A 144,179-nucleotide genomic window follows, 5' to 3' on the forward strand; every position below is an offset into this window, starting at 1 on the left:
TACATCAGTAACATTAAATACAATATTACAATTTTAATCCCCAAACTCTCAGACTTCTATTTCTCACTCTTATCATAGAATAATAAATGCACTGCATTGTTTTACATGTAATAATGCAATAATAATCCTTACAGTATGGACATGAAGCTTATGAGGCAGAAGGAATGACAAATCCATCATTTTTCCACCTAATCTCTGCTGCATTTGTAGTGTAAGGGTGATTAGCACTGACAGTCATTTTGAAAATTTTCTTTAAAAAAAACTCAAAATCTCAGCCTATAAGGATGAACCGTGACTATAAGCACTAGGCCATCAGTTTGGGCATGAAATGTCAAAAACAGGGAATATGAAATCCACTTCTATGATATTTTAGTATTATGTTAATGTTAAGGTAATAGTGGTCCAGATTAACCTTTTTTGGCCATTGTAGATCAAAGATGTGAAGCTTGCAAAAGGCATTTCACGTTTTATTTGAAGCTTGTGTATTGTATGTTAATATATGTAACATTCATACATGTTTTATCTTGTAAATGTTTCACAGTGATTCCTTCAGTAAAGAGCCCTGGCATGAAACTACTGCTATTTTCCATTTCTAACATCTGACTGACAAGCATTGGTCAGGCTACCACTTGTACTCGGTTGTGGCATAACAAAAACTTACACAAGCCTTCTTCTCACAAAATTGGTCCTACCCACCATTGTAAATCAAAATGTGATTGGTTGATTTTACTGTCAGTTCATAGTCATGTTAGTGATTAGTGATATGACATGTTAGGCCTGCAGGTCAGTCCTACCACATAGAAGAGCTTGCCTGGCTGCATCATTTTTTGTGGGTTAAGCCTAAAACTTAGTTACTTTGCAAGTATTACTCACTGTAATACTTGGAAAGCGTAAATACAACAATTATGATCATATTTAATACAAATTAACTAAAAATTACAGATGTGTATTTTTTTTTTGAGAAATCATTAAGCCTTGAAGGCCTTGAGGTTTCCCAAGTCAATGGGCAGTTGCTTTGCAGGAATCATATGCATGTGCATTTAATAAGCATAACATATTTATTTATTTTACCTGAATAGAACTCAGAAGGTGGCTGGACAAATTGCACGATAGGAAAATAATAATAATAACCACATAACAAAATGCATGTGAATAATGCAAATACATTAAGTCATCACATCTTTTGATTTCACTCCAGAGCTTGCTGAATTTGTGCCTGATCCATATATAGAGAGCCTGTGTGAAGACAAAAGGGCTGAGACGTTTGCCTACAGTCATCCACCTGGAGAGAACATAATCAGTAGCCGTCATCACTTTTATGACAAATAGGTGGCACAATTACGGCAAGACAACAAAAGGCTGGTAAACAATAGGCGGCAGGCTGAGGAAAGGTATGGAGGCCAAGTCTCCCACCCAAACCCTTCTAAGAGCCCCCCTCTTTTCCCCTTACTACAACACCCACCCTCACTCAAAGTACCCAGACTGTATTGACACAGCATGGCTTCCTCTTCCAAACAGTCTGTACACTTCATCAGCAAAACTTCATATTTAAATGTTCACACACCCACACACACAAATAAACAGCAGTGCAGCTACAGCTGCAGTTCATCCACATTTTTATTCTTACAAAAGTGAAGTCAAGGTTAGTTGACTCAAAGTGTGGTGTTTCTGAATGGTGTATTCTGTTGCTCAGTTTCGCAACAGATAGAAAAAAATAAAGCAAAAAAAGCCCCCAACATCATATCAAATGTGCTTTAACCCCTTAAAATCCCAACGTTGATACGTACACAGGCTTATTATTCAGTAACTTCAGGAACTTCAATGCAAACTGGTTGAGCTATTCTTAGGTAATAGAAGTGAGTAATAAAACTAGTAAAACTAGTAACCTTTTGATTTATGATTAGAGGCATAAAACATTTGAAGTGTCAGGTTCAGCTCAGCTTTTCCAGTATTTGCCAGGTTAATCTGAATATTGTTTTTTTCCTGCCAGCTTATAAAACACTTCACTGCTTATCTTGTTTGCTGAATTGTGTTCTCTTCTAGTGGTGTTTCAGCTTTTTGAGCTTTTTTAGATAAATGTTTAGATAAATAGAGCTGTTTTCTTGTTTTTTTTTCTATTGTTAATTTACCATCTCTCGTTAACCCCAAATTGTTGCAGTTAGTTTGTCTCTGGTTTTGTTTGTTTGGTTGGTTGCTGGATTGATTGATTCCTAATTGACAAAAATTAGCTTGGAACAGGAATATATTGCTTTAGTAATCTGTTTGCTCTTTCCTAAACATGTTCAGTCTTCTTAATGCTGACATGGCATAGTGCACATGTGTCGATTAACAAAAAATGCAATTTTTCTTAAGTATTTAGAAGATAGACTAAAGTTTTGTGGAAAAGTAAATGAGATATTCCCCGTGACCGTGAGGGAGAAGCAGCTTAGAGTGTGTGTGTGTGTGTGTGTGTGTGTATGTGTGTGTGTGTGTGTGTGTGTGTGTGTGTGTATTATGGCACTAACTTTGCTAATTTTGAGAACAAAAAACATACAGTGGTCCTGAATGAGCTGACTCTTACTGTTGAGCTAAACCAATTGATCTGACTCTCAGAACAGGGCTGGAATGCACTCTTCTATTTGTTTCTGGCTAATTCTAGTTTGTTTAGTTGTTCTGCCATCAGAGCAGCTGAACAAAATGCATGCTTAGGGGCGACAACAGGTTCAGAACTTGATGCATGCCTGCTGTTACTCTCTTCTGCATAATCTGACTAAATGTGCTGCTGGTCAAATATTATCTTGTAGATGGTATCCAATGTGTGTGTTTGTGTTTTTGAATGAGGTGGAAGTAGGATAGATTAAGTAGTAGCAAAGATAGCCTGAAGCAACCTAGCAAGTTGTGCTCATGCTCAGTAGAATGATATAGTTACTGTGAAAAAACACAGCATGGGTACAACGCTCCTCAACTAGAATGTGCTGCCGGAATTGTTGCATAAAATGTTTTCTGAATAAATTTCTCTATATAAATATAAAATCTTGGCAATATAAAGAATGCAATTTTTGCCATAAAATGTTAACAGACCTTCAGTACTCAGTGACACAATTTTAATTTAATTGACACAATTGACAAGTCTCTTAATAAGAAATACAGTAATGTGTTTTTTTGGTGACCTGGCTGAAAATTTTCCTTACAGTTTTGTGTGATAGCTTTAAATGTTTATATTTCTCTGACCATACACACAGGAAATGACCCCAGGTTGCTATTTGAAGCTGTGTCAAGTTCACTGCTCTGAAGGCAACCGTGAAAACAAAAGATTGAGTGAATCCCCTTCCACTCTTCAAACGTCTCCAGCGCCTGAGCTGTAGCTTCACTGATAAGAAGTTGCAATATATTTCCTTTCTTTATTATTCTGCTGATTCATGTGCATCTGAGTAAGCATTCCTAAAAATAGAATTAAATATTAGGACTCAAAATCAAAATTCAAACACCTCATACAAGTTCTGTTTTGTAAAAGCCTCTGCTCCTTGGCCTTGTAACTCCTAGGCCAGCACAAAACAGGAAAACCCAAACAATGTCATTCTGAGTCGACTTTTGATTGGGAGAGGTTATCAGGAAATGGAGAGAAAACAGCAAGTCGCTTATTTCAAAGCCTGCTCATGCACAAATTGGCAAAGTGTGCACTGAAGTGGGACAAATGAGCGCGCAAATGTGCATCTCGGGTGTTTTCCCTCACAATTACAGTAGAGGTGGCTGACCATTCAGACACAACAGAACAGGCTGAGATTGTTCCTCATTTCCTGACTTCGCCTACCACACTGACAGAAGAACCAGAGACGTGCAACACCAATGCTGCTCATTTCTGTTGTTATTCCACTGTGGACAAGAAAAATTATGGAAAAGCAAAAGTCCATCTGGTGTTATTGTAAGATTATCAGAGTGTCTGCCCTATTGGGGTATGCAAAACCCAAAATCCTGCAAACCGGAAGAAACCAAAAGCTCTGCACATGTGTACTATGCTGTGTCAGCATTAAGAATACTGAATATGGTCAGGCAAGAACACATAGATTACTAAAGCAATATGCTCCGGTTCCAAGCAAATTACAGTTCAACTGTAATAACAGAAATGGCACTGAAGGGATTTGGCAAAACAAGTTCAACTATACAATTTCTCCTGTCATATGAAATGTAAGAAAAGAGAATCCATAATTGACTTTATTACTTATTCATGTATCCAAAGGCACATTCAGAATATTACTATCCATTTCAATGGAAAGCTCTGCCACATCCATGTAGTGCACGATGGGTTACATTGCGGTGAAGGCAGCCACAATGCACTGCAGCAGATTCAGTGTTATGCAGACGAGTGTGACTGCTGTATTGCGCCTAGCCAGTCATATAAGAGTAGATTAGTATGTCAAACACGTGTTACACATAAAAAATCCCTTTCAGATATAAAGAGAAGCTAATGCTAAACTTAGAATTGTCCATATCTAACCAGGAAAATAAAGGAAATTCCCCCTTAACTGGACATTTATACTCAAAAACTCAGGATTGTGTTTTCAGCTGCATGCTCAATGCAGGATGTCAACTCACTAGCTGCTCACGCCATCAATAGTAATAAAGAACCACTTATTAATGAGATTTGTGTTAGATGTGTCAACATACAGACACCAGTTGATACACTGGCCATAAATACCACTGTTTTGAGAAGGTAAAACCATCATGATGGTTTAAGTAATTACTCATTTAACTAATGTTAGCTGACTAGCTGATTGCTAGCAATACTTTTCTTCAAGGTATCCATGTTTTCCCCTTTCTGAGTCAGGTCGAACGTGGCGTTATAAGTGCAGCGTCTGGATTTCCAGTATTACTTGATGCACTTTGGCACTTTTGTTTTATAAAGACACCAACAGATGGAATGCTGCATAGCGGAAAGATGCAGAGTGTGCCGGTGGTGGAGTTTAAATGAGTACTTCATTGTTCTTTTCCTTTTATTTTCAGAAATGTCACAGAAACGCCCACATGTGGCAAGCAGAGATGTCCAGCGCAGAGGAATGTGGCAAAAAAGTGCCATCATGCAGAGAGATTACATGTAGGTTTGACACAGTTCTATGAATTTTTTCATAGACTAATTCAATTTGAAATATTATGCATTCACTTCTAACATTTGGAGCATGACTAGTAATTCTGGGCATGTAGCAGGATCTTAACAATCTGTACAAGGTACTGGGACTCTGCACATGGAATTTCTTGCACCAGATCTCTCTGCTTGTTGCATGTGGGCATTTGGAAACGGAGGAAAAGAACAATAAAAGTTCTCATTTAAACTAACTTTCCACCACACAGCATTCTGACTGTTGATGTCTTTCTAAAATGAAAGTGATGTATCATATAATTCAGACACTGCTATTATCAGCTTCTCCTTCATGTTTGAAAGGGATTTTTTATGTGTGACACTCATCTGATGCACCAATCTACTTTTGCCAGATTGGCTAGATGCAATGCAGCAGCTGCATGCTTTTACCTAAAATTGGAATATGCTGAACTTGGCGAGGCTGCATTCCCCACAGTGCACAATGAGGCAGAGCTCTCCACTGTAATGAAGTGGATGGTGCAAAGTTGCAAATGGACATGCACTGTGACTAAAATTGTTCAAAATAACATTATGCAATAGGATGCTTTCTCAGAGAGACTATCAGTGCTTTGTTGATGGGATTTCCATTTCTGTGGAGATGCATGTAGATCAGAGTTACTTCTGCGGTGGCAGTACTGCACAAGTGGGAGCACCCAAGAGCGATAAAGCTTGTGAAACTAGCAACTAGCACTGTTCCCAGGGTGAGGTCGGGCTTAGCCTTGCTGAAACAGACCTTGAAGAATGGCAATATAAAACACAATTACTATACAATGAGGGTGCATGCACAGCTCCCTTTTGAAGGCACATATTCTGAAGTGAAGATTAATTTTTTCCTTCACCATTCAGTTTATCCCAGTGTCAAAATCTCTATTCAGTTTAGCACATAATACAAATAGTGAACAACCTTTGAATTTTTTTACATGTGTACATTTGTAACCTTTACTTTCATAAATCAGACATAATGAACATTATAGTCCCTTAATTGTAAAACATGATTAATAGTTGCACCTCTCCTTGGATCACCACCTTATCGTGGTGGAGGGGTTTGCGTGCTTGAATGATCTTAGGAGCTATGTTGTCTGGAGCAAAAGCTCCTGGTAGGGTCTCCCATGGCAAACTGGTCCTAGGTGACAGGTCAGACAAAGTGTGATCCATAATAACCCCTATGAAGACAGAAAAGCAGGACTTGTGTACCCTGCCCGGAACAGGGTTACCGGGGCCCCACCCTGGAGCCAGGCCTGGGGGAGGGGCTCGCCAGCCCGAAGGAGTTACATGAGTCCCCCCTCCCATCGACCCACCACCAATGGGAGGGGCAGTAGTAGGGGTTCGGTGCGTTGTGGATCGGGCAGTGTCCGAAGGCGTGGGCCTTGGCGTTCTGATCCTCGGTTGCTGAAACTGGCTTTTGGAACTTGGAACGTTACCTCACTGGCGGGGAAGGAGCCTGAGTTGGTGCGCGAGGTTGAGAGATACCGGCTAGATATAGTCGGGCTCACCTCAACACACAGCTTGGGCTCTGGGTCCAATCTCCTTGAGAGGGGCTGGACTTTATTCTTTTCTGGAGTTGCCCATGGTGAGAGGCGGCGGGCAGGTGTGGGCTTTCTCATAGCCCCTCGACTCGGTGCCTGTATGTTGGGGTTTTCTCCGGTGGACGAGAGGGTAGCTTCCCTACGCCTTCGGGTTGGGGAACGGGTCCTGACTGTTGTCTGTGCTAATGCACCGAACAGCAGTTCAGAGTACCCAGCCTTCTTAGAGTCCTTGGGAAGGGTGCTTGAAAGTGCTCCTCCTGGAGACTCTATTGTCCTACTGGGGGACTTCAACGCTCACGTGGGCAATGACAGTGAGACCTGGAGGGGTGTGATTGGGAGGAATGGCCTCTCTGATCTGAACCCGAGTGGTGTTCAGTTTTTGGACTTCTGTGCAAACCACAGTTTGTCCATCACGAACACCATGTTTGAACACAAGGATGTCCATAAGTGCACATGGCACCAGGACACCCTAGGCCGCAGTTCAATGATTGACTTTGTAGTCGTGTCATCGGACTTGCGGCCATGTGTTTTGGACACTCGGGTAAAGAGAGGAGCTGAGCTGTCAACTGATCACCACCTGGTGGTGAGTTGGATCAGGTGGTGGGGGAAGATGCCGGTCAGACCAGGCAAGCCCAAACGTATAGTGAGGGTTTGCTGGGAACGTCTAGCAGAAGAACCTGTCAGATTGATCTTCAACTCACACCTCCGTCAGAACTTTGACCAGATATCGGGGGAGGTGGGGGACATTGACTCAGAATGGGCCATGTTCCATTCCTCCATTGCTGAAGCGGCTGACTGTAGCTGTGGCCGTAAGGTAGTTGGTGCCTGTAGGGGCGGTAATCCTCGAACCCGGTGGTGGACACCCCAGGTGAGAGATGCCGTCAAGCTGAAGAAGGAGTCCTACCGGGCATGGTTGGCCTGTGGGACACCAGAGGCAGCTGGCAGGTATCGAAAGGCCAAGCGATCTGCGGCTTCAGTTGTCGCCAAGGCAAAAACCCGTGTATGGGAGGAGTTTGGTGAGGCCTTGGAAAGTGATTTTAAGTCGGCTCCGAAAAGATTCTGGCAAACCGTCAGGCGACTCAGAAGGGGAAAGCAGTGTGCCACTAGCACTATATATAGTGGAGATGGTGTGCTGCTGACTTCGACTGAAGACGTCATTGGGCGGTGGAAGGAATACTTTGAGGACCTTCTCAATCCCACCGACACGTTCTCCAGTGAGGAGGCTGAGTCTGGGGACATGGGAATAGGCTTGTCCATTACTGAGGCCGAAGTCGCTAAGGTAGTTAAGAAGCTCCTTGGTGGCAAGGCTCCAGGGGTGGATGAGATCCGCCCTGAGTTCCTCAAGGCTCTGGATGTTGTGGGGCTGTCTTGGCTGACACGCCTTTTCAACATTGCGTGGACATCGGGGGCGGTGCCACTGGATTGGCAGACTGGGGTGGTGGTGCCTCTTTTTAAAAAAGGGGACCGGAGGGTGTGTTCCAACTACAGGGGAATCACACTCCTCAGCCTCCCTGGCAAGGTCTATGCAGGGGTACTGGAGAAGAGAGTCCGGCTTATAGTCGAACCTCGGATCCAGGAGGAACAGTGCGGGTTCCGCCCTGGTCGTGGAACACTGGACCAACTCTTCACCCTCTCCAGGATTCTGGAGGGTTCATGGGAGTTTGCCCAACCAGTCCATATGTGCTTTGTGGATCTGGAGAAGGCATTCGACTGTGTTCCCCGGGGTATTCTGTGGGAGATGCTTCGGGAGTACGGGGTACATGGCTCTTTGCTACGAGCCATTCAGGCCCTGTACAAACAAAGCTGGAGTTTGGTTCACATAGCCGGCAGTAAGTCAGACTCGGTCCCAGTGAGAGTTGGACTCCGTCAGGGCTGCCCTTTGTCACCGATTCTATTCATAATTTTTATGGATAGAATTTCTAGGCGCAGTCAAGGGATGGAGGGTGTCCGGTTTGGTGACCTCAGGGTCACATCGCTGCTGTTTGCAGATGATGTGGTCCTATTGGGGACATCAGGCCGCGAACTTCAGCTTTCGCTGGATCGGTTTGCAGCCGAGTGTGAAGCGGCTGGGATGAGAATCAGTACCTCTAAATCTGAGACCATGGTTCTCAGGCGGAAAAGGGTGGAGAGCCCTCTCTGGGTCGGGGATAGGCTCTTGCCTCAAGTGGAGGAGTTCAAGTATCTCGGGGTCTTGTTCACGAGTGATGGTACAAGGGAGTGGGAGATTGACAGGCGGATTGGTGCTGGGTCAGCAGTGATGCGGGCTCTTTACCGGTCTGTTGTGGTAAAGAAAGAGCTGAGCCATAAGGCAAGGCTCTCGATTTACCGGTCGATCTACGTTCCCACCCTCACCTATGGTCATGAGCTTTGGGTAATGACCGAAAGAATAAGATCGCAAATACAAGCGGCCGAAATGAGTTTCCTCCGCAGGGTGTCTGGACTCTCCCTTAGAGATAGGGTGAGAAGTTCAGTCATCCGGGAGGGACTCGGAGTAGAGCCGCTGCTTCTTCACGTCGAGAGGAGCCAGCTGAGGTGGTTCGGGCATCTGGTTAGGATGCCTCCTGGACGCCTCCCTTGGGAGGTGTCACAGGCGAGTCCACCTGGGAGGAGACCCCGGGGAAGACCCAGGACACGCTGGCGCGACTATATCGCCCAGCTGGCCTGGGAGCGCCTTGGAATCCCCCTTGGAGAGCTGGTGGAAGTGGCTGGGGAAAGGGAGGTCTGGGCTTCATTGCTTAGGATGCTGCCCCCGCGACCCGAACCCCGGAGAAGCGGAAGATAATGGATGGATGGATGGATGGATGGATGGATTAATAGTTGCAGATGCTCATAGAAATGAAATCATCACAATGATTTAAATGTAAAATGCCAATAATCAAAATGATTTTGATTAAATAGCCATTTGTGAGTTCAGATCATGCCTTCAGCATTTGGTGGTAGTATGAGGGAGAATTGATTGAGGGAGGGGGGAGAACTCTGAAAACTTGGGCTGGAGTCCTGGGCACCTTCTGCTTGTAGCTAGAAGGCCAGGTCCCCCTCATAGCTGCAGTAGGACTGATGCAGTACTGAGGAACGGGGAGGAGATGGGATGGCAGTGGGGATTGCGAACATTTTGTCACGGGAACGGAAGGTGAGGATGTGAATTTATAGGGTGTTGGATTGAAAGAAGGAGGGGTTTCAGCCATGCTCCTCCTGGTGTACCATAACAAGCCCGGAGGACACAGTGTCCATTTCCCAAAAAAATTTTCAAATGTTGATTCGTCGGACCACAGGACTTTTTTCAACTTCCCCTCGGTCCATTTTAAATGAGTTCAGGCCCAGAGAAGGTGGCGGCATCTCAGGATCCTGTTTAGGATGCCGACAGTCCATGACTGAGGTGTCCTTGAGCAAGACACCTAACCCCCAACTGCTCCCCGGGTGCCGTGGATAGGGCTGCCCACCGCTCCGGGCAAGTGTGCTCACTGCCCCTAGTGTGTGTATGTGGTGTTTCACTTCACGGATGGGTTAAATGCGGAGGTGGAATTTCCCCGGTTGTGGGATCAAAAAAGTATCACTTAATATATGGTTTCTTCTTTGAGTTTTAACTTGCATTTGTGGATGCAGCGACAAACTGTTTTCACAGACAGTGGTTTTCTGAAGTGCCCCAAGCCCATGCAGTGATTTCCACTGCAGAATCATGTCTGTTTTTATTGCAGTTCCACCTGAGGGCACAAAGATCACAGCCAGCAAATACTGGTTTTTGGCCTTGTCCCTTACATACAGAGACTTCTCTGAATCTTCTAATGTTATTTTGTACCATAGATGATGAAAAGCAAAATACCTTTGCTATTTTAGGTTGAGAAATGTTGTTCTTGAATTGTTGCACTATTTGTTGTTGGAGTCTTTCACAGAGAGGTGAATCCCTCCTCATCTTTCCTTCTGAAAGACTCAGCCTTACTGGGATGTTTTTTTATACCCAGTTATGTTACTGACATGTTGGCAATCAATCCCCAGGTGTTTTAACATTACAAAACTTACCAGCCTGTTGCTCCTCCCATCCCGGCTTTTTTGGAAAATGTTGTTGGCATCAAATTTTAAATGGGCAAATATTTTTCAAAAAACAATAACATTTCTCAGTTTCAACATTGCATATGTTGTCTCTGTACTTAATACTTCAATTTTCAATTAAATACAGGGTTTAAATAATTTGCACATCATTGCATTCTGTTTTTATTTCGATTTTGCACAGCGTCCTAACTTTTTTGGAAACAGGGTTGTTAATACAGGTTCAATCAAGAATTATAAAAAGGTATGGGACCGTTTTACGGAACACCCTCAATGCAGATGAATAAGATGACATCCCTTTTGGCAATTAACTTCAATTATTTCTTCTTCAAACTGTCCAGAAAGTAATACTTGTTACTGTGTTTTATATTTTTATATTCTATTTTTGTCTGTTTTGTTTTTTGGCATGGGTTGTTGTGCATGTACAGTTTCTGAACTTTGGCTTAGTCATTATTATGGGTTGTATTTTGGGGGGTGTTTATTTTTGGGCTTATTCTGTCTTTTTTTTTCATTCTACAAAGAATTTAAATAAAATCTTTTAAAGGTGTCATAATTACTGACATCCTTGAGATTCACCAAGATAACAACTCTTGCTTTTGTCAAATTTTTGAGAAGGTAGGAGAAAACGTAGAGCAAGGAATCAGAGATTATTCATCCATGCGGAATATCTCCAGACCTTGGTGTTCACTTCTTGTTTTGAGCCCATCCCAGGTTTTAATGACCATTTCACATACTTGATTTGTGGTCTGCGAGCTGTTTTATGTGGATCTGGGGGGATGCTTTGGAACACTTTCCTGATGACAGATCCAGTGATGACCCAGTTTTAGCCTCTTGTCAGAGGCAGTCAGGATTTTCTCTAAAACATTCCATGATGCCCTGTATGCTGGTAGAGTTTCCAGGTCTTGTGAAAGTGAAATGTCTTCACAATATTAATGATTCTCTTTCTATTTTACAGCATTGAAGTTTCACTGCTGGGCCTCTGCTGGTCATTTATCATATCAGTGACTCCATGGGCCACAATCATTTTCATCTAACCAGATTCCACTCACAGTTCTAATGATGTGTAGGAAACTTTAGGGGCTTATATTTGTAATGACTCTTAGGGCATTCTTTAGGCAAACCTAGCTTGTCAACCTGGATGGGCTGTCTTATCATTTTGATGGATTCTTTGTGTCCCTAAGAGGTCATAAACATCTACAACGGTCTTCTCAAACTGTTTGTCTTTTTTTCCCTCCGTAAAATTATTTATTTATTTATATCATCTACTGCCCTGGAAAGTGTAATACCAGCACACCTGGCTCTAATATTCAGATGCCCCTGAAGACCTACGTTATCAGGTGTGTTAGATTGCAGCTAACTCTGCAGGGTGGAAGATATCCAGGACTAGGATTAGGAATACAGACAAAAAATGTAAATTTGAAAAGTAATATAAAATATGTACACATAAATGGAATAGACACATTCTGAACACATTTCTGAAAAGAAACTACCCAGTTTTAATTCTGCTTCTTTCACTTAGGAATTGAAAAAGTTTAAACATCACTCCCAAATAGCCAAAGTAAAATCCCTACAGTGTTAAATTAACACATGCAGTGCCGACTTAAGCTGATCTGAACACAAACACTGTAATCGTTGCTTAAATTCTGAATATTAATCTGTATGTACTGCTATTTCAGTTGCATAGTTTATTATTGCTCACTGTTGTTTGTTATTATGGAAATGCTGTTATGACTGTCTTGGACAAATGATGTTAATGCTGGTTATTTGTGATAAAATCATTGTAGCCCATTTGAGCTTCTGCAAATCTACATATGCTCTCTCTAATCTCTCTCTCTCTCTCTCTCTCTCTCTCTCTCTCTCTCTCTCTCTCTCTCTCTCTCTCTCTCTCACTCACTCTCTGTCTCACACACACTCTCTCTCTCTCTACGCCTTTTCCTTCCTTTCCCACCCTGAGTAAGTACAGAGTGGAGTGGACAGTGAGCCAAGAGCACAGATTGCATGTGTAATGTCAATAGTCAGTGAGAAAGGCCAGTTTATGTGACAGAGAATTTTATCTAAACATCAAATTTAAAATTGGAAATGCGTAGTAACGCGCGTGGTCACCTAGCAAACTGGAAAACTCCACTGGAATGTGGTAATTTTTGATGCCTGTTTTACTTGGATAATTCCCTTGGATTTTCAAATCGGAACTCAAATTGGAATTAAGCAATGATATACCTCACTGGCCTGTTGTGTCTCATCAGTACATTAGGTAAGTTAAATTATCTACAGTCCTGTGGAGACATTTGAGATCATAGATCTGATCACAAACCAAGTTCTTTACTCAGAGGCTCCATTAAACTGCTGGACACTAATTACTATTACAAGACACTGGATTTCTACAGGCTTTTGAAAAGGGGTTCTTAAAGCTTTCTCACTGCATCTGTTAACTGTTTAAACATCAATCTTGGGACATAGTTATTGTTAATGATTTGCTTATCTACATGGCATGCACATTCTTTCATTGAGGCCGTGCCAGATGTACATTGGCAATATCGGTAAAATTTTGTTTAACAGTTAAACTGGAAATCTGATAAGGCCCTAACAGCTCGCCCATTGGGAAAGAATTCCAGCTGTGGCATAAATAAAAATCACAGTGAGAAGCCCCAGAGATGTCCTTTTGGAGAGTTTTTTACATAAACTTAACGTAAACATAATGGAGTGTAATAAAATCAGCAGAAGCAGAATTAAATTAGTGTACCATATATCTTTATCAATACAACACGAAAGTACTAAAATATAACCTCTATAACATAGGTTTGAGCGTCAGTCTTACACTAGTGTTTGCTGTAGATGCCTGTGGCTCATCCTTATTTCCTGGCATTGTTCTTACCACGAGGAGAGGGAGAGTAGTGGAGCAGGGAATGTTAGCAGGATTTGGTTCAGTAAAATTAGGCTACACTCTTAAAAAGACAAGTTCCCTAAAGGTTTATGGCTTGGCTGTACAGGTCTAGGAAAAATGTTCAGTTGTTATAGAACAGTTACATCATATGGAGGTTTGTTACGCTTTGAAAAGGTTCTCCACATCTCATTCCCAAAAAATGGCTCTTTAAAGAACCATCCATTGAAAGTTTCTTAGTAGAAACTAAAGGGACGCTTTTAGGCATCATTGTTTTTAGAGCGGTGTTGATGCCTGTGTGTAAACTGCGTTAAAAATAAATACTGTCTAGTCTTGTAATTGTAAGGTAATCATTTATCATGTACATGCTGGTTGGTAAGCAGTAGTGTGCACTGATAGGCTCAAATTCATGGAAAATGACTAAGCATAAGTCCCATTGGCCATGTAATATTGTAAAAGGTGTAACTATGCACTATGTGCATTTTTTACACTATCAGCAAGTTGTATTTGAAGAAAGTGAATAGTGTATATCATTGTTAGAGCAAAACTTTGTATCTCCATTTTTTTTTCATTTTTACATGATAAAAAAACACCTGTTGGCCTTTACATTATGTCACAGTTTCATGACGAATGGACTGAAAGAAATTGTCCAAAACGACTTAAAATAAGAGATTGCTCATTAACTTTCATTTAAAGTTAATGAGTTCAGAGATATGAGGTTTTGTTCTGACAACAATTATATATAAATACACACAAATATAGACTCCAAAAAAGTAAAGCATGTATCTCCAGAATGGTAACTTTACAAGGTAAGGCAAAAACGTTTTTAACGTTTCATGGAAGTTTATGTTAAAAGAAAGTTTGGAGCCTTTCTTTTGGTCAGTTCACCATGAAACAGTGTAAAAAGCAGCTGCTGTATTCAAGTGATAATTGGAGTTTATTGTGGTTTTTTTTCTGTTTGTTTTTTGGGGGGGTTTGACTATTTACTTACATATCTCCCAGATGCGGTCATGGATCTTACCATGACATCAAATGGCGCCAGTTCTCACCAGCAATTTCTCCTTTCCTGCATCTCTGGGGAGCGCAACACGGATGGACTGGAACTTAGCATCACAAAGGACAACAGCATAATCCGTGTCCCCAGCAAGCCCCATTTCACTGTGAAGAAGCTTCAACCTAAGGAAGTGGAGGCTTCTGGCTTCACAAACTTAGAGCACAAAGGCATCTTCTACTGCCACTCCAACCAGGGGTCCAACCACCGTGCAACTGTCACATCCATCAGCAACTATGACACAAGTAAATGACTACACGTTACATATATAGTTTTGTCACTGGACATGTGCAGTAGAGTTTAATGTTGGAGTTCTAGATTGTGCCTCTGATGTAAGCAAGGAGTTGGAATTTTTAAAGCTATTTTACACCGTTTTCTCAAAGTGTAGGGAGCAGGTTGTAGGTACAATACTTATTTTCAAAACTATCAAAGTGAAAAGACAAAAGCCTTTATATCAGGCCACATTTGTATTTGCTTTAGGTCAATTTAAACCACAGAGGATCTCTCTGATGGCTAATAAAGGAGACACGGTGCATGTGCAAATGGAAGTCCTGGGCACTGAGAAAAGAGATGTCACATGGAAATTCAATGGTAAGAAGTCTGCAGATGCAGAATGTGTTGTTGAATGCATTGGTGAGAAGTATTTTCAAGTCCAAATATTTGACTTCCATCTCATCGTACAATATTTAGCACAGTTAACATTGTTTGAAAGCAGTGATGCAAATATAGTGTAGTATATGTTACCAAAAACAAACTTAGTAGGTGAGCATAAGCAAATGTGATAAATAAAACTGTATTTATTTTTAATATTATTGAATGTTCCAGGTAACTACTACTATATGACACACTGGGGAGATGTCCACAATCACACAGCCATTCTCACCCTGAATAATGTTGAACAGACCAATGCAGGGATCTATAGTGCCAGTTATGTAGGGCACAGCCCAGTGTTTGCAGGCTTGATGCGGTTAATCGTTCGAGGTATGGCAACCCCACCCCACCGTTTAATACTAATTCCAAAGTCAGTACATGTGTTTTTTTTTGTTGCTTACACTTTGTCTGTGTATGTTTTCCAGCTTGTCCAAAGAACAAATGGGGCACAGACTGTGACAAGGAATGCCCTCAGTGTCTTAATGGAGGTGTCTGTCATGACAGAGACGGCGACTGTGTCTGTCCTCCAGGCTTCATGGGAACACGCTGTGAGACAGGTAAATGGCAGGAGAGCCACATAAAAGGCTAAATAAACAGTAAAATATAATAAAATTAAGCATTCAAGGCAAAGAAAAAAAAATTAAGCACTGAAAGAAACAAATGAGACCCTTCATGAATGTCCAGAATGTTCAGTTGAAGAATCCTTTTGGACACTGTGTGTTCAAATCCTTCCATGAAAATGTCTTAACTTTGCCCTTTGGTGTGTCTTGCAGCCTGTCGGGAAGGAATGTTTGGTCGGAACTGCCAGGAGTCCTGTAAGGCAGAGAGTGGCTGCCAGCGTTTGAATTTCTGCCTTGTTGACCCCTATGGCTGCTCCTGTGCAAGTGGCTGGCATGGAGATCGGTGTGACAAACGTGAGTTTAATGGTTCAAAAATGTTAAAAGACTTATAGTATATAGTGGTTGTTATTATTAGGAGCATACAGTACTATAAAAATTATAAATGCCATGGTCAGGCCCATACTGAAATCTCTATCTCTAGCTGATGTTTTCGCAGGTGTAGCTAGAATCTGCCAGAAACAACTCTACTGCTGTTAACTGGCCAAACTTAAGCCCACTAACAATTATTCCTCTGTTAGCTGAATTCTTCTCCTGGGCAATATAACTAGAGGGACCCATCCAGAGCCTGCAAGTACATTCAAAATATACTATATTAAATATTTCATTTGTTAAATGTCTGTTAGACTTAGCAAGTTTAAGGTTTGAAGAGAACTTAAATGAAGTAAAACTAGAGCCAATTACAAGTTCAGACAGTGTAATCATATAGAAAAGCTCTTTACTTTTTCCTGATGGATGTTAATTAGCCCTAAAAATAGTGGTTTTATAAGAAGAGAAGCCTCAGGCTCTTAAAAATTGTGTCACTGGCAGGGCACTTTACCACTACTACTGAATACTAACATTAAAGTGAACATCAAATGTAAAATTAAAAGTAAAATTGTTTTTTCAAAAAAAACAAAAAAAACAAAACAATTTTCCCCCAGAAATGCTGAAAATAACGACTTACTCTTTCTACCTTGACTCTTGGTCTTGTTCATGCTAGCCTGTCCTGAAGGAAGGTATGGAGCTGACTGCCGGTTGAGCTGCAATTGTGAAAACAAGGGGAAATGTAATCGCTTCAGTGGCTGCCATTGTCCCACTGGCTGGAGAGGACAGCACTGTGAAAAATTAGGTTAGTATTTGGTGTTATCTTGAATCTTTTGGTGTGCACCATCAGCAGTATCTTTTTCTGTATGTCGTTTTTCATCTGTTTTTTTTTCTCTCCTAGATCGTGCTCCACAGATCCTAGACATGGATAGCAATCTGGAGTGGAACTTGTACTCCAGCCCAAAGATTTTGTGTTCTGCAACTGGTCATCCTCTTCCCAGCCACACCAGCATCGAGCTGCGCAAGCTGGACAGCACAGTGCTCAAGGTGAACAGAGAGCTACTCTTCAAGCCATTTTGGGCTTATTTACAAATACTCACACACAATTGCCAACAAACTGGTCAGGTGTTGGTTGAGGGTAAGGTTAGTGTGAGTGTGAATTAGAGTTAGCAAAAGTTAAAAAAGAATTTACTATATATGAATTGTTATGATAAGGATGAATAATAATGACTCATGATGAGCTCCTACAAAGCATCTATAATGGACAATCACATTTGTGTTATCATGAGCTTTCCATGTGAGATATAGGAGGAAAATTAGGTAGCTTGAGTTGGTCAAGGCAAGCTGTTATACAGCTTGTTTACAATATACCATCCTAAATTACCAGTAATTTGTTGGTCTGATAGGCCTCTCGCACCACAATGGATTCAAACAAGAGCACTGCCCAGTTTGAAATCGAGCGACTGACACACAAGCATGGTGGCATCTGGGAATGTCGAGTTTCAACCAATGGTGGGCAGGACTCCCGCAAGTTCAATCTAACTGTTAAAGGTGAGGAATTTTTTCAGCTCTGGTTGCCTACAAATGGGCTTCCCTGACTGAATACATTGTAATTTTGCTTATCTTCAATTAGAGCCCCCCTGTCCCACAACTTCTCCAAAACTAATAGAGAAGAAAAGCAAACAGCTTGTTGTGAAGCCAATGGAAAGCTACAGAGGTGATGGCCCTATTGTTTCAACCAAGCTGCTCTACAAGCCCATGGATACAGGAGACTCCTGGTCTTCCATCAGAGGTGGGAAAAGAACATTTTGTCAAACCGTTTTCTAGAAATCAGTGCATTTGTATATTTGTATAAGATCATAAAACTAATTAACAATATAATCAGTACCTGAAAATAGAAGGTTGCTTAGTATTTTCCCTGTTCTTCTTTTTCAGTGTACAGCAGTGATCCTATTACACTAATGAACTTGAAGCCAACAACCAGGTATCTAGTTCGAGTGCAGCTCAGTAGGCCAGGAGACAAAGGGGAGGGGCCTGAGGGTCCAGAAGCCATAATGGAAACTGACTGTCCAGGTGAGTTACTGTATGACAATAAGAAAGAAATGTATGAGCACTGACCTATAAAATGACGAGATCACGAAATAAGGAATGTAAGAAAAACTGGGGCTAATACATTACAATCATAAATAGACAGTGCCACAGTCCCCATTGGTGCCTGGATAGGCTCAGATATAAGTTTCTATGGTGGTTGTAACTACTAGGAGGAATTTTACAAGTCCGAAGTCCAGGTGACTTTTTTGTGAGTGACTAGGCTGTGATTTTGGCAGAGGTGGGAACAAGTCACTAAATTAAAAGTAACAGGAAGTCTCAAGTCTAGACATTCAAGTCCCAAGTCAAGGCAGTCGAGTCTCGATTCAGGTCCCAAGTCAATGCAGGCAAGTCTCATGTTGACTCCCATGTCCTAAACATGTCAAAATGTACTCTTCAGCTATTTTAACGTGTTAGTAGTGTGTGGCCATGTAATGGTGTACACAAATTCAAAGTACTGTTAATCTCAGTTATACTACTTCAAAATTGTGTTTGAAGATAATTTTTTTATTATTTTGGGGAACATTAGGTACCTAGGATTAAAATGGGTCATAGCTAAAACTAGCTTAGAAAGCTTAAAACAGCTGCTAGTATGAATTGAATTTAGATGACAACAGAAAGCAAAATGACCAAGCTGAAAAAAGTTTACAGAAAGACAGCACAGTCATAGTGAATGCACAAAACTGAAGTTGACTTTTTATTCAGCTTCTTATTTCAATTTTCTGTTCCACTTTACGTTCAGGTACCTAACTTAAGGTGGAACAGCAAATTTGAATATGAAGATGGCGAACAACAAGTCAAATTCGACCTCATGATGAACTGCAGAAGCTGTTAAAATTCATCAAATAGAAGGAGCTATGTTTCTTTTTTCTTGCTGCTATTAGAGAAATGGTCAGTTTGCCTGGTAGGTTTCTCCCGTTAGAATTGAGTTTAAGCACTGAGCAAGGGCTTATTGATGCTTTGCGTGTTTCTCAAGTCAAGCATAAGCACAGGAACAGACATGTGATGATGTTGCAGTTTATCACATTCATGGCAGGAAATGAATTCATTCACATAAAAGCTGTGTGGAGTCCTGTCTGCAGTCAGACGCCTCTTCAAGTTTCTTCCACTTTGGGTCTTGTGTCTTTCCAAGCCATGAGGCTTGAACCTGCATCAAAGTCCGAGTTAATGGTGTTCAAGTCAAAGTCGAGTCACAAGTCTTTCTCGATTTTGTCAAGCTGAGTCTCAAGTAATCAGGTTTGTGACTCGAGTCAAACTCAAATCCCAGCTATTTGACTCGAGTCCACACCTCTGATTTTGGGTCCGCTTTTTTGCTTTGTCACTTGACTGGGTGCTGAGGCTTCGGTAGTGAAATGAGGAGAGTTATTTGAGCTGCCAGTTGCAGTAGACAGGCCCTGACTGCATATTCTGTTGTCGTTAGAGCCCACAGTCAGGCCGGAGGTTGATTTCAGCTATCAAGAAGGGAGAAACGTCACTGTGAAGTGGCTCCTGCCCAGCAGCCTGAAACAGGCCAGTGGCTTTTTAGTGCAGCTCTACGGACCACACGAAGAGAAGCTGTGGGAAGAGACCACCTTGCTCACTGTACTCTCCACAAAGTTCTACAACCTGGAATACCACCGCGACTACCGAGTGGTCGTCCGGCTGGTCAACTGTGGCAGCCTTGGGCCTGCTTCAAAGCCCTTTCACATCCGCCTCAACAGCCAGGGTAAAGCAACTCTTTCTGACCACTAGGTTGCACCCATAACTAGCAGAGAGTGGTAGATGTTCTCTTATGCTGTCCTATACCTGCTTTAGCAGGGTAGATGACTCAGAATTGTAGAACAACTGTTTTTGGCCACTAGGTGGCACTCTTAACTAGTGCAGAGCAGTAGACGCTCTCAAATGCTGTCTGCTGCCTACTGAAGCAGAATGGTGAGCTCAGAGGGATTCAGGCTGACTGTCCTGGCTAGTAAATGGATTATTTCAGGGAGTATTGTAGAGGAATTGCTAGGGAGAAATGCAAGCTTTGCTTATGGAATCAGCATGAAATTTTAACTGATTCTGATTTGGAAAGTTGTGCATCCAAGTTTGCTTTTTTGTTAAAAAGACTGACCCATATTTTGAACTTGCATAGGGGAACTTTTTCTCTTTTTCTCTGATCCAATGCAGGACCCTCTTCCCCAAGAAATGTCCAGGCTAACCCCTTGTCCGTCAGTGCAGTGAGAGTTCGTTGGCAGCCTCCTGATGATCCCAACGGAGGTGTTATCAAATACATCATCGAATACAAGCCAGTGGGCCAGGACAGCCTGCTTCCCTGGGTGGACACTGATGATGGGAACAAGACTACCAAGGATGTGACCGCCCTAAATGGAAGCACTTTGTACCAGTTCAGGGTGCGAGCTTTCTCCAGCGTGCCTGGAGAGTGGAGCAGATTTGTGCAAGCCAGGACCCCAGGAGATGGTATGAAACCAAAGGAAATGAATAGCAGACAGAGCTATAGACGTGTCTATAAATGACCTTCATAGAGAAGCTTACAAACTTGCCCTGGGAAGCTGCCTTATATTCATCATATATTGTAGTATAAGTAATTAACTTATACACTGTAGGTTTAAATAATTTAGAATGGACACCAAATGCTATTTGTAGATATTGTATTCATTATTTTTTTTGGAAGTAATACAAAATTATTAAATAAATAATATGGTGCTATTTTCTACTTATAATAATTTAAGATTACTTTACATGTAAATGCTAGAGGTTTATTGCTTTCTTAGTCATTTTAGAGCCATCTACAGCTCTGTTAATTATTTTAGTCGTTTAAGCTTCCTAGCCTTATTATATTTTTTGAAACATGAAGACAGACAGTTTCACATAAATATAGAAAAACAGGTACACACTGATCTTAAGTATTTATGACCTATTCTGATTTTTTACAGCCGTATTGGCTGATTTTTTTTGCTGAATGTTATTAGATGAATAGTACACTTCCAATACTTTTTATTAGTCAAATATTATATAATATAAAAATTACAATATAACCTATATTTTTTGCTCGTTAATGGACCAAACTGTCGCTTTAAAGTTTTCAGTTTTAAATTATTTGCCTATTAGAATGACATGAATCAAATGTGAAATAAAAATAATAAATTAGCTGATCTTGTTTTAAACAAAAAGTTGCTGAATGCTTTTTAGTCCTTTTATGCTAAGTCTGTTTATGCTTTCCTAACATATTTGGAAAAACAACCCTGTTTCCTAAAATGTTAGGACCATGTGCAAAATGTGAAAGACAGCATGAGTACATAAAACATAAAACGGCAAAGAATTTGAAGATTTAATCATTTATGGTACATCATTATTAAAACGATTATCATCATTAAAAGATTTATAGAATGCAAAGAAATCTTTATATGCAACAGATAAGGCCAAAAACTCATATTGGATGGTTGGGATCTTTGGGCCGTCAGATGGTACTGCACCAAAAACAAGCATGATTCTGCAATAGAAATTACTGCATGGGCTCAAAAACACTTCTGAAAACCTTTGTCTGTCAACACAGTTCGTTGCCACATCCATAGAAGTAAGGTAACACTCCACCATGCCAGAAGAAAACAGTGGAAAAGTGTCCTGTGGTCTTACCAATCAAAATTTGAAATTCTTTTTGGAAATCATGGACACTGCACCTTCTGGGTTGAAGACCATCTTGCTTGTTATCAGCACACAATTGAATTAGCATCCATGCTGATAGAGGTGTGCTCTAGTGCGCATGACATAGGAGTCTCACACATCTGTAAGGGCATCATTTATGCTGAACCACAGGTTTTGACAACATATACTGCCATCCAGGTGACATCCTTTTTAGGGAAGGCCTTGCTTTCCTCAGCAAGCAAGAACAGGAAAACATTTCTCTTTCAAAAGTGCAGCAGCTGGCATCAAATTCAAAATAGGCATATATTTTTCAAAAAACATTAAAATTTCTCAATTTCAACATTTGATTTGTTGTTTTTTAGCTATTTTCAATGAAATATAGGATTTAAATGATTTGCATAGCATTGCATTATTGTTTTATTTACATTTTGCACAGCGTCACAACTTTTTAGAAAACAGGGTTATATTTCTGTCACTACATTTATTCAGCATGGAGTGATTTTATTGTTTTTTTTGTTGTTTGTAATATATTCATGTAGGGAATCTAGGAAAAATACATGTAACTGATATGTGTTGATATGTCTGGCAGGCTCTGTTGTCTTTAGTCCCACCACTCAGGGGGTTGGCAGGCCCATGGCAGAAGATCATCAGCTGTTGTGGGCTGTGGTTGGTTCAGTGGGTGTCACCTGTGTCACGATCCTGCTAGCCTTATTGGTCCTCTTCTACATCCGCAAATCCATCGTCAAACGCAGACGCACGTTCACTTACCAGTCCGGATCGGTGAGTGTACATATTTGGCTGAGGCTGTTTCAGCTGCTGGTCTGAGAATAGCTCTTTTTCAAGAGAAAAGTCTAAGATTACCACGTTTTTTCTTACAGCTTTAATACAGACAACGTTTATACTATTTGGAAATGCCAGGCGCCCTTTAATGCTTAATGCCAAATGGATCGACTGAAAATTCAAGTTATATTATTAGACACTAACTTATGAGCATTGTTCTGTCTCTTATAAAGCAACTGTTTTAGAGATCCAAAGTTTTGTTTTGACAACCACTAATTGAAAGTTGACTGAAGAGAGAATCCTCACACTTCTTAATCCAACCCCATCCCTCCAATCCCACCTCCACCCCCAAACCCAAAAATATACACACATCCATACAAAGGGAGAAGAGACCATCCTTCAGTTCAACTCAGGAACCCTCACACTGACCCGACGACCAAAGCCCACCCCGGAACCCCTCACTTACCCCATTCTGGACTGGGAGGACATTAAGTTTGAGGATGTCATTGGTGAGGGGAATTTTGGCCAGGTCATCAAAGCTATGATCAAGAAGGATGGCACCAAAATAAGCGCTGCCATCAAAATGCTCAAGGGTGAGGCTCCAGCGCTCTAAACTAATGAGCACCACAACACACTTACAGATTTAATAAACCTACAAAAACACCATTGTTCTTATCTACCTGTTTTATAACCGTGTGTTCTGTGTATCTCTCATACAGAGTTTGCCTCAGAGAACGACCACCGGGACTTTGCTGGGGAATTGGAAGTATTATGCAAGCTGGGCCAACATCCCAATATTATCAACCTCTTAGGAGCCTGCGAAAACAGAGGTGAGGGCGCCATCTGCTGGCAATCTAGGCTACTTATACATGCTCTGCACGTAGATCCAGTCAAGCTGCGCACCTGGTGAGCTTGGAAAGAACACAGCAGTAACACAGTATACTATAACGCCTCAAGGGATATATCCACTCTGTGCAAAGGCACAGCAGCAGTAGCTGCTTGAGAATGTGTCCTCTGAGTTTATCCAGCTTCAGTTCCACAAATCAAAGGGTGTAATCCCATGGGATCCATGGGAGATGATAATCAACTCCTGTGAACAACTGATTATTAACATTTAAATTTTTGTATCATATATGCATTATAAGTCAGAACATCACCTGAGAAAATACCTAGCATCTAGTGATGTAGCCTGCAAGCAGTGATCATGCTAGTTATTAAACATGAAAGTTTTAATTAAGATTGTTAACCCCTTAAAATGCCAGGCTTATTACATACCAAGGCTTATTGTTCAGTAACACATACAGAAGTGTGTAATAAAACTTGGGGCCTGCCGACAGGCCCTGGCCGTTTAAGGGGTTAATTTGTCCAGTTACGTATGGTCCCCTTTAACAGCAGGTATTACAGTCAAAAAGGGCTGACTCTAACATTGTTGTCCTAGTAGATATCATAAAATTCAACCTGATACTCTGTAAATGGTCATTTTTCAGAAAAATGTAAAGCCATATTCATTATTTCATTAAAGATCCAATGTTCTGCAGTATATGAGGTTCTAACAGTTTTTGCCATTACAGGATAAGAGTACAGTCATATGCAAAAGTTAGGTGTACTTATTCCACTTAGAAAATCACTAAAGATGCACTTTTAGAAATAAGGGTACCGTGCAGGTACCGCTTTTGATTCATCAAGCTACAAACAATGTAATTGTAAAACTCAAAGGTACAACAGAGGTTTTAAGGTCCAATTGTGAACCTTAAATAAGTTTTTCCCAGTGGAAAATTTCATATTTGTACCTTTTCATAATCTAATGTTTTAAAACAGAATAAAATAAGAAGCCTTGAGACGAGACGGGGTGTGGAAATATAATTTCACTAGATTATGGTACGTTTATGTTCCATGACTAAAGGAACTGAGATGTACCCTTGACACCCAGTGACAAGAGGAATACTGCCCCAGCGACAGTTTTGTATCTTTATTTCTGAGAATGTGTAATTTGACCCAGGATGTTTTGCATATGACTGTAAAGTACAGAGCCATATTGGATGGCTTTAATGAAAGCTCTGTCATATGAATTCTTGTAATATTTTTTCATTTTTTCATGCTTTTTGATTTTCTTTTGGTCTGCAGGTTACCTCTACATTGCTATTGAATATGCTCCGTATGGAAACCTTCTGGACTTTCTGAGGAAAAGCCGTGTTCTGGAGACAGACCCAGCCTTCGCTAAAGAACATGGCACTGCCTCCACACTCACATCCCAGCAGCTCCTGCAATTCGCTGTTGATGTGGCAACCGGCATGCATTACCTTAGTGACAAACAGGTACAAACACACTGGCTATAGCACCAAACTGTGGCCATGAATGAGGACTTCTCATTTCCATTTGAAGATTAGCAATTATTATCAGTATTGTTATCAGATTAGCATTTATCAGTATCAGTAGTATCTGGATGTTAGTTCAAATGGTGTGGCCAGTAAACATGTCTCATATGGAACTGCTGTAAAACCATTTTTTAGTCTTTTTATGTGCTGCTAGTTTATTCACAGAGATTTGGCAGCCAGGAATGTACTGGTTGGAGAAAACCTGGTGGCAAAAATTGCTGATTTTGGATTGTCACGAGGGGAGGAGGTGTATGTCAAAAAGACCATGGTGGGTAAAGTGATTTTGCTTTAGCATATATGAGAGCCTTAAGTGTTTGTTTCATTTGATGGATTTCTCTTGTTAGCAGTGCACCACCTGGCAATACAATGATTCATTAACTTAGCTAATAAATTAGAGTTTATAAGAGTCCTCTCACATCACCGAATCGATCTGAAATTATATGAATCAAATGAAAAGTATTTCAAACTAACTCAAACTATTTTTCTGTATTAGACATAATCTAGCCAAGCAATATTTAATCTTAAGATTTTATCAACCACATTCATGTGTTATACACAGTGTGTATTACCAGTCTGCCACCTCACACTATCTTTTTGCACTTCAGTTGTGGTTTTGCTTGCAATGCACAAATGGAAGTTTAGTGGAATGTAAGTGCTAGAACAGATACAGGCAAAGTAATGACTTAAGTAGAGATGAGTGATAGACTGTCACGATTGGCCCCTCCCAGACATCCATGTGCTTGTGTTTACTTCCCAGTCGTCCACGTGCTTCCTTATTTTGAGTTCTTTGTCATGCCCTCTTGTTTTCTTGACTCCGCCCCTGATTGGTTACACCTGTTTTCTACCTGTGTCATGTTTTCTGTCATTACCCCTGTTTGTACTTAAGCCCTGTGTTTGCCATCTGTGTTGGCTGGTCTTTGTTTCTATGATGTGTTGATGGGATGTTTCATTTAGGTTGTATGTTTGATGTGTGAGATTCTCATGTAGTGTTTGCGTGTTTCCGTTTACCATGTCTAATTCCCATTCGATCCGTCTTGGCTATACGACCCTGGACTGTTCTGACCATGACCCTGGATTTGCCCCTAATAGATCTCACGTATCTCGGTGTATGCATCTGCCTCCTCTGCAACGCTCCACAACGTTATACAGACTCTATATTCAAGCCTGTACAAAAGTCAGAGACCAAGTTAAAACAGCGATTAAGTACAAGTTATTCATTTTTCAGCATCAGGAAAAAAACATGAAACATTTAACAGAAGATTATTCACAAGCCTAAACACCTAAATATAATATAATTTTTTGCTCCTCATGATTCAGGTACTCCCAAACACATTCAGTGATACTTTGGTTACCCAGACTGTTGTTCAGAGAACAACGGCAGATTCTTTGCTTTATGAACATTCCTCTTTTTATTTCCTTTTCTCAATAATGGCTTCTTCACAGCTACACATCCTTGCAGAGCCATAGCGGTGAGTTGTTTTCTCACAGTGGAAGGATAGAAAGAAATACTAGTGGATGTTTTCTGATCTGATGCAAGAGAGGAGCTTGATTTTCTCCTCTCTCTCAAGGATGAAAGCATTAAGTATTGTTTTCCTGACAGTTTTGATGACCTACCACCAAAAGACCCATTTTCTTTACATCTTCTAATTATTTTGTAACCTCTAGTTTTGGAAAAATGTGTTTGTAACGTGGAGCGAGGAGGCGGACACATACGCTGAGATAAGTGACTTTTATTATGGGCAAATCCAGGGTCATAGTCACAACGGTAAAGGGTCACACAGCCAACGCGGAGAGGAGGAGGGACAGACATGACAAAATGACAACAGGATCAACAAACAACGGAGGCCAGAAGAAACAAACACCAAACAATATCAAACACTTCAAACAAAGACCAGCAACCAGACAGGGGAAAACACAGGGCTTGAATACATAAGGGTAAATGAAGGACAGGTGGAAACATAGGTGGGAACAATCAGGGGCAGAGTAACCAAGCAAGGGGCCGGACTGGGATCAAAACAAAAAGTACGTGGACTAAACCAAAACACAACACGAACACATGGACAGGACTAGGAGGGGCCAATCTTGACAGTGTTTTTGCACTTAATTTCTTCTGACTTTTCTCTCCCTTATCACACAGATATCTTACATCTAATCTCTTCAGATATGTCACCTGAAAAACGAACTTGTGCTTAATGAATATGTTGGCCACAATAAATGAAGAGTGGTCTCTGCTTTTGCACAGTACTCTGTGCCGCTGTATGTTTTGAAACTGAATGTGCTGAAATAGAATTTACTTCTGTTAATACACTTTAATTGAACATTACTATAATTCACACTGTAATTCAACACTATTAAATAAAGGACAGTACTAATCAGTTTGATTCCTTTTGTCTTAGGGGAGATTGCCTGTGCGATGGATGGCTATTGAGTCGCTGAACTACAGTGTGTACACCACAAAGAGTGATGTGTAAGTCTCACTTAGTTGATTTGTATTGTAAAAATGACAACAAGAAAAAGAAAATCTGAAGTTTTATCAGGAAAACCTTTAACTCTATAGGAACACCCATTGTCAGCAGTCCTGTGTCAGTTAACATGCAATACAGTGTGGAATGTCAGCCTGTAATGAGTACTGAAGTTTGAAAACAAAGAAAAATGGTGTTTTCTCCAGGGCTTAGTGTACACTACCTTTCAAAGCATGGATCTTTCAGGCCACATGCAAGACTCTGCAGCTGTATTAGATAATACTAATGTTTTCTCACAAATTCCTGTCATTATTCAGTTTAGTAGAAATTCACTTGAGAAGGCTAATACTGAACATGTAAAACAAATCATCAGCTCTAAATTTGAAAGACTCAGGGTTCTGGACACAGCTATGACCAGAAATGTCTTCTTCCCTTTTTCTGCCTCTCTTAGCTGGTCTTTCGGGGTCCTTCTTTGGGAGATTGTAAGTTTAGGTAAGTTTGCATTATATTATTATATCAATATATTATTATATCAGTTAACAACATTTTCTCTTCTTTTCTACATAGTAAAAGCTCAACCCCTACTAAAACTCTAACAGTGATAAACACATTAGCGATTGATGTGTATCTCGTATTAGAGAGAATTCCACTATTTTTTTTAATGTATCCATTATTTGACCGTTTAGATGTAAGTCATTGAGAGTGATTTGAGGTAAAATGGTATACTCTGATCTTTTACAGTGGAGGTGATAGGAACCAGGGGTCACAGTGACTGCATACCAAATATAGCCATTTATTTACTATTCAAAACAACCAGTGAACCTACACATGCCTACACACATGAGTTATTATATGTAATGTTGATAGTGGTAAATCAAGAAAAATAACTCTTTAGAGCCTCTTTTGACTTACAACACATTGCATGTACCGGTTTGCCATAAATGGATTTTAAACAATCCATTTTAAGCCAAAACCTTATAGCTTTCAGTCATTAAATGCTTTGGACATCTGGTTCCTATCACCAGCACTGTGAACAATTCTGACTCTGTAAATTTGTCTAGAATGACGCATTTCAAGTCAAACCATTTTGAATGACCTTTTTGTAATTTTGTTACATGTAAACAGTGTAGTCATACAGAAACTTTGAAAATTCAGTGGTATTCATCTTTAATTGAGATGTATCTTAGGAAAACCACTGTCTTTGTACAGTGTTTTAGGTAGCTGTCGATATCTTCACTACAGCCTTTACTCCTAGTGTCAGGCTAAAAGATGTGATAAAGGCAAACTGGCCATTCTGTGAACATGTGAACAGCTGGACAGGTGGATGGTAAAAGTGTTCAAGCTTTAGGAAATTAATTAGCATGAGATTTTAACAAAGTTGATGTTGACTGTGTTAACACTCTTTAAGCACTAACCTCTTAAATTGCAGGTTATTATCTAGCTATTAATTTTTAGACTTTAGTATGAATTATTCTTTAATTACTATGTATGAAATGCATGTAAGAAAGATAAGTTATTATGAAAGTGAGAATTTGATTTGTGGGTCCACACACTTGTATTTTATGGAGTTAAAATACTGAAGCAGTCTGAAGCAGGATTTCATGACATTCACCAAGCAATGTGTAGGTGATGGAGAAACAGGTGGTCATGTAACATTATCCATAACATCATGCATTATGCAACATCATTTATCGTTTTCCATAACACCAAGCCAAAGTTTCAGAAGTATTGTTAATAGTAATTAATAATTAGGCTTTGTATATAAGCTGCACTGGCTGCAGTACGTGAATAAGTGATTTATTGATCTGTTTTATGCCAGGTGGAACTCCATACTGTGGGATGACTTGTGCTGAGCTGTACGAGAAGCTTCCTCAAGGTTATAGGATGGAGAAGCCAAGGAACTGTGATGATGAAGTGTAAGCGCAGGCTTTTCAAGTGCATTTGTATTCGTGTTTGTTTTTTGCTTAAAGTCTTTCTTTCTGACCTATTATCACTACTAATTCTGTAAAAGACATGTCTTAAGTTGTCTTAATATGAATATAGCTGTATAATAACACCTTTTGCATTTCCAGTCAATTTAAAAATTTGAAGCAGTATGTGCTGGACAAGATTTTCAGCAATTTGATTGGCTTAAAAGTTGACAAAATTCTTAAAAACATCTACACTTAATCAGGGCGCAAAGAGGCATGCTGTGTAATAGGGTTGCATATATTTTTACGCATAATTTTATCATTGCAATATGAGTCTCTACAATGGTCATGACAGGTGTGACGACAGAACAGATCAAAGTATCACATACAGTGCCAAAGGGACATAGCTTGGTTGGCAGGAGTGTAGTATGAAGAGCGCAACACAAGTTTCTCTACACTGGACTTGTACCAAGACAAGCTCTACAATATACTATATATATATATATATATATATATATATATATATATATATATATATATATATATATATGTGTGTGTGTGTGTGTGTGTGTGTGTGTGTGTGTATACACATATTTCGTGGGCTACAAATTTTGTCATTCCTCATTGTGATATCGAACAGCTTTATTACTTATTACATATCGCATTTTCAATGTTTTTGCCATCCATTACAAGTGAAAGCTGTTTAGACACCGCTGGCTGCAGTTAGGAGCTACATTTCAAGTAACATTTTCTTTGTTTAGGTATGAGCTGATGAGACAGTGCTGGCGAGACAGGCCTTATGAGCGACCACCATTTTCTCAAATATCAGTCCAGCTCAACAGAATGCAGGAGGCCAGGAAGGTAAGAAGCAGGAATCTAGACCCTTGGTCAATTAATCTTTCAGTCCCTTCAATCAGATTAATCACATACTTCATAGTTTACTGCCATTCATCTATCAATTCATCTGTTAATTCATCACACACTTGCCTCAAACTGTGTTGACGTATTAATTAATCTCATATAGACTAGTTTGTGTTTCTGACATTGTATGGCTATAAAACTGGAGAAAATTATGGCCAAAATTCTGGTTCAGAAGTGACTGCTGCTGCTATAGAATGTCATTCTGTGCATTTCTATAGATAACTGTATGTCAAACAGTGTGATACCTAATATGTCTTGGCTGACTACGTGAAGTAATGGGAACAATTTTTTTTGCTGTGCGTTCCCCTACAGGCCTACGTCAACATGGCTCTCTTTGAAAACTTCACCTATGCTGGAATAGATGCAACTGCAGAGGAAGCCTGACTACCCGCCCCCCCAGACTCCAGCAGGTTCCACAGTCCGAGGGAGGCTCACCACACCAGGGCGCTTCGCTACTGCCAACCGCCTCCTGCCCGATTTCATCGCTCAAAGCCACTCTCGACCAGAACCACATGGTTATAAAGGAAAGACTGTGAAAGGACACTTGTAGGGCCTCTGATTCCGTTGGTTAGAGGTGGATGGTCTCATTACGTGGTGATATAGGATGGTCGTCGGCCTTTGAATGCTAAAAAAGCTGTGGAGCCTAAAACATTGTCCTTATGCGCTTGTTCCTGCTGGGGTCTGTGGGGATTTGAACTACTCAGTGAACTCATTGTTCTCTCGGAAGAGTTGCCTTATGAAGTGGTGAAATGGACACACATTTTAATACAGTTCCTTCCAATGGACAAAGATGCCATACCAGATGTTATATGTAGCACTTGAGATAATGAAAGAGAAACTCACTAAGTGTACCACAGTCCTTTCACTGCCACATGTATATATTTGACTTTGGATATCTTTCCTCGTGTGTACATATAGAGTACCTTATATCTAGGTGCTTCCTTTGGAAAACACCTTGTTTTCTAAACATTATCTAGCAGTAGAGCCTGTTTGAGTTTTTTGCATGTCATCATATGTTACATGTACAGTTAAAGGACATTATAGAACTGGAAATGTTTTCATTTTATAAATAAAGCATTTATACAATGTTGATTCCCAGATATATGATGTCAGATGGAGAGGGTTTCCTCCTTCAGTGAGCCACATGCACTGGACCTGTCATGCAGTGGATGCTCAGTTTCCTACCCTCACTCACAGTCTCTTGCATACACATTTAAACACACTCCTATATTGCACATAAACAGTCAATTTTCTTTGTTTTGTCTCGTACTGGTTCAGAGGTTAGGACAGATTGTCTGTGTGTTGAAATGGTTTGTCAGTAACACTTTACAATATGGTTCCTTAATACTTTAGTAATCATCTTCACAATAAGTAATCAAGTATTAAAATAGAAGTTTTCATTAATTAGATTTATTAACTAATGATTCCTTGGCTAATGCTTAAGTAAAAAGTAATCAAGTGTTAATATATCAGGTCTCTACCAATTACTTCTCAGCATAATGAACTGCAATAAAAGTGATAATTTAGCAATCAATCTTGAACAACTGTAACTATATGTTTACATTTTCTTAATTAAGACTTAACTAATCAGTAACTAATCAAGTTAATCTCTCCAGATCATCCAGGGTCCTAGGAAACATACAGGTACCTGATATGTGCTGATGTGTCTGACAGCCTCTGTCATCTTTAGTCCCACCACTCAGGGGGTTGGCAGGGCGATGGCAGAAGATCATCTGCTGTTGTGGTCTGTGGTTGGTTCAGTGGACATCTCGTGTCACCATCTTGCTAGCTTTACTGGCCCTCTTCTAAGGCCTCTTCTGGATTGGTGAGTGTATATAAAATACTGAGGTTTCAGCTGCTGGTCTGAGAACATCTTTTTTTGAAAAGTAAAGTCCCAGATCAGAACTTTCCGCAGTTTAACTTGCTATCTTCTCTGTATTATATGTGCTTTGTTGTTTTTTTACACTACATGGAAATGTCAGGTGCCGTTCTGTCAATATGTCATGACAAATGGATCAACTGAAAATGACATTTTTCAAGTTATATTATTAGATGTTAACATGAAAATTTTTCTTTCTCTTATAATGCAACTGTTTTAGAGATGCAAAGTTTTGATTTGACAACTATTAATTGAAAATTGACTGAAGAGAGAATCTCTGAAGGTGTCTCTTACTCATGCTGAAAGAACACAATAGTAACACAGTGAATTCTAACGCCTCAAGGGATATATCCACTCTGTGCAAAGGCACAGCAGCAGTAGTTGCTTGAAAATGTGTCCATTGAGTTTATCAAGCTTCAGTTCCACAAATCAGAAGTTTAAATCCAATTTGATCCATGGGAGACAATCATCAACTGCTGTGGAGAATTGATTATTAATGTTTGAATTTTTATATTCTGTTTTTGTTCTTAATCATTTATGGAAATACAGAATGTTTTATTCAAATCATAGAAATTCTGAGTTCAGTACTTTTCCTTTAAATTGAGTATATTGTCACTGTCATAACAACAGCCACAGATATTCAGAGCAGTTACTTTACAAGAGGTTCTTAACATGTGAGAAGTTAATGTAATAAAATTGACTTCCAAGTAATTTGGGATCAATTCTACTGGTCCATTCATCATGAAATTTTAACAAAATATTGTCACTGTCATACAAAAATCCTGTCTTTCAATTTTTGTCGTGAAAAGGTTTTTGGGGTTAAGTTGTAAGTTAAGTTCAAACTGCCATGAAATTTTGAGTAATTTGAACTTCACTTGATCTTAACCTCCACATGTTAAATTCAGCAAATAAATAGAAATTGTGCAATAAAATTTGCAGATGAATCGCATTTAAATTGATATTTCTTACCTGTAGAGGAGATGTACTTATTTTCAGTTAAACTTTTTAAAAAATGATGTAATTTGACCAAAGACCTGGTGGCAAAAATGGCTGATTTTGGAATTTCACAAGGGGAGGAGGTGTATGTCAAAAAGACCATGGTGGGTAATTTTATTTTAGCATATACGAGGTGCTTGTTTCATGACTCTTGTTAGCAATGCATCACCTGGCAATACAGTGATTCATTAACTTAGCTAATAAATTTGAGTTCAAAGAGTCCTCTCACATCACCGAATCGATCTGAAATTATATGAATCGAATGAATAGTATTTCAAACTAACTCAAACTATTTTTCAGTATTAGACATAATCTAGCCAAGCAATATTTAATCTTCATTTTTCATCAACCACATTCATGTGTTATACACAGTGTATATCACCAGTCTGCCACCTCACACCATCTTTTCACACTTCAGCTGTGGTGTTACTCGCAATGCACTCTGCAACGCATGCATATACGTTCACACTCACAACTACAGTGTTACTTTTTTTAAAAAGTGATACTTTTTTTTTTTACTTTAATTATTCACATACACAAAAATGCACACTGTTAGTTAAAAAGTAAAAAATGTTGGCAATTCTAGTTATTAAATAGTTCAAGGTTTGGGGGCAGTTGTGGGCTAGAGGTTAGGGAACTGGCCCTGTGACCGGAAGGTTGCTGGTTCGAACCCCAGTGGCATCAGTCCATGACTGAGGTGTCCTTGAGCGAGACACCTAACCCCCAATTGCTCCCCAGGTGCCATGGATAGGGCTGCCCACCACTCTGGGCAAGTGTGCTCACTGCCCCTTAGTGTGTGTTTCACTTCATGGATGGGTTAAATGCAGAGGTGGAATTTCCCTGTTTGAGGGATTAAAAAGTATCACTTAAGTTAATGTCACACACTACACTAAGTGTTTGATTAAAGAAAGAACTGATCATCAGGGTTTTTTAAAATCAAATCATATTGAATCGTTCCACAGTTTCTTGATTTTTTTTTCTTTGATAATGAAAAGTGTACACATCTACAGAGAACACACTTCTGCACAATCATATTTTTGATTATTATGTGTTCTCCAAGATCTGAAATGTTCATATGTAAGTTTAGTGGAATATAAGAGCTAGACCAGTAATACAAGAAATTATAAGTATTAATTCAGAATCATATAAGAAAATGAGGACAGATCAAATTAAAAGATAAATACCATGAGACATAGAATTTGAATTAAATGCTTAGTAAGAGATACGTTTTTAGATGCTTCTTAAAAAGAGCACCAAGCTTGAATATCTAATAAAATGTGGAATTGAGTTTCACAGTTGAGAAACATAACAACTGGAGGCAGCCTCTCCATGTTTTCTGTATTTTACAGAATGTATTTGCAGAAGGCCAGTATCGGCAGATGTATGATCACGTGCTGCAACATAAACAGACAGACACTCTGTGATGTAAGTGGTGCTATAAGGTCATTTAGAGGAGCTTTAAAAACCTGTACCAGAACTTTAAAATCTATCCTGAATGTTACAGGTAGCCAGTGCAGTTCTTTGAAAACGGGAGTGATGTGATCTCTCTTTTTATTCTTTTTTCTGACGTGCGCTGCTGCATTTAGTCAACTCTGCTTGTAACAAATCCATGAACAAGTTTCTCTGCATCTCTCAGATAGAAAAGGCCAAACTTTAGCCAAAACTGAGCTCGGAGTCTAAGATCACACCCAGGTTTTGTACTTGGTACATGGCTTTGGTACATGAAGATGAAAAATCATGTTTCTCATAAAGCAGCTTTCTCTGAGTTTTTGTACCAGCGATCTGTTTTTGACTTTTGAAAATTTTGCGACATCCACTGAGAAATATCCGACACACAGGTGGTCAGTCTGTCTACAGAGTCTTGATCATCAGAAGGAATGGAAATGTATATTGTAGGTGTCATTAGCATAACTATGAAATTTCATGCTGTGACACTATAAACAGGCCTATGCAAAAGTCAGAGACCACCCTTCATTTATTGAATTTCAAGTCAAAAAAGCCATTAAGTACAAGTTCTTCATTTTTCAGCATCAGGTAAAAAGCAGAAAACATATTTAACAAAAGAATACTTAGAAGTCTTGAGGTCTAAAGTCTAAATATAATATCATTTTTTCAGTATTTAGTATGTCTTTCAGCTTTCACTCCTTTTGGGAGAAATCTGCAGGGATATTGTTTCATGCCTGCAAAGTGATGTGTGGCTATTAAGACACTCAGCTACACTGTCTACACCACAAAGAGTGTTGAGTAAGTATCACACACTCCACTCTCTAAAAACATGGTGCGTTAAGGGTTCTTTAGTAAACAAAATGGTTCTATATAGAACAATGAACACTCAAAAAACCCTTTGCATGATTTGCTTCATGAAAGGGTTCTTTAGACTGGTACAAAGTAGCAAGCTTGTAACAAAAGAAGAGCCATTTGGCTGCCATATAGAACCCTTTTCAAAAAGATTCTACATAGAACCGTCTGGCACATTGACGCACATTTTCCATCAGACTGAAGAACTATAATGCAAGGAATGCTTTCATCATGCTCTTTGAGAGTTCATGGCTCTATATAGAACCATTTTCTTTACTAAAGAACTCTTGATGTACCATTTTGTAAAGTATGATAGTGTGGGTCTAATTATTCAGAGACTGTTCGCTCCTACAGTTGATTTGCACTGTAAAATGAAAACAAAAAAGCAAATGTTTTGTTTTATTAGGGAAACCACTGATTCTATAGGAATGCCCATAGAAACTTTTCATATTAGATACTGATAGATACTTGTTTAATTAGGCTGAAATACTAGAGAGTGAAAGTGTGAAGTTCAGCATTACGATTCTCCTGCTGTAGTTATTTTCTCAGTTTCTAAGCATATTGTCAACAGTGCTGTATCAGTTAACACGCACTACAGTGTGGCACGTCAGCCTGTAATTTCAGTCCAAAACAACAAATCATTCTGCAATCGCCTTGCGTGTGTCCTTCTCACAGTGGCCAATGGGCAACTGATAAATAAGAAGGGAGGAACTGATAACAAGGCAGGAAACTCCAAAGCAGCCGCTGCCACTACACCACAACGACCATGTCAAAAAAATCCTATTTTTACCCACTGAGGAACTTGATGTACTGTAAGGTTTTAAAGACAAAGCAAAATGCAGTTTTCTCCCAGGCGTATTGTATAATGCCTTCGAAAACATGAAGCTTGCAGGCCACATGCACGACTGTGCAGCTGTATTAGATGATGTTAACTGTTTTCTCACAAATGCCTGTCATTATTCAGTTCACCTCAGAAAACTGATACTGAACACGTAAAACAAATCCTCAGCTCTAAACTTAAACAAGATCTCTTAAAAATCAACACACTGCTGATTGATATGTGTCTCATATTAGAGAAAATTCCAACAGTTTTTTTTAAATGTCGCCATAATCTGACCTTTGAGATGTAAACAAAGTGATTTGAGTGAAATGGTTTACTCAGATTTCTTTACAGTGGTGGTGATAGGAACCAAAGGTCACCATGTCCACACACCAAAGACAGTGGATTTATTTGCTCTCCAAAACAACCAGTGAAGCTACTTGTGTGTACACACAAGTTATTATGTGCAATGTTTAATGATTGTGGTAAGTTTTCTTTAGAGACTCTTTTGCCTTGTAATGCCTTGCATGTACCTCTGCTCCATAAATGGATTTTAAAAATATACTTTAGACCAAATCCTTATTGCAAAACCATTTCATGTGTTAAGTATCTGATGTAGCTTTTAGAGGCACTAACCCCTTAAAATCCCAGGGTTATTACATGCTAAGTCTTATTATTCAGTAACTACAGGGACTTTGATGCAAACTAGTTGAGTTAGTTGCATGAGCTGTTCTTAGGTTATCAAAGTGTGTAATGAACTTTGGGCTTGCTGGCAGGCCCTGACCATTTCATGGGTTAAACATTTTGGATGTCTGGTTCCTATGACCAGTGATTAATTGTATAATAATTCTGTGAGTTTATGTAGAATGATGCATTTCAAATCAAACCACACTGAATGACTTTTTTAACCACTTTTTTTTGACTCACATTTCACAGGGTGGTACGAATTCTCCAGAAAGAGGCACCTTTAACAGTCATATAACTTTTGATGCTTCATAAGAGCAGTGCTTCAAATCAGTGACACTATATGGCCTTCATCTTTACAGTGTATGTCATTATTTTTTATTTAAATTACTGTCACACATTTGATACTACGTATCAAATGTATGACTGGGTGGGTTATTTCAAGTTCAGAGAGTACTTCTCTCTCTCTCTCTCTCTCTCTCTCTCTCTCTCTCTCTCTCTCTCTCACACACACACACACACACACACACATGCTCTTTCTTGCTTGCTCTTTTTCTTCTTGTACTTCTCTCACAGTAAAGGGCTTGAGGTTGGGCCTCTTGCCTGCTGCAACTCAGCGATCTGTCAGAGAATTTCCTCCTTCAGTGAGCCATAGGCACTGGGCCTGTCATGCAGAGGATGCTCAGTTTCCTTCTCACGACCACAATCTCTTGTATACACATGTAAACACACTCCTATACTGCACATATACAGTCAATTTTCTTTATTTTTTATTGTACTGGTTCAGATGCTGGGATAGATGTAGTTTAACTGTAGTTTGGCTGTGTGTTGAAAAGGTTTGTCAGTAACATTTTAAAATATGTTTTTTTATTAATGCTAATTAATGCTTCAGTAATTGATTACTAGAATTACCATAGTAGTTTTTCATTTATTAAATTTATTAATTCACTATGCTAAAATACAACATTTTTCTAACGTGCTTAATGATTCCTTATGTAAAGCTTAAATAAAAAGTAATCAAGTGTTAACAAATTAGTTCTCCTCCAACTACTTCCTTAGTAAATATTTATGTATTCATTAACTTTGCAGCACATAATGAATTATTAACTATTAATAATGAATTATTATCCTTCTGTAAACTACTATTTGACTAAAGCGTAATAATTTGGTGAACCATGGGTAACTACACAGTTAATGGCTCCTTATCTAAAGCTTAAATACTTATTAATTCACTAAAAAGTAATCAAGTAATACTATATTAGCTCTCTATAAATTACTTCTCTGCACAATGAGCTGCAACGCTACAGAATGTGTAATATCTTAGACTTGGTACCTGTTACTATTGGTGTTATCTAAATGTTTATTGATTTAAACTGTTCTTATTTTGGCATTAAGGACAGTTAAATTTCATTTTACTACACCAATATTATGATTTGTGACCCCACTAGTAAAGTAGAAAATGAATGTCCTTATTCATACTGTACAACTATCCAATTTGCTTTTTGCAGTTCATTCATATTTCCACTGAAATAAACTCTGTATTTCAGAAGAAAAAGGTGCATAGTCCAATTGAGGGGCCTCCTCCTATCCAGGTAGAATCAGCTTTTTATGGCTGCTGTGAAAAGGACTAAATTAAATATAATGATCACACTTTTACAGTACACATTGTTAGACATGCTGTATAAATGGGGGCTAACTTGCTCCACATGAAGTCTTATCAGTGCCTGTATACACTCTGCATACCCAAACATCTTCACAACACCTAACCATACTTTCACTATCAGGAATGTGAAGATGTGCTGAAACTGTGTGCACATGTGTGTTTGTGTGTGTGGTAACAAGAAGTCAGAGGCCCAGTATGGGTGCGAGAGTAAATCCACTGAACACACACTTCCTACTGTGCTGAAACCCTATCAGACAGAGCCACCCACTTCACATCCCCCTTCACCACCCAAAGTGAAATCACTCATTAGTTTGTGTGACACATACAAAGCCATATGGGCAGTTCTGAAGAGTCATGGGTTAAAGCGATGCCTGTTCACATGATGGATCTAAAGCTCACCTGGTCAATACTGCTCTTCTGTCTGATTGTGCAGGTCAATTGTGACCCTCACCTGTCAAAACAAGGTAGGGTGGAAAAAACAGAGGTGTTTGATTTTTCAGTTTGAGGAGCCATTTGAAGATTTATTAGGGTCTTCACAGCAATGTCGTTATGAACAGTTGTACCAAAAAGATTTTTATGTAAAAACGGGGACCGTACAGCCAAGGTCAGAAAAAACTGGCCATTAATGCTGGTTGTGTGAAGTACATTGATGTGTTGTTTGGTTTTTTTTTTTAAGATGAATGTTACCTGCATAATAACTAGGTGGCCATACCTGTAATAGACCAGTTCCAATCATCAAATCCATACGTTTTTGGTTGGTTGAAAAAAGTCAGTTGGCTGACTGTGCACAAATCCTGCACTGATGTGCATTGGCCTCCTTCATAACGGACTAAAGAGCAACTCAATGTGTTTAATACAAATGTATTAATTTATTTTAAATGCTGTTTATGCAAACATTTGCAAACAGTTGCTGTTATTAAAGAAATAAAACATGGTTAACTTTGTTGTATGTCAATGAGATTTTTTTCCAAATCATTTTTAACAAATTCTATTGCTTCATCTTGTAATGTTTATGCAATGCAAAGGGACACCACAACGAATGTATTACCATCAGTCAGGTCATTTTTATAACAGTAATACCAAACATGGCATCACACAGTAATGCTGGATTGATATGTTTTGCTTTCCATGGTGTTCTACTTCATTTTCTCTTTTGTGCTGGAAATAGTTAGTTCTAGAAACCTTTTATAGGTTCTTTAGGGAACCAAAAGTGGTCCTCCTACTAACTAACACCAACTTTTAGCATTTCAGTGAATTAATAGTTGATAGTTTTGCCGAAATGATAGTTTTGCTGGAATAAAACTGAACATTGAAAACTGAATAAAAACTTAAAGATTCTTAAATGTAACATTTATCGTAATGAATGTTGTTTCTTTTTATGTGAAAACCTCTTAAATGTTTTATTGTGTGTTGCACGGACACTTGCATTTTATTTTTTTACAATTTGAGTCTTTATTTTTTTAGATGTGGCCCTGCTGGCTAAAGAGGAGAGCCCAAAGTGTTTCACTAGAAATCTAGAGGACTTCACCTGCTTCTGGGAGGCACTTGAGGGAAAGACATATGAATTCTTCTACAGAACAGATGAGTGAGTATCATATGCAGCAAGACCCCTATTCTGGAAACCTTTAATAAAACTGAATAATGAATCATTTATGACAAGAGCAGCTAATGCATTGAAAGCTACTGTCAGCAAAGGCACATAAAAAACGTATGTAATTTATCATTATAATTATAAGTGAAAGTGATGATGCAGCTGTGCTATATTTTAGTCCTTTAGATATAAATGGCATTTTATTTTCAGATATAAAAATTGCATCATTTAATGTGTAGTGATATATTACTGCATTCAAACTTTGCAGTTTTTTTCCTTTTTCTCCCCATTTTGGTCATGTCCAATTCTACCCACTATTTAAGACTCCCCAATGACACAATACCACCAGTACTAGGATTATGAAGGCTAACACAGGCATAGAAGTCATGAGAACATGTGCGTTCAGCATCATTGAACAGTTGAACATGCTTGGAGGAGAACGTTACCTGCCATCTCTGCTACGTTGCTGGCTAGCTTCGTGCTCAGTGCTGGGATAGAGGGATGGTCATCCTGCCCACTAAAAGACAGCAAGGCCAGCTGTGCTCTCTTGGACTCCTGGCTGAACACGTTTTTCTTTCTATTTTATACTTGTTTTTATGTGTAGCAAACTCAATGTTGCTCTGACGGCTGGTGTTGTCCTCTGCTATGCCACATTTTAGAACTGGTTGTGTGTATTCAATTTTTTTAAAACACAAGCATGCAGGGGCTGACTAGGTGACCTATAAGAAAAATCCGATTCATGGTGACTCATGTTTACCTTTAGAATGAAGTACAGAGCCATTTATTGTTTCCTAGGATCATAACTTGGGCCTGAAAGGGTTAAATCCTTGGGTGATATATGGCTAAACACTGAGCACAGCTTGTCTACTGAAGTCTGAAAATAGTAACTTCTGTGGACTGTAAGTTTAAGTGTTTACTGAATATGAAACTAAAATTACAACATAAAAAGTAAAAATATATTATCTGAATGACTGTTAAAGCATCACATGTACACAATTAAGGCTGAGCATGGTCAAAATGTTAATAGACACTCATGCTTGCTTGATGTTAGTATAAGGCTTTTGACAGTTGCAGAAATATTAGCATATTGTATTTTATACATTTGTATACATTTTGTATTTGCATATTAGCAAAAGTCACTACTTAGAAAGCAAATTCCTGCTTTAAACACTGATATTTTAATGACTAGCTCTTTCCTGATATCAACATATGCAACATAATTATTCTGAAAGTCAATTTTACTATTGGTCTGATAACTAAAATTTTCTAGCTAGCTAGTGCTAGCATGTTAGAGTTCAACACCTCTTCTATGGCTGATCAGCACTTAGAGCAAATGCTGAAATAGCTTTTCAAAGAATCAATGTTTAACCTAAATAAAAAGAGAAATTTACTGTTGGTAGTGGGCAGCACTGTCACCTCAAAGCAAGAAGGCTTTGATTCCCTGGCTGGGCAGCCAGGCTCCTTTCTGCATGTTCTCCCTGTGTCAGCATGGGTTTCCTCCCACAATCCAAAGACATGCCGTAAGGCCAGCTGGAAACACTAAATTGCCCATAGGTGTATGTGTGTGATTGTGTATGTCTTTGTATCCAGCCTGTGATGGACTGGGTGGGACCTGGGAATGATTATTTTGGGATTTCAAACTTCAGTGTGCTGAACCTGCTTTTTCTATTAACTTGAGAGTGACCTCTCCTGACTACTAAGCTATCAAATCATAGCCTTTTAATCAACATTATCATGTTAGTAGTTCCCTCTATGTTCTACTTCAGAGGTGTTTGTGAAGTAAATATTTTAAAGGTTTATAGTTCCCTGTGTAATCTAAACATATGATACTATAATAATGCAAATCTTAATCAAGGATGAAGATTAATGTTTTATCATGCATGACCAGTGGTGGACAGTAACTAAGTAAATGTAATTCGTTACTGTACTTAAGTAGTTTTTTCATGTACTGTCATCTGTACTTTACTTAAGTTTTTCCATTTTGGGCGACTTTTCATTTCATTTCAAAGTCAAATATCTGACTTTTTACTCCACTGCACTTTGAGAAATCTGTCGTTCCTTTTGGTTTCTGTGTGTATAAAAACATGTCAAAACAAAAGAAGTGCAAAGCAAGAGCACCAATCAGGGCACAGCGGTCAAAGTAGTCTTAAACTGAAACTTTGCTTGTGTGTAAAAGTGAAGAGCCACTCAGTTCTACCTGATGGAAACTGCTTACCTTCAGTGTTTTGTGCTTATGATCATTTTAATAGACGTCAGCGTCACTAATTAATGACGTTCCATTAAAAGACTGGTTTACCAAGAGAGACGCCGGAGGATTTTCACCTAGAATGAGTTCATGAAGCGAGTCTTGTTATAAAAATGATAACAGGACATCAGAGCCGTAATTACTCTTTTAGTACTTTTACTTTCAATACTTAAGTATATTTGAAGGCAAATACTTTTGGACTTTTACTCAAGTGGAGGTCTAGAGTAAGGACTTCTACTTTTACTGGAGTAATACTTTACCTTGGGTATCTCTACTTTAACTCAAGTACATGATTTGTGTACTTTGTCCATCACTGTGCATGACGCATCACAGTATCTTGCGCACTGGTGTGATTACAGTAATTAGTAATTACAAGTGTACCTATACAGGAGGTGTTTCTGATAAAATGGCTGGTGTGTCCAAGTACGAGGTATAGAAAGTCTGAGAGATTTGGTATTTGGTTGCCTTATCTAAAAAGTGTATCTCAGAATGTGAATTAATCAAAATAAAACTATACGCATTTTAGAAATTGAATTTCAAAAATGTTATTTATTTGAAATTTAATGCATATTCCATGCTGGATGTGTAATCCAAGCTAGTCGATCTTTTAACTTTATTACAGAATACTCTGCAATGAGACTACTTACTGGAAACTGCATTGCAAGTGTTGATCTCCTCCAATATATTGTGCTTTAATCAAACACATTAGGTGAGGAAATGTGTTGCTTTGTTGCAGTGAAGAGAGCAGATGCAATGTGAGTGAGCAGGAGAGTAAAGATGGGAGAATCCTCCTTGTTTGCTTCTTCCCTGCCAGCGATGTTTTCTTGTTCACATCAACACAGCTCAGAGTGGTGGACACACACACCAACACAACTGTCTACAGCCGCACTGTTGATGTGGAGAAAAAGCGTAAGTGCAATTAAGTCTTTAAACCAGACTGAACAAAGAGTCAGAGATCATCCTTTATGGAATACATTCCTAGTTAAAATAACCATTAACTACAAGTTATCCTGAGAAGATTAGATGTGTGACAAAACACTTGCATTCAAAAACATGCACACACACACACACACACACACACACACATACACAAACAAACACTTATCCTGGATTTGTGGAGCCTATCCCAACAGTCATCAGGCAGAAAGCTGGATACACCCTGGACAGGTCACCAGTCCATCTCAGGGTATTCAAAAACATATTAAAAGATAAAAACAGTCCAGCTGAAAACTGTGATTTGGTAGACCACTCACCCTGTCACCATCAGATAAACAGTACCTAAAGCTTCCGTCGTTGAGAGAGAGAAGAAAAACTCCACTCTTGCTTCAGATCTGAAAAAAAATCACTGGTGCTTTCTGTCCATCCTTCCACTGTGAGAAGACAACTCAGCACAATGGGTGTGAAAGAATGTGTAGCTGTCACAATTTTTTTGCTGGGAAACAGAAACAGGTAAAAGAGAAAAAACATACTTAACATAATTAAACAACGAAATCAAACGAAGCTGCTGGTTCTCAGAACAACTGACCACATAGTCCAGATATCAACATCACTGAATGTGTTTGAGTTTACTCGGATTGTGAGAAGCAGATAATACAACCAACAAGCAAGTCTACTGAAAAGAAAGAAAGCTGGAATAAAGGCAAATACTGAAAAAATAATATTATATTTTGTTGCTGAGGCGTCTGTGTGATAATCTGTTATATACTTCTGTTATATACTACTGAATATACTTCTGCTGGGAAAAATAATTTAATATCCATTTTTGATTAATTAGGAAATTAAAGAAATGAAGGATGGTCTCTGACCTTAGAATAGTGCTGGTACTGCACACAACTTTGTTTATTAACTTAATAGAAGTTACTGAATACTTTATAGTAGTCTAATGAAAGAGAGAATGATGAGCGTCTGCTCAAAACTTCAAAAATAAGGTCAATAACCCATGTGACCCAAGAACAAGTAATCATTCATTGGGGTGTCAAATCATGTTAGTTACTGGAAAATAAACCTTAAGATTAATAGCTGAATAATAAGCCCAGTGTTTAAGAGATTCATCCAAAGTGGTACCTGAGACTGAATTCACATTTATCTCTACTTTTAAGTGCAAATCAAATGTGAAACTTTTGTCCATTTTCACGTCTCTCCTCTCCAGTTTTACTGGATCCTCCACTAAATGTATCTCTTGACCTTACTGGAGAGGCTAGACAACTGCTGGTTAAGTGGAAGGCGACAAAAGAATTTGAGAAACATCTGCAGTATGAGATACAATACCGCTCTGCCTCACAGGACACAGCTATACTGGTGAGTTACAAAGAAATTCTTATTCAAAATAGCAAAATTTCCCAGGAAACATTGCATGTATTAAGTGTGCTGACAGTGTTACCTCTCTGTAGGTCAAGACCTCCAGATGTGAACACAAGCTGCTCTCCTTAGTCCCAGGAGACACATACACAGTGCGAATGAGGCTCAAGCCCAACAGCTCCAGTATAAAAGGTCACTGGAGTGACTGGTCATCCTCAGTTACAGCCATGGTTCCTCAGCCAGCAGGTGAGAGAGCAAAGTGTGACTCTATGAAGACCCAGGAGCTTTTTTTAGCAAGTGTAAGAGATGTTTGTATGTCACCAAAAGATTATATGAATACTACACAATATTAATCTACAAAAAGTGCAGTGTCAACAATTAACAACTACTGTGATTTCTAATTTCAAATTTTCCTTTTTTAAGAAGTCATAATCAGAATCATGACCAAATTTATGTTTTGTATAATGAATTAACCTTTCCATTACCTGTAGTCTGGGAATTAACCCCTTATATTTCCAGACACATTACATTATTAGGCATATTATTTGGTAATTACCTGGAATACATGCGTACATAACTGCCTTCTCCTCCTATGTGGCACTGCAGTAGCCACTAGAGTGAGATTTTCCAGTTGAAAGCCTAGTTGAAATTTCTGATGATGTCATTTGAAGGTTCGAGGAACTTTTGAAAACGGCTTTTTTGTGGACTTTTATGGACAGCCTGTTTTGAAGGAAGGCAGATAGCTAGTGTTATTGCTTTGAAGTGGAATAGCTTATTGCATCCAACTAACTGTAGTAAGTGTGTTCAAATCATAACAAGAATGAAGGAATTACTCAAAAACACAAATAACTTGTCAGTTGAAGAGGACAAGTTCGACTTTCCTCAGTTTGGCTTCTTTTCTTTCGCTGAAATGTTCTCTGGCATTCATTTTGCATGGAATAAGACAGAATCACCATTTTCTTTACACTGTTGCATGATAAGGTAAGACTTAGACAAATGTTGGCTTGCTTATGTTTATTGGCCTACAGACTAAAATGACACAGGGTAAACAAAGATGGCGCAGGCCTGTTTAAGTCAGTGGCAATGGCAACAGATTCTACAGAAAGACAGGGCAGCTGACTGAACAAACTTGAAACAAAACTATTTTTTATAAAAAATAAGCTTATGAGAAAATGCATGGTTGGGCTCCCTAATAATCTCGAAAATGACCACAAGTGTGTTGCAGTCATCAAGGTGGACAAAATCTTTAAAGTTTAGTCAATTGGGCAGAATTTCCTGCTGGTGTGAAAGAGGCTCGAGTCTCTTTTGTCTACATAACTTGGGGAGTGAGTGCATCCTTCCCCTGCCCTGCAAGCACTGTGCTATCATGGTCCTGGATATATGGTCATGGTCAGGATATAAAGGAACTCAGAATTGGCTGACACCACAGCGACCTAATGGTTGGATGATGTAAATGTGTGATCCATGCCAAACATTGTAGTAAGAAAATACTGAGGAACAAAAATGTGAAAACGGTATAAAAATGTGAATTCTGCGAAATATATGAAGCTATGAGAGGCAATGCTGTACTAAAGTATACTGCATAACATGACAGATCGAATATTAAACTCTTTTTAGTTTGCTCTCATTTTAGGCCGGAAGACCCCACTGGCCTGCTGGCTGCTTCTGGTCATTTAAGGGATTAGATGTGATATGAAATGAAATGTTGCTAGGTGTGTTTTACTCTTTTTGGGGGAGCTCATGTTGCAGTCAATGACATTAGCTGGATGATCTCTCTTCAAATAAATGCTTTTTGCTATTAGAGTGTATATAAGGCAACATTGGTAACGTTTTGTGTAATTAGTAATATCAAAACACTGCACTTATATTGAACATTAAACATTATTTTAAACATCAAAAATAAGAAATTCAGGTTTCCTGTTTTTCTTGGTTTTTTTTTTTTGTAGATCACATTGAATTAAAGTGCCACACTCCTGACCTTCATCAAGTCCAGTGTAGATGGAACGAAGAACTATATGGTCATGGCAATTACAGTCTGCATTACAGACAAACAAACAGGTAGCACTGGATCTTTTCCTCCTCCGCAATATGTATTTTCTCTTTGTTATTCATAGAGAATGAATGTATTGAGTATTTTGCCTCTTCAGAAGTACTTGGGGAAGCTGGATGATCTGCGACAGGTGTAATGCTTCTGACATGCAATGTGTTCTCTATGGAGATGAATCCACCGTGTTTGAGGTTTACCTCAGAGTTGGGTTGAAGCCTTTTAGCCGAACCTTTTACATGGCCATGTTCATAATGAACAACAGCAGTAAGTGGAATAGCATAACCTTATGTAAAAGAAGTAATGCATGTCTCATGCAGCTTTGTAATCTGCATCTTTCTATCTTCTATCTAATCTTTCTATCTGCCTTTAGTTAAGACAGAAGCTCCAGAGGGACTGGAGGAGGAGAGTGATGGAGAAAGGCATTGCTTGAGATGGAATTCCCCTCTTCCGCTCATTTCCCAGCACCTGATCTATCAGATCCGCTACCAGCTCCGAGGAGAGAGTGAGTGGAAGGTGAGGAATAAGCACAATGATTCTGTAAAAAAAACATTTTTTAAAGTTTTTCTCTCTTTTTTACATCGTCAGCTGGCCCATACAGTTTTGTAAACAGTTCATGAAGAATAGACCAATAGAAAGGTCAAGAATTATTTATAATGAAATAGTTACATTTAAGAGAAAGTCCAACACTTTTTTAAGATTTCTGTGCTCTGACCTAGAAATAAGACAGCCATTTAGAGATTTGATGCTTTTTTTTTTAAAGAAACTATATCATTGGAAAACCAGCTTTTCCTTGCTTGTTTGAAATAAAGGATGATGTAATATCTAAACATTAAAAGTTTCAAAACGTACAATTCACTAACCTGTCCATACAGTCCATACAAGGAAACTATGCTGCAAAAACAGCCTTTTTTGAATGAATTGTTTCTGTGATGTCCTGAAACACAACTCATTTACATATATCCACCTATACAGCTTACAGCAGGTTGGTTCTGCCCACTCATATGGTCACCAATCTTTTCCACAACAGGCTCATGTGGCTACAGGTTTTCATTCCAGTCAAGCAGGAGCTCACTTCATTCCACTCGTTTAATCAGTTGGTCTCAGTCTTCAAGCTGTTGATTGGTTATGTTAGGTGTGCTCATGCATGGCTGGAGTGAAAACCTGCAGTCACACTGGCCCTTGGCAAATAAGATCGGTGACCCCTGTTCTAATGGGTGCTTCAGCATAGTAACAAAAATAGCCTGTTTATTTTTATATGGGAAAAAGAGAGGTTGGAAAATGTTCATGTAAAAATGAATTAAGACAATTTAGCCACAGAAACATTATAAGTGGGCCTCAAGGGAAACACACAGAAAAACAGCACTTCATTCCATTCCCATATCTATGTCTATGACAAAGAAAATCCCTCATTTATGCATGATGCCTTATTATTACAGCTCTTCACAGTCCCAAGTCCAAAGACCAGGGTTTGTCTGGATGCGCAAGTAGGGAGTGAATATTCTATCCAAGTCAAAGCCATGCCTAATGGATCACTGTACAGTGGGCACTGGAGTGCTTGGTCCAGATGTCTAATAGTACAATTGCCTTCAAACACAGGTACTCAAGCTTTCTCATGCACAACCCAGAAAAACATACAAAAATACCAACAAGCAGTAGAGCATAATGTTTACCAGCATTTCTACATCCACACAGGATGGCTGTTTATTACATGTGTCCCATTCAGCTTGCTCATCATTTCCATCGTGATGTTCTCTTTATTCTCCAGACATGTCAGGTTAGCTTGATGAACATATAAACTATATGATATTCCAGTGTTACACAAAGGCTAACAACAATTTACTGTGTAATTAATGTCACTTTTTTCCAGCAGTAAGCTGAAGCAGTTTCTATGGCCACCAGTCCCAAACCTTAATGAGGTGCTGGAGAACTTCCTGAAAGATATCAACGGACAACACTGGGTAAATCACATCTTGGAATACTAGCAGTAAACTATATTTGTGGCTTATTTAAGTGGAAATAAACTAGATATTCATGTTGACTCTCATATTAAAGCTATGAACCTTATAATCAATTTTTCCCATTTTTGCACCATGTAAAAATGCAAGCTGTCTCGTACATGTTAATTACTAGGAGCAAAATGTTAACATACATTAAAATTAAGAATCTTTTTTTTCCATCTACTATAAAATTACTCTTTCGGAAAAACAAGGTTTAAATAAGCTCTTAAAAATGGTTCTTTAAAGGTTTTTTACTAAAGACAGTGGTTCCATGTAGAACCATAAATACTCAAAGTATCATTTGATGATTATATTTTTTGCTTGGAAAAATGGTTCTTCTGTTTGATGGTGACTGTGTTGTATATGGCTTTATATACAACCCCATTTCCAAAAAAGTTGGGACGCTGTGCAAAATGTAAGGAAAAACAGAATGCAATGATGTGCATTTCAAAATAATACCATTACATGTATTACAATAGCATAGCTCCATAAAAAAAAGAGTCAAGGTGCTAAGACTTGTCAGCCACTGCAAACATTTGGTGCATTATGAAGTAAAAAAACTTGACAAAGGAGACCCCGAAATTCTGCGCAGTTCAAATTCTATATCAAGCAAGAATGAGAAAACATTTCACTTTCAAAACTACAGCAGCTGGTCTCTTCAGTTCCATTATGTTTGAAGAGGTGATGAAACACAGTGGTAAACCTTGTCCAAACTTTTTAAAAACGTGTTGCTCGCATCAACTTCAAAATGGGAATATATTTTTCAAACAACAGTAACATTTCTCAGTTTCAACATTTGATGTGTTGGTGTTTTATTACCATTTTTAATTAAATATAGGGTTTAAATGTTTTGCACGTCATTACAATGTTTTTATATACATTTTGTACAGCTACAAGCCTAAAAGCTTGATTTTATTTATATATATATATATATATATATATATATATATATATATATATATATATACACACACACGTACATACACACACACACACAATATAATGTCTCTATAATATAATATATTATAATATAATAACTCTGTCACTAATCTAGGAGCCCAACTTCAGCACCAAGCTGTGTGATGATGACATCGCTGCCTCAGTGGTGGAGATTATGTCTGAAGGAGATGCTCATGTCATGAAGAAACCAACTAACTGCCCTCATTTTCCACAACATGGCTCCTTGGCTTGGGACAGTAATGGAGAGTGTGCTCTGGATGGCCTGGAGGTGAACCGGGAGTATGTGACCTTAAACACCGTTCTCCCGTGCCTGACTGGTAATGACTATGTATACAAGGTGAACTCTTCATCAGGCCAGGGTGGGGAAAAACTCTCCTCAGCCTATTATACCACCTTCTCAATATCCACCACCAATATCTTCAACCACTCCTATGTGCAGGCTGGAGAAGGTGAAGCTCAAATTCCAGTGCATCACTATACCAACCTAGAACAAACAGATATAACAGCTAAGATAGAATGAAGAGTGAAGACCATGCTAGATTAATATTGCAGCAGATGCAGTTCAAGTAAGGGCACAACCTTTTCAGGTTTAGTATACAAAGGTAAAGCCCACCAGTTTCAGAAACTTGAAACTAGAGTGGAAAACAGTCAAAAACAGGTCAAAGTTAACCGTCATAGTTCCTGTGCATCTCTGGGCAGCGTGTAAATACGCACTTCTGTGTTCTTGATCTTGCTGGTTAACTGTTACCAAACCTGAGTTCAAGAAGAACTGTACATTGCGAATAATTTTTGGGAATTCATTGCCATTGAATTTTATGTCATAGCGCTTGCAGAAGCTTGCCAAAAACTCTGCCACAATATGCAGTTTCAACAAAACCAAATGAGTATGCAACCACAAAACTGAAGTGAAAAATATATTTCACAACAGATAAGAGCTACAATACTTCCTGAGAAATAGACTCAATAACCACTCATCTTTCAAACATATCCCTATTATATTTGTCTTATGTACTGATGCACTGAAAAAAGGAATGCAAGTAATAAAGTAAGTAGCCTGGCTGCCATAAATTTTGAGTTGGACTTAATACCAATAATAATAAACAGTGTTATATCCTGTCAACTTGCCTTATTTGAAATGCATTAAAAATCAACATTTAAGGAAGCCAAATAAAAGTTGAAAAAAATTAAGATTGACATTTTTAGTGTTTTGAGGAAATATGTTTGCTGCATATGCAAAGCATTTTATTTATCCTGAGTGCAATCAGTAAAAGGAGTTTGTAAATATATGGTTGATAAACACATTGCTATAGACACAAAAAAACCTTCTGTAGTTAAGAAAATAAATGTATTTAGCAATATTTTGTAAGCAGCCTGTCTGTATACATGCATTGTATTATTTTCAGAATCTGTTTTTCTGTGTATAAACTGAACTTCACATTTTGATTACATTTTTATTTTTGTGTAACCATAATTGCTCGCATCCTTATTAATTTATTACACAACAGACAAGTTTGTTCGATTTTCCTCAGCTACAGGTGTATATGTATCTACACACATGTGAATGAAAGAAGGGTCATACAGTGGAAGTGGTTCTATTTTGGAGACCAGTTGGCTGCACAAATCTGAAAGGACAAAGACTAATAGCTGCAATAACAGACTAACTCAAAAATGAAAAATATATATATAAAAAATACTCTGAAAGTGACTTTCAATATCTTTATTCAAGAGTTTCTATAATGAACAAAGCCCATAAAATATTTGGACATTTGATCCTAAGGAATATAACCAAATTCACACATATATTCAGATCTTAAAAAGACAGACGTTATGTGGTGAACACAATAGGGGGAGGCTCGCTCTCCAGTAAGTAAAATGCTCACTGATCTGTGCATTTTGTGCCCAGAATTTGAGAATTAACAAATCAGAAACTTCATTCAAGTATAGGGTTAGGGTTAGGTATAAATACTGCCATTCAGAATATTCCAGATGTACCCATAAGTGCTCATCAAAGCCTCCAGGACAAAGAATCATAATTCTTTGTGTTGATTTCTTGTAATTGTTCATGGTTCATTTGCTTTAAAAGAACATCTATCTACCCCTCGTCACTTCATGTTGAAAGAGATTAGCAGGGCCGACAACTCAAAGTTTAGAAAAAACAGAAACGGGAACCGAATTCCAGCCAAGGCAGCTTTTAAAAACTTATCTGGGGAAAACCAAATAAGTAGATGCTCTAGTGAAGGCACCACTGAGGTTCTCTTGTAATGCAACCTTCAGTCTTTTGAGCAGGGACTCCTAGGCAGTTCTTCATCTGGGTCTCAGTCAGCCTTCAGTGCATAGAGCACATCATCCTGGCTGACATTTAGGCGGACGCGAAGCAGCAAGTCCAGGCGGCTAGGTTCCAGAAGAAGTAGACGGCAGGCTCCTAGTCTCTGACACACAGCCAGACCCTCAGACACGCTTATTGGCTGCAGTCCCTCCATACGACACAGACCCTGATGCTGTACAAACACCTAACAGAAAAAAAAAAATGGGAGAGGAAGAGATTGGATAACTGGTCACTCTATAGGAGCAGAGAGAGAAAAATGGTCTCTTTAGCATTACTTTAGATAAACTAGTTCATGAGGATACATTGTGCAACGTAATCCACAAGATATGTGATTGAAATTCATAGTGGATTAAAATCACAGATCTTGACTCAAGGTCAGCTCAAACAGGGCGCAAGTGAGTGACTAAATTAAACAATAAGTATCATTCATCTATGCTCACTTGCTGGAACGTGGCTTCTTCTAGACCCAATCTGCGAAACTCTGCAATCACTGCCCTTAAGAAGAGCTGCTCCTGTAGGGAGGCACACCTATAATAAAAAGACTTAGCATCAGGGCAAAGAACAGCAAAAGCTAGAAAACAAGAAAGAAAGGTAAAAGACCGTATGAACCTGCAGCCAAAAGGATGCAGACATGCTCACACCTGATAGCTGTGATATAGGACGAAGAGAACATCTCATCCAAAGCTTCCATCACATGACTCATCCCAACCAATTTGGTGCCACCCTGTTGACCGGAGTGCTCACAGATCTCTGTGGCCCGCCTGCAAATATCTAAACAGCGCCGGGCATCACCTGACAGGGCTGCCACCTGGGGTTGAAAGGTAACAAGCAGAGACATCCTGTTTCTGCAGCGGATCCATAACACACTTATCCATCTTTCCTATTAAAAATGTAAATCACTGTTGTGCAATGCTCTGTGGCTGACTGCCCGTACCTTTCTTGAGATTAGTTGAAGAGCGTCTTCTTCAAATGCCTTTACTCTATTGAGCCGAGATGTGATAATCTGCTGCAACTGCTTAAAATTGTATGGCTGGAAGGACATACGTGTCAGCCCCTGGAAATACACATACTCATTAACAACATAGCTCCGTGGATAACTTAATAATTAGTAATTAATTCAGTTCACTCTGGTTAAAACTCAGATGCTGAGAGACGTACCAGGCGACTTGCCACACGGTTCATCATGATCCTCTCAGGCAAGTCCATCGTGTTAGCAATGGTCAACACCACCAGCCGAGCATGACGTCTTGTTGGCCAGTCAAACAAGTTATACATGACGTTCTGTTTCCTGGTCCATAAAAGGTCCAGCTGGGAAAGGTAGATACAGACAATAAATATGGTTAGTGTGTATCTTCAGCTACATGCAGACACCTGAAGTGACAAATCAGATTTTATTCAGAGCAAAACCACAGCGCTTGACACAAGATTTGACACACACACCCACACACACACCTAACTGACAAACATAAATGTGAAACACCAAGCAGGGGTAGGTTTCTCTTGTCACACAGGCCACCACTCAATGAATTATGTGGTCAAAATTAAGAATTTGTGGCCACGATAATAGGAATGTTTATCCTACGCATGTTTTACCCACTATTTTGTGACTAATTGGTCACAATTGCACCAAATAATTTTATTTTTTTATTATATATATATATATATATATATATATATATAAAAGCATACATAAAATATTGGGTGCTAGTGTGTGACCAATTACTATATTAGTGACTAAAACATGTGTAGGATAAACATTCCTATTATCGTGGCCACAAATTCTTAATTTTGTCCCCAATTCACATATATACACAGTGCGTGTGTGTATTTTATTATATTTTATATATGGCCAAAAGTATTGTCAGCCATCCAAAACATTGAATTCAAGTGTTCCAATCACTTCCATGACCACAGGTGTATAAAACCAAGCACCTCGGCATGCAGACTGCTTCTACAAACATTTGTGAAAGAATGAGTCGCTCTTTAAAGAGTCCAGTCATGAAATTTCCTCACTACTAAATATTCCACAGTCAACTGTCACTCTTATAATGCGGAAGCGATTGGGAACGAGGTTGCCAACTTCCTGCAGAGTCAATCGCTACAGACACAATTTGGACATGTTCACTGTGAGGTGTACTCACGTGTTGCCAACTATTTAGACAGTAATGGCTGTGTGTTGAGTTATTTTCAGAGTACAATAAATCTACACTGCTATACAAACTAAACTGACTAAGTTAGATCCAAGTTTCATTTCTATAGTGTTGTCCCAGGAAAAGACAATTAGATATTTGCAAAAATGTGAGGGGTCTCTCTTTTTGTGAGATACTGTTATGCACGCATAGTACAGCTGTTATTGGAAAAAACTTCAGGGTTTTTTGGCATGGTCTTTATTCACTCCCAAGGTTGGAGATGCAGCAACTTCATAATAATAAGTACATTCTGAGCCCACTGTGTCAATGATAATAACAAGCCTTAATATTGACAGCAACTATTACAGGAACCTACCTCATCCACCAACAGCACTGTGGTTTCTTTCTTTGGTGCGGGCATACTGAATCGTTTCTCCAGCAGGGCTGCAGCGTGGTCTGCTGTCGCTTTCTGATCAGTAAGTTTCTACAAAATAGCGTCAATGACAAGTTTACCCAGAGCAGGAACATGACAAGACTACAAAGACACAAGTGGCATGATGGGCAAAAAATAAAGGACATGCCCATGGCTGCACACCTGCAGTATCTGGACATAAGCCTGGTGTGGGTCGGTCATCCGCATGCCATTAATCTCTATGAACCGAAAGTGAGGGATCTCATCCTGCTCCGCCGCCTGCAGGAGAGACCTGATCACCTCGTGCACTGTGGCAGTCTTCCCTGTGCCAGGAACACCTGAGATATACATACATCTGCCGGAAAAAAAATCCAACATGGAACATCAGTGAAACATGTGCTACTCAAACGAGCAGACATTAGTTAGGTTGGAGGTGGGGGTGGGGAACTGCACTCACCCTCCAGTGCCATCCATGATCTTGCTCTCCACAAAACTGTAGATGTCTTGGAACTCCTGTTCTCGACATGGTAACGACTCAGGAACTGACGACACATGCAACCTATCAGTTAAAAGCAAAAAAATGCACTGCTCATTGTTCGCGTCTGCTAAAAGTATTATAGAACTGACTGGGGTGGGATTTGGCTAGATTTTCTCTTTTAGCACCACCTTGAGGATAATCTCTTAAAAGGGTAGTGATTCAGTGTGAGGTGTACCACCTTTATATCAATGGTCTTGCTACATTTCTCAGATAGCTAGATAACATAAGTCAAGAATGTCTAACAGACGAGGCAAGGAACATGTTGAACTTTCAACTTACAATTTTATGATATAACCACTGGACGTCAGGTGACCAATAACACAAAGGAAAAACGTCTGAATGAGTTCTTACACCTGGGTGTTTGGTTTCAATCCCTCACCTTGCCCTTGCCTCCTCTAGCACATTCTCAGGCTTCCTAGCTGGCAAACTTCTGGTAGGAATGCTAGGAGTTGCATGACGAGGTGTCCGAGGAGTAGTAGGAGCAGCCTGTGACAATTAAAAAAATAAAAAAAATTTTTTTTTATATTTATTGAACTCACACCGTGAATACAAATATGCCATTTTTGTTAATGTGTGTGACTGGAATAATTGAACGCTACCATTTTGACAGGGTATGATAAAATTTTGCAGGTCACAAGAAGCAAAACTAACCCGCTAAACAGCAAATACCTGTCAAGTTCATAAGAACTGCTGGATTACTATAAGACTCCTACTCTCCCAAATGGAGCATTTTAATTTGAATGCAATGAGAAGATAAAACCATGGAAAAATACATTTTCTAGAGCTCTACATTACAAGTATGTTGCAGTGTGAAGGCTGTTAAATATTAGAATACAACAGAGCAGCCTGCACACTCACACAACCAGTAATAGGCATTCTGACTCAGTGAGCCCCCCTTCAATGAAAAAACATTGACCATTCCACCCTTTTATCTTATACCACATTTTATGTTAAAAGCCAAATTATGCTTAATTTACCTTTTAGTGACAATTTATTTCAAATACAGGGCATCAAACAATGCCACACCATGCTTATATGATTTTCGTGGAAAAGTCATATATTGTTTTTTGTTGCAAGGGCTAATTTGGCTCAGCTCACCATTATGAACCAAAACAGCTCATTATTCAGTAGCATGAACATTTTTGTTATCAATTCTATTTTTTATTTTACTCTTAATTTTTATTAATCTTGGTCTACCTTCTAATTAAGAACACAATTAAATAACTAATAAACTAAAGTTAAAAAAATACTCCAATACATTAATACAATAAGAACTGCTGTGACACAAACATACTTTGTGTTGATAAGACACAAGACAAGAACACAGATGAAATCAAAGAAACTGCTAGAAAGAACATCAATTCTGAATGACTGAAATGTTTGTTACTAAAGTTGTTCTCCTAATCACTACAGAACTGTTTTCTAAATACAGAACTGAACACTCCTACTACGTGATAGGAGGAACAAAGGAAATAGAGGCAGTAAAAAAAAGTCATATTTAGTTTATATCTGATTAGGAAGTGCTCCTTTGCCAAAAGCTGCTCAACTGATGCCGGTAAACCCTTCCACCGCATTTGCTGCTATAGTACTCTGTACCTTCTTGCTGGGAGTTTTGCGCGGGGTTCTTGCAGATGCTCGGCTGTTTGCAGCTGTACGTGTCATTTTTGAGCCTGCTGTGCACCTGCTCCTCTTCACAATCAGCTCGTCTTCACTGTCTATTTTCACCTCCTCTTCCTCATCACTGCTGCTCTCTAGGTCAATCTTAGCAGGAACGAAGCAGTCATCATCAGCATCTTCACCATCCGACTGCAGCTCATCACGGCTACTCAGCAGATCCCAAAAATACAATAATGAAATACAAAAAATTTTGATTACCTTTCTGAAACACACAAGAATACTTGACTAGATGTTAAACCCAATTGATCTGAAAACATACAGCTGCTTTCTGATTTGGAAGGACACAAGCTGGGCTGATTTCCTCTTGGAACGGGGAGTAGCAGTAGTCTGTATAGGAGAGTCTTCATGCTCTTCAGCCCTGAGGACAGAACATCACCACTAACTGAAGAATTACTAAGCCTAATCAAGAATTTAATAAGACAGAGTATAGCATGAAGGGCCAGAGTTAATAGCAAAATTTCATTTATTATGGAATCAACAGAGCATTTCCATTTACACTGGATCTATGATCCAGTCTTCACAGATTTATTGATGAAGTGAACCTAACTTTATAACCTTCAGGAATACACATTTAAAACAGCACTGATGAGATTTCTGGATACTTACAGCACAGTAAGAGCTGGCTCCCTGATTGTAGTAGACTGTCTCCTTCTGGACGGAGTTCTAGACAATATGAAAACATGACAACATGACTGATTTCGTGATCACCTGTTTAAAATGCCAAGTCCCTTTAAAGACACTCAGTGTTGTTCTTCCTCTTGAGGTAGAAGCAGTTTATTTATTTATTTTTAAACTGAGTTTGTGGACCCACAACTAAACTGAAATTCAAAATATATTAGTTCAGAAAACTCATTTCTCAGCGCACCCTTAATCTGTTTTCTATTGTTTTTCTACATCTGGTTAAAACACAGAACCATATCAAGAAATCAGGAGAAAGTGAACACTTTGCAACGACGAAATGGTGACAAAACATATGTATAATTTAGAAGAACTCCCGAATTAAATATTTATCTGTAAAGGAACTCCTTAAAAATAAAACTGTGGCAAGAAGTCTGAATTCTGCATCACATGCTGTGCTTCTCTGGTGAGTTCACTGAATAGTTGCCACAGAAGAGGTGCACATTGTGCGTTTAGAAAGAAACTTGACTGTGATACTCTACCACAGTCAAATTTATTAGAAACTGGAATTTATCAGATCACTAGAGCACTTTTAAACAGGTTTATGCCAAAATCTGATTTTCTACAGTTCAAATCATGTGCATGTAAACATGCCTCATTTATACAGGAGCCAACAGTTAAGCTACAGAAAGCAGTTACTTAAATAAGTGAAAGTTTAACCATTTTTAAGCAAAGCAACCCAAGTCTGTTCCAAAAGTCAGCTTTTGGAAATTAGCAAAATGTGCCATAAACTCCACCACCAAGTGTGCAATGGCCATACTGTCCCTCTGCTTAAATCACCATCAAATGGGGTGAAAATCTTACTTTGGTGCCCTAAGGCTGGGTTGTCTTGGAGTGGCCTCTCTCTTACGAGGGGTCCTGCCTTTGCTGACAAGTGCTGGTTCTAGCTCAAACACATCATCGTCCAGGGGCTGGACCCCAAGAACGTTCCTGAGAGGGCAACAGCAAGCTTAAAACTCAACTTTTGGTGTACATTTTGTGTGAAAGGCTTGTCCCTAATTTACCACTGTTTTATTCAAGTATAACCTACTAACAAACAGGTATTCCAAAAACCTAGAAAAGGGTGTATAAATGCACTCTCTGTGGTTACAGACAGCACTCATAAGCGAACCTGGAGGTGTTGTCCAGTGCAGTTGAGGTGGGTTTAGCAGGGCTATCCAGAGCTTGGACAGAAAGACACTCCTCATCAGTGGAAGATCTTGAAGGGTTTTGAAGTGGGGTCATCCTGATAGTGATTGAAATGCGACGGGGTGGAGAACTGCCCAGTTTCTTGGCCAGGTCTTCCTCTGTGTCCTGGTCTTCACCCAGTATGTCACCAAGAACATCACCTCTAGTCAACTTCTTACTTGGACCTGGTGAAAGCAAAACAGAGAGCACTTCAATCAATATGCAATTCCTTTAGGCTGCATATAAAGTCTAACGACCCAGTGTAGTGTGCTGAAGTCCCTAGAAAAACAGTATTATAGATAACATTTTAATTATAAATACCATTTTAAGGCCATTATATGCTCAAAACACACCTACATAAAACAATAATGTAATTTACATTTGAATTCTTATTTGCAACAGCATTCAAAATGCAAGGAGTTTACAAATTCACACACACATATTTAGATACTAACAAATACCGCAGAACACATTTAAAACCACTGGCTCTGAGAAAATCTACTGGCACTCACTGCAAAGGTCCAACTTCTTGCGAATGTTTGGATTCGAGGAGATTCTACTTCTCCTCTTCATATTCAGTACTTTGGCGGCAGAGAGTTTGGAAGCTGAGTGGGCTGACTCTGCCTCACTAGTGCCCATCTTGCCCGTGCTCATGCTGCTGCGGGTGTGGACGCCAATCATGGCCCTCTTCATAACAGTGGGGTCCGGGGTGGGGAGAGCACGAACTCTGGGTGCATGCTGGTAAGGTGGCGGAGATTTGGGGCTCTGAGGAGGCTGAAACAGCTCAGGATCCATTATTCGAAAAGCCTTTGTGTCCCATACAAGTTTGACAAACAGAGTGTCCTTGTTCTCACGATCTGGGAAAGGAGCCTGAGCAGGAATATGTTTAACCTAGATGTGAACAGGAAAAACAAACACTACTCAAAGACAAATAACACAGAACAAAAAGGGGGTGAAGCTCATCACTTACAGCTCAGGACTGGCCTGACAGCAGACATCAGGAGACTGTTTTTATAAGTAACACAGTGCTGCTGGTCACATGCCACAAGTGGCTTCAGAAGAAATCACTCTTGGTCACTGCATTGTGGAATTTAATTTACTAGTGACCAAGTCACGCTGCCAGGCTTTAGCAATGAGCAATGATCATTCAAATTATTTCTCTGTTGCAACATGAGATATCTATACAGTCAAACAAATGGTATGTCATGTGATGGCTCAGTTTATATACATGTATAAACAGACTTTATATACATATAACTTTATATACACATACCTGAACTGATCCCAGGATTGTCTCAGCATCCACCTCATTGTCACAGGAGCGATCCTGGTAGTAAAAAACTTCTTGAGGATGAGGGCTCCTGCCCAGAAGCTTCCTTTTGTTCTGATGTATTTCACACATACGTACAAACCACTGCACCTCTGCTTTTTTATTACCGTTATCTAGGAAGAATAAAATGTTATTAGGCATGACATGGGTGACCTGCATGAACCTTACATCGCCACTAAAGCGATCAGAGTGAAGGTAAAAAAGGTAGAAGACCGACAGGAGCCAAGGTTGGTGGTTACCGTCACAAAACAGCTTCAGAAGTTGTGCAACGAAGGGGTTGTCATCATCATGTCCCTCGATCAGTATGTACTGGCCTACAGACACCACTGCCTCCGCCGGCCTCCTGTCTACGGCTATAGACAAAGACCTGGGAGTTCAGTGGGGAAAGGTTAATATAACTTCGTATTTTTAAAAATTGTCCGTATTTTGACAGATTAAATCAGGTCTGCTGGCTGGCTATCGAACCAGCTAGTTAACTAGCTGACCTACTCTGGCTAACAATTACTGTCACAACAATAACCGACAAACTTACCCGTAGTACCTTCTCTTCAGCTTTCTGTCCTCACTGGTCGGCTTGCCTTCCCATCTGTAAGTCCTTCGCGCACGTAGCTTGGTGTAGTAGCCACTCATTTTGCTGAACTGCCGAAAATGAAGCCCAACACTGCTGCCATTAAAGACCATTAAAGACCCGTGTTAAGCTAACTAGCTTAGCCGTGTGTTACTTGCTGCCCACACTGACTAGTGTCGACACCGCTGAAGACAAGAGTGACCTCCATCTCACACTTACCTTCAAGTGGTCCCGTGAAGCGTGTTAAACCTCCTAAATAGTTCGCACGTAGCATGTACTGCTATCCCGACTCGCTGGAAACACAATAAACGCTTGAAAACTTAAGGAAACCGTGATCTCCACCTCGCCAATCCGCCCAAACCCCATTACCGCTTTAGGACACGACACGAGCTTTTCCCGCGAAAGAAAAGCATATTTGCATATTGATATATCATTGGACCAAAGGGGTTCGTCCACGCCCACTGACCCGATGACGTTGTATCGCCGATTGAGGCTCAGTCAGTCTCGTGTATTCACGTAAAGACGTGATGTTGGGGTTTTGTCTATATTTCGGCATCAACTGTCTTATTTTTTAAGTTTCACAGTCACCAACGCACATTTAACAACACTCTTTCTTTGACTTTTTCAACAAGACTTTCAGCTTCTGTCAAGATAATATTACTTGAAATGGGTTTACCGTTTACTGACTAATGTAAAATATATGTATAGATAGATAGATAGATAGATAGATAGATAGATAGATAGATAGATAGATAGATAGATAGATCAATAAACAGTTTCAGGTAAAGGCCTGCTGGGCTCGTCGCTTTTGGATCAGATTATCGTGCTTAGAAATTCTGTTTTGTGAAAGACTCACAGATTCGTGCATGTATCTGCCAGCTGCAGTATGATTTACCCAGTCTATACTTCCAGGGCTAAATCTGTTCCCTACAGGTTTATATGTAGCACTTTCTCAGAAATATCCAAATAAATACCATTTTATTATACTACAAATTATCATACAATTCTGAACGTACACCAACTGTTCTGTCCACAGATTTTTATTATTTTTTTAAAGAAATTCTTTCTCTGTTTACACCGTTTCTAGCTGACTGGTCATGAATTTGTGGTTGTGCCCCTGGTCAGCGTTACCCCTGGTCAGTGTTACCCCTGGTCAGCGTTACCCCTGGTCACTGTACGCGTTCACAGTCAGCAGTTGTGTATTTACTGGCACACCGCGCTGCGCTCTTCACCGTAGACTCCGCCCTGTAGGGGGCAGTATTCACCCCCCGCGCTCAGTGCACCATCGCGCTCCAGAGGAAGTGCGGCAGCTGGTTTCCGCGCTGGCCGCGCTTCACTCGTCTGTGTTTTGGGGCGATGGCGAACAGAACAGTAAAAGATGCCAAGAGTATACACGGAACAAATCCCCAGTATCTGGTGGAGAAGATTATACGAACTCGAATCTACGAGTCTAAATACTGGAAAGAAGAATGTTTTGGACTTACAGGTGTGAAGGATGTGCTCTGCTGGCTAACGACGCTAGCGGCTATCAGTTAGCTGAATGGCCGTTAGTCCCAGTTCACTTGTTTTATGAATTAACTCATTCAGTGCTTTAGATCATGAACTAGCAACGAATTCGGGAACAATTAATGTAGAGCTAACTGACGGTTTTCAGAGTAATCTTCAGTTAAACCTGGAAGGAACTGCGGTCAGGGACATCATCGTGAGCGTTAGCCTGACCCGAAGTTCAGCTCTGAAGATGAATGTTTTAAAGTGACCTGTTCGACCAGCATGTCTTTCTACACTTGTTTAAATGGTTTTAAAGGTTTCGAGAACGATAGTTTATTTTTTGATTAATGTATTTGAGCATGAATACATTTGTTTTGACACTTCGCTCTTCTCTTTATCTTCTTCAAGCTGAGCTTGTTGTGGACAAAGCAATGGAACTCAAGTATGTTGGTGGAGTGTATGGTGGAAACATCAAGCCCACACCTTTCTTATGTTTGACTCTGAAGATGCTCCAGATTCAGCCTGAGAAGGACATCATTGTAGAATTCATCAAAAATGAAGATTTCAAGTATGTGGCTTTCTGTTCAGCTTGAGTAATTTATGGTCTGACATTGCTGTCTATGTATTCACTAAGATATCGTGGTTTTCTTGTTGTAACTGGACTCATTATCCTTGCGCCTAATCCAGTCCTTGTTTCCCCCGTTCTGGGAATTATAATGGCTACAGTGTTTTGAGACAGTATTTCAAATTGCACCATATGACATGTTGTCCAGCTGGAAGAGTAAAAAGCAGGTCCAGATGCAAATTCGTTGTGGTGTTGTTCACACCTGTGTTCTGTTTTAGTTTAGTTATTCTTTCCATAACTTTTATTTAGATGGTTTGCAAATTACACCCTGCTGATGTTTCGTTACATAAATCCTAAAATCCTAGACACATCCCTGAATGTGTGTGATATAGCATGACCCGAGCACAATGTCCAGATGTACTTAAGTTTCTGATTTGTTGCAAAATAAAAAAAAAACTCAAAGTGAATGTCTAATAACTCATTTCAAAATGGAAGCAGAAATTGTTTCAGCGGGACGGCCAGACCTTAGGTGCTCTGCTTGTTAAATTATGTGGGTGCATATGTCTATAAGTCATGTTCATGTTTGGTTTTTGTCCAGATATGTCCGCTTGCTTGGAGCAACGTATATGCGCCTGACAGGCACATCTGTGGACTGCTATAAGTATTTGGAACCCTTGTATAATGACTACAGAAAGATCAAAATCCAGAACAGGAATGGAGGTAAGCCATATGTATATTGAATACTGGTTTATGACTTAGCGACCATGTTAAATTTGTTAAATGTCAAATTATTTTGTTTCCTCAGAATTTGAGCTAATGCACGTGGATGAGTTTATTGATGAGCTGCTTCATGCAGAGCGAGTGTGTGATGTCATTCTCCCAAGGCTTCAGGTGTGTTTATCTGAATTTATTACCTGGGTTTAAGCATGTGCTGCGTAGTCCTGATATGTGGGTTTAAAAGTGTGATTTCAGTGGTACTGATTCTGAGTGTTCTCTTATAGAAGAGACAAGTTCTGGAGGAAGCTGAGCAGTTAGATCCTCGTATCAGTGCTCTTGAGGAAGACCTGGATGAGGTGGAGTCTAGTGAAGACGAAGATGAAGAGGAGGAGAAGGTAGGGCTGCATAATATGGACCATATATATGATGTGGACAAAATATTGTGTTTTTATTATGTTGCTAGATATTGCAAAGTGCCTTGCATTATATTATAAACACACTGCAGATGCGTTGATGTGATGACTCCAAAGATCAAGCTGCATATATAATTCAAGCATTTCTTGGATCATTTCTTGATTCATCACAACACCAACAGAAACACATCTGAAATGAGATCCTCAGAACACATAATAAAAAATGTGATTTAAAACATTTTCATTTGTGTATCACAGATTTTCCCAATATCCATAATACAAGATCAGTATTGCAATAGTGTAATATTAACACAATTCAGCTTGCTTAAAATATTTCCACTTTAATGTTCTAAACAAAGGTGCTTAGTGAGGGTGGGGCATGTACTCAACATGTCAGACCTGTAAACAGTAATCTGAAAACTAACTAAGTCGGCTCAGTCCTCTTCCCTGTTTTTGATACGGGGAGACACCAGCTAACTAAACCATATACAGGTCCCATTTGTCAAGTTGAACCCATTAGGGCAGTGCTTCACACTCCTGGTTCAGGAGTACCACTGCCCTGCACACTGTAGTGTTTTGACGGTCTACCAGACTCAACCCAGCTTAACAGGGAATTAACACGACTCTCCTGAATTTACCTGGGCAGATTAGAACACAGGAAATACTAATGTATGTAGGACCAGGAAACACTGCATTAGGAAGTTTTCAATGGAGATAATTAAAACAAATCTTTAGAAACATGTTTGTAAGTTCTTCACCATTTTTGCATCTATAGCCGGAGCGAGTACAGACACCTGAGCCACACAGACGCAGTTACAGAGATGTGGACCGCCCTCGCAGGTCTCCCTCTCCTCGCTACAGACGCAGCCGCTCACCTAGAAGGTCAGTGTGCAATAAAACACAGTAAGTGTGTTCTTGTTGATTGTTTAATTAACTGATTTTCCAGTTTGAAACAAGGTTTGAATGTAAGATCAAGACTCAATTAGATTTTTACTGTTGTATGTAAATGTATTGAAATTAAAGGATCTCTTTAAACACTAAATACAAACACTTAATAAGAAAAGCCCCAAAAATTGCGTTGTTCAGAATTTATAAGCAGCTTCAGAAAGAAACCCTAGTCATTTGCGTGTGAGTTTGCATAACCACTCCTCTCTCTCCACCCATTTTATGCTGATAAAATGTACTTAGATGGCTAGTGTTAACATTGACCCTTGGAAAAAAACATAATATAGTTTTAAAATATCATGCACTGTGTCAAATGTTTATTTCTCTGATTACACCATACTATACCCTCAATGCGTTAATATGTTAGACAAGTAGGCGTTCATGCCTTTGAGAGGTGTATGTGTTTTTTTTTGTTTTTTGTTTAAGCTACAAGTGGTTGTTCCTACACTACTGTTGAGCATGATAAAGTAAAACATATACTGCATAAAAGTGTCTTGACATTTTGGTCCTTTTTCATCAAAGCTCCATGAACATGCAGATTTGATAGTGATAGAGTTAAAATTTTGACAATTCGAAAGAAGAAAATGTGAAACGAACAAAGTGTCTGCTTTTTTAAGACGGGAGAATGGTGTGATTGTGTAGTTGGATATGGCAATATAATATTTCATCATTATTGAGATCAATTTTATATTAATAAACAGTATGCTTTTATGAGCGCATCATGGATATCATCAGTCTTTAAAGAATACTTAACAACTGGATGCAGAGAGAACAATTAGGCCTGTTTAAGTTGAATTAATGCAGCACAGTATGTTCAGCAATACATAATAAATAGTATGCACGGTTTTCAATAACCGTTTTTAAATGTAACACTAACACATTGTGTCATGTCGTCATGATGCATATTGTGTGAATGTTGAAGTGTCGTGAAATGTTTTTCTTTCTATTTGCCCACCCCTATTGTGTAATGTGATTATTTTCCTTTAATAACATTTAAATGTGTTGCAGTGTGTGATGTTTTTGCACTAGCTATTATATTATTATAGCTAGTGCTCTACTAGCACTAGCTATTTTTGGGCAGTCTCAGTACATCACAGTGTAATTTATCTTTAAATGGAACATGGGATAGTGGCATTTGTTTTTACCATTGTGCTTGTCAAATAAGTACATCAATTTTTGTACTGAACTGTGCACAAATTATTAGTATCATTTTTATTTATTTATTTTGTTATTCTTATTAGTGGTATTAAAGAAGATATTGATATTTTTGGTTAGTTGAATTAAAATCAAGCATTTATTAAATCAGTTTAAATACAGTCTTACCAGACCAGAGTTTGATCGTACAGAAACGCCAAAGAGGAAATTGGTGAATGATAAAACTGTTGGTGAAGTCAAACTGTCAGATTTTAACATATGACACTTTGATGAATAAGAGTTGTTGGGTTTACGACAGTTAATGTCTGAGTAACCGGTTTAACTTCATTTTTTTCTTGCCTTCATACAGACGAAGCAGATCACCCAAGAGACGAAGGTACAGCAACTCCATCCTTTTTATTTATATTTGCTGCGTTTTTCACCTTCTTCATTACACATAATAAAGATATTAACTCTATAAAGTCACAGCACGCATGTTTGTCATTATGTTGGTCTTGAGCTCTCTTTGTTTGCTCCTGCAGCCCATCCCCAAGACGTGAGCGGGAAAGGGATCGCCACCGCAGCAAGAGTCCCCGCAGACACCGCAGCAGGTCCAGAGACAGGAGGCATCGCTCCAAATCTCCAGGTACAGATCAACTCCTATTTCTGCTATGCTTTTACTGATTTTCAGTTCAGTAAATAGAGAGAATGATTTAAATGTAAGAATTAATAATAATATTGCTGTTATTTCATTATGTTAACACATCTGCATGGTGTTATTCCAGGTCACCACAGAAGCCACAGGCATCGCAGCCACTCAAAGTCTCCAGAAAGGTAATGACACACTACTAAGGAATGACTCAGTACACATAGCACTCAAAGTCCAACCAATTTGGAAAATGCTTTTGTTCATATATGAAGTCCTGATATTGAATATTTTTCTCTTTTCCACAGTCGATCAAAGAAGAGCCACAAAAGGAGTCGAAGAGGAAACGAGTGACATTTTTCTTTTAAATGTTTGTATTAGTAATGTGTTTAAAAAAAAAAAGATTCAAGTTGTCAATCTTGTCCTTACCAGATTGAAGCCACAAAAGTTTTTTTATACTGATAATCTTGAGTAATTTACTTTTCCCCCCACTGTAACAGTTTTAGACACTTTATTATTAAAGTATATTCCAGCAGTCTTACAGAGATTTGTCGTCATAATAGGTTCATCCTATTGTTCATCCAATAATGAAACTGTTTTACTCAAATAAACTATTGTGTTACTATAGTAGTACATGTTGGTTTCTTCATATTAAACTGGAGCAGCAAGTATTGTGTTAAAAGTGTTTATTAATAAATTGAAAAGTAAAAAGAAAGTGCCTTTCCTGAAGGAAACATGGGATAGTTGTGCAGCGGATACTATGGAAGTCTACATGAAGAACGAGGGATGAAAAAACTCCACATAGAAGAGTGCGGGTCAGTAAGTATCTTTGGGAGCTGCCCTGAATATGTACATGTACTTTGGTGGCTGTCGGAAAAAGACAGATTGAGGCTTTGCTGGGTTAGCGAATGAATGGGACTATAGGAGGAACGAGGGATGAAAACGGCATATAGAGGAGTGTGGGTAAGTAGGATTAGAGCTTAGAGATGTGCCCTGAGTACGTGCATTTCGGTGGCTGTCGAGCAAAGAAGTGATAGAGTTTGAGTGGTGGCTAAAATGAATTGGAGTCTATGGGAGAAACGAGGGATACAGCCAGAGATTACCTTACAGGGGAATCCAATGTGGGTTATTTTTTTCAGTCAGCAAAGCTAATAGAGGTAAATGAAGCCATGTAGAGTGGTTTCATGTGAAATGCTGTTATAGAGAACCTTACAGAATCAAAACTGTTCACAGTGGTGGTGACTGGAACCAGACATCTGAAGATTTTCATGTCTCTAAAAGCTCCCTAACAGAAAGCTTTCACACGAAACCGCTACAAATTGACATGGTTAAGCAATAGTTGTTGGCTTAATTTTTTTTTTCTCATCAAACCCACTCGTGGAGAAGTAGATACAGGGTGTTGAAAGGCATTTTTTATGGATTTGCTATGTTACCATTATGAACGCTACATTTAAAAACACAACACGTGTAGGTTCACTGCTCGGTTTGGATGGTGAATAAACTGGTTATATTAGTGTTTGGATAACGGGACCCTGAACTATCACCACGGTGAGGAAAGCTGAGTTTGTAAGTTTCTCTAAACTTTGTTTACACCTGACGCTTGAATTCTGCAAAGCTGTTGAAAAATCTGCGGAATGAACCTTTAAATTACTTTTGAAACCCCATCAGGCGTTTCATCAAGACTTTTATTGTGAAAACCAGCCCTTGCAGCAGCCATAGAGGAATGGCGCAGTTGGTGCCTTCACTCGCATGGACGTCCAGCCTTCACATGCGAGCAGCCGGCTACAGACTGTTAGCCTTCGGGGATGTTATGTGAAAATATCTCTCTGAACATGAGTGCCGTCGACACTTAAACAACACTAACGGTAAAATATCTCAGTTTACTGTGCATAATGAGTAAGTACGTTGTCTACACGGTGAGCAGCAGCGACGTTTACCTGCCCCCCGAGTCCCCCAGGAAAGGTTAACTGTTTGGCCGGCTCGCTAACCGAGGTTGGCTGTCCTAGCTCTCAGTCGAGTAGCTTACCGCTCCACACCGCATGGCTCTTAGTGCCGGTGCTGTAAGACATTATTTCACTGTGTCACGGTAGAAGGTGAGCTTTTTGTACTTAAGCGTTTTTTTGTTTTTTTTTGAAAGGCAAAATTTCCTCGGCTCATTTGGTGTCGCTAAAACAACTCACTCAACATAATGTTTGGGCATTTGAAGGCGAAGCAGTTGTGTTGGAGCAGAAAAGCATGAAATTGGGCGGGATGTGGGAAACGCTGGTCTAAATCAGTGCTTTTAAACTTCAGTCCTGAGGACACGCTGCTTTGCACCGTTTCATGCATTGCCTGCTCTTCTGTATCTAATTCAGCAGTTCATTGTTCTGTAGTTATCAAGCTCTTGCTAAGCTGGGTTGGGTGTGTTAAAGCAGGGAATAACACTAAACTGTAACCTAGGTTAACTGTACAGGGGTTCACAGTTGAGAGCCACCGGTCTAAATCAGGGGATCTCAGCCCTTTCCGTCTCAGGTCTTGGTTATGTATCATTAGAAAGAATTAGATTCATTTTTGGGAAATTGCTTTGCTTGACGGCTGTCCTTGAGTGCCTGGCCCTACTTTGGTGCTTATCATTAGACATAAAATATTAACACAATGGCAGCAAATGAAGCGGAATATTTTTACAACACAATTATTTTTACACTAGTAGTCACTTGAGAGTGCACAGATAAACAAGGGGGATGTATTTTGTTTCTAGAAGTGGCAAAAATGAATGAAACTGCCTTTGTGCGTTATTATTACAAGGCTTCTATTGATATTGTTTATCATTTGAAAACCTTTTTTTTATTAAATATTTTGGCCACTTATTTTTATGTCATCATCTCTTATTATTACTGGCCCACTATGCACCCCTGACTCCCCTCAGTATGGGCCCACGGCTGTCTAAGTTGGCTGCTCAATGTTTGACGCTGGTTCAGCCCACTCTGGTCTGAATGACTGCAGTGCTGACTGTTTGATTGTGTGCAGGAGCAGGCAGCAGCTGTAAAGGATGGACACCTGGACGCCCAACCCACGGGCCAAGCCTTTCATCCCTCGGCAGCAGCGCAGCTTCTACCTTACATGGAAATACAAACTCACCAACAAAAGGGCCATCCGCAGATTCTGTCAGGCAAGCACACACGTCAGGCTTTCTGTAACTGAACTTTGATAACTTCGTAGGTCGGATAAAACAAAACAGCAGTAAGCACAACTAATCAAACCTTTTTAATTAGTTTTATTACTTTTTTTAATTTGTTCTTTTGACCCCGCGTGCAAATGGCCAGTGTCAGTGTACAACCTTCATTGTACCATGTAAAAACATGTATTATGTATTAGTAGTGATTATTTGGTTATGCATGGCTGTATATTAAGTGTTTTTAAAGTTACATCATCTGTATTTTACCTTAAATGATATTAGCAATGCTTGGGCTTTTGTAGTGTGATTCCATTTATGCTTTTTTTTTGTTTGTTTGTTTCTTCAGGCAGGAGCAGTGCTGTTCTTGTTGGTTACAGTACTTGTGAACATAAAACTTATTCTTGACACAAGAAGAGCTGCAAGTGAGGAAGATGCCACACGGGACTACGGTAAAGACAGTCAGACTTCAGTACTGGCCAGCTATTTCTTTGATAGGTCATCATGTCACTTAACGTCTGTGGTTAGACAGGTCAGGGCTTTTGTGTTCTATAACCCCATGCTGCCAGGTAGCCTGCTTAATGTAGAGCCAAACTATCCTAATGACTGTTCTATATCATCTAGAACATAGTTTTGTGCTATCTGGTATTCCAGATTGTAGTAGGCACAGGTGTGGTTGTTTTCTCTTTCATGCTCCCATTATATTTCCTAAATTCTTATCATTGAACAATTTTTCAGATGATGCCTTGGCCAACATGGAGACCCCACGAAGACCAGCCAGTGGGCGCAAGGTGTTGGACATTGAGGTGTACTCGAGTCGTTCCAAGGTGTATGTGGCAGTGGATGGTACCACAGTAAGCAATTTTTGGTTTATAAGTCCTTTCAACAGTCTTTATTTTTTATTATGATATACCCTTTTTCCTCTGGCAAGCCTCAAACTGTTTTTGGCCTATCATTTAAGATCCAAATTCTACTGCATCATTTAAGAACCAAACTGTCCTGTACCAAATGAGAAATCTCTCTTTAAAGCATAATCACATTCTACAGTTTTTTTTATTGGACAGATATGCTGTAGAAAGGTAAATCATGTAGGTATTTAATCTGTTTTCATTATTTTTCAATAGGTGTTGGAGGATGAGGTGCGGGAACAGGGAAGAGGCATACACGTTATAGTGCTAAATCAGGCCACTGTAAGTAGAACTTATTTGCATAAAAACTTAAAAGCTTGTACTATACTCTGCTTAAAGCCAAAGATAGTTTCAAAGTTTGAAGTTCCTGAGTTGAAGTTTGAAGTTTTTTATAGCAGCTTTGACAACTGTTGTGGTTACTGTATTATGATGTGATGCATGTTATTACATTACGCTATGATGTGTTGTCTTGCCTGGCAGGGTCATGTAATGGCAAAGAGAGTGTTTGATACCTACTCTCCCCATGAGGATGAAGCTATGATCCTCTTCCTCAACATGGTCACTCGTGGTAGAGTCCTCATCTTCACTATCAAGGTTAAAAGAAAACACAATCTCTAATAATAACATGACTTAAATTAAACAAACCTGTTGCGATCTTTTTTTGGTGAGAGGACATTGCTGACTAATGTGTGCCGTTACTGCTTAGGATGAGGGAACCTTCCATTTGAAGGATGCTGCTAAAAACCTGTTGAAGGGGCTGGGCAGCCAGGTGGCAGCCACTCTGAGTTGGAGAGATATGTGGGCTCTGGTTGTGAAGAAAGGAGGTAAATATTTTGTGGGCTAAACCACAGGAACCAGTTAAATATTTTGGGGCTTCCACATTCAGTTGTCAGTGGTAGTGATGGAAGAAAGACAACAAGAAAAGAGCTCTGAAAGGCTCTGCAGTCGTATAACAGATGCAGTCTCTCTTAATAGATTCTAGTAATCTACAATAAGCATTTTAGGTCAAAATGGATTCTGTTTCTATGTTCCACCAAAAAATGTAGAAATTGGAATTAATGATAGATTGAATGACAACGCTGTATTGGGGCAAAATGGGACAGAATGACAGAAGACATAATGATTTGATTGATTTGATTCATTGGTTAATAAACAATAGAGACATTTAGAAATTGTATATTGATATGTGTCCTTAGGTCAGGTTTATGGGGAGAAGCACTCAAAGTCACCTGCTCTTTCTACCTGGGGAGACCCTGTTCTGCTGAAAACTGAAGTTCAGCTTACTGCCGCTGAAGGTATGGACCCACCTTATTAGTTTGTATATGTTTTTAATGTTTATTACTGCTTATCTTGAAACTGTAGTATTAGGTTTGAGGGCTGATGAAGTTTGGGTTTCAGATTAACCTGAACAACTTAATGTTTGGCCAATAGTACAGGATAATCTGCCTAATTTTGCAGCCAGTTTGTCCCCCTGATGGTCACAAAAGGTGTCTCAATATCAGGCAGGTCTTAAACGACTGACTTCCCTGATTATCTTGTAGTTTGTGGTTGTGTAATTCTAACTATACCCTTCTGTTCTTCGGGACATTGGTTGATCAGCATAATTTGAAAGTGTAATGTGCTTTTTTTTTTTAAAGGCACTGAAAATCAGTCCATGTGTGTAGGCTAGAGCTGGCCAAAAACAGATTTTAGACAATAATTGTTTGTATTTCCAAATGAGTGCTCAAATACTTTTTTTTTTTTTTTTTTTTTTTTTTTTTTTTTTGAAATTGTAATCAAATATGTGATTTGTAATTAACCATAATGTAAAACATTTTTGTTAATGCGGTTAAAATAAATATATTGTGTAGGTCGCAACAGAGTATTAGTAGTTAGGCTGAAGCATGGCTACTTGCATAATGCAGGAGCCGCAGTTGTAGCCCTCTTGTTTAAATACAGCTTTTATGAGAGCGTGTTACAAATTAGAACTAAGTATGAATCTGACGATGATCACCGTGGAAGTGGTGGCAGAAATGACAGCAGCAGTGTTTCCCCTCTCTACCAAAACTCACTGTAGCTAACAGGTTTGAGGCTCTGAGCTCCTAAAATTAATTTAAGAATTCATTAAACTAGTCATACCTTCATCATCATTATCTCTTATTGTGAATTTTGCACTGAGCATTATCTTATTTTGCGATAATAAGTCTTCCCACATTAGGCAAAGCTTCTGAACACTAAATAAAGATGCAAATTCCAGCATAACAAATTATTTGGGTCGTCCATAGGGTGGGATTTTATGGTTGCCCTCGTCGTCCTTTTAGGCAGTTTCTCGTCCGTGTTTGGTTACAGCCGTTTAACACAGTTAATAAGATAATGATCAGCATTCAGAGTTTAACAGTGGTCTTAACAGCACATGTATGTCTTTGTGCAGAGGCAGAGTGCCACTGGGCAGATACAGAGCTGAACCGTAGGAGGAAGCTTTTCTGTAGTAAAGTGGAGGGCTACGGCAGCATCTGCAGCTGCAAAGATCCAGCACCAATTGAGTTCAACCCAGAGCCTGTAAGCTATTACTGGAATGTCTAGTGTTTCAGAATATATTTAATGTGGAGCCTAAGGGCTGCTTGGCCATTGTAGATATAAAAGTAAAGTGTTATTTTATTTGTTATTGTGCTTTGTACATAGACAGACAGGTATTACATTGAGATTCACAAGTTGTGTTGCTTAGAAAACTAATATATCCAACGTTAGTGTTGTGCATTAGGTAATAATTTAGCAACACTGAGGCATCAGTTTCACTGACCTTTTGTAACTTGTCTCTTGTCTAGCTGCCCAACAATAATGTGTACAATGTCCCGGTTGCTGTTATTGCTGGAAACAGACCCAATTATCTCTACAGGTAGGTATAATGGTGTTTCATTTGCTTGTGCCCACTGCAAAAAGGCAGATAAAGAAGGAACACTCTCTTTGTCTGCAGAATGCTGCGCTCTCTCCTCTCCTCCCATGGTGTGAACCCACAGATGATCACTGTTTTCATTGATGGATATTATGAGGTACCTTTTTATCATCCTTTTTTTTTCTCTACATATTTGCCTTTTTCTCCCTCTGCATCATTCCCTATACTGTCAAATTATGTAATTAAGGATTCATGTCTCCCTTAAATCTTTTAGTGATTGTTCTGTGCAGTCTGTATTTTTTCCTATTTTTTAATAGGAGCCTATGGATGTAGTGGAACTGTTTGGTCTTAAAGGAGTTCAGCACACACCCATCAGCATTAAGAATGCTCGTGTGTCACAGGTGATTAATCAGTGCATGACCAGTTGGAACTAATTTACTATAGTTTGTCACAATGAATAAGATATGAGAATTTATTCATTTACATTGATGTTCTTTATTTTCATAGCACTACAAAGCCAGCCTGACAGCAACTTTTAATCTACATCCAGTGAGTAGTGTCGCCCTCAGCTCTGGACAAAACTGTATTGAGGTTGTACATTGAAAGACCACTATTTAGCAATACAGAGGTGTGCTGTAGAGCTAGCTAGTCTGTAACATGCTGTCAGATGGTAACAATTGTCTAGTTATAAAACAGATCCACTGTTAGTTCCACTCAAACTTATTTGGCTGAGCCACATTTGGACTTGTTATAAAATATTAAATTATGTATGCTTAACATAACTGCCCACATCCCTTTCATTCTGCATTAATAAATGTTATGAAAAAACATTGTGCTGTACGTGGAATAATGTTTGGCAGTCATAGCAACTGTATACTGAGATAACTATATATACTATATAAACTGAGATATTCTGGGGGGAAATGTTTGTAGGACAAAATGTATATGGTTTTCAGTGTTTAGTTTACCACAGGGCATGCTAGCGGCAATTTTCAAAAACGTGGTTCGTTGTCTTTTAAAACATTTTGCTTGGTTTTAACAAAGCATTATTTCATTTTAGGATGCCAACTTTGCAATTGTCTTGGAGGAGGACCTGGATATTTCCATAGATTTCTTCAGGTAAAAAGCACTTTTGGAGCAGTGTTTGCAGGACAGAGTAATGTTCACTAGAGGGCAGTAAGCTCCCTCAGGAAGGTTTACAGATGAGCTCAGAGCTAGGACTTAAATTTTTTTGTATTTCAAGAAGACAAACCTGAGACAACCAATAGTGGAACAAGCCTTTTTATTTAGAATGCACCTTTGCTATTCTGGTATTGTTAAGATAAATTGGCATTTATCTGTATCCCCTTTACCCTTAGCTTTCTCAGTCAGACCATTCATTTGCTGAATGAAGACGAGAGCCTTTATTGTATCTCAGCCTGGAATGACCAAGTGAGTATTGCAGTCATATTTCATCTGAACAACTTATTGAATTTCATATATAGGCTCTAGCAAAAAGATTAACCTGATTAGAAGATGGCATCATTTGAAAACCAGCTGTCCTTCACATTGTGTGACCATTTCATCATGAGTAAACCAGTAGCATTTTTGAAAAGCAAAGCTTGTAAAACTGAAGAGTTTTAAATATTACTTAAATCCTACTACAAAGTTAATATTTGAGATGTAAGCTTTTTTTATGATGAGACTAAAACAAGGAGTGCTGTCAGGTTTTCACTTGATTACTGCAATAGACTTATAGACATTTTCTAAAGTGAATAATTTTAATACTATACCAAAGCAGAGGTTGTGTTTTGTCTTTTCAGGGCTATGAGCACACAGCAGAGGACCCTTCACTGCTCTACAGAGTGGAGAGTATGCCTGGGCTCGGTTGGGTGCTCAAAAAGAGCCTATACAAGGATGAGCTGGAGCCTAAGTGGCCCACTCCTGAGAAGGTCAGGAAGTTACAATTAGACCGTTATCGATTTAATATTTTCCATTTAAATTGTTTTAACTAAAATTTTGCACCTTCTCGTATATTGAAAAATGAATTGTCTGTGTAATGCACATTTTCTTGTTTGCTTACCTTTTGCTTTTAAACATGTAAATAATAATTTCCTGTCATTCTTCGCTGGTAGCTGTGGGACTGGGATATGTGGATGCGAATGCCGGAACAGAGGAAGGGGAGAGAGTGCGTCATTCCAGATGTCTCACGCTCCTATCACTTTGGCATTATTGGCCTTAACATGAACGGTTACTTCCATGTGAGTGAGTGTTAAATTTTATGGTCAGTTACAATTACAAGTAGGTTTTCTGTTGTTCTTTTCTTTCTTATTTTAAAAAATAAACTGGAACCAAAATCATGTATAGCCTGCAAAAAGTTTGCTAGTTAGTTAAAAAGTTGCTGCATTGATAAATGATTGAAAATTACTTGACACTATGCAGGAACTGTGAGGGGAAAGAGGTGAATATTTAGAGCTTTTCATGCAAGATGTCGAAAAAGATAAAATGGACGGCAGCTGTTTGTCAATGTCTCCAGATCGCAACCGACATGCAGTGATCTAAATAAACACAATGTTTACATTGTTTAGCCTGAGGATTCCTATTAATGGGGTCACTTTTTCTAAATGCTTGAAGAGACCGTATGACCATGAACCTACTTTGATCATGAAAATGGTTGATTAACATATTTCCCTATAATCTGTGTTTTCTTGTGTAGGAAGTGTATTTTAAGAAGCACAAGTTTAACACTGTCCCAAATGTTCCTTTAAAAAATGTTGACAGGTACGTAAGTGAATCAGCTCTGTTATGACTTGCGTAGATTGAAAACACTTATCAATATTTTTTGACCTTTTTTTTTTTTTTTGACTTTCCTGTCAACAGCTTGAAAAAGGATGCATACGAGGTAGAGATCCAGAATCTGTTACGGTAAATATCATTATTTGATCACTATATTTATTTATTTATTTATTACCTATCGTCGGCCATACTGGACTTGGCATTTCTAGCCAGTATTCTCTTGGAAGAATGGGAAATGTGCTTATAAACGGAGAGATGTGCAGTGCCAATGGCTACAAGTTTATTCTCTCATTCACCGGTTATGGGGTTTAAACTACTGAGAAGCATGAATATGACGTATTTCTCATTGTTAAATTTGTCTCTCTCTTGCTTTGTATTTGTAGTGAGGCAGAGGTTTTGGACCACAGCAAAAACCCTTGTGAAGACTCATTTGTCCCAGACACTGAGGGAAAGTCTTATGTCATGTTTATCAAGATGGAGCAGGAGTCTGACACCAGCACCTGGACTGAACTGGCTAAGGTAGATCTCACTCAAGCTGGCTGAACCCAAATCACTGACAAGCCAGCAGTACTACTTGCCTCTGCCAAAGAATTGAGTAATGAGGTAATGTTGTGTATGTTTGCTTTAGTGCCTGCATGTGTGGGACCTAGATGTGCGAGGCTATCACAGAGGACTATGGAGGCTCTTCAGAAAGAAGAATCATATCCTTGTAGTGGCTGTTCCAATCTCACCTTACTCGTGAGTCATAATCTGCTGGTTTTCACTTTCACAGCTTTATTTCTAATTTCAAATTTTTTGTTTTTTTTAAATCTCTGCTTTGACATTTCTAAGTCATGTTTGTAAGCACCCTATATGTCATGTGTATGAACACATGTCCTGCATGCACGTTTTATATCCAGTCTAGGACCACATATGGAAGTAGTTGAATGTAATTATATATTTTTTTAATGTTTGCACTGCTCTGAAAAATCCAGTCTGTCACTTTTATATAAAAAGATCACATTTGTGCCATAACCCTTTATCGTAAACACTGTCTCTGTAACTCCTTCTGCAATTTACAAGTCATTGTCTCTTACAGCATTAGAAAACCTACTCATGTTACGCCTATTCATCTGGAGCCTCCACCCAAAGAGGAGGGAGCCCCAGTGGAGCAGATGTAGAGCAGCTGCAGACAGCTCCCAGACTGCTTCTGATTGCAGGCCACACTTGCACTGGACCTGCACCGGCCCTGTGCTGGGAGAACCTCCTCCCTTACGGTCACACAGGAAAGCTGGGGTAGCTAATACAGCTCCCCCTTCTTCACTACAGTAATGAGTCTACGCTGCTCGTATGGACTGTAATGCCTTGCGTTATGTGGGGTTAGTATTTTTGGTGAATGGAAAAGCTGAACTGAAGCTCATCCAGTTACTGGAAACAGTTGCAGTATGTAATAGCAACAGTGCAGTGTTCAAAGACTCATGTGTGAAAGGAAAGCTGGTCAACACTTCATAGTTTTGATTTGGTACCATAAAAACACATTGAGAGAATAACTACGAACAAAGAAAAATTCCAGATGAGAAAGGAACATTTGTCAAAAGGGAATTACTGTACTTTTACTATTTTTTTAACACTACTGAATGCTTTTGGTTTTACTGTACATACTTTTTAACTTAACTATTTATTTTGACAGTTTCTTATTGTTAACGAGTTCATTTTCTTTAAGAACAATGTACTTAGAAACAAAGGCCTAACATTGTTTACAAAGAATACAAAGTTCTATAGTCATATATTTTTTAAATAAAAATGATCATTTGTCCTACATTTTTCATTTGAGAGGTGATTGGTACTAGATACTAGGTTGTAGTAGAAACAGCTTTATCACTTGTTCCTCCTAAGGATGATTGAGAGAATATGTGGTGCTCTTGTCAAAATATGCATCATTACCTCAGGTGATATTTTTAATTCAAGACTGTGTGACGATGATGTCCATCAGTAATTTAAAGAGGTGGCCAAGCATAAATAGGGGAAATTACTACATTCATTTATGTCCTGTGCTTTACAACCATCTGACCCCAAATATTACATCCCAGCAGATGAGAATTCCTGAGGTTATGTGGTTTAATTTGATGACTTGAGCTCTTTGTCTGTGTAGCTCTGAGTACCGTATATTGACAGACATTGGAGAGGACTGTTTTATCAGTGCAATGTATACTACATCATAGGCTTGTCCTGTGTTAATGTGACTGCCTTTTTCTGATATCATGTAAAAGTAATTTGCCCTGCAATAATATCCAGATCGTTTCAGGAGATTTCAGTGTCTACCCTCAAGTTACAGCCACAAGCGTTACATTTGTACTTTTCGTGTACCACTAAATATTTTTGTATGCAAAAATGTGCAATAGTTGAGTGGATGTATGTAATATTTTACTTTTTTTTTGTCTCTTTAAAATGACTGAAATTTTGCGTGTAACCTTTGGAAACTCCACAAATCACCAAGTCCTTTGAACACTTCTTTTTTTTGTTGTTGTTGGGTTTCTTTTACATCTGTTTGTAGTTCTTATTTTTTCTTTTGTGGATGTTGTTTTTTTAATAAAATGAAATATTCATAAGGGTTCGGTGTGTCTTTTCAACATGTTGAAATTGTTTTAGACTGTAAAAGACAGGCGGTTGTTTTTTTTTTTTGATAAACCTTTGGCAAAACTTTAGAGGGGCCACATCGTTCAAGATAGATTATGAATGACTACTGACTGCAGATAGATACCTAATCATAACAGAGAAATGCATGAACTACCAACATTAAAGAAAGTAGCAAAGGTGAGTTCCTTTGAAAGAGATGTTCGTTATTGTTTATTTCCCTAGTATTTATATAACTACGCAATTCTATGGTCACTCCCCAGAGACAAAGTGGCTCTTTGGAGGCCTTCCAATGGAGATGTTTCCGATGGAGATGTGTAGTTTTATACTCAGATGACATTATTTGTTGGATAATGATACTGATATGAGTGTTATGTGTATTCTACACTGTTTTGTATACATTTGTGTGATGTTTTGTCATCTCAGTTGCTCACTGCTGTTAGTTAAGCACACTGAATCCTCAGGCAAATTTCCTCTGAAGAGGAAATTGTGTGGGCATTGAAATCCAGGCAAATATGTACCCTGCTTGGTTTGCAATGTAAATGTAGTTGGCCATGGTGGGTTTTCTTATGGGCGAGGGGGATGTGGAAGGATTTTGTAATGATGACCAAAGCAGTGTTGTTATATACACTCACTGGCCACTTTATTAGGTACTCCTGTTCAATTGCTTGTTAACACAGATGGCTAATCAGCCAATCACATGGCTGCAACTCAATGCATTTAGGCATGTAGAGGTTGTCAAGACAACTTGCTGAAGTGCAGACCGAGCATCAGATCGGGGAAGAAAGGAGATTTAAGTGACTTTGAACGTGACGTGGTTGTTGGTGCCAGACGGGCTGGTCTGAGTATTTCAGAAACTGCTGATCTACTGGGATTTTCACACACAACCATCTCTAGGGTTTACAGAGAACAGTCCGACAAAGAGAAAATATCCAGTGAGCACCAGTTGTGTGGATGAAAATGCCTTGTTGATGTGAGAGGTCAGAGGAGAATGGGCAGTCTGGTTCCAGATGATAGAAAGGCAACAGTAACTCAAATAAATAAAATCTCTGAGGAACGTTTCCAACACCTTGTTGAAAGTCTGCCATGAAGAATTAAGGCAGTTCTGAAGGCAAAAGGGGGTCCAACCTTTTACTAGCAAGGTATACCTAATAAAGTGACTGGTGAATGTATGTCTAGTGTGGCATACAAAGTTTCCAGACAAATAGAAAAGTACACACACAGACAAAAGGATGAGTGGATAGTGGCACAGCTAACAGCACTTTCCAGGAATATTTTAAGGCAGAAAAATACATTGAAGGTACCTAAGTTTGCCCCTTCAGTTTAGTTCTACCTGTAATCTAACAAGCTGTTTTCCAAAAATTGTTTCCTATCTAGCGATAGAAATCATTCTAGTGTCCTAATTAAATGAAATCAGGCCAGGGATGTGAGATTGGGCTTTATACCAAAGCCTGCACATCATACAAGTCTATAGTTCTGCATGTTGTTACCAAAGTGTAAACTTTGAGGAGGGCTGCAGGGCTTCTTCAGGAATTCTATTTGGCACTAGGCTGTCATGACCAGCAGGGTGAGTGTGCCCAGTCTGTTTTCTAAGCAGAGTATTTGATCAACTCTTTCAGTATGCAGCCTCTTTCAGTATGTGCTGTGGTATCTCAGGGCCTTGTTTCCATGGAATCTCAGCCAGTTTAATGCTCCTGCAGTGTGTGACTAGTCTTAAGTCTCAACCCCTTCTTGTAGGTTATATTTTGTGAATCCCCATGTTTATCGACCTTGTCCTCTGGATATTGAGAGACTCCCAGCATGCTCTGCCCTCCCCTGAGCTGGGGTCAGCATACACAGCTTGCCCTATACAGCATGTTGGACTTTCATACACTGAGAGGGGTACAGCCTGTGGTGTTGGGTGCTGGTTGCAAACATTCTGAACCGCTCACTAATTATAGACTTCTGTGCATGCATTCAGCTTATCATTTCTCATTTGGACATTCAAAGAAACAGATTATTTGTCCAAGCGCCTAATTAGTCAATTCAGCTACTTTAAGGTGTACCATTGCTGACGTAGGCATTATACTGTGCACATACAGCTTGTGTAATCACCATAGAGATTACAGCTTTGACAATAGGATGGGACCCTCTGGAAGCCACATATTAGTCTGAGAACACAATGCCTAATGCCAAGCATCAGCTAGAGAGGCATAAAGATACCCTGCATAGGCCTGTGGAGAAGTGGCCCTTTGTGAGGGAGCACCACTGAATACCTGCGGAATGAGTTTGTGGTGTATGTAATTCAGAACGTATCATCTAACATCAGTTCCTGACCTGAGTAATGCTCTTGTGGCTGATTGCAATCAAATTCATATTTGCAGGAATGTTCCAACATACAGTCTTCCCAGAGAGTAGAGATTGTTATTGCAGCAAAAGGCAAGACATTTCCTTGATTTCAGAAGAAATATTAGATAAGCAGGTGCCTACAAACATTTACATATACATGTAGTGTACAGTCACCGGCCACTTTATTAGGTATACCTTGCTAGTAAAAGGTTGGACCCCCTTTTGCCTTCAGAACTGCCTTAATTCTTCATGGCATACTTTCAACAAAGTGCTGGAAACGTTCCTCAGAGATTTTGGTTGGTTATTTGAGTTCCGGTTGCCTTTCTATCATCTGGAACCAGTCTGCCCATTCTCCTCTGACCTCTCACATCAACAAGGCATTTTCATCCACACAACTGGCGCTCACTGGATATTTTCTCTTTTCTCTGTAAACCCTAGAGATGGTTGTGTTTGAAAATCCCAGCAGATCAGCAGTTTCTGAAATACTCAGACCAGCCCATCTGGCACCAACAACCATGTTACGTTCACAGTCACTAAAATCCCCTTTCTTCCCATTCTGATGCTCGGTCTGCACTTCAGCAAGTTGTCTTGACCACCTCTACATGCCTAAATGCATTGAGTTGCAGCCATGTGATTGGCTGATTAGCTATTTGTGTTAACAAGCAATTGAACAGGACCTAATAAAGTGGCTGGTGAGTGTATATTCATGTGTAATACATTATAATGAAATCAGCGTTTGGAAGTTTCTTTTCAGAAGCTCTGAACTTTGTAGCTGTTCATTACTAGAGGAACTTAATGTACTAACTTAAGTCAAATCGAGCCCATTCTCTTTCTCTATATTCCAATCTCCATCCTCTGACAAAAGCCTTTACTTGGTCAATATTTGTTAAACTGCGCACACATACAATACAAGCCTAAGAAGAGCGAATTACAGAGTGGCAACGTCTGTTCAGTCTTTGCATGTCCATTTAAGATAATAACCCCAATTTTATGCGCACTATTGACAAGCTGTGTCTCTTAACCAAGACGTAAGAGCAGTCTTTCTCTGTTTTGTCTCAAATAACACTGCTTCCTGCTGTGCTGTAAAATTACTGGCCAGTAGAGTTTCTCCAAGTTAATCAATCTGAAAAGCCCCAGACAACATAATAATGAGCAAACATGGATGTTTATTGACTGAGGCAATGAATATGTGACAGCAGATAAGTCTAGTAGTGACCCTTTAATGATTCACCTGTCATGTAATGTGGCACATTGTTGTCGGTGCAAACATAATTTGCTGCTCTCAGAATGCTTCTGAAAGTTTATGAAGTCACTAATTCCACAATGTTTTGTTGGCAATACTAACAGTAAGTGAAGCAATTTTTTAGGAGAATGTTGTTTACTTATTTCGCCATCCAATCTGTTTTACATATTACATACGCATACATGAATATTGATTTTCAGCTTTTTCTTTAAAATCTCTGGTCTCTAATTTAGGTGCATGTCTATAGAAAGATGCTGGCTTATGATATTCATTGGTTGTACATGAACGTTCATGAGCAGTTATATAACAACAGTTGTCATAGAGCACACAAGTCAGAACATGCATGAGTCTCCTAAGTGCCTTGTTTGTCCAGATAACAGAACAGGCACATGCACACAGCCATCGCTGCCAGCTAAAAGACAAAAAGAGACGCACAAAATGATTCATCTTTGGGGTTATGATCTGCTTAATCTCATGTAAATCAGATTGTAGTCAAAAGTTAGCAGACCTTTGTTCAAGACAAGCCAAACATTAGCTGGGAACTTGACAAATGAGAGTATTGAATTAAAAAAAAGGTTCATCAAGAGTTCTTTATTAAAGGGAATGGTTGTATTCCGAGCCATGAGTTCTATATATAATGATTTCATGATTAAATGGCTCTTTGCGTGGTGAAATGGTTCTTCAGATTGATGGAGAATGTGTTGTACATGGTTCTATATAGAACCTTTTTGAAAATGGATCTATGTAACACCAAAAAGAGTTCTTCTATTGTTATGATGTTCAAGCTTGTAATAATGCAAGGATGTTGGGCTATTTTCAAAGAGAACCATGTACAACGCATTCTTTATCAACCCAAAGAACCATTTCACCAAACAAAGAGCCATTTAAGTATGAAATGGTTCTATAAAGAACTCATGTTTCTAAATAGAACCATTCCTTTTACTAAAACCTCCTAAAGAGCCATCCTTTTTAAGATTATACTCATATAAAAATGTTGAAACCTTGTAATGTAAAATTACTGTATATAAATGAGAAGTTTATATGCGCAATTGCCTTCTAACAGAACCTGGAAGACTTTGTGTTATAAACTTACCTCGACTCCACAGACCCCTGCAGCTACTCCTCCAACAATGTAGAATTTCTTTTTTATGGTCAAGTTAATCAGATCATAACAGCCCTAAAGACAGAAACACTAGTTCTATAAACTTCAATTCAGACCACTTTTACAGCTGCTCAGTGTTAAATGACTCGATTCCTACATCAGCGGTGTTCAACTGAAACTTATGAAGGTCCACTAACATCACATTTCTTGCTTACAAAAGTCCAGATAAAACTAACCTAAGTGAAAGCAGACAAGGTATTTCAGCTCAAAAATGAAAGTTTTAAGTTTATTTAATTTAAATAATAAGTCGATAGAACTTAAGACACAGGTTCTTGTTTCAAGGCAGTTCAGTACCTAACTTTTTTAGTTAAAACGGCAATATTTTTTACAGTGAACCTTTAGTTGATTAACCATTGAGAATTAGTCCAAGGAATGAACAAGATAAAATAAGACATGTGAAATATGTTTTGAAAAAACTTTTCTTTTTAAGGTACCTTTATGATTTAATGAAGATTTTAAAACTGTGTGGCCATTGGCTACAAAAGAAAAAACTGTTGTGGGGATTCTTTAAAAATCCTGACTTCAATGAGTTAAAATAAAATAGATACATTCCAAATGCTGTTCTTAATGAGCATTTCACCTTCTACACCATCTGGGAGTGGATGACCAGTCCAGTGGACCTTTCCTGCTGAGCTTAGGGTTTATTTTATTTATCCCCAGACCTGAATTTAGCAGTATGGTTATTCTCAGTCATTGATTTATTTGGCGCAGTAATTGCACTCAGCGTTACCACTTTTGACACACGCCACGCCATTGGTTTTGAGAAAAACACCTTCTTCACAGTTCATTTGTTTTTAAACACTGTTTTTGTCATCATTGCTTTTTTTACAAGCCATGTTGTTGCTTCACTACTCAAACCAGAAGAAGTAAATAAAATAAAAAATCGACCAAAAACGGCAAAATATATCTCTGTTCAGATGAGTTGCATTCACCTCTGCTGTTTACAGAAATGTTGGGTTGGATTGAATAAACTGCAGCACAGGACAAAGAAGATGCCCTGGATCATGTTCATATATGTCACTGAAACAGGACCTTTTCTCTAGTGCTTTATGTAAATGACCTCTGATTCTGATTGGTTGTCATTGTGCCTCTTGCAGTCATGGCTAAAACCCTGCTTATAACTTCATCATGAATGGGTGGGGCTAAACCGCTGTAGGCTAAAGTATGTAAATGTGCTGGATTTCAAGGAATATATTTGCAGTTTACAATCCAATGAGAATGTTTACATACTACTATATCATAATCATTTATTAAGAACAAACAAATAAAAAAGATGTATGATATCAGCCCTTTTATACATCATTATAACAGTTCTTACTTTGGCCAACCCCCACAGCATGTATACAGATTTACGCAATACCATCATTTTAACAATGTCCTTTCTTACCTTTATGTCACTTTGCAGTGCGTTCTCTGCATCACAGAGGATTTCAGGATCTTCACAGCAGTTGGGAGGATATATGTCACCATTTTCCTCATAATAATATGAATTGTTGAAGTCTGTGTAGTTGTTGTACCCACAGCAGTGCAGCTATGGTACAGGAGAAATTACAGTTAATGGTAATCACACTCAGTGTACACATACAGGATGCATGCATGCATGAAAACAAAATTAAGCAGGTATGTTTTACTGGGTTAATGTGGCTGCCCTTCATGGTTACATGAATGAGTATTGATTCCAAAGTACTGGCTTGAATTTCATGACTTTCTCGACTTCTCACTGGCAGTTTATTTAGCAAGCCAGTTCTCACATTTTACCTTTTCCCACCATATGTTGGCCTGTGGGGGTTATAGGAGTGCTGGAAATATGTCTGATGAATTTTTAGTCAGCCTCATACTGAGCTGCCTCAGGCATGGATCAGAGTGTGTACTGGTTTGTTTGGTGGCAGTCCAGTAAACGTGGCCACACTCTGGGGCAAGATGTGCCTTGATTAGCTCTGGCTTACCTTCGTCATGGTCACATTCCACATGTCTGTGACCATTTTATCTTTTCCATACTGCTCCTTCAGAACAGGTGTGGACCATGCATTTAGGACATTCTCAAGCTAGAGAGGAAACAGATCAAGCTATTGGTTAGCAGAAACATGTACTTGAAGTACTATGTAAAGTCAGAGACCCTTCATATATTTAATTTTTAAAATTTAACAGCCATTAAGTACACAATTATTCATTTTTCAGCATCAGGATAAAAGCAGAAAGAGACCTCAACGATTAAATAGTATAACATTAAATCTGTTGGGATGTTTATCCACACCTCCAAAGTTCAGTTTAAGAAGCTGGTTTCCTTTTCTGTTTCTCACAATCCAAGTAATCCCAAACACATTAAGTGATGTTCAGTCTATTGTTCTGAGAACACCAGCAGTTTCTAAGATCAATTTTCCTCAATAGCGACCTCTTGACACCTACACTTCCTTTTAGAGTTGTCTTCTCACAGTGGAAGGATGGACAGAAACATAGATCTTTTTTCAGATCTGAAGCAAGAGCGGAGCTTAATGTTTTGTATCTCTTGAAGATAAAAGCTCTAGGTGCTGTTTATTTGATGGCAACAGTTTGGGTGGCCTACCAGGTTTTGCACAATTGTTCCTCTAAATCTTTAAGACCATTTTTAACTCCAGTTTGATTATCTTGCAACACCTAATCTCCTCAGAAACATCTCCTAAAAAATTAATAACTTCTACTTAAAGGCTGTTTTGACTGGAGATGAAATAAAATAGGCAATTGGCACAAAACTGGAAGGTATCAAAAATCTAGAATGAAACTTGAGTCAGTCCTAGAAAGCTAGGCCAGTTTTTCTTCTCTTATGCACCTGTTACAGTTCATGTTTACTAGCTCCTCCGGGTGTGCACAGGGCCATCTTTGATCACCTTCCTTACTTTGAGTCTTTATTTGTTTTGTTTGATGAAGGAAGCTCAAAGCAAATAAAAGCTCAAAGTTAGGACAGCTCTAAAGATGATTATTTTATGTTAATCCTGATCTTAGAAACGAATTTCCATATATATTGATGCTTTTGGCTGGTGAGGTTTCATCCAATTATGTTAGATCAAATTATCATTTCATGCAGCAAACTATATAAAAGGATTCAGTGATGCGGCAACTGCCTTTGCTAAAATCTGGAAGCCTTTGTGTATAGCTAATGTATGGCAATGTGTGCTTCTTTCTCTCTCTCTCTCTCTCTCTCTCTCTCTCTCTCTCTCTCTCTCTCTCTCTCTCTCTCTCTCTCTCTCTCTCTCTCTCTCTCTCTCTCTCTCTCTCTCTCTCTCTCTCTCTCTCTCTCTCTCTCTCTCTCTCTCTCAGGTTGAAGTGCTGCTGAAAACAACAATGGAAGCATATCTGTTCCTTTCTGTGCTGTCCTCCACTCTCTCACTCTGCCCTCTTCTGCTCTCTCTCTCTTATTTGTTGGGGTTTTGATTAATAAACCCTGATGACTTTCATTCACACCCAGAGTCATTTTGCGGGAGAGCTGGAGTGCTGGTGAAAGGGAGAGATGGATGGAAGGAGGAGGGTGTGTGTGTTGGGGGGGTTGGGGGGAGGGCATTGCGAGTGGACCTCCTCATGCCTTGGGGGACGTGCATACAAGCTACAATTAAAAGACCCTCCTGCATCCCCCAAGAAGAAGGGAGAGGGACACAGATCAGCAGGGTTATTATGCACCAGCTAGGCTAATCCATCACTGTCTGATGCCATTCTCTCACATTTTGCGGCAGGACAAAGCGCTGTAGGGAAAGTGAGCCTGCTAAATGCTGAGCTAAGATCAGTTAACACTAAACAGGGCTGGGTGCATCTCATAACCACCATGGACCTCCAACATGTTGAGAGAAGCATATTCTACAACTATGAGCACAAAGGAAAACTTAACGATCACTGATAGGACTGAACTGTGTAACTCAAACAAAGGCAGCAACATTTCCTTTGGTCAACAAAGTGGTCAACAAAGCACTTTTGTAAGTCGCTCTGGTTAAGGCCGCCTGCTAAATGACGTTAATGTAAATGCAAATGTAATACAAACTGCATCCAATAGTACGAACAATAATATATAATATATTCTATTATAGTGTGTACAGTAAAGTGATTAGTGTGTGTAGTATAGTATACTAAAACACTATGTATTTTTGTAATGTGTACAGCATATAGTATCAACAGTAATGAGACCACCCATTCATTTATTTTTATTTTTCAGGCAATACAGCCATTAAGCAGTTATTTATTTTTCAGCATCAGGAGAAAATCAGAAAACATATATATTTAATAAATATTCCATTTTTTTCCAGAGACTTGTTTTCAGGTTTGCAAAGAAAGCTACAGGGATATTTTTCCGCAAAAAGCTCAGTGTTAGAAATTGGTTGCATTTTCACAAGTGATCCCAAACAGGAGATAATCTTAAACACTGTCACTGACATTGAGGTCTGGGCTGGAGTGGATTTTCTCGACAGCTTTGAATAGTTTTTCAAACTCCAGTTTGTCACTTTCTTTTCTTTGTTTCTTTGTCAGTTACGTTTCTTTGACTCACTACTGAAAAATGATTAAGTGCTTTTATCCTGATGCTGAAAAATGAATAACTTGTACTCAATGGTCATTTTCACTTGAAATTAAATAAGTGAGGAGTGCTCTCTGACATTTGCACAGTACTGTAAAAGATAATACTAAGTTATGTATTCTAATACATTATACAACAGAATATAACACTATGCATTCTATTTTAGTGTGTATAGTACAACATAGAATAGATAGTATTCTATTACAGTATACTTTGCATATTCTGTCATAGTGTGTGTAGTGTGTATATAGTGTGTGTGTAGTATGCATAGTGTAGTGCAACAAAATACCATCCACAGTGCTTTGAAAATTTATTTGCCCCTCACCTGATTCTTCTTTTTTCAAATTTGTCACATTTCACTGTTTCAGATCATCCAGCTAATTTTAATATAAGATAAAGACAGCTTGAATAAACATAAAATGGAGCTATCTTCAATAAATGGATTGATCTTTTTAAAATAGTAAGAAAAAGTAATTGCTCCACCAAACCTAATATCTGGTTGTGGCATTTTGGAAGCCACAACTGCAATCAAACGTTTGTGATAACTTGCGATGACTCTTTGACATTGCAGTGGAGGAATTTGGGCCAACTCTTCTTTGCAGAATTGTTTTAATTTGGCTTCACTGGAGGGTTTTTGAGTATGAACTGTTCGTTTAAGGTCTTGCCACCGCAACTCAATGGGATTCAAGTCAGGACTTTGAATCGGCCACTCTAAAACCTTAATTTGGTTTCTTTTGAGCCATTCAGAGGTGGACTTGCTTGTGTGTGTCGGATCATTGTCCTGCTGCATAGCTCAACTGTGCTTGAGCTTTAGGTCATGAACTGATGTGCAGACGTTCTTGTTCAGCATTTTCTAACAGAGAACAGAATTAATGGATCCATCAATTATGACAAGTCATCCAGGTCCGCCAGACCATCACACTACCACCACCATGTTTGACTGTTGGTATTATGTTGTTATGGTGGAATGTGGTGTTACTTTTATGCCAGATGTGACAGGACCCATATCTTCCATAACATTTCACCTTTGATGTATCAGTCCACAGAAAAAGTCTTGGGGGTCATCTCGATGTTTCTTGGCCAAGACAAGCTTTGTGTTCTTTTTGGTCAGCAGAGGTTTGCGCCTTGCCGCTCTCCAATCTATGTCATTTTCGTCCAGTGTCTTTCTTACTGTGGAATCGTGTACATTGACCTTAACTGAGGTGAGTGAGGCCTGCAGTTCTTTAGATGCATGTTTAAGTTCTTTTATGACCTCCTGGATGGGTTGTTGATGCAATCTTTGGTAGGCTGATCATTTCTGGCAGGGTTTACCACTGTTCCAAGTTTTCGCCATAAGTGGATAATGGCTCTCACTGTGGTTCGCCGGAGTCCCAGAGCCTTAGCACTGGTTTTGTAACCCTTTCCAGACAGGCAGATGTCATTGACTTTGTTCTGCATCTTTAAAACGTGGCATCATGTGCTGCTTTTTGAGACTTTCTAGCCTGAAAGTGCCAGACAACTTCTATTTAAGTGGTCTTTATATTCAACAGGTCTGGCAGTAATCATGCTTGGCTGGTGAAATTGAACCCAACAATCAACTGAATTTGATTAGCAGTTTTATGTAGTAAGCATTTTGTGTTTATTAGTGTGTTCGTTGTGTAATATTAAAAGTAGTTCGTGAACAAACATTCAAGTGTGTCAAATATGCAAAAATAGAACAAATTGGGAAGGGGGCAAATCATTTTTCACAGCGCCGAATTGTGTTTCAGTATTTTGCTATAAGAATGCAAATATTTGATGTCATTATGCATGACACACTTTTTCATAAAACAGTCTAATACCACAGAAAAATCTTTCCAGATGAGAAACAAAGCATTCTTAAATAAGTCATTGCACTTTTCTGATCTCTGTCTCCAGATAACAGGACTCTGATTTGCATTTTGTACAGTTCGACTATAGCAGAGAACAACATTAAACTGCAGTCTATATAAACTACATCTCATGACTTATCTCATGCTTTTACTGATTACTCAGGTAGATGCATATATTATTCAAATTCTCATTGCTGTGTTATTGTTATGCCTATGTGTTCCATACTTATCAAAACCACAGCAAAAAAGGCAGGTTATAGACGAGCAAATGCATTATTAAAACGACAATTCTTTTGTCACGATAATGAATAAATTAATGGTTGCATGTGAACGATGGTGACAAACAGCACATTAAATGTGCGTGTGCATGCCTAATGTTCCCCCTAACAATTTAGAGTGTCTATAATTCAAACATATGTCCTTCTTTGTTCCTCCCACTCGCCTGCTGAATAGCCTTTGCAGCATCAGATAGCTGATGAGCTGCAGTCTTTCATCCAGATAGCCATGGAAATTACATTCCATGAACAGTCTGATTTCATGCGTGCAGAAATACCCAGAGGACCATTTCCAACAAAGCTGGACAGAAGAGTTCCACTAGAGACCAGCAAACAGGCAAACTTTCTCAATGCCTTGGACAAGCATTGAAGGGGGAATGGACTATTCCTAATGACAACAGAGTATAAATAAACCTGAGCATTCAGATATTTTCCACCTCTGTCTTTGACACCTAACATGCATTAGCTGAGATTGTTTCATAACAACACAGATTAATTCGGTAATTCAGCCAGAAAGGTTTTATTTTCTTTATTAAAGTATTATTCCCTTAAACTGCTTTCCATAACTCACTTGAAATTGTTGTAATTATTATACATTTCACTAAATGGGCAGAGCTATATATGTAAATAGCCTGTTTTGCATATAAAATGCTTGAACTTCAGTACTGGACCTGGATAAATTGCTGAGAGTGAGAGCTATGGCATGAAGCCTGGGGCAATCGGCTAGTCATTAATAAGCAGAATGTAGTGGAGCTGCTGCAAACTCCCCATATTTAATGATGGTCAGAATATGATAGGAATTTACATGGAAATAAAACAGACAGGAACCAAAGAAGGCAGACAGTGTACTGGGAAGTGAGGACCTCAGAGCAAAACTTACTAATGAAGAATAGGCCACAGTAATCGCTGCAGTTGCCAGTTCAGAGATGAAAATGACCAGAATGATGGAAAAGAACTGTACACACAGGGAAAAAATAACAAGCATGGCTCATTATCAAGCTCTTAAGACTATTTGAGAAAAAAGGGCAACGTATGCTAACATATGAGACTATGTAAGGCTAGCATTTAAAATAAAATAGTCACTTAAATGTTGATAAAATTTTATTAGAATCATGTATGTGACTATAGGAAGGTGTATAAACCATCAGATCATGGATTTATTTCATTTGATTCATATTTCCAGTGCTTGATAATGTAAAATATTACTTATTACCATTATCAGGAGACATTTGCTCTCTTTTTTGGCTCCACAGCAGCCCAGAAATCCTAGCAGGGCCATCACACCTCCAATGGCAATGAAGAAGTAGCCAAAATTGACACTGTGCAAGATGTTCAAGTCAAATATCCCCAAAAACTGTAGGCGGGAATCTCCAGCAACATTCAGCCAAATTCCCACAGCCGTCAGCGCTAGACCCCCCACCTGCAAAAACACAGGTACAGCCTTACACAACACTGACAACTGTGTTCTGTGTTGTTCGTGTTATTCTGTAGCCAACAAGATCAAGATTGAGAAGGCCTTTATTATCATCCCAACCATAGACAAGTACTGTGTACATGTATACGGTTGGGATGACAACAAAATCCTTCTTGATCTTGATCTTGTTGGCTACAGGAAAAAACTAACAACAACAACTAACTTTACCCCCAGGGCCTTGCTGCAACAAACATACATGTTTGCAAGACCACACAGGACAATCCAGATAGCAAGAGGATAATGGGTCATTGCTGGCCTGCTTACGGCAAAGCTTGTGGCACGCTGCCTTTCTGCTCAGTGTTTTCCGAGCAGCTGCCCTGGTGGTTAAGAACAATATTTGACAAAATGCCACTTTTGATCACTCATTTTCCACTCACAGTCCAATTTACTTGTTTTCCTCTATTGCTTTTTTTGTTATACTTGGTAAATTAGATTAGCAAATCTAAGTGTCATCAACAACATTAACAAACTTATTTTATGTCAGGCCTAGTCATGTTTTCTTTCTCTCAATTTTTTGTAAAATTTGTCTCAGCTTATTTTCCAAAATAAAAGCCATGTGCATTAAAATCTGTTTCACTAGTTAGACCTTGTATGCAGGACAATAATTTGGGTGGTCCGAGGGTAGACTTGTAGTGGCATACAGTCATTGGGGTGCAGACTTTATCATGCCAGCAGACCAAAATATGGTTTGCTATCTGGGGAATGACCAAGGTAGACTACAGAGAAAAATCAAAGAAAAATCTAATTCTTACAGTTTTCCTGTTACTGTTCAGCCAAGACATGTTTGGCATCGAAATTTTGCTACTTTAGTTTAACGCAGGAGCTACTAAACTAAAGTTACTAACAGAAATTAGAGTCAATAATCGCTCAAATCTTTTCCAGAAATGCACCTACAACACTCGTGTAAACCCTTTCAACATCTAGGTCTATAACAACTGCATATACGTCTTACAAAAACTTCACAGTGTAGCTGGATGCCTGGGGACAGCCTCCTTAAATGGTTAAAATAGCTGCTCCCAGCATTTAGTTACTTGGTGAAGTTTCATTAATCTTTATTGTTTACAGTAAGTCATTCTGTGCACTGAACCATAGTGTTTAAAAAAGAATTGGGTGACTATTGGCTTCTAGTTTTTTAGTGCTCGTAGCTTCAACATTAAACTAAAGAAGCACAATTTGGATCAACATTTGAAAAACTGAGTAAATATGATTTTTCTTTTACGATAGTGCAGTACATTACTGACTTACAGTATAACAAACACACAGCAGTTTAAAATGTATAAGTAAATTCATACTCACAAGCAAATAACATTGTTAAAATGGTCATTTATAATGGTATTTGGTGTAGTTATTAAAACAAGTATTAAAAGATCTAAATTGTTCCCAGGAAGGTCAGCCACGTCACCCCACTGCTGCGCTCCCTTCACTGGCTTCCTGTAGCTGCACGCATCAGATTTAAAACCCTAATGCTTGCCTACAAAGCCAGGCTGTCCAAACAGCAGAGTCTCTTGCTGTCTTCAAACGTAGACTGAAGACCCATCTCTTTTCACAGCACTTAAATGAGCTCTGAATTATAAGTTGCGCTTATTTTTATTATACTGCACTGTGTATTGTAGTGTATTGTAGTGTATTGTAGTGTATTGTTTGTTATTGTATTGCATTGAATGGCACAGAGTTCTGCGTTCAACTCCGTTTCTTTTTCTCTTGGTGTCTGCAGTGACATGTTTGTTTCTAGCAGTATCTGAGCTCAGGACTGTCTTTTCTCTAAGCTATTGGTAACTAGCAAAGATACTTTCTCTAGATTGACAAAGCACGTCTTGTAAGTCGCTCTGGATAAGAGCGTCTGCTAAATGCTGTAAATGTAAATTTAAAATGGAATATAAAATTCTTCTTTTTGAATTTCTCTATATTCGAAAAAGAACAGTAATGCAAATTCTTACAGCTCTCCTAACTGCAAACCAAGCATCATGCCTGTACACTTGTGTTAATATAACAGAGTGTAGCTATCAGTATTTCTTCCTACACTGCAGATTTATTGACACTCTTGGTAATGTTTTATATTCATCTTCACCAAGGGTACCAATAATTCTGGAGGGCACTGTAGGAAAACTCCTTAGTGAGCTGACATTGCTGGCATTCTGTACCCGAGGCATGCGTAGAGCCACAGTGGTAGGTCATTAATTAATGGTAAAAGCCTCAATAGGAAGCACAAAAAGGGTCTTTATATGGGTCTGGAGCTTAATGTATATTGAAATACATGGTATCTATATTCATGTGCAAAAGTTTAAGTGAAATGGTGAAGAGAAGTTAGCACATTCTCTATAGAGAGCACACATCTGCACATTTTAACACACAATTACTGTTTATTTTCTCAGTTTATCATGGTGGAAAAAAAAAAACATAAAATGTGGCCTGTGCTAAAGTCATGGCACAGTTTGTATCTGATGCTTATTTTTTTCCAATGTGTTAAACTCAGTGCTATATTTAATTTCCCTGCAGTAGACAAGTTAACTTCTGTTTTTACATCTGTATTGCCTTTAGGTTTTCCTTAAATCAAGTCTGTATGCTTTGTTGTCCCGTTTAAAGTATAAAAAGAAGGCTGCTGTAACCCTTTCAAATTATAAGGACTCATGTGTTGGCCTGCACTTCAGTTAGTCACTCCTAACAATGTAACTTACACATTAGTATAATAATAAGTCCTGAGATTCATAACCAAATAGTGAACCTACAATTTAAGCACTGTTGTAGTCAATTCTCATCAAATGTCAATAATTAAAATAACTTCTATTTTAATATGTCAAAAGTTCTGAACTGCAGAGCTTCCTTTTGTGCAAGTGAATGCTGTTTCAGGGATGAGAGGGTTAATGAGAGGGGTAATGTCTATGAGCTGGCTCAAATGTGGCAGTGTAACTGTCTGTGAAACATGATAGTTCATGTCAAATGCAATCATAGCTGTCAGAGTGGCTCCTCTGCGACTCCACTGCCTGTCAAATAAAAACAAATGACTCCCTCCCATCAACTCCGCATATTGCCTTTTTCACGTACACCTTTTTTTAAACACACCTTCCAGAATATTCTCAGTGTTTGCCGCGTGACTTTCTCCCACCTGTCTTTGATAATCGCAGCAGCCCTCAGCAAATCAGATATGACAAGCATATCACCCACTACTTCTTGCCTCCAAACGTTTCCTTCTGCTTGTCATAATAGCTCCTGGCATTCCCCTTTTTTCAGCGGAGTAGGCCAGATCCTTTAATGAAATGCCACGTGTGGGGAGTGCCATGTCAGGATAAGATGCACAGTAGAGATTGTGTGTAAATCAGTCCTTTGGCAGGAGAAACTCAGGAAATGAAATAGCGCACTGCAGAGGACAGAAAGCTTGTACATGCTGGGGGATGGATTGCTATCGCAGACCAAGAGAGCCTTGTAGGCTGGGAACTGAACCAAGTTGCTTTTCAAAACTTCCTCAATTTTTTGGAATCTATTAGTTCAAAGTTATCAGTTTCTTCAACCAAATCATGAGCCATACTGTGTAGTCTATGACACAACCAACCATTAGGCTTTTCTGTCAATTAGCTATGTAACTAACAACTTAATGTGATTTAGTCTCTTATCCTATAAGCTATCTAGATAACTTTTTCATTTAAACTGCAAGAGTATAATAGTGGACAGAAAACAGACAAAAAGACAAATTCCAACTAGGCCTAGGTGACAGGGTGATGTAATCAGGACGATGTGTAAAAGGCTGCCTGCCAGTTCTCTCAGCTACGCGCTGTTGTGCTAGGTTTACCCAAGGCTCTTCAACTTTATCTTAATTTACTTGACATTGAAGTTAGTGGGAGAGAAATGCTGACATGATTTAAAACTTCAGCTTGCTTCAGTGTGACTTACTGCAGTAAAGCAACCAAGCTAAAGTGCGGTTCATAAAAACATGGTTTGACGTGTTTGGTGTAGAGGAACTCCAGTGACCTGACCTTAACCCCACTGAACACTTTTGTGATGAACTCAGGCCTCTTGTTCAACATCAGAACCAGACATCACAAATACTCTTTTGACTGAATGGACACAAAATCCAACTGACATACTCCAAAAGTTGCAGAAAGCCCTCCTAGAAGAGTGGAAGCTATAATAGCTGCAAAAGGGGGCCAACTCCACATTAATGCCAATTGGTTTGGAATGCGTTGTCCAGCAAGCTCATATTGCACATACAACCCCAATTCCAATGAAGTAGGGACATTGTGTAAAACATAAATATAAACAGAATACGATGATTTGCAAATCCTTTTCAATCTATATTCAATTGAATACACTACAAAGACAAGATATTTAATGTTCAAACAGATAAACTTTAATGTTTTTTGCAAATATTCACTCATTTTGAATTTGTTGCCTGCAACACGTTCCGTAGAAGTTGGGACATGGGCAACAAAATACTGGGAAAGTTGAGGAATGCTCAAAAAACACCTGCTTCCAACATTCCACAGGTGAACAGGTTAATTGGAAACAGGTAAGTGTCATGATTGGGTATAAAGGGAGCATCCCTGAAAGGCTCAATCGTTCACAAGCAAGGATGGGGTGAGGTTCACCACTTTGTGAACAACTGTGAGCAAATAGTCCAACAGTTTAAGAGCAACGTTTCTCAACATGCAATTTCAAGGAATTTAGGGGTTTCATCATCTACAGTCCATAATGTCATCAAAAGATTCAGAGAATCTGGAGAAATCTCTGTAAGTAAGCTTCAAGACAGAAAACCAACATTGAATGCCCGTGACCTTCGATCCCTCAGGCGGCACTGCATTAAAAACCACATCATTCTGTAACGGATATTCCCACATGGGCTCAGGAACACTTCAGAAAACCACTGTCAGTGAACACAGTTCGTCGCTCCATCTACAAGTACAAAATAAAACTGCCACGCAAGGCAAAAGCCATATATCAACAACACCCAGAAACACCGCCGACTTCTCTGGGCCCGAGCTCATCTGAGATGGACTGACTCAAAGTGGAAAAGTGTCCTGTGGTCTGAGTCCACATTTCACATTGTTTTTGGAAATCATGGACGTTGTGTCCTCTGGGCCAAAAAGGCAAAGGACTGTCCGTATTGTTAACAGCGCAAAGTTCAAAAGCCAGCATCTCTGATGGTGTGGGGGTGTGTTAGTGCCCATGGCACGGGTAACTTGCACATCTGTGAAGGCACCATTAATGCTGAAAGGTACATACAGGTTTTGGAGCAACATCTGCTGCCATCCAAGCAGCGTCTTTTTCAGGGATGTCCTGCTTATTTCAGCAAGACAATGCCAAGCCACATTCTGCACGTGTTACAACAGCGTGGCTTCGTAGTAAAAGAGTGCGGGTACTAGACTGGCCTGCCTGCAGTCCAGACCTGTCTCCCACTGAAAATGTGTGGCACATTATGAAGCACAAAATACGACAACGGAGACCCTGGACTGTTGAGCAACTGAAGTTGTACATCAAGCAAGAATGGGAAAGAAATTCACCTACAAAGCTTCAACAATTAGTGTCCTCAGTTCCCAAACGCTTATTGAGTGTTGTTAAAAGGAAAGGTGATGTAACACACATTGGTAAACATGCCCCTGTCCCAACTTCTTTGGAACGTGTTGTAGGCATCAAATTCAAAATGAGTGAATATTTGCAAAAAACAATAAAGTTTATTTGTTTGAACATTAAATATATTGTCTTTGTAGTGTATTCAATTGAATATAAGTTGAAAAGGATTTGCAGATCATCGTATTCTGTTTTTATTTATGTTTTACACCACGTCCCAACTTCATTGGAATTGGGGTTGTACTTTTAGATCAATTGTGTAGCATGAAATGACATGGAATGGAAGAATTTATAATCTTGTGATTCTTTAGGTAAACATTTCACTTTTCATGAGGGATGTCCACGTTCCAAAATATTTTTTAGGCTAGCATATGTCTCTCTTCTTGTCCCGTTTTTTTATTTAAACCATGCTGTTTTATTTTTCCAATGTTGTTCCAATCTTCCTTTGTAAAACAACTTTTGCTGAAGTGAAAATCACTATATAAAACTGTTGAATCCCACCCTGAGAGAAGTGTTACACTTCTTTTGGCCTTCACACACAGCAGAAGGGTAAACATCAGAATGAGTAATTAACTGTTAATCAGCCCTTGACTGACTAGCATGTTATCATATAGCACACATAAATGGCATAAATAGAAATGCAACACAGCCCATAGCCGTAAGGGTTTCTGGTAAGCCTTGGTACTAATTAATATGGCTTATGAATATATTATACTGTACCCCCATTAATAATACATTAAAACAATAGAAAGATATGTAAGCCTCTGCTTCCTAAACTTCACAACTGTTCACATCAGTGCAGTCCAAACCAAATGGTAAACTGATCTGGTTTTAAAGCATCATGTAAGTATTCGTAGAACTGGCTCAAATGTGATTTAAAATCTTCCTTAGGAGAACGTAACTTCTACTACACTGTAAATCCCCTCAGCAAAGAAAGCGCAACTACAACAGTCATGATTGAAGCAAAAATACACAAATAAATAAATAAATAATCCACCCAGCGACGGTGAAGTCTCTCTCCATTCTCGCAGCATCATTAGGCAGGAACATTAGCTCACAAACAAAGGTGACGAAATTAGAAGCTTTAAAGTTAATGAGATGAAAATTGCAGTGTGTAAGAAAGTGTGATTGCCTTGTTGATGATGTACGCCTCAGTGTAGGACTGTGACATACAGTTTGAAAACTCCTTTGTTATATGTTTGTATTATCGGGGTGTAAATTACTTTCTGCACATTCAGAGGCAGCCTGAATCTCCTTAGTACTTTACGCAGCACATAAAAATCTCTGGCAATAAATACGGAAATGCAATTACTCTTCTAAACGCTGCCTCTCCCCCACCCTTCTTAGGCTTATATGCATACATGTAATGAGAAAACACAACATGCTTACCAAGATTAACAAGTTGAACAAAACCATCATAACTTTGACGAATGTGAAGCAGCCCATTTTAATCTATAAAGAAAGCAATAAAGATAAATCAGTGCTGATTTTTTTCTGTTCTTCCACACATATACGTTCAGAGAGAGCGCAAGAGAGAGCGAGAGAGAGAGAGAGAGAGAGAGAGAGAGAGAGAGAGAGAGAGAGAGAGAGAGATTTTACATTAATGAAATGTATTAAATTAGCACAGTATACAACGTTCTGCAGTTATTTTTGTAAAATTTAGTAAAAAAGGTGAATCAATCACTGACTGGCTGCAGTCAGCCTTGTTCCAACAAGCATCCGTTGTCATAAAGGATGCTTTGGTCAATTTAGATGTAACTGTTCTTCAGAAATTGTTATAACAACTGACACTATTGGAATAAGCCATTTTAAAATGTCTTCATTCACTCTTTAAAAACATGGTTCTTTAAAGGTTCTATCGTTAAGAAAATGTTTTGTGTAGAACCATGAACTTTCAAAGAACCCTTTGCATGATTAAAGGGTTTTTGCATCATGAAAGCGTTCTAAACTGATGAAGGATGTGCTATAGATGGTTATATATAGAACCTTTTTGAAAATTATACAACACAGCACCCAAAAGTGTCCTTCTTATTGTTATAAGCTTGACATTGTCGGAGAGTCCTTTTTGACATTGTGGAATCCTTTTCAAAAAGGTTCTATATGGAATCATCTACTACACATTATCCATTAATCTGAAGAACCCTTTCATGTTGCAAAGAACCCTTTAATCATGCAAACGGTTTGTTGCATTTTCTTTACAAAAGAACCTTTGAAGAAGCATCGTTTTGTGTATAGGTCTCTGTCAGTTGTCATAAAGCACTTATGTAGGTGTTATGAATGCTGCCCTTCAGTGAAATTTTACAAAATATAGTTTTAATTAAAAATTATTTAAAGCAAATAAAACAAAACAAAACCCACCTCTTTGTGGAGGATGTGTACGCACTGCCTAAGAGATGGTGGTGAGAGAATGGAGAGAGATAGGGAGCAGAAAAGAAGGAGAGAGAGAGATGCATTTACAGGTGAAATGGGTGTGGTTAGGTTAGGATAATGCTGGATGAAGTGAAAGGCGGGCTTATTAAGCATTAGTGGCTGATTTTAAGTGCACTTGATTTGTCAGGTCACACGTCATGAAATAATTTAAATACCACTTACGCTCACAAAGCGTTGCTACTGAACATGACTACTCTGTTGAATGGGAAGTTACAATCTGGACACAGGAAAGTAATAATCTGGACAATCATCTGGCAATATCCCTCATATTGCTCAACATCAAAGTGTAGTTATGTCTCCATTTAATACAGTTGGGCTACAGACGGTGTTCATGGTTAATAGGTCACATCTGTTTACTGCCTGATGTTCACACAGTAGCAGGTCCTCAGGTTCCTTTGTGCTCTTTCCTGTGTGGCTCCTTTGTTCTTTTGTACACAGCCCTGTGATATTTTCCTCTTACACCTGTAGAGGGCAGTGGTGCAGCACTCAGATTCAGCTCACTCGAACGGTGCTAGGCTCCACTAATTCACCATTGTGGTGTCTATGGTTCATGGAGCTGATTGATGTTCTCTCGGAGGAGGACAGCGTCTTTCTTTGTCCACTTTTCTCCATGAGAAATGCCCAACAGAAAACAAAGAGATAATCATATCAGCCAGCGGGAGATTCCAAGAATTAAGCATTGACCTACTCTAGGAGTTACGGTTCTGGGACAAGCAGGCGAAGCAAATGAATAGCCAGTGTTCCTTTGTAAAAAAAAAAAAAAAAACAGGGTTTGAAAAATAACTTTTGGGTGACAGGAGAAACAGTAGTGCCTATTTTTCCGAGTGAAACACTGAACAATATGGTGTAGCCTTAATTACTCCAGTGCATTATGAAGTCCATTAGCCATGATTGCTCTTCATCCTCTGCTAGAAGGAGTGTTTGGAAATATATTTATGTCTCCCCCATTGTTACCTATGACTGATCATAAAAAGACAATCTCACGGTCACACCTTAACCTCCAACCTCATTCTTCCCTCTCTCTGCACTTCACCCTTCCAATGATTTCCAACCAGCATTCCAACATGTGCAATCTCTTTCCCTCTCATCTATGTCCTGATAACCCACTATTACCCACCCCTCTCCCTCCTTGTCATCATGGTCAGTATTTGACGCACAAGATGTGGCCCTGCAGGCAAAAAAAAAAAAAATAGAAAAAAGATAGATTGCTTGGTGCCACCATGCTGAAGTTAAACACATATAAGTCCCAGCCTTTTCTGTAATATCCCTTTAATGGCCCTATTGTGAGTTACGACAATCTTAGTAGCACCATCATTAAACCCCCAGTTCTTAATCTCGGTGAGAAAAGGACCTGTCATCCCTTGGTTTTGTGCTTTTCAGGTATTAAACCAGTTAATAATCTCCACGCATAGTCCTGGCACTTAGAATGAGAACGAAAAAAACTGATTCCTCTGTCATTTTTCATCATCCCGATAACAAGCAGTGGAGATTCCATAGTGCTGATGAAGCTAGTAAAACATGGCTGGCTGTAATGAGGTTGACTAGATTGACCATTACCTGCTTGCTCCAGGGCAGGTGCATCAGTGATGGATCTCAGGTCCCTGGCCTATGCCCTGCCTCATGAAGCTCCTCTTCCCTGGGACAGTAAAGAAAGAGAGCTCACTTTATAGGCTAGCAAAGCTCTAATGGAGAAGAAAGCAGTTAGAACAAAGCAGACAACCAATGCGCTTGTGCGTCTACTGCCACAGAAAGAAATAACTTGTAAAGAAACGGGAGAGAAAATCCAAAGTTATGATGTCATAAACAGAGATGCACTTTTAAAGGACCTGCGTTCTTTAAATCATCATTCAGGCCCACCATCCGGCTGATTATTGCACATTATCCAAGGCCATAAAACAGTAGCTGCAGGGGAAAAGGCACATCAGGCATTCCTTACTGCTGGTGCATGAACCCTGTAATGCACATCCCACGGACAGCAACCGATATAATCACACTGTTTGTAAACATGTAAGGACCACGTGTCAGGCTGGTGGTGCCATTTAAGTGAGAAATTGTGACAATAGAAACACCCCAAAGCTGCAGTGACTATGCCTAAACACACAGGCTCCCCTGTGACCTCCATTGTCTCCCCCAGTCTTAATTCATCACTGGCAGCTGTAAGCAAATGCATATTAATTTGAGCTGCTCCTTTGTGCCATAGGCGACTAGGCCAATAAATCAGGACAGCAGTGGTGCCTAATTGACTACAGTTTATGGAAGACAGTGCGTGGGCTAGAGCGAGAGAAAGGGAATCCTGGGCTTTAGTAGCGAAGAATGCATTTTTTCTTTGTTCTGTATGCTGTTCATCAGGCTGCATGGCCATTGCAACACAGAGAAAAATAAGCAAGGGCAATTCATGAAAATGACCATAGTCAACGGACCATCTTAATGAAACTTAGCAGGCGTGTGTAAACGTGTGCAGTAAAGTGAAGTTTCCTCTGGATTCTCCAGAGATGCATATTCACCATTTTATATTAAACCACGCTGTACTAAAGGAAAACATTCTGAAATCATTTGCATAAACATATGCTTATGAATTGCTATATATGGTAGCTGAAGACATTTGTGATTATATCAGTGTCTCTGAGGAAAAGGCAGAAGAAAAGGATAGAGCCTATTAGTGTACTGTAAACTAGATTACTGCGTTCAAATATTTATTCACTTCAGAAGAAAATAAGACTTGCTGTAGTTCTGAATCAGTACACAAATTGTGCCAATACTTCACTGTAGGCCTGTGTTCATAAGGCTATATGACATTTACAAAAGCTCATCATAATAACTGACTTAAACCTATATAAACCTTTATAAATGTTTAGTCCAGTAGGCATCATCTATCATAAAACTGTGACAGAACATGCTATGTCATATTATCAACATTATGTCACTGTGGTATACACTACAAAGTCTGTCATGTCACCTAAAAATACACCTCTCAGGTCAACCAGTGTCACCTGAGAAAGGTATTATGTTGATTGGACATCAAAGCTGGCAAATTCAACCTTCATGACAAATTATTCCTGTAGGAGTAAGTGTTATGTAGGTGTCATGTAGCCTTATGAACACTGCCATGTTGTTTTTGCTGTAATTTTTATTTCTGTTTATTTGCGGAGTTTATTGAATTTGAAACAATAAAATCTAACATTAAAAGTGCCATAATGTTGGCATAGGCCACATTTCATGTCATGTGCAGAAGTATGTTCTCTATAGAGGATATGCACTTATGTTCGCTAACAACATCAACAAAACATGCAATTTGACCAGAGCACTCTGCATATGTATAAAGAGACATGGCCAGTGCAAAGGCATGAAGCAGGAGTGGGGTCAGCTCTTTGCCACACACATTAGCGTGCAGGCATGAACTGAGGTGCTAAAAAGCCTCTATTAATGATTTCTCAAATGCCCTTATGTAAAACAGAACTAATTGCTTTCACTTCTGTGCACACATCAATAATTTCACAGTCCAGTAAAACCTGACAGTCAGATCCGGTGTTATTATCTGTCTTCATCTGAGCAACATCCTGCACTTTCGCATGGGTTCCTATGCGTCAGGTTCCACAAAATAAAGGTCCCTGCATGTTTCTTACTTTGACACTTACTTTGCTGTAAGAGAAATCTTTAATGGGTATAGAACCTTTGCATTAAACCTTAAAAAGATTCTTCACACTCACCTATCTCACTTACACATGTTTCTTGAAGTAACAATCCACTGAAATATTTTAAGGAGCACAAAGACATATACAAAATAGCAATTTTACAAAAACCTTTCATTTAAGTTAATGTAAAAAGAATTACTTTCAAGTGATTGAGGTGCATCTCTATTGGTCCAGTCATCATGTGCTTAAATGAAGAATCAACAAAATGAAATAACATGTTTCTTTTGGGTTTTTTTTTTGGACAGTGATGATATACATACATATATATAGTTGGTGGAGTTGGTACCTTCCATGCTTCTGGGAAGCTTTCTACAATATTTTGGAGTGTGTCTGTGGGAATTTTTGCCCACTGAACCATAAGAGCATTTGTGAGTTCAGACACTGATATTGGACAAGAGGGCCTGGCTTGCAATCTCCATTCTTATTCATCCCAAAGATGTTTGATGGGATTGAGGTCAGGCCAGTCAAGTTCATTCAGACCAAACTCACGCAACCATGCCAGAGGAGGTTTGGAACCCTGCAGTTGTTGAGTCAACAGATTGTTGTCGACTTTCATGCACTTTGTGCGTCAGCACTCATCAACACTGCTCTGTAACTTTCTATCATCTGCCACTGTGTGGATGAGTTGCTGTGGTTCATAAACATTCCCAGTTTTCAAAAATATCAATCACAGTTGGTTGGGGAATAACTAGGAGGAAAGAAATTTTGCAAACTGACTTTTTGCAATGGTGACATCCTATTAAAAGACCACGCTCAAATTCAGTAGAGCTTTTTATAACAACCTATTCCCTATCAAAGACTCCATGGCTAGGTGCTTGATTTTATATACATGTGGCAATGGGACTGAATGAAACACTTGAATTCAATTATTAAGAGGTATGTCCCAATACTTTTGTTCACAAGGAGCTGTTCAATGATTTCATTAATTGAAGGAAAAATGCTGTTCAGCCCAACCCAGCTATGTGAAAAAGTCCTTGCCCCCTTAGCAACTAAATCAGCCAATTAACCAAATTTAATTGACTGTTGGGCTCAATTTCTCTAGCAACTCTGATACATGATTACTGCAGAACTGTCAAATTTAAAGGCTTGAAAGTAAAAAAAAAAGCAGCACATGATGCCACGTTCATAGATTCGAATACAGATGTAAAACTATGTCATTGAAATCTACCAGTGTGGAAAGGGTTATAAAGCCATTGCTAAGGCTCTGGTACTTCAGCAAACCACAGCAAGAGCCATTGTCCTCAACTGGAGAAAACCTGAAACTGTGGTATACCTTCACTGGAGCGACAGACCTACCAACATTTCACCAAGAGTGCGTCGACGACTCATCCAGGGAGTCACAAAAGAACCCTGATAAGCATCTAAAGAACTGCAGGCCTCACTTGCCTCTCTTAAGCCTAAGCTCCTGCAGGTTCTGATGACTTGTCATAATTGATGGAACCATGAATTTTGCTTTCTATCAAAAAATCCTGAAGGAGAATGTCTGTCCATTACATCATGACCTAATGCTCAAGTGCAGTTGAGTTATGCACCATCTTGCATTATATTGTCCATCCATCCATCCATTTTCAAAGCCGCTTCTCCATCAGGGTCACGGGTGCATTATATTGTTTTCCCTGAAATCCAATTATAATATCTATATGTCTGCATGATTGTTGGTACCAAAAATATCAGTAATTCATTTTTATATGATCATCTTTCAACTTATTTTAATCCCTAAAAAACTGCACTATGCAAGTTTTGGAGATTTGGCGACATCTGTGGTGGAAATGTGTAATTGCATGCAACATGCAGAACATTATGCAATGACAACTGTTCTTTGGACCCAGAAGAGTGGATAAATCTGATGCTACCATGGTGACAGAGTATTTAGAAAGAAGATAAGTGAATTATCCAAGAATATAAGTGAATTATCTACAATTATATCATCATCATATCGTCATCAGTTGATTTTGTTTTTGAGACCTAAACATTAAACCAAACCTTCCTTCTGAGCCTGTATGTGCGGTGTTAATATGTAAACATGTATATTCCAGTCCAAAAAACTCCTGCCAAATCGGACTTGACACCTCTGACTTTAAATTACTGTACTACACCATTTCCTTTTCCTTTATCAGCTTTTTTCTCCTTACTCAGTTATGCTACTTCTTTCAGTTTTCACAAAAAATCTTACACAGTTCTGGTTTAAACTGTAAAGGGGGTTTCCCTTTTCTTTTCATTACTGCATCTTTAAGATTGATTTATGCAAATTATCTACATTCTGATTTGGCTGCTTTGTATTCAAAAGGAATCTGAAATATGGAAAAAGACTTAAGTTTGTACTGAAATCCTCAGAATTACAGAAGAATAATTCAGACACTTCTTTAGGATATCTGGATCTTTGGAACTCTTCGAATGATGCATTTGCTTCCCGACAGTTGGGAAAGGAATGTTTAATTGCTTTATTTACTGGAAATACTGTTCCATTAACTGTGCTACGGGCTGTCTGCAACAGCACTCCTTATCACTTCACTGTGAATCAAAGTGAGTCATGTAAACATCTAATTTGTTATAACCATGAGCCATTCAAAACGGGCTCTGTTCTGGGAGTTTATTTTCCATACATGCATTATTTGGTCTGTGGAGTGTCCGGAAATTTAAAACTTCAGCCATGTTTACGTAGTACATGAAAAAAGCAAGGGAAATTTGTTTTTATCCCCCTGAGTTATCCCCCTAGTGCCCAAAGCAACACAGCCGGCTCTTGTAAACTTGTTTCATGGGAGAGATGTTGTGCCTCTTTATGGTGGAGAGGGTCCAGCTGTAAGCCTGTGAGGTGCCTCCTGGTCCTTGGCAGGGGGATTGATGTTGATATGGAGGCTCTCATGCAGTAAATGGCTCGGGGCGGCTTGGAGATGAGCATCCCTGGCGCTTGGCTTTCTTTAACGACGCCTCCCCTTTCACCTGCGGAAATGTTAACTACGTCCTCGGGAGCAGTGAAGCGCAGCTGTGGCCGGCGGCCATATTTCATGCAGATGGGCAGGTTAAATATGCCAGCCGCGCGTTCTACAATAGGCCACCTTTCTGTTCTTCTGCCTTAAATTCTCTATTTTCCCTTTTCTTTTTTTCCATTTTCCTCAAAACCCATTCCCCTCTCTTGGTTTTTTCATCAGGGATGCGAAGCATCTCATTCAGGCATTATGAGCGATGGCCCGCTGCAGCACCAGAAAGGTTAATGTGTGGGATGATTGTAAATTGTTTGGCTATTTCAGCGGACAGACAGAAGGAGGGAGAGCTGAACCGTAAAATTTGATCGCATTCACAATCCTTTTTCCTTTTTTGCCTAGTCTTTTTTTTTTTTTTACTTCTTCTCACTCCTCTCTGTCTTTGTTAAGCCCTGGTTCAGTAAAAGCACAGAAGAGGGGGGAAATGGGTTTGAAAATATTGTCAGAGAATGAGAATGAGGAGCCAGGAACCTGTTTGTGAGTTTAGACCATGCCTTCAACATGTGGTGGTAGTATGAGGGAGAATTGATTGAGGGAGGGGGAAAACTTGGGCTGGAGTCCTGAGCACCTTCTGCCTGTAGCTAGAAGGCCAGATCCCCCCCCCCCCTATAGCTGTAGCAGGACTGAGGAATGGGGAGAAGATGGGGTGGCGGTGGAGATTGCAAACACTTTATGGGAACAGAAAGTGAGGATGTAAATTTATAGGATGTTGGCTTGAGAGAAGGAGGGGTTTCAGCCATGCTCCTCCCCCCAAACTTCAGTTATAGCCACATTGCATGAGAGAGTTACATAATAACACTCACTGTCCACTTCTTAGACACACCTACTTGGTACCTCCGCTCACTGACCACTTTGTGAGGCCTACCTGCCATATCTCCACTACAGTTGTGCAAAAAGTTTAAACACTTCTGGTCAAGCTCCATTTTTTGATGATTTCATCCTTAAAAACAAAACAATATCTTCTACATACAATAAATCTCAATATGACATTTAATATATTGGAAGAACCTGCCATAAAATGTCCCATAATTTTGTACAGGCCATAGTTTAGGTTTATTTTTTTTTTCTGACATGTTGAATTTAGCAGCTAACCAGTAATTGTGCATTAAATGTATTTGTATTGTCTGATGAGGATATGTACTTATTCTACTTATATTTACTTATTGAATGTATGTTTAATTTGATCTAGATATTTTATTTATTATTTTGTGTTTCCAGTTGGTTCTTCATGTCAATAGAAATGTTGCTTTATTTCAATTTACTATATTATATCCTATATTGTAGGATATTGTGTGTCTTATAGGGCCCCACTGTAAATGTGACCTTGGTCTCAATGGGCTAACTTGCCCCTATTTGAATAAAATAAAACAATAATAATAATTTGACCAGGGGCACCAATATTTTTATATATGACTGTATATACATTCCTGATTGCTGAAAAATTCTGAAATTTGTACACTTCCTTATTACACTGTTGCTTCGCTAAGCACAAATCTGACAATGAAATTGAAGTTGCTTAAACAGTTTGATGACAGTGTTTTGCTTTTTCATTGTGCCTTTTAGGTATTTGGACATAAAAGGGTTAAATGCAAATTGGCAGAATTTTTTGACTAAGTTGAGCATCTGTGCTAAAATTGTTGCTACATGTTTTTTAAGGCTGCTTGTTTACATGTTCCTGTGCTTTCACTGGAGAAATCACGCTGTAGCACAGTACAGTTGCCACTGAGCTTTCATTATAGATCATTTTCATGTTTATAAGTTCCTGTTTTTTTTATACACGGCTATTCAGTTGATGTCAATTCATAGAAGCGTCAAGTGAAATAACAGTCAGTATCATTACAACAACAGGTCCTAATTAAAACATTCATGCTTTCATGTAGCATAAATGTCTTAGGATTCAGCCTCTCACTGGGAGTGAGTTCAAATCCAAGCAATGCTATGTCGGCAGAAGTCCAAAAGATTAGCAGCATCATGTGATATAAGGCATTCTAACGAACAGGTGGGAATAGACCTTGACTGAAGTGGAGGAGAAACTGGATCAAAATTGAAACAAAATATGACTGTAATTACATTTACATTTAGAAGTTGACAGTGTTTTTTGCTTCTCAGGATCCAAGTAATCCAAACACATTCAATAATTTGAGCTCTTGGGTGTCAAGTCCATTGTTTCGGGAACAACCGCAGCGTATCGTGTTTTGTGATTGCCACACATGCTTTCAGATTCATAGTGTTCAGTACTCCTCTCACAGTGGAAGGAGGATGAACAGAAACACCTGTGGATTTTTTCAGATATCAAACAAGAGTGGAGCTTTATTTTCTACTCTCTCTCAAAAATGAAAGCTTTAAGTCCTTTTCATCTGATGGTGAAAGTTCTGGTGGTCTACCAGGGGCCATTGTTGTTTGTGGTCACCTATTCTCTGTATAATTAAAAAAAATGAATTCCAATTTTGGAAGATCACTTACTTTTCTTTGACTTTTTCCCTGCCTTTTGCAAGTGAATTATATCTAATCTTCTCAGAAAAATGAATAATATAACAGCCTTATTGACCTCCAAATAAATGAAGGGTGATATCTGATTTTGCACAATACTGTATGTGCAGGTTATGTACAGATCATTTGCACAGTGTGTCTAAAGAAAGACGGAAAGTCTGAGGGATGCATCTTACATTGTTTTGTATTGCCAATAATACAATAAAGTGTTTTCTTTTCATCTTTTTCAGATAACAGCCTGCCTCACTAAGAGAGCTCTAAGCAGTCGATTCTTGGGTATCAGCAAATATTTTACAAATGAAATGAGCTCTGATATAAATGAATGACCAAATAAGGTCATAATGACCAGGTTACGAGAACAATGTGTTATATCATACGGGGAATGCGTGGGTTGTTTTATATCTGCTGTTGCTTCGCTCTTTATTCAATTAAATGTCACTCTGCTTCTCTTCCAGCTTTGTCTTCCTCACCGCTGCACATTCTCATCACTGCAGTGTGGATGTGTGATTGGTTTCTTGCTCTGCAGAGAGAGCCTCCGCTGGTGCTGTTGGAGATCTATGAATGGCCTGGAGCAACAGCACCCCTCACAAGCTTCCCTTTCTGATATCATCTGAACAGTTAACCAGTTCTGAGGAAGAGAGGAAAAGAGACAGATCCCATGGGTATGATCACCCCCCCCCCTCCCCAGACACACCTGAGAGTGATCTGGTATTCCTATCCATTCAGTATACACACACACACACACACACTGTGGTGTTGAAACAACATATGGAACCACAACATATGGAAACTCTCCATTTGATAAGCTACAGCAGATATAAACAACCATAACAAGGGAGGAAGGGAAACAGAAGGGGGTAGAAGGAACGAGAGAGAAAGAGAAGGACATAAAGAAAGAGAGAGAGGAAAAAAGAGAAGAAAGAGAGGGAGAGAAAAAGCAGAACAAGAGTAAAAAAGAGAGAAAGGAGAGACAGAGATAGAGAATGAAAGAAATTAGAAATAATCTGTGCGAGAGAACGGGGTGAAGGGGGAGAAGAAACGAAAGAAATGGCAAAGAACAGAAAGAGAGAGAGAGAGAGAGAGAGAAGAAAGAGAAAAAACATGAGAGCAAAAATACAGAACAAGAGTGGGAGAGGCAAAACAAAAAGAGGCAAAGAGAACGAGTGAGAGCAAAAGGCAATGAAAAAGAACAGCAGAAAGGAGAGAACAAGAAACCACAAAAGGAGACAACAAGTGTGAGAAAGAGAGAGGATAGAGAATGAGAGTGAGAAATAGTGAAAAAGAAAGAAGAGAGAGAGAAAGAGGGGAAAGAGTGAGAGAATGAGAATGTGTGAAAGAGAGAGAGGTTAGAGACAGAGAGAGAGGGAACAGAGGGAGTGAAAGGAGAGACCAAGAGTGAGAAAGAGAAAGAATGTAAGAGTGAGAAAGAGAGAGCGAGAGAAGAAAGAGAAACAGAGAGGGTGAGAATAGAGAGACAGAACAAGAGTGAGTGAGAGAAAGCGAATGAGAGAGAGAGAGAGAGAGAGAGAAGCGCTGTTGACATCCTCCATTGCCATTCCCAGCACTGGCCGGCTCCAGGCGCTATCATCTCAAATTAAAATTTAATCTGAGGCCACACAGTGTGTATGTATCTGCAAAATGGAGATTTATTATTTATTGGACACACTGAGCTGGTTGAGCCTCATTAATCATGTGTCACATATACATCCTTTTTTATATAGAGCCATATCACTGATATATGAAACTCGTAAAAATGCATGAGAGCTGAATGGAGAAGAACAGCAGAGCGATGCCAGGTGTGTGTATCTGCACTTTTGTGTACGATGCGCTTGCCAAACACTTCTTTGTCTTTTTCCCTGCTGTGTGCCAGGCCTTTTCCCCAAACCGCTGTCCTTGCTGCATTGTGTGTGTGTTGCCCTCTCAATGATAATACCCTCTCCGCTTCCCCGCTCAACAGATGGACCGCTGCCTCATTAACTTTAATACATCTAACATCAATTAAGACGGAGTTAATTGGGATGCTGGAAAGGTGATTGCCAGCCAGTACGGCACACGCGAAAGCTCAGCGCTTAATAAATGAGACTCGTCAAGGCGAAATATGCCAACAGAGGGGCCGATGGGCCCCATCACAAACGGCCGCTCTGGCTGAGATTAGTGCTGCCGTTTCGCTGCCTCGTGTTTTTTCCCCCATCACGGATGTATGGAGCTGACCTTGGTGTAGCCCCAAAGCTCTGTTGCACTTCTTTAGAAAAATGCAAAACAGTGGCTTTCATTTAATCACTTGTGTGTTCATGTAAAATGTCCAAGACTTTGTACTAGATGAAAGCAACCACAGCAAAAGAAAAGAGTGCCTTTTGCTTTTATGCTATTTTGCTTTGGTTCAGCCAAAAATCTAATTGACATGCTTATCCTCTTACCCCAGAAATAATTAATCCACCAAGACATACGCTGGTGTATGAAATTTCCTCCTTTACTTTTGCACTGGAACTACAAGGTTAGAGCAGCTAATCAGCTAATGGAAGCTTATAGCCACACATTACCATCGCTCAAACTCAGTAGCGAACCATGACTATTAGAGCTAGGCTTTCAAAATGCCAATCCTTACTCAAAAATAAGGAAAAATAGGGGGGGAAACTCCTGGTTTATAACGTTGATTTCTGCTAGCACTCCTATGGGATTCTAATAGTCTAGTAGTATGTTAAGCTACCGGCGATTCACATGGACATTTGTTGACCATCCTAGATTAAACACAGACATTTGAAACTTGTAAAATACATTCTATGTTTTATTTGAAGCTTTTATCAAACATGTTAACATGTTTTTTAATTATATTTTGCCTTGTAGCAGTTTTACAATGACTCCTTCAGTAAAGAGCCCTGGCATAGAACTGTCACTCTTTTCCATTTATAACATCTAACTAAGACAAATTGGTCAGGCTTATACTCTCATTGTCAGTCAGGGACATACCTATGAATTCCAGGAGGCTCAGGGTAAATATTGTCTTGCTAAATTTGTCCGACTAATTGTAAATTAAAGCATGATTGGTTGATTCCACTGTGAATCTCTAATCGTGTTAGTGGTTAATCTGACATGTTAGGCCTTCAGACCAGCTCTAACCAAAATGAAAGCTCTCTTAGCTGTATCTACCTAGACACCACAGAAAAAAAACCCGACTGGACAGTTTTCTTTTGGCTGTTTCAAGAATTGAACCATTGCATTTCCAGCCAAAACTTAACAATGGCATGAGAGTATTACTAAAGAAAACATGCACGGTGGTTATATTAATGAAAATAAACTGAAATGACAAACATAATTACATTTTCTATTTTCACAGATATCATTAGTCATTCATTTAAGACCTAAAGACCCCGAGGGCTCTGCACTCTTCAAAGAGCCTACCTAAAACTACCACTTCAAGTTGTTATCCCAATTAAAACATCAAAGCATCTAAAAGTTAAAGGTAAAGTGAAAAATGCTCAAAAACATGCTCTATAAGAATGCACAAAAGCACATCGCATGGCTACATAGAAAGAAATAGATTTGTATTTCTGGATTTTGTCCATGCTTTTGTTCCTTTTTAACCAGAATTGGGCAGAATATTTTAAAATGTAGTGATGGCTAAGTACTAAATACACGATGCTAAATGTAGTCGGAAATGTATTCCATTATGATATATAAATAATAATACATTTATTAATGTATAAATTAATAATGCATTTAAAATACATTTAGAATATACATTGATGAGGCATAAAACTCTTATTTAATTCACATTTTACTGCAAATTCACTTATTTAAATGAAGTTACAAAATTCTCAATATTATTTTGGCACTCATCACTTTCCATATCCCATTAACAAAATATTACAGGGGGTGTCACGTGACCTACGAGCGATATGGCTGTGTAGAGATCTGCTCCGCTCTATCTTTATCTACTTTAGTCTGCCTTCCTTCATTTTTTTCGTTCTAACTGGGTCCGTGAGCAAGGGTAATATGTCAGACACTCAGAATGACAAAGATTTCCCGATTTTTGGCTCTACTCGCTCTCAAAAATCGAAAGAAAAAAAGAAAGCCTGCCAGCTGCCTAGCGAGCCCGGTGAAGAAGCTACCATGCAGTCCAACATGGCTAATATACTGGCGGAGATCAAATCAATCGGCTCTCGCCTAGATGGTATTGAAACTCGACTCGATGGGATAGCTGGTTCTATCTCTAGTCTAGAAGCTTCACTTACAAGTCTGTCTGGTAGAGTTGCAAGTGCTGAGAGTCGCCTGGACGAGGTCGAGCAGCGTGTTTCTACTAGCGAGGACACTGCTAACTCGCTAACGGCACACATCGCTGCTCTGCAGAGGACGGCGGACCAGCTGCAGGCTAAAACTGACGACCTAGAAAACCGCGGCCGCCGCAAGAACGTGAGAATTGTTGGTTTAACGGAGCAGGTGGAAGGCAATGTCCCTTTGGCTAAGTTTCTACAGGACATGCTACCCACTTGGTTGGATTTACCGACACATACAGGGCCGTTAGAAATCGAAAGAGCCCACAGAGTTCTCGCCCCTTCAAGAGGCTCCCGAGCCGCTCAGAGCAGTTCACCTAGAACCATCCTCGTGAGGTTTCTACGCTATGCTGACAGGGAGCTGATTCTGGGTGCAGCAAGGAAGAAACGTGCCATTCTATACAACGGCTGCCGCTTGCGGTTCTACGCTGACTTTTCAGTAGAGATTATTCGGCAACGACGACAGTTTGAGACAGTGGGAAGGGCCTTCGCCCAGCGGAATATGTTCCGTGGGTTCGCCTATCCGGCCAAGCTTAGATGTCTACATGAAGGGAAAATTCGCTTTTTTGACGACCCAGAAAAAGCGTCAGCCTTCCTGTCGTCCCTCGAAGACTGATCAGTCTAACAGGCTTTTTTGTGAACTTTGGACGGACCGTCGCACGTTGTCATTACAGAAGGTATGACTGTTTAGTGAGCTGATTGGATAGACGTTTCTTGAGTTGAGGGGAGAGCTGTTGAAATTGACTTTGACCTTTTTTACCCTCTTCTTTTCCTCTTTTTTTATTATTCTCTCCGTTTCAGTTAATGAGCAGAATCTCTGTCTTTCCCCTCCCTTTTCTTTTTTTTTTTTTTTTTTTTTCTCTCTTCCTTCCAATCAAGCTCCAGTGTCCTTTTTTTTTCTTCAATATCATGATGGAGCGGTAATCATATGCAGCCAGTGTGGGTGAAAATGAGTACAGCCAGTGTTTTTACTCAGCTGTACGGGAGTGTAGTTAGTGACCTGTGTGGTATTTCTGTGCCCCATCATTTGGGGATGGGGTCGGGGAGGGGGGGTGTTCAAATGTTCACTTCTGTTGTTATTTTTCATTTTGTTCTACAGTGTTTAGACTCAGGGATTGTTGTTATTTATGTTAAGCTTTGCTTTAAAAATTATCAGGCCTCTAAACTCTGTTATTATTTACAACAACCATTGATATGTAATGAGTTCTCTTAATTTTGTATCCTGGAATGTTAAGGGCATAGGACATGTGGTTAAAAGGAAAAAGATCTTGACATTTTTAAAGAAAGAAAAGGTATCTATTGCTCTACTACAGGAAACACATTTGTCTAACACAGAACATTTAAAATTGAAGAGAGATTGGGTAGGTCAAATTTACTTTTCCTCATTCGGTCCCAACAGAAGAGGAACTGCTATTCTTGTACATAAGAATGTTCCATTTATTCTTGAGAAAGAAGACCACGACCCGGAAGGCCGATATATATTGGTTACCGGTTTTATCTTTGGTCAGCATCTCACCATTCTAAACATATATGCCCCCAATGAAGACTGCCCTAGGTTTATGTCTCGTATGGTTCTGCTATTTAACCAGCATTGCAAAGGTTTTGGACTTATAGCGGGTGATTTTAATTGCATTTTAAACTCTATGCTAGATAAATCCTCTTCCGCCCCTATGTCCAATCCAAAGTCGTCTCATACACTCAGGTTCTTATGTCAGAACTCAGGCTTAGCAGATGTATGGCGAGAACTACATCCTGTGGATAGAGACTACACATTTTACTCTAATCCACACAAATCTTATTCCAGACTAGATTATTACTTTATTCCATTCACTTTCATACACAAGGTAAGAGAATGTCGGATAGGTCCTATTGTGTTGTCAGATCATAGTCCAGTATATTTAAAGGTTGACCTTAACTCAACAATCCCAAGGACCTCCAGCTGGAGGTTCAATTCATCTCTTTTGAAAAATGAATCTTTCTGTTCTGACACTCGAGAGAAAATATTACAATACTGGAGGGAAAATCAAGATTCTCCCACTTCTTGTGCAACCAAGTGGGATGCTTTTAAAGCCACTTTGAGAGGACATCTGATCGCATATACATCTTTTCAGTCCAAAAAACGAGCATTAGAAAGGGAAGAATTGGAGGCAGAGGTCATTTATTTGGAACAACAACATAAAAACACTCCAACTCAATTCATTTGGAATCGACTTATTAGCGCCAAGTTAAAACTGAACACGGAATACACGGAACAGGCTAAAAAACTTCTATTTATTACCAAGCAAAAATATTACGAATCCGGGAATAAGCCTAGTCATCTATTAGCGTATCAACTGAAAAAGCTCCAGAGTGACAGAACTATAAAGGCGACCCGGACATCATCTGGTATTGTTACTCATGATCCCTGCTTGATAAATAACTCATTCCGTGATTTTTACAAAATACTTTACTCTTCCGAGTACTCGGACTCAGAGGATGAAATAAAATTCTATTTAGATAAAATCTCACTCCCTAGTGTGTCAGAGTCAGACAGAGATTCTTTGGGTGCCCCATTTGCTCCGGAGGAAGTGTGGGAAGCTATCCAGTCCATGCCTTCTGGAAAATCACCAGGTCAGGATGGTTATCCCTTGGAATTTTACAAATCATTTTGGCCTGAGATAAATCCCATTCTTATGCCTGTTCTTGATGAGATGCTGGAAAAAAACATAATACCTGAGACATGGAGCCTGGCTACCATCAGCCTGTTGCTAAAAACAGACAAAGATCCGCTAGAATGTTCATCATATCGGCCAATTAGCTTACTTAATGTAGACTTTAAGATTATTGCAAAAGTATTGGCACGTAGACTGGAATCTCTGCTCCCAAAGCTAATTTTTCCAGACCAGACCGGATTTGTCAAAATGAGATATGGACCAGATAATGTACGGCGATTATTAAATATTATTGATCACATAAATAAAAACAAAATTCCTGCAATGATTGTATCGCTAGATGCCGAAAAAGCATTCGACAGGGTAGAATGGGGGTTTTTATTTACAGTTTTAGAAAAGTTCAACCTTGGCTCTAATTTTATTAAATTTATTAAACTTCTATATTCAAATCCCATGGCTTCAGTCAATACAAATAATTTGCTATCTCACAAGTTTCCAATTTACAGAGGTTGTCGTCAAGGGTGCCCTCTCTCCCCTTTATTATTTACATTAGCGATAGAACCTCTGGCCCAGTTAATTAGATCAAGGGTTGACATATCAGGCATCACAATAGACAAAGTAGACCATCGCATATCCTTGTATGCAGACGATGTATTATTATATCTATCTGATCCACAGACCTCAATGTCAGCAATCTTTAATACAATATCTCAATATAGTAAGTTTTCAGGATACAGAATTAATTTCAACAAATCCATGGCAATGTGCTTCAATATCTCACCTACAACTATGCTAAATTACTCACTTCAGGTAGTAAAATCCTTTAAATATTTAGGAATCATTATCACATCTAAGCTTCAGCAACTATTTGAAAGAAATTATCCTCCATTAATTACAAGAATTGAACAAGATTTGGCCAACTGGTCTACACTACCTATTTCTCTTTTTGGGAGAATCAATGCTATCAAAATGACTTTACTTCCCAGACTGAATTACCTATTCCAGAACCTTCCGTGTTATTTGCCCTCTGTTTTTTTTAAGAGAATCAACAATTTATTCTCAAGGTATGTTTGGAATAATAAAAAGCCACGAATTAAATTATTGACACTTTTCAAACCCAAAGAACTGGGAGGGGCATCGTTACCTAATTTGCAACATTACTATTGGTCTGCCCAACTAAAACATATGATGAGCTGGTTTATGGACAGAAGCGACTCACGCTGGCTAGCTATAGAATCCTATTCGTGCCGACCAAGACAACTTAGCTCATTACCATTTATTTACAATTTTCATAAGTTCCAACTTGCCATAGATAATTATTCAGTTCTTAATACGCTTATGGCCTGGAAAGACATTAGAAAACATTTAAACATCCCATCTGATGTATCTCTATGGTCCCCATTAGCCCTTAATCCTGATCTTCCTCCACAGATTAGAAACATTGGCTCCTTGAGTTGGAGATCAAGAGGAATAATAAACTTCTCTCAACTAGTCACAAAAGACATATTTAAACCATTTGAAGAAATAAAAAAACATTTTGAAATACCGAATAAAGAGTTTTATAAATTTTTACAATTAAGACATTTCTTTGAGTCTCTGAAAAAAGAGGGTAAAATACGAATGGAGCTTACAGGCTTAGAGGAACTGTTACTGTCTTCTAACAGCCTTAAAGGCAAGATTTCAGCCTTTTATAGACTGTTGTCAAGTACGAGCGTCTCATCCTATAACGCATTGAGGACCTTATGGGAACGTGACCTTACCGTATCTTTTAGTGATGACGAATGGTGTCGGGTATGTAAGCAGACATTTCCTAAATGCACTTCTGTAGCTCAACATGAGCAAAATTTCAAATTTATTCATCGTTTTTATTTAACACCTGTTCGTTTACATAGGATGTTTCCCAGCTTGTCCAATCTATGTTTTAAATGTAAAAGTGAAGTTGGCTCGGTTATGCATATGTTTTGGAACTGTGACAGAGTTTTTAGCTATTGGAAGGAAGTTCACTCTGTCATACAGAAGGTGTTCGAACTAGATTTTGAATTGTCACCTTGTATCTACCTGTTGAACTTATTCCCTGATAGCTTGAACACTAATATTGTTTATGTATTGAACACACTTCTGTACTTGGCTAAAAAATGCATTCTATTGCTGTGGTCTAATTCCGAGATACCCTCAGTTAGGATGTGGTTTACACAGATAACTAAGTTTTTACCTTTGGAGAAACTGACATTTGATCTGCACCATAACTCAGGAAAATTTTGGAAGATATGGTCTCCTTTGTACGTATATTTGGAAATCTAAGCATACTCATTCCATGACTTATTTACTTGTCTCTATGTTCCCTTGTTTGTAATTCTATATGCCCTGTTCAGTTGCCTTATATGTCGTAAACTGTATGGAGTGTGGCCTGATATGTATTATTTATTTTTATTGTTATTTATTTTTATTATTATTATTTTTTTTTTATTATTTTTTTTTCATTTTTCCTTCTTATTCTATTTATACATGCATCCCTGGAAAAATCCAATAAAAAGATAATAAAAAAAAAAAACAAAATATTACAAATTTTACTATAAAGTGTGCAGCTATGTGAATATGTGAACAATGTGAGCATATCACTTGTGAACATGTCCAATACTTAGGAGACTGTTCAGTTCCATAATGCCTCCAAGGAGCATTGTAACCCTGACATTATTAACTGATTATGCCCTTAATTTATCAGTCTACTCAGGCTTTAGCAGGAGGTATTTTAGTTCTTCTTTGGACTACATCTTTATGAACTGTGCACTTTTTTAAAATAGTGAATAAACAAGGTGGTTTCTTTTTAAGATGGTTTATATTTGTTAGATTTAGTGAGGAAGTATTCTAAAAGATTTTTTCCTACAGTAACTCATTACTGAATACTGCCTTTATAAAATGTAACTTGGACTGACTACAGACCCTTCTGCATTCTGAATACATATTCTGAACACTTGTACACTGTTACATCCCAAATGTGTCAATAACAGCATGTTATATTGTGTCAGAAAGCACAGTTAAAGCAAGTCAGTTTGAAATGACTTGAATTGATTTAGGTATGCACTTTGCACTGTGCTAATTGGTGGGATAAGCAGTCACTTAGGGTTCCTAAACCACAAGGGAGCCCAGGGTATTTATGCTTTTAAAAATGTATTTAATGTATTTTTGTGCATTGTTTCTTTATTAATGTTAATTATGTATTTACTCTTGTTCTATTCCTGCATTCTAAAGAATATGATTGGGATGTCAAGTAGGATGTCATTTATGGACCCCGATTATTCATAAACAGCCCTGTTTTCATTCATGGGTTTAATTGGTTACATTTGGGGTTTGGGGGTTCATTGCTTTAAAAGTTCAAAAGGGGGTTCAATTGCTTTAATCTACTGTATTCCATTATTTCACTTCCATTTACTATAATTTTTTAATGTCATTTTATGTTTCTTTACCTGTGAGGTTCTTCGAATGTATAGTAATTTCCTTGGTGTTTTACTTAATGTTTGGGAAGTGTTTGAGCTTTCAGAGAAAGTGCAATTTAAATACATTTTCTTGTTGTTGTTTTAAAAGAAATTCTCTTTTGACTCATTTACACTTTGAGTTAGAAATGACTAATTTTAGAGGTGTACAGTTGGTGTCTGAACACTGAGTTTAGCAGGCTTTTACTGGTGTGACAAATATCAGTACATTTATGTTGCCAGACTGAAATCAGCACAGTGTCTCAGCGTGTCTGATCAAGCTGTAACTGCGAGAGATGAGTGTTCCTCACTGTTCTGGTGTTGTTGTGGCCTGGCCTGTTTGCTGACTCAGCAGCCTCACACATCCTGCCATCTCTTGGAGCAGGTGCTGAGGGGGAGATGGAGGATCAGAGGTTAGCACAACACACGCTTCATTAGAAAGATGAATGGTTTATTTGTGGTGAGTGTGACTCACGCAAACACAGCATGCAGGGAGGATGCAGAAAGACAGGCAGCCCGAATCTCATTCCTCAGCCTGGAGGGCATACCTGAAAATAAACCATCAAATCTTACAGTTATTCACTTCTCACTATTGTGTAAGAGGATATTGATATATAGTGATGTGTCATTTGACTGTGAGAATATGTAACTGTTACTGAGCAAAGAAACAGCCAAAAAAGAAAATTTGCAAAGCTGAAAATACAAACAACTTCTTTGTAAAGGCAAAGTATGGACACACTGAATACTGAAAACTGTGTTACTACATAGGCTTCTGTGTGATTAAATTTATGCCTGTTAAGTTTATGCTTTCTGCTTTCTTCTTAGTGCTGAAAAATTAATAACTTGTATTTATTGACCGTTTTGACTGGAAATTAAATAAAGAGTACTTTACATTAGCATCACAGCATCAGTGAATCACTAAAAAAGCAAAGCCTCAAAAGATGGTTTTTCATGGGTTCTTTAGTAAAAAAAAGGTTCTATAAAGAACCATAAACACTCAAAGTGCATCATTGCACCATGAAAAGGTTCCTCAGCCTGATGGAGAATGTGTGGTAGATGGTTCTATTTGGAACCTTTTCGAAAACGGTTCTATATAGAACCATCTAAAGTGCATTCATGCACAATTTCCATAAATTTGAAGAACCCTTTCATGAGGCAAAGAACCTTTTAATCATGCTGTGTTCTTCGAGTGTTCTTGGTTCTATGTAGAACCATTTTCTTTACTAAAGAACCCTTAATGAACCATCTTTTTAAAAAGTGTAATCGAGTACATTTGGAACAATGAGGAAATTGTTTAAATGAGATTTTTGGCCAAACTATCACTTTAAAACAACAGTGAAGCTTTTTTACCAGCATGCCATTGACATACAATACATCTCAATGGTCTTGATTTTCTTAGGGAGGTGAAAATGGTATAACTGTTCATAGCTAAAAAAAGACTTATGATGATTAATCTCAGAAGAGAGATCAAATCTTTGCAGGTCCAGCTCCCTTCATGGTACATTTCATAGGAAGAAATCCAAGTAAATGTCAGGGACGTTCAGGTCAGAACAGCTTCATGCTTCCACCGCATTATGTCACTGACACGTCCTCACGTTCAGCTGAAAACATGATTCTCACGTTTCTCACTTTTAAGAGTCTGCTCTCACATTATGGCAAACCTCTACAAAAAGTTTCCCAGAAAATATTGAACAAAGGTCCCAAACTTTCCACTTAGAGCTTTTCCTTTAAGAGTCTACACCGATGGTCTGTGCGTTTTCAGGCCCATAAATCTCCCAGGTCAGCGAACCTGGGTCAAATCTATCAGTGTATGTTATATGTAGTAAAATTACCTCTAGAATCCCTCTTTGCCCATGAATAGCAAATCCCTTGCTTATGAATAGCAAATTTTAGCACTAGACTGCAGATTTTTGAAAGGAAATGGCCATTAACCTTTAGAAACTGGATAAATAAATATACAATGCAGGGAGACTGTATGGCCAGTGTCATCCCTAGAGTTCCTCTGGATGAATGACTCATTACACCTGCTCTCTCTCTCTCTCTCTCTCTCTCTCTCTCTCTCTCTCTCTAATGAATGCGGTAGACCACACGGCTGAAGCAGACCCACCGCTTCACCACGGGGAAATTTGCATGTGCACTGACTGTAAAATTGAGAGCTCCCTCAGAATCAAATCTTAATCAAGCAAGCCTAATGGGCTTTCATTGGGATAAGATTAATTTTGCCCCCCCTCCCTGAATCTGATTGTGTTGATAAAAAGGCATGGATGGATGGAGAGGGTACAAACAAGGCCCACCCAAACTCTGACCCAGGTCCCACATGAGGAACCATGAAGCGTCCTTTGGTTTGGCCTGTCAGACAACTGAGTTTATCAGAGAATTGTAGCAACAAAACATTGTTCATTGTGGAAAAAAGTTCTAGATGAAATTCAGCCATTGTCTCAGAAATACATACACAAAATTAAATGTTAGCTTGTATGTGACGTCTTATGTGTCACAGAGAACACACATAAACTATATGTGCTGACCAGAACAGCTATGAGAACAAAAGGACTGCAGCAATGGCACACCTGTTTGTTATTGTTGTTCTTTTCACACATGACCACAGAGGGGCGCTGCATATCACAGTGAAGAAAGACTGGCACCAGCCACTGCAGTCAGTGCAGTTTTTCACACAATGGGTTTGCAGTGCAGCTCTCACACAATGGGACATAGCTGGGTACCTCACATGTATGGCATATCTGAAAAGAGCAGTGATCCAATGCAGTCATGAGGCTCAGCTGATTTCCACTGTATTCTCAAAGTGACACTTGAGTGAGTTTGAAAAAGGGACAGTACCTATAACTTTCCTTTGCAGGCTTGTGAACATTTAATGTTCACTATTGTTTTCATACTATGCATAATAAAACAAAATGATGTCATGGCAGGTGAAAGCATCTTAAATGTAAATAATACATTTAATATTTATCATTATTAATGTGTCCGTTTTTCAAAGAAATCTGCCGGGATAATTTTCCACTCTCCCAAAGTATAGTCTTAGAAGTTGGTTGCATTTTCTGCTACTCACAATCCAAGTAATGCCAAATACATTCAGTGATGTTGAGATCTGGACTCTGGGGGGGTCACTCCATTGTTCTGAGAGCTCCAGTAGAATCTTTGATTTGCAAATTTTCCTTTTTCTTTGTAAATTTTGTTTTGTCAGTTAGGGCTTCTTTTTAGCTACACATACTACTCATAGTGTAGACTCATAGTGTTGAGTTGTCTTCTAACAGTGGAAGGATAGATATTATATCTAATCTCCACAGAAGCAGCTCCTACAAAATGAATAACTTCTACTGCGTGGCCATTTGGACTGGAAATTAAATAAATAAATGGTGGTCTCTGATGTTTGCACAGTAATGTAAAGAGATCTTACGAAGTCTTCTTACATCCATTTTACATTAATCAAGCATGAGGCTATTTCTTATACGAGCAAATGTAGCTACCAGTGGAAGACAATTTTACTAAAGATCACTTCATATAACTAAAATGTCTGGAGATAAGTTAAGTAATCTTGTAATATTCTTACAACAATCTCATAATGATAAATATTGCGTATTTTGGCCACTTTTAAGATGCTTTCACTACTTTTCTGTTGTAATAAGGCTTCACTGATTTTCACTGCATCGTCAAAGTGGTACTGCGGTTGACTGCAGGTGGAGTCTGAAACTTGCACAGTACATACAATTTCCATTTGCAGCCTATTTATGTTCTGTGTGGTCAGACACTCTTAAGGCCTTTATTCCCATCTGAGAGTAAAACCACTTTTTCCCCAAAAGTAAGAAAGATGTGTCTCCATGTTTTTTCCAGTCTCATGTGTTCATGCACATGTTCACAGACACCCAAACATGCGCTTGCATGCGTGATTCTGCACTTGTGTGTTCATTTCCTCTGAGGCCTGGGTAAAATTGGAACAATGGAATGAATGCGACTCTGCAGCATTACGCAATGTGTGTGTGCACGACGGAAGAGAGGAGCTAACGTGATGGCACTAAATGTGGGTCAGAGACATGCTCACTGAACCAGCACAATGAGCTAGGGAGAGAGAACTGTCTGCCGAGGGGGGTGGTAAAGAGGGGGAGAAATTGGTTGAGAAAGAGAGAGAGAGAGGGCAGAGAGTGAGTGATTGACAGCAAGTGAGAGGATAGAGAAAGAGAGAGGGAGAGAAAAAGAGAGAGGGTTGTGGGTGAAAATGAAGAGAGAGAGAGAGAGAGAGAGAGAGAGTGAGAGTGAGAGAGAGTGAGAGAGAGAGAGAGAGAGAGAGAGAGAGAGAGAGAGAGAGAGAGAGAGAGAGAGAGAAAGAGAGAGATATTGGACAGGGGTGATGGTTAGAGGGAAAGGGGAAAAACTAAAAGAGACAATAAGAGGAGAAGGTGATTGAATAGACAAAAGAGCCACAAAGAAAGACAGAGAGGGATGGAGAGAGAGTGAGAGGGAGAGTGAGTGAAGGAGAGAGGGAGAGAAAGAACTTTCAAGAAATTCACAGAGGGAGAAAGCAATGGAGAACACAAGAGAGAGCTAGTGAATGAGAAAGATGTGGGGTGAGAGAGACAAAGAACATATGATAGAGGCACAGGGGGAGAGAGAGAGATGGAGAGTGTGAGTATGAGAGAGAGGGAGAGAGAGTATGCAAGGAGAGAGGGAAAGGGAGAGAGAGCTGCTGGAATGGAAGTAACAACAGGTGTCAGCAAACCTTACGAAGATAGATAAGGCAATTAGCCACAGTGTAAACAATGGTTGGAGAGATACTGTGACATCACTGCTGCTCTCTCTCTCTCTCTCTCTCTCTCTCTTTCTCTCTACCTCTCTCACACGCACAGAAATACAAACATTTGTTTTTTTTATTTTAAAAAGCAAGAAGCCGAGCTCTGTCCGACAAAGCAGGATTTTTGTTTAGCCAGCTAACTTTGATTTCACACTGGACTTTCTGCATCACGACTGTGGATTCAAATTTTACCTGGATACATCACCACAGCAACTTATAGAGAGATAGATGGATACTTTCTTGATCCCGAAGGAAATTTAGCAGTCAGTAGCAGACACATAACACTGTACAATAACTGTAATAAGGGTGTAGACATATAACATATAACATATAACAAAAAAATATACCAGATCCTGTCTACAGGCATATATACAAATAGAAAAAATACAACAGTCTGTGATATCCAGATGTCCAGATGTGCAAAATGCGCAATGAGGTATGCAGAAAGTGCACTAGGTGCAGCACGCTGTCTATACGTGCAGATGACTAACTTGTTCCAAGGCACGTTAAGTTCAGGATATTGGACAAACAGCTCTTTCAGGTTCGTGATATCGGATAAACAGCCTTGGATCAGTCAGGGCTGAGCTTCGGACCAATCAGCCTTCTGTCTAATAGATCCCAGATGTTAGGAGTGGATGTAAGTAGTTCTGTGTCAGGGCTACTTACTGAAGGAGTGACTGTAAAACTGCCATTAAAAGCTTCAAATAAAACATGGAAAAACTTTTACAGGATTCAAATCTCTGCATTTAACCCTTACAATCCTTATTACATATACAGCTTATTAATCAGTAACTGCAGGGCCCTCAATGCAAACTAGTTGTGCTGTACTTAGATTATAGAAGGGTGTAATAAAACTTTGATGGGCCATGTAAGGGGTGGTCTAATAGCAATTCACATTAACCTTTTTTGACCATGTAGAAAATAGAGGGCTTTTTTTTTACATTTATGGCCCAAACTAAAGGCAGAGTTCACAGTTCACCAGTGTTAACTGGTTTTCTGACCAGTGACAACCAATAAGAAAATGAATACTAATTTACTCTTCTATTCACTGATGCAGAGCAATGATAAGGAGGCCCTAAGGAATGGCACACACACACACACATACATACATCTACACATCATTGGAGATGTGTGTGTATGTGTGGTTATTAATGGACATGGCAGGCCAGTGTGGAGGCATGAGGTGGGAGTAGAAGGTCAGCTCACAACCACACACACATTAGATCCTGCTCCTAACCCGATTAAGATGTATCCTGACAATGCATGCGCTGCACTGGGTGCAGCCTTGATTTGTGCAGTGACCTCTTTAGCAGGCAGTAAGCTGCGAGTCACATCCAGCAAGCGCTGCACACCGATGAGATGAACAGTTTGGCTGCATGCTTTGCCATGTTGTTTGTTATGGCATGGAGTGTTGTGTAACTCATCTGCCCTCACAGCATGCACTGCCACTGTGAATGGTTGCATAATTTGTCAGATTACGACTCCGTGAGCTCCTGTCTTTTTCATAATTTTGCATGCGTTTTATGAGACAGCGGCTCTTGAATCATTTTGTAAAATGTATTAGAGTGTTAGCATTGCAGGACTGTGTAATCTGTAGGACTGCACGCAGGAGTGCATTCTGACTGCTTTTGACTAGTCCCCTTAGATATAAAGGACCTAGACTATATTAGAACTTTGGTTCTGTACTTGCAATGTAAAAGGACATGTTCACTATTTAAGTGCAGAGCTAAGAAAATGCCGTAGAACTGTAAAAAAAAGTGTAAAATTACACTACATTACTAACAGTAATTTTTCCCTGTGTATTTATAGTACTTAAACTGTATTATACAATTATAGTACTTGTTAACTGCATTTGTAACTACAGTTAATTGCTGTATTTGTATAGTTTTCATCCTGCACACTATATATTTCTAATGTACAGCTCGTATGTGCTCTAGTGTCAATTCACAGCTGTCTGAGGACTATATATTATGCAGTACTACTTGTAAAGGGCAAATCTATCTATTATACATTATACATCTAACCGTGTAGAAAAGTTTATCAATCACACTATGAACTGAACTGCTACAGAAATTACTGCACTTATACAAATCATTAGGCCTACAAAACTGACAGTTACCAACTATCTACTATAAATGTGAACTAATTAACTGAAATGCAAAACGCTGTAATGGTGGAAATAATAAAATATTTCAAATACATTCAAATGTATGTCTGTGGCAGGAATAACATGTTAAAACAAAATCTCTTGTGAAATGAACCGTGGGAAAAAAATCTAAAAAGAAATAACAAAAAGGTATCATAACTGCATGCTGGGAAGCTCCACCTACTTCACTGCAATATTCAGAGACAGCCTGCTCCAGACTGCACGCAGTACTGGTCACTTTCACAGCATGCGTTGTAAATAACACCTAATTACTGTAAAATCCAAACTTTTCAGTACTTTGAGAAGACCTGTATTTCCCAGAACCATTTTTACAGCAATCTGATGTGTTTAAGTGGTACAGCAGATTACGATAAATTTGCATCAATTCATTACACTCATCAATTTTAAGAGTGTAAAGAATTGCAAGTTATGGTAATCGATTGTGTTACCTGCTGTGTGTTATGTGTTACTCGTAACTGGGCAAAGAAATATAGGTAACACTTTCTATGAAGGTCACCTTTGTAAGCATCTATAAACACATTCATAACATGTTGTAATGCCTTCATAAGGCATTATAAACATGGCTATAAATATTTATAAAAATGCATTACACATTATAGCCATGCTTATTATGCATTAGGAATTGTTAATATAATATTATAAGTACTGGTCATAACAAATGATAAGAGCTCATAAGTCATATTTGTCCTTTCTAAGTAAAGTGAAGTGTACTGTACTAAAGCCTCCTCCAGTACTATGAGTGAGGGTTCAAGTTGAAGTATTTAGTAAAGAATTTACTGAAATACTAAAACATACACAGTAAAGCACATTACAGGCTTCAAATGTCAGAGTTTAAACTAGTGCTGCCATCAGTGTTTTACCCAATGAGGAAAAGTCAATGTACACCACTGTTAGCTTGGCACTAACTTAACATTGCATATCCAATATAATTAGTAGAAATGAACATTACTGTAGTGTAATGTACTGTAGTGTTACAGAGTGAAGGTTTAAGTAACTTCACACTCAGTGTGATGTCAAAGGGGGTTCAGGGGAGGGGCTCATGGGTACTTGTTTTGCTGTGATGTAATATAACATTTAAAGTGAAAGCACTGGTTAAGAAAAGTGTGTTGTAGCATTAATTCTAGGCTGTTAAGAGAATCTGAACATTCAGGACTAAAGCCCTGAAAATGCAGCCCTAACAGCAGATGCAGTAAAAACTAAAATACAGGAAATCTCAGAGCATAAATAAACCTTGTATTTGTCTTTACTTTACACTCTCCAAGCTGGGACTGACTTCTTTGGCACTGACAGTATAACATGTTATTAACACTATTTATAATGCATTATATTAACAATTCATAATGTATAATAAATATGGCTATAAAGTGTAATTCAGTGTAATTAATTTTTATATATATGTATAACCATGTCCATAATGCAGTATGAATGCATTGTAACATCTTATAAATGTATTTATAGATGCTTACAAATGTGACATTCATAGAAAATGTTACTGAAATATTTTAACACATTTAGCGTAAGTTTAGAATGAAAGGAATTCACCAGGGTTTTTAAATGTAATCTAGATATGCTGCATCTGCAACATATACTTGATTACCACAAACTAGTTTTAGCACATTCCCCTGTACTTATAACCTGTTGACTTATAATAGAAGGCAAAGAGCAGGTGCTGTTTTACTAAGTACAGGGAAATGCACCACAGTTATTGTCTGGGGTAGTCAACCAGATGCTACATAGGCTGCAGATAGGGATTAGGTTGAAAGACATTAGAGCATTTCTTTCACTGTCAGTATTTGCACTATTTCACTAATGTAATATGTTTTGCTATAGTTTCATCCTTCTTTACATAGTAATTCTTGCTATTTAGTCTTACCAAGATCCATCTTACTATGTGATGTTTAGCTTTTTCCAAATATTAAATGTAAAATCTCAAATAATTACTTTTATTTTCAAAAGCATCAGTAATCTGTCTACTCCAGAACCCTTAAAGCAGCCTGCAGATGAATGATTCTTCCCCTTAGACACTCTTGTAAGGGAATAGAAGCATGCTTGTTTGTGGCTTTACTTTACATGTGCGGAATTGAAAGTCCTGAATAATTTATTCACATGTTTCTGCTTTGTGACATGCAGCATTATGTGGACAGAGCAGCGGCAGCTTTGTGTTGGTGTGATCTTTGCCGCTGCCTGTTCAGTATATGCAGTGCATCAAGACTCTCTCCAAGGAATCTCACCATCTTTATGTGTGCTGTGTTAGGGTCTACTGGGGTTTACTGTCATTTAGTGCCATTTACTGCCATTTGCTAACCCTGGAACTTTCTAATGAGCGCTACATGTCTCGCTTCAAGCCCAGGAACATGGTGGTTAAACGTCCTGTAAAAGGCACTGCCCACTGCTACACGCACCAGTAAAATCAAAAGCTCTTTAGGCCACATCTTAATTGCTATTGAAATACCCATGAATTTAAATGCAAATGATGCTGAGAGGAAAATTAATATGTGGAAGAAAAAGTAAACCCTTTTTTACTTGACAAATTTCTAAATGATCTTAATTCATTCAGCACATTTTAAACATCTTCCAGGCATCCTGGTTTCTGCCCGGGGCTAAACTGGTATGGGCTGTCATTCCCTTCAACTGAGTAAGGGGGGCTAGCAAGGACCATTGGCCTAGAGAGAATGGCAGTAAATAATAAAACTCCCCAGGTCAACTATGAATTTTTAAAATGACCTCTGTATCAAATTACACTTGACCTTGAGTATGTGGTTCTGCCTGGTGAAGTCTGAAAGAATCTTTAACACTTACTACTGAGGTGCCTGCAAGCTGAATAAGTGATCACTCTCTTTGTTGGCAATCTTTGTAGGGAGGGAATATTTTAAAGATGAATGTTGGCACTCTGACCTGAGGGAATTATGCATGAATCAAAAGGTCTTATTGATCATTTGATACACTCAATGACATCTGCACTCATATGCCTTGTTATACCTTCAAAAGACATTAACTGTTCAATTAGCTCACTGCTAAAATAAACAGCCTTGTAATGAGCTTCATTCAAAGAAAGCCTGAACTAATAGAATACATTGATTAGCAGCACACTCATAGAGAGCCTGTAGATCACATTTTCCCACTGTCCTTTGTGTTCACAGATAGTAAAGGCACCACAGTGTATTCTGTTGATGCAGAGCAGTTATTACGGATATATCAATGCAATGTTTACTTTCCTGATGCTAAATCTAATCTAACAGACCCTTATTAGTCCCACAAAGGGGAAATTTCATCTCTGCATTTAACCCATCCATGAAGTGAAACATCACATACACACTAGGGGGCAGTGAGCACACTTGCCCAGAGCAGTGAGCAGCCCAATCCACAGCGCCCCGGGGAGCAGTTGGGGGTTAGGTGTCTTGCTCAAGGACACCTCAATCACGTGCTGTCGGCTCTGAGGCTTGAACCAGCGACCTTCTGGTCACGAGGCTGGTTCCCTAACCTCCAGCCCATGACTGCTCCCATATATACCCACATACGCATTCTGATGCATTGCATGGTCACATGTGGATCGACAGTGGATCGATAGTTGATCAGTCAGTTTTGGCCAATACCCAAGCCATTTTAGATGGTCAGTGTCAGTGCCTTTTCTGGTATTTTGTATCGTGTTGGTGTATCAGTAAGATTTATGTAGTGTTTCTGCTTTACAGCCTCAATAAAAAAACTTGGTAATTTGACTGATTCATAGCACAGTTCCAATTCAACATAATGAGGAAATTTGTGTTACAAATACCAGTACAAATAACTGTAGTGTCAGCAGAGAAGACGATGTGGAAAACATTGTGTATACTGGTAACTGCTGTCTTGCAGTTATTGCACAGGTACTTCTGCAGCAGAAAGAAATGCCAAGTTCAGTGCTACTCCAACACGTGTATAGTTGGCATGGGAGGATACAACACATGAGGAAGGTAGACACTTCTAATGAATAGTTTCATTACAAAGCCCACCCAATGACTCTACTCCAACAATAACAGCACATCAGTAACAACAACAAAAATAAGTGCCCTTTTTAACTGTGGATGTGGTGCGTTCTGACAACCACTTTGCAAGCCCACACCCCCTAAGCCCTGGCAGACGCCACACTACATTTAGACATTTAGAGAGTTATAATTATTCAAAGGATCTTTATTTTCTAGTTTTTATATATATCACTGCTGTTGGAACAAAACTTTATATCTCCATTTTAGTCATTTTAGTCGTTTTTATTATTTTGAAAGCATCCACTGTCCTTTACATTGTGTGTAAATTTTATGACAAATGGACCAAAAGAAATGCCCTGACATTATTTGGGAAAAAAAAGTCAGATTCCATTGACTTAAAAGTAGAGTATGTTTTTCTGTCTCCTGTAAATTTACCATTTTCAGACAACAGTTACCATTTGTTCTGACAACAGTGATGTATATACATTTTTTTTGTGGTGTGTAATCAAGCTCAAACTAATGTTAGCAGGGTGGCAAAAAGCCTGCTTCAACAACTATGGGATTTTGTTATGAAAAAATGCATTTGTGGGCACAGCATAGATAGGTCAATATGCTGCTGAACTTGGGCAACGCTAAATGGGTTCCAGCGCCTGTGTTGGAGCCCAATGCCTGAGGGATTCAGAGTGTACAGAAAGCCAGCTATGCGCTGTATGCGGCAAGGGTTGAGAGGAGATGCTGTTTAATTTGGGGAGCATTTAAATGTGAACTTGACTCTGAAGGCTTTTGAGGCCACATAAACAGATGACACAGGGCACCTCTGGGCCTCCCCGAAGCAGCGGCTCCACTGACAGCCAAATCAATCCATCCGTCTCCTTAACGGCCTGCCGCAGGCCAGTGCTCTGGAATTGATTGCACATTGCCTCAGCTCCACATCACCACCCCTTTGAGATTTGTCTACTGCTCAGTGTTGCCCCATGGTAGGCCTTCAGCCCTGCTTTTCCTCTGAATCGCTGTCCTCCTGTCTTCATTCAGCATATTTAGTCACCACATGCACAGTTTAAGTGCCCCTCACTAAAGGCACCAAACTAGGTCTCAGTGTGTTTTCTCTGTGTTTGAGGTCTTTATATACTTGGACAGGCATTTATATGTGTAGTCATTTAACTCTTAGAGGTCAAGAGTTATTGCACTTATAATGTTGCTTTGCTATTCTTTTTAAATGTACTTGTGTGATTAATTACATTGTTATTCACAAAATTACAAAATGTCCTGCCTCTGACTTTATTTGTTTTAACTAATGGAAACAAATGTTTCGTTTCAAACACAAATGTAGTATTGCTTGAAAGAATCTAAACTTTTTAACAGATTTTCTAGTGTCAACAAGCTACAAGTGCAAAATAATATCAAATTACTCTATGCCTTGGTATCACTAACAATAACAGTGAGTGAGTTTACATGCTCTCAATAATCCGATCAGAGGGGGATTTCTGCAGTTATCTGATTATTCAAATGGTCATGTAAACAGCACACTCTGATTTCTTAGATTGGAGTATGGTCTAGTAATCTGATTAAGCAATCCAATAAAGAGAGCTGGATTTTAGCTCAATAATCAGATTTCTCAGTGTATGTATACTCTTACATGTATACTCTTATACTACAGACTGCTGTACTGGAAATAAGCAAGCAGTGTTGCCGCAAGATGACAGCAAAACACTTTTGGAGCGATGCTAAAACCAGCCACCAGTTGCAGGTAAAGAGGCAGAATGTTTTTTTTAAAAAGTAAATGCAGCATGATGTTTGAGTTTTATATTATGTTTACGTCACAACTTCTTCTGTGAGTTTATTGGCCGATTGCAAATCAGAAATCAGACTTCTTCCTGAATAATATAAACTCTGAGTTTTCTGATTTTCTGCAGTTAATGGATTAGTAAATGCATGTAAAATCACTCAATGACTTCTAAGATTTAAGCAAAATATTCCACTGTGTTTAAGCACTTGCGCATTATTGCTAGTATTGCTTAAAGTTTGCCTTTAATGGATAACTGTCCAATTGTTAATATCTGTATCTCTCTATAACTACTTACTTGATGCAGTGCTCAAAGAAAAAATTCTAGTTAAGTTCTAGTTCTAGTTAAGTTCTAGTTAAGACCATGATGGGTGTTCTTAGATATCCTCTTTAGGGCAATCTTTCTTTTATTGTAGACTGCAGTTCCACCTGCCACTAAAAGGCTCCCTAAACACCAGCCTAAAGTGTGAACTTGTACATCACATCCATTTTCATCACAATCTGCTCTATTTCAGGTTGTAGTACCTGCAGGATTCCTGTTTACTACTCCTTATTCACCCCAGCGTGCAGCAAATAGAATTTCTCTTGGCCTCACAAGTGTCACACAAAGGTCAAATGGCAAATGTGTTGCAAGCAATCCAAACCACTAAGCTAGCCTAAGCAGAGGACTCTGTGAGCAGTCTAATTCATGTGTACAACTTTGTTTGACAAACCTGTTCCCTCACACACTGAAGGGTGGATGGTCCCAGATGAGTTACTACTCAATTTTCTCTCAGCTATGTCTAAATGGCCTGCAGGAGGAACGGCGGCACATATAAAGGTTAACAGGTCTGAACCTCAGTAAAAATTGTATCCTTCCCCAAGGACAGGATCCACTGAACACCTTGACTATGACTGAAATGAATATAAATATCGCTTTAAGCATGAAATTCATCCTGCAGCATGCCTCCAAATTTGCAAAGAAAAAGAACAGACCTAGATAGGGCTCGTTTTGATGGAGAATGCAAGGCGATAAACATAATCCTGGTGAAGAAACAGGCTGCAGTCATTCTCCTTTTAAACTGCTTTTTCCCCTTTTCCATCCCAATAGGATTAAAGTCATTTTGTGATATTGTTATCAATATTTTAATTCCATCCACATTTGACCTTTACACACCAACACTCTTAAAAGACCCCTAATTTGTTCATGGCTTAGATTAACAGCTCTAAGCATATAGCCTTCACATCATATGGGGGTTCTCTAAACTTTCAAAATGCTTTTTAAACTTAGTCATCTTGTTTGCAAAGATGGCTCTTTAAAGAACTATCACCTGAAGGGTTTTTCAGGGAACCAGAAAGTATCACTCAAATGAACCATTTTCAGGATTTTATTTTTAGCCCTTTACTATATACCATTTGGCAAGAGTTATTTCTTCATTTCTTTTTTTCTAAATTTTTTCTTTTTTCTTGTATTTTAGACTCAAATATAAAAGCCTGTTTATTTTACTTCCTTTGAGAAACTGAAGGCCTAATGTATATTTAGATGTAGATTTTCTTAGTACATTTTTTTCAGTTGCAATTTGTACTTTTTTTCATCTACACAAATCACATGGTCAGACATGCATCAAATGTGTCCAAAAATCAGTCAAAGTGTGTGTATCATTCAATATTTATGCACAACAACTATATACACAAAATGTGGTAAACAATCTGTGAGACACTACAATTTCTTCACAATTAAAAGCAGTTTACAAGTTATGCTTAGTAACATATAATTGTTGCCATATGGCAACAATGGAGCTGCAGTCTACAGTGCATGTAATGAAGTACAATAAATGAAAGCAATGGGATTTAACACTTTTTCACAGAAATGTTAACATTTCAAGTTGTTGTTATAATTAAATTACATGTTTTATATAAAGTGAAAATAAGTCAACATATACTCTACATTGAGCAAACTTAAATATGGCATTTTTCTGCAAAATTTTAGTGCATAACTTCAATGTATTTGCTGAGTTTAACATATTGGGAATATATATAACATTATATATATATATATATATATATATATATATATATATATATACTACTTTATATTATAACATATATAATATAAAATATGGCGTAACCTTTTCACAGGTTATGTTTTGTTGTTATTTATTTTTTTCACAATATGTTCTCCAAATAAAGAACATAAACCAGCATAAATGTGTAGAAATTTGTTCTCTGTAGAGGATGTGTACTTATTTTCACTTTTCAAAGAAAAAAAATGCAATTGGCAAAAATCTGTATAATTATTTCTCTACACATTTAAGCATTTTTTAAAACATTATGCCTTAAAAGATGATATGTTCTATTTATATATTTTCATGCTTTTAATGTTCTCCCATTTTATACATTGCCAAATACTGTTGCCATATGGCAACAAAATGCAAACACCCCTCCACCAAATTTGTCCAAGAAAAACAAAAAAACAAACAAAAAAGCACAATGTAATTTCAATATGTTTCAGTAAAGTTGGATGCTGCTGATAATATTTTTTTTCTAATACTACAGTGTTAAAAATTGATAAACAAAAGATGTAAAAGTCTGGCGCTGTAAAAAGGAAAGCTTATAAGCCCCCAGTCACTTAAACCCACACCCAACCCTTCTTATGCAGTAGAACCTGCTTGAAGATTAAAGTGATTAGCACAATGTAATTTGCCACAGTCATGATCTTTGGTGGTGTTGTCTGCTTATAGTATATGTGCACGTGCTAGCAAGCATGTGCTCACCTCAGGAAAGATATTTCTGGCACTTAAACATCTCACAGTAAGACTAGTGGGTTCACTTTCTCAGAAAATGCAAGTCCAAACTAAAATCCTTAAGTCAGCAAAACCAATCTTGCCAAATGTTAGAGGCTCTACTGCCAAGAAAAAAGGCTTAAACAACAATCATGAAGCTGTCAGTCAAGCGAAAGGCTAAGGCCTGGGATAATTCCAGGGTGATAGATCTACAGCATTTTACAGCAGCCTCACTTTACTCGCTTTATCAGCTGTGCTCATATCTTGGTCAATTTGAAATTCAGATATTGCAGTGTAATGCAAATGCTCTATGTGAACTATGAAGTGATCGAAGTGCCCTTTAAGTGGATGATTGACAGATGGCTGACTGGTGGAGGGGGTCTGAATGAGTTTTTCTTGGAGACGGTTGACAGAAAGACTGACAAGGAGCCCTCACACCAGCTCAGGATACAGTAGAATGGGCTGGGGAAAAAATCACCAAACAAACACTTTGTCATTGCTCTTCCTTGTCATTGTCTTTCATTTGTCTGTTTCTGCATCATTACTTACAACAGTGTCAAGCTTTTCTTCTTCTCACCATACGTGACTTTCTGTGCCCCCTACACACTTACTTAGCATTACCATTTACTGGCTGATTCTATGGGGGAGAAGAGTAATTGAATGAGGGGGACAGAAAAGGTTGAAAGTGAGACAAAAACCCAATCTCAGCTTAAGGACAAATGAACAAAAGAGGCCATTGTGCAATTGCATAACGATAGTCCTGAGTGTAAGAGTGCAGTAGTCAAGGTGAAAGGTGAGAGTCCCTTAGAAATTATACAGCCTCGACCTTACCAAAGGGAACAAGAGGGGATGACCCTGCAATCAGTGCACAAGAGCACAAGACCAGCACTGGCAAAGAACATGGAGTGTCAAAATGCCATCACGCAAATGTTTGCTTTGTGTTTTTTTCTAATGCACTACAAGCAAAAGCACTGTAAATCTAGTCAATACATCTAATATTTCTCAAAATAGAGTGTTTTAAGATGAAATAAAATGCCCTGTTTTCAGACAACTTACTTAAAAAAGGTGATCTTGTCAAGTGAAATGATGTTTCTGCACTAACAGGTAAATTCATTCATTTCAAGTTTTATTTTCTGAAACAAGAAAAATGTTTCATTTTTCAAAAAACAGTAAGATAACATGTTTGAAGTAATTAACAAGCCCATATTCTGAATGACTGAGTTTGATATATATAAACATTATTAAAGTTTCAATATATATTAACTTTCCAGTCCATATGGTACATGTATGGAAATTAAGCTGCAAGAACACCCCATTTGTATGCATTGTTTTTGTGATGTCACAAAACCCAACCCATTCACATATATCTGTCTATTCAGCCTACAGCAGTTTAGCTCTGACCATTTTAGGGTCATGAGATCATATGCAATAAACTATCATCTCACAAGCCCTGTAACCACAGGTGGCTGACAATATTATCATGGGGAGACTCTGTGGCGGGCAAGTGAAAGTCATTTTACCAATCTAAAAAAAAAAAGAGGAGCTTTTGCGTGCCAGCAGCCCACAGTGTGGGCAAATTTTCTGATTCAATATCTGCAGCCCTTTCTCCAACAACCTGTTTCAGCATGCCAGGATATGTAGTAACCAGAGATAATTAACATGCTTGAGTTGAAAGTTTGATGATTCTTCGTAAGGTTTTGTAGTTTTCACTATCGATCACTGATTAACTGATTTTATTAGATAAAGTTTACTATATGACGTTAGCTTCTAGGCTTCTGTTATTGTTTCCTGTCTGATATTGTTGTCTATTATTAGCAGGCCATTAATAAAAATAATAGGCTCCTTATTTTTTGTGTTTATTAACTTTGATGTGACCACAACATCCAAATCATTTAACCTTTTAAAATCTCAGGTTTATTATGCACTAAGGCTTATTATTCAGTAAAAATACAGGGACTTGCAAACTGGCTGTTCAGTAACTACAGGGACCTGTTAACCTAAGCTGTTCTTAGGTTACAGAATTGTATAATAAAACTTTGGGCCCATTGGTTCCTTGTTCGTATTTTGAAAGGAGATGCCTTTTGTATGTGCAAGGCTGCAGCACAGCTTTATCTGTTTAAAACAGGCAAGACCACAAAAAAAGTATTGTTTTTTGTTGCTACAGAATATTCTGAAGCCATACAGCATACTTAGACTGATAAGGACATGGACTACACATTAATAGAAGACACTCTGAAGAAAAGGAAAACATTCTGAAGTCATTTTCTGACATTTAAATCAGCCAACTTGATTGGTAATCATGATAGATGACACCTATCAGTGGCTTATGATACTTTTATCAATGGCTCAAGACATGCCCACTTATGTGGAAGTTAGAAGGGATTTTTCAGCATGGACCACTTTGTTAAAGAGGCGCAATGCAGGGTAGCCAATCAAAACAGAGGTCATTTAAATATATCAGTCTTAAAATCATAATTACAAAAACAACCTCTTTAAGTATAAGAGATAAAGAGAAGTTCCATATAAAATTATGACTGTTTCTGGTGTTACACTATACAAATTTTATAGATACAGACCTCATGAAACAAATAAAGATGCAAAATAAGAGTTTTCTAAACTAACAAAATGCCCAAAAATGGGACAAAAAGTTTTATAATATTCTTACATCATCTCATAGAAAGAAATATTAGAAGCATTGTCTACATTTGAGATGATTTCACCTGCCAAAATATCATCCATCACTATTTCCTAAAATCCTCATTAACGCAACCTTGAGATCCACAAACATGCCTTTTTGTGTTGGATGAGGAATTACATGCTGTAAAAGCTCATGACTGATATGTATGATAGGAAATTAGCAAGATGAATTCTGATATTCTGTGGACGGATTACCACAAGAGTTTCACTGAGCAGATGGAGGTGGTCATGCTCATGGAGGGATGTGTGTATGTGTGTCACAGGTGAAATATGTCCATCTGAACTCAATTGCTCAAAATTCAGTAAGAAGCACAATAAGTCTTTATATTAGCATGAGCTGCCAGCCCCTGGTACAAGCTAGCAATGACTTATGATGCAGTGGGTAGATTCCACACAGCCAAGAATAGCTATTCTTGATAGTTCCTGACAACATATGTGTGGCTAAGGGCTTCCAGCGTCTGCATTTTTCAAAATAGCTGCATAGTAAGCCCGTGTGTGATTTGTGTGCTTGTCTTTATGTGTGGCTAGTGTATAATGTAGTCTGCATGGGGTAACCTGTTGGAGGTCAGACATATGCCCAGTGTGAGATATTTACATGTCGTTTTGTGTCAGTAGAGAAGAATCACGCATGCATAACTAAACAAAGGAGAACCTGCAAGTTCATACAGGGGGAGACATCCATTGTGTAGCGCTGGATATGGATCTTTCTCAACTCGGCTAGATTTCGCCTCAGGCTGTTCTGCAAACGTCTGTGTCAGCCAATCTCTCACTCACACTTTACCTGTCAGTTAGCCTGCAAGCACACATTTGTCATGCCACAGAGATTCCTCCCCCTCCATATCTCTTCCTTTCTTCCTCTACTCCCTCACCTCTGCACTGCCGCCATCCCTGGCAGTGAATTATAGTTCAATTAACCTTTTTTTTACCCACAAATGCTCACCGCAACTGACAACCACAACATGAAGCAGGACTGACACACACATGGCTTCGCTTCACTCTCCCCTTCTTTAATTTGATTACAGAAAAGATAAATGGGCTTGTTTCTCCACTGCACCGTGGGCAGGCCACAGAAGACTTCTGGCATTGTTCTTGGACTGTATCTATTGTTCTTGTAGGCCTCATATTGGCATGAAATGACACAGATGTAGTTTCAGCAGCTACATATCGTACTATATTTGACATCTACAATATATCCAGGTCTTGATGGTCATTATCAGAACCTGTAAATGCAGGCCTGGTAGCCATTTGCTATCGCAATATATCGTTGCTTATGTGTTAAAACCTTTTTCTTTATTTTATTACTTTTATACCATTTGAAGCACCAGCGGCACAGTGGCACAATAGGTAGCACTGTTGATTCACGGCAAGGTAGGCCTGGATTTGGTTCCCTGGCTGGGCATCCAGGGTCCTTTCTCTGTGGAGTTTTCATGTTCTCTCTGTGCATGGGTTTTCTCTCACAGTTCAAAGACATTCTAAATTGCCCCTGTGTATGTGGATGTATATGTCTGTGTGTCTGCACTGCGATGGACTGGCGACCTGTCCAGGTTGTATCCTGTCTTCCACCCAATGGCCACTGGCATAGGCTCCATTTAACAGAAATTCCACAGAAGCCTCAACAACTAAATATAATATCAGATTCTTTAGCATTTAGTGTGTTCACTGTTTGCATTTTTAAAAGCTTCCATTCTTTCAGTTTTTCAAAAAGTTATGCGGGGACATAAATTATGCTTCTTGTAAACACCTCCATAATTCAGTCTTAGAGGTTGGTTGCATTTTCTGCCTCTTACAATCCAAGCAATCCCAATTACAAATTTAGACTCAGTTCTAAGTTTTCAGATGTCTAGTGTTCTGGAGCTGTGTTTCTCAGCACTGGCCTTAGAGGCCTAGTGCCCTGCACATATTAGAGTTTTTCTGCTTTAATGTAACCACTTTAAATGTCCAGGGCCCATTGGCATGCTCAAGGTTTTAATATCACTTCTATAATCTAAGAATAACTCAGCTAGTTTGCACTGTGGTCTGTGTAGTTACTGAATAATATGCCTTAGTATTTCATAAGCCTGGGAATTGAAGGGGTTAACTCAACAATGGGCTGTTAATAAGCTGATTAGTTGGATCAGGTGTGTTGGGAGCAGGGAAAACATTAAAAAGATCAGGTCAGTGGGCCCCCAGGACCAGGACTGAGAAACACTGTTCTAGAGCATTTTTCCTCCTTTTAGACTATTTCTTTTTCTCAATAACAGCTTCCTGGCAGCATCCTTACAGACTCATAGCATGGAGATTTCCTTACATCCTTACAGACTCATAGCATGGAGATTTCCTTACATCCTTACAGACTCATAGCATGGAGATTTCCTTACATCCTTACAGACTCATAGCGTGGAGACAGTTTTTTCAGATATGAAGTAAAAGTAAACCTTGATTTTCTCCTCTCTCTAAACCTTGATTTTCTCCTCTCTCTAAACCTTGATTTTCTCCTCTCTCTCGAACATGAAAGTACTGTTTGTCTTATACAGTCCCATTGTCTCTATATCTTCTAATAATTTTTGGAGTTCCAGTTTTGGAAACGTGTTTTTTTTTTTTCACTTTAACTTTTGCCTTTGATTTTAACTTCAGGTGCTAATAAATACTAACATGTCTACATTACATAACTATGTAAACCATATTATGAAACTGTGCTTGGAGCTTTTTTAGAGTAGCCTGTAGTCGCTCTTATGCCATCTATATCCTCCCTATTTTTCCTGAAATTGGTTCCTTTGTGTGTCCTCTTTCTTGTATTTCTCTCTTGTATTGCCCTATGTGAGTTCTCCTTCTGTTTGTTATGAAAATACTCCTGTCACATCCATCTCACTCTCTGCCTCTTCCTCTCCCAGCCTGTATTATTATCCACAGGAGATGAGCTGTAGAGCATCCTTTACATAAAAGATCCTGTTGAATTGAGATTCAGATTCTGTCCACAGAATGGACTTAAGGTTTCATCCAAAGCACACAAAGCCCCTTACACGGTTCCAGCTCTTTCATAGTCCATAGCCTGTTTCGATTGTGATCCTTTGGTGTGAATGTGTCTGCTATGCTGGACTGCTCACGCTGTGTTTGTATGCCAGGCCGTTTGATGTGAGTGCCCACTGTGTTTTCCCAGGCCCCAAGGCAGAGATGCCAGTGTAAGTTAAGGGGTTTGTTCTGGGGGCCTGGTTGGGTGGACGACTAGGAGGGAAAGCCAGGCTGAGGGGTCTGATCAGTTCAGACAGTGCCTGGGAAACAACGCTGTGTTTGTGTAACCTTGTGAAGATGGAGACTTCTTGTGAGTAGACACAGATCATTAAGGAAAATGTTGAATTCTATCCCACATGGAGGAGATACTATCAGTAGTTCTGTTACTTTAGCTATTTGAAAAACACATTATTGCTGGAATGTGATGTTTGTGCATTCTGGAGACACTTTTGTTAATTTGTTATGTTCTGAATGCAATGGCTGTGATGTTTGATAAATAATTGCTAAAATATTACATTATGCTGAACAACTGCTTCATTTTCCCAAAAAAGCTTGACATTAATCACTTTTAAAAAATAAAGGTGCCAAAATGAGTTCTTTGGAGTAATTCCACAGAAGTACCACCTTTGATATTATACAAAACCTTTCTCCAAAATGAGAACTTTACAGGAAAAGGAAAAAGCCTACTTTACTTTTAATGTGAGTCAATGGAACCAGACACTTTTCCAAGTCATTCTGGGGCATTTCTTTTCATCTATTCATCATTAAATTTATAAACAATGTGAAGGGCAACAGGCATTTTTGAATTATGTAAAAAAACTGTAGATTTCGGTTTTCTTGTCAGAGTAGCAATATATCAGTGGCAAACCTTGAATATTAGAGTTAAGTCTTCAGTTCAAGAACAAAATGTCAAAAACTTGGTCAAATGCAAGGGAAAAAAACACCTACATGATAACGCTAATTTCTGCTTGCGCACATACAGCAATTCACATAAACAATTTTTGGCCATTTTAGATTAAACCCAGACTTCTGAGGCTTATAAAAGGCATTCTGTATTTTATTTGAAGCTTATAACAGACAGATTAAAATATATGTTCTACCTTGAAACACTTTTACAGCAACTCTTTCAGTAAATAGCTACTGCTTCTAACACCTGTCTGAAATGCACTGGTCAGGCTACAGCCCACAGTCAAAGATGTATCAAGGACATCCCGAAGACCGAGAGTGATTAAAAAAAAGTTCTCAGAAAATCACACTCAGTGTCAATCAAAACATGATTCCTAACTCTGTTGGTAATCTGAGACTTTAGGTTTAGCTTCAGTTTAGCTCAGTTAGTCCTAACCAATAGGAGAGTATCTACCTAGATATCACAGAGTCAGAAAATTTTATATTGGGCTTTTCAGGAATTAATCCATTTGTCTCCATTCAGAACTTAACAATGAAATATGAGTATAACCAGTATACTTGAGTCTAAATACAGCAAGCATGATGAAATAAAATTACATCATTGCATATTTTTTTCCACAGAAGCCAATGAAGGCCTAAAAAACCCTGACGGTTCCCCATTGTTTTTTACCAATTAAAGTTTCTTTGTAGAACCACACGTCCAAGCCAAGAAGCATTTAGAAACCTTTATTTTTAAAACCCCCCTTTATTTTGAAAGTCCCAAAAAGAATCTGACCCGATGCTACACTGCAAAGACATTGAGCTGGCAGCAGAGAGGACATTGCAGGACATTAATTATCTCTTCTATTAGATATATTATTTACAGCGTATACTGCTCTCAAGACATTTTAGTGCAGAGCATGTAGTATCAAAAAAAAAAAAACAGCCTCCCCTCAAGCTCAGCAATTCCTCCTTGGGGCTTTAAATGGTGCTCGCTAAACCCTAATTAGCATTCTACACTTGTGACTCATGTGCCTCCTTATGGTTTTTCTTTGTTAGAACACAATTACAAGCCTTTCTGTTCTACACTCTTGAGCCCTGCATTAAATCTCTGGATCCAAAAGCACATAGTTTCTCGAGGGCACACCTAAACGTTCTACCACAGTGAAAGTGTCTCACTTCTCCCAGCTCTATAGCTTTTGCTGCCTCTCAGCTACTGAGCTCATTCTCATCTCGTAACCCAAATGAGAATCAGTGGTTTCCACTTATCAGGGAAAACACCACGTTGTTTTGAGAGAATGAGGAAAATTGCAGTTCTCATGTGACAGCCATATCATACTTATTCAGCACTTTCTCAGCAGTACCTCTTAAAGTTTTTTTAAGCATTAATATTCAGTGGGCTTATCTGATAGCTCATCTGCTAATGTAGTTACAGCTAATGGCTATTATGTCACCATTACCAACCCATAACCTGTTTTTTCTCTATAGGAAAAATAAATGGTGCTTTGACAACATACTCCTACAATGCTCTGTGGTTGACTGACAAGTTTCAAATCCTAAACCTTCTGTACTATGTACATCTTCCTTGATTGTCACTGCATTATTTGAAATGTGAGGTTGCTAAATAGTTAAAACAGAAATTTTGCTACATACATACTAAATGCAAGCTGACACTCCTGTGCTTTTAACTGATATCATATGAATGGCAACCTCACTAAAATACAGAAGCTTTGTCAATTGTTGTATTCAAGTAGATTTGGTGGGAATTGGCCAGATTGTTGAGTAGCTGATGTTATACATTTGCGTTGGTTTTAGTAGCGTCATGTAACTTAGTGACATCAAATAAACAGGCTGAAATGTTCGCTTGCAGTGTGTTTGAAGAAAGATTTGTACTTTGACTACTTACTTTGAGAAGATTTGGTAACGTTGGTTGTGATTTGCACTCCATCGTCTAGAAAATGAATTGATGACGATTGAGAGGACTTTGAAAAAGTATTCAAAGGCAACTCTTTGGAGACATTGGTGAAAGACTTGTCTATGTACTATTGTCATCATCTTCATGCCATACTTTTTTTGCATTTGAGACCTAAACATCAAGCTGGACCTTCTTTTTGAGCCTGAGCGTGTAACCTTAATACATAAAGTCATTTTGCAGTAATTCGAAAAACTGCTGCAAAGTCTATACCAATGCCTCTGACTCTTAAATTGTTATTTCAGGCTTTACAGGGTGACTCGAAGCAGGATACACACACCATATTTTAGTAGGTTTTCTATATCTTACGTAGTGCAGCTTCAATGACCTTGAATTGATTTCAGATGATTTCAAATGATTTCAGAGAAACCAGTGAAATATGAGTACAAAGAACACAAAGAAGAAAATATATTACTTTTGGAACACTTTTGTTTGCCACAGGGTGCAATAGGGGCAGTTTACACAATTTGCATTAATTTTTCCCATAATCAATCTGGACCTGGATTCCTTATTTGAGCTCAAATTGACTATGAACACGTCCACATTTGGCTCAGGTACCATGACAGTCCCAGGTGTAATACAGGCACTAGAGCTTTAGGTTTTCTAAGGAGTCTGGAAGAATGGAGAGATCGTGCAGAAGTAGATATCTACCCAGAGGTGCAGAGAAAGACCCATTTCCCCTGAGGATGAGTGTGCCTCATGGTTCAGAGTTTCACCAGCCTCTCTCTCAACTGGAGACTTAATAATCCATTAAGGGTGTTTATGTAACACCAGCCATGCTAATGTGCTCCTTTTGACATTGGATGGGCCCATTAGGCGAGCTCCCAGTGCAGCCAGATGGATTTGGCCTGCTCGCTCACGTCCTCGCTGTGTATATTA

At 38.9% G+C, this 144,179-nt stretch overlaps 6 protein-coding genes across 12 annotated transcripts; 4 read left to right on the plus strand and 2 right to left on the minus strand.

The window, feature by feature from the left end:
• Positions 1-12,646: 12,646 nt before the first annotated feature.
• tie1 (tyrosine kinase with immunoglobulin-like and EGF-like domains 1) lies at positions 12,647-31,438 on the plus strand. Of its 2 annotated transcripts, XM_017721339.1 has the most exons (23): positions 12,647-12,934; positions 14,564-14,857; positions 15,093-15,203; positions 15,438-15,593; positions 15,689-15,820; positions 16,037-16,177; positions 16,863-16,991; positions 17,088-17,233; positions 17,593-17,737; positions 17,820-17,978; positions 18,122-18,259; positions 19,695-19,979; positions 20,423-20,713; positions 22,488-22,678; positions 23,061-23,271; positions 23,398-23,508; positions 24,803-24,993; positions 25,208-25,321; positions 27,450-27,520; positions 27,967-28,007; positions 29,335-29,431; positions 30,187-30,286; positions 30,659-31,438. In XM_017721339.1, the coding sequence occupies exons 1-23, from the start codon at positions 12,892-12,894 to the stop codon at positions 30,728-30,730; spliced, it is 3,369 nt and encodes a 1,122-aa protein (XP_017576828.1). In that variant the 5' UTR covers positions 12,647-12,891; the 3' UTR covers positions 30,731-31,438. The 2 variants fall into 2 exon arrangements, with proteins under 2 accessions (XP_017576828.1, XP_017576838.1); XM_017721349.1 differs by lacking the exon at positions 19,695-19,979.
• A 7,547-nt stretch (positions 31,439-38,985) lies between these two features.
• Positions 38,986-51,272, plus strand: mpl (MPL proto-oncogene, thrombopoietin receptor). Of its 2 annotated transcripts, none has more exons than XM_017721398.2 (12): positions 38,986-39,150; positions 40,151-40,271; positions 43,259-43,431; positions 44,672-44,820; positions 44,913-45,066; positions 46,767-46,878; positions 46,968-47,131; positions 47,238-47,380; positions 48,304-48,463; positions 48,560-48,641; positions 48,735-48,825; positions 49,919-51,272. In XM_017721398.2, exons 1-12 carry the CDS (start codon positions 39,021-39,023, stop codon positions 50,342-50,344), a joined length of 1,905 nt encoding a protein of 634 aa, XP_017576887.2. In that variant the 5' UTR covers positions 38,986-39,020; the 3' UTR covers positions 50,345-51,272. The 2 variants fall into 2 exon arrangements, with proteins under 2 accessions (XP_017576887.2, XP_017576896.2); XM_017721407.2 differs by having other exon boundaries at positions 48,738-48,825.
• Positions 51,273-51,526: 254 nt separating this feature from the next.
• On the minus strand, positions 51,527-61,041 carry orc1 (origin recognition complex, subunit 1). 4 transcript variants are annotated; one of them, XM_017721361.2, is made up of 19 exons: positions 60,869-61,041; positions 60,614-60,720; positions 60,321-60,448; positions 60,025-60,194; positions 59,264-59,642; positions 58,696-58,936; positions 58,389-58,514; positions 57,513-57,569; positions 57,166-57,264; positions 56,826-57,051; positions 55,609-55,715; positions 55,149-55,250; positions 54,875-55,046; positions 54,656-54,763; positions 53,309-53,458; positions 53,085-53,204; positions 52,792-52,958; positions 52,591-52,678; positions 51,527-52,334 (listed from the first exon to the last, which is right to left on the minus strand). In XM_017721361.2, the coding sequence occupies exons 2-19, from the start codon at positions 60,709-60,711 to the stop codon at positions 52,140-52,142; spliced, it is 2,733 nt and encodes a 910-aa protein (XP_017576850.1). In that variant the 5' UTR covers positions 60,712-60,720; positions 60,869-61,041; the 3' UTR covers positions 51,527-52,139. The 4 variants fall into 4 exon arrangements, with proteins under 4 accessions (XP_017576850.1, XP_017576866.1, XP_017576857.1 ...); XM_017721377.2 differs by having other exon boundaries at positions 60,614-60,742; XM_017721368.2 differs by having other exon boundaries at positions 60,614-60,745.
• Positions 61,042-61,932: 891 nt separating this feature from the next.
• prpf38a (pre-mRNA processing factor 38A) lies at positions 61,933-67,187 on the plus strand. Its single transcript, XM_017718977.2, has 10 exons — positions 61,933-62,135; positions 62,546-62,705; positions 63,301-63,422; positions 63,508-63,593; positions 63,704-63,814; positions 64,608-64,714; positions 66,282-66,308; positions 66,454-66,557; positions 66,697-66,745; positions 66,866-67,187. Exons 1-10 carry the CDS (start codon positions 62,006-62,008, stop codon positions 66,909-66,911), a joined length of 942 nt encoding a protein of 313 aa, XP_017574466.1. The 5' UTR covers positions 61,933-62,005; the 3' UTR covers positions 66,912-67,187.
• Positions 67,188-68,280: 1,093 nt separating this feature from the next.
• Positions 68,281-78,813, plus strand: pomgnt1 (protein O-linked mannose N-acetylglucosaminyltransferase 1 (beta 1,2-)). 2 transcript variants are annotated; one of them, XM_017721418.2, is made up of 22 exons: positions 68,281-68,422; positions 69,564-69,705; positions 70,058-70,160; positions 70,447-70,562; positions 70,833-70,898; positions 71,097-71,210; positions 71,323-71,440; positions 71,813-71,911; positions 73,027-73,154; positions 73,421-73,491; positions 73,570-73,645; positions 73,806-73,889; positions 73,996-74,037; positions 74,549-74,607; positions 74,847-74,919; positions 75,291-75,419; positions 75,603-75,728; positions 76,184-76,248; positions 76,348-76,392; positions 76,647-76,782; positions 76,892-77,001; positions 77,342-78,813. In XM_017721418.2, the coding sequence occupies exons 2-22, from the start codon at positions 69,586-69,588 to the stop codon at positions 77,421-77,423; spliced, it is 1,962 nt and encodes a 653-aa protein (XP_017576907.1). In that variant the 5' UTR covers positions 68,281-68,422; positions 69,564-69,585; the 3' UTR covers positions 77,424-78,813. The 2 variants fall into 2 exon arrangements, with proteins under 2 accessions (XP_017576907.1, XP_017576919.1); XM_017721430.2 differs by having other exon boundaries at positions 69,570-69,705.
• Positions 78,814-82,799: 3,986 nt separating this feature from the next.
• On the minus strand, positions 82,800-98,747 carry LOC108439786 (tetraspanin-1). The gene is made up of 7 exons (XM_017718379.1): positions 98,691-98,747; positions 91,482-91,688; positions 91,149-91,223; positions 85,556-85,654; positions 84,997-85,140; positions 83,541-83,624; positions 82,800-82,859 (listed from the first exon to the last, which is right to left on the minus strand). Exons 1-7 carry the CDS (start codon positions 98,745-98,747, stop codon positions 82,800-82,802), a joined length of 726 nt encoding a protein of 241 aa, XP_017573868.1.
• Between the last annotated feature and the right edge of the window lie 45,432 nt (positions 98,748-144,179).

The sequence above is a fragment of the Pygocentrus nattereri genome, chromosome 26, assembly GCF_015220715.1.
Source record: "Pygocentrus nattereri isolate fPygNat1 chromosome 26, fPygNat1.pri, whole genome shotgun sequence".
NCBI classification, from domain to species: Eukaryota; Metazoa; Chordata; class Actinopteri; order Characiformes; family Serrasalmidae; genus Pygocentrus; species Pygocentrus nattereri.

Excerpts from the sequence above, each read along its gene's own strand:
- tie1 (XM_017721339.1), top strand. The coding sequence starts at position 12,892 with ATGATATACCTCACTGGCCTGTTGTGTCTCATCAGTACATTAG. Across the intron at positions 14,858-15,092 it reads CATCAGCAACTATGACACAA|GTCAATTTAAACCACAGAGG; the intron begins GTAAATGACTAC and ends TATTTGCTTTAG. Across the intron at positions 24,994-25,207 it reads ATTACCTTAGTGACAAACAG|TTTATTCACAGAGATTTGGC; the intron begins GTACAAACACAC and ends ATGTGCTGCTAG.
- mpl (XM_017721398.2), top strand. The coding sequence starts at position 39,021 with ATGGGCAGTTCTGAAGAGTCATGGGTTAAAGCGATGCCTGTTCACATG. Across the intron at positions 39,151-40,150 it reads CCCTCACCTGTCAAAACAAG|ATGTGGCCCTGCTGGCTAAA; the intron begins GTAGGGTGGAAA and ends TTATTTTTTTAG. Across the intron at positions 48,642-48,734 it reads TTATTCTCCAGACATGTCAG|CAGTAAGCTGAAGCAGTTTC; the intron begins GTTAGCTTGATG and ends ACTTTTTTCCAG.
- orc1 (XM_017721361.2), bottom strand. The coding sequence starts at position 60,711 with ATGAGTGGCTACTACACCAAGCTACGTGCGCGAAGGACTTACAGATGG. Across the intron at positions 55,047-55,148 it reads ATCATGGATGGCACTGGAGG|ATGTATGTATATCTCAGGTG; the intron begins GTGAGTGCAGTT and ends TTTTTCCGGCAG. Across the intron at positions 52,679-52,791 it reads TCCTATATCACAGCTATCAG|GTGTGCCTCCCTACAGGAGC; the intron begins GTGTGAGCATGT and ends TTTTTATTATAG.
- prpf38a (XM_017718977.2), top strand. The coding sequence starts at position 62,006 with ATGGCGAACAGAACAGTAAAAGATGCCAAGAGTATACACGGAACAAAT. Across the intron at positions 64,715-66,281 it reads CGCAGCCGCTCACCTAGAAG|ACGAAGCAGATCACCCAAGA; the intron begins GTCAGTGTGCAA and ends GCCTTCATACAG. Across the intron at positions 66,309-66,453 it reads AGATCACCCAAGAGACGAAG|CCCATCCCCAAGACGTGAGC; the intron begins GTACAGCAACTC and ends TTGCTCCTGCAG.
- pomgnt1 (XM_017721418.2), top strand. The coding sequence starts at position 69,586 with ATGGACACCTGGACGCCCAACCCACGGGCCAAGCCTTTCATCCCTCGG. Across the intron at positions 69,706-70,057 it reads CCATCCGCAGATTCTGTCAG|GCAGGAGCAGTGCTGTTCTT; the intron begins GCAAGCACACAC and ends TTGTTTCTTCAG. Across the intron at positions 76,783-76,891 it reads CCTGGACTGAACTGGCTAAG|TGCCTGCATGTGTGGGACCT; the intron begins GTAGATCTCACT and ends TGTTTGCTTTAG.
- LOC108439786 (XM_017718379.1), bottom strand. The coding sequence starts at position 98,747 with ATGGGCTGCTTCACATTCGTCAAAGTTATGATGGTTTTGTTCAACTTG. Across the intron at positions 91,224-91,481 it reads GCAAATGTCTCCTGATAATG|TTCTTTTCCATCATTCTGGT; the intron begins GTAATAAGTAAT and ends CTGTGTGTACAG. Across the intron at positions 85,655-91,148 it reads CTGTGGCCTATTCTTCATTA|CTTGAGAATGTCCTAAATGC; the intron begins GTAAGTTTTGCT and ends TTTCCTCTCTAG.